Here is a 118,401-nt window from a genome sequence, read left to right as displayed (position 1 = left end):
GACTGTATCTGGAATGAACTACGATTCAGAAGCAGAGGGTACTCTTGTGATCCGGATCTTGAGGCAGGAAGACAACATGCCTTTGATCTGGATCTTGATGCTGGATGACACATGCCTTTAATCCAGACACTGAGGCAGGAAGGCACACCTTTAATCTGGGCCCCACCTTCTATTGGAAGCCTGTATAAGGACAATGGAAGAGGAAAGGGTGTGTTCTTTGCCTGTTTGCCCTCACCTCAGTCAGCACGTTCATTTCATTCTTCGAGATCCCAGCAGACCAGCTGAGACACCCAGCCTTGTGGGGCTGAGCAGCTACTATATTCTTGGACTTTCCACTCAAACTAGCCATTGTTGGACTGCAGCCTGGAAGACATTCCAATAAGTTCGTGTGTGTGTGTGTGTGTGTGTGTGTGTGTGTGTGTGTGTGTGTGTGTAGAAAGAGAGATTCATTCCATAAGTTCTATGACTCTAAAGAACCCTGACTAATAGACTTCCTTAGCTACAGCTTTCTAGGTAGTTTGCAATCTGTATGGGCCTTTGTTGAATTATTTAACAAAAGATTGAGCACCTGGAAACAGGTGTCTGCCTGTATTCCAGAACTCTGAGATGGAGTTAGAAGGATCAGAAATCCAAGGCCTACCTCAGCTATATGCCAGCCTATGTATCATGAGACCCAAGTGCTCCCAGAGGTACAATGCCAGAGAGTTTTTGCAAAAGAAATTATCTTGAGGGTTTTGAAAAAAGAGAATATTCTGGGATATGTGGGTGGGCTCCATATAACTACAAGAGGACAGAGGAAGAATTGTTATCGTGTAATTGGTGGAAGGGAAGCTATCCCAAAGAAAGACCATTGTGCCCCTCTGTGGTTATCAGACTCCTGAGCTACTTGGAACCCAAAGAATTGGCATTTTCCCAGGAATGGCCTGCCAGCAGCCCAATGACAGCCAGAAGAAGGACATGGTACCCAGGAAGAGACTTCACACACTTCTGACAACTGAGCAGACCACCTTACAGGGGATGCTGCAACTCAGACAATGAAAGCCAATGGTGGGCTGGACAGTACCATGCCATCGCTACTCAGTTATGCATAGCTGCTGCCTTCTGCTAAAGCCAAACATCACATCAGTACCCCCAAAATGGACCTGGGGGTCACACGGAGCAACTCCTTTCTCCCCTTTGCACTATTACTTGTCTCTCTAGTGTGCTGAGGATGTGGGTGCTGAGCCCAGCTTGTTATGGCTACCAAGACCCAGGCCTTGACTATAGAAACTGAGATAGCAGCAGGCACAGAGAAGGGCATATGATGATGGAGATGGGGCCTGGAGGGGTGTGCCAGGAAGGTGGAGGAAGGGGGCCACAAGCCAAGGTGCGCAGATGGCTTCTAGAAAAAGGAAATGGCAAGGAGGACTAGCTCTGATGACACCTTGAATGGGAGACTGGTTTTTGGATTTCTGTACTATGGAACTGTAGTGAGGGGCTGGAGAGATGGCTCAGTGGTTAAGAACATTGGCTGTTCTTCTAGAGGACCAGGGTTCAATTCCCAGCACCCACATGGCAGCTCACAACTATCTGTAACTCCAATTTCAAAGGATCTGATACTCTCATACAGGCAAATTGACACATACATGCAGGAAAACACCGATGAATGCTCATAAAATAAAAGTAAATAAATTATATAAAAAAGAACCTTAGTGAATATTGTTTTAATTTGCTACAGTGGCAACATGTACTCAGAAACAAGGACCGGATGAAAAGGGATTACACCATGGACAGAAGCTAAGAGTGCTGGAGATAGATACCATGTTTAAAAGATAGGGAGAGCGAGGGGAACAATGGACTCCTTTTCTGCCATTTCTCATTAACCTCACTTACACTCAAAGAATAATGGGGGCTGAACTGGCTGCAATTGCTTTCAGCTGCAATCCTAGCACTCTGGAAGCTGAGGCAGGAAGGTTGCTAGAATAGAGGCCAGTCAAAGCTACATTGTGAGTACCAGCCCTGCTTGGGCTGCAGGATGAGGTCCTACATGAAACAAACCACAACAGAAGAAAAGCAAGAGTTCTTGCCCCCCCCCCCCCGCACCCTTGTTCCTCATGCACCTGCTTCCTGGAATGTTTGAGGAAGCCAGAGGCCAGCGATGAAAGTGTTCACTTAGTGAAAAGGCTTAGGTTTTGAGCATTTTGCATGTGGCTGTCTATCTAGATGAATTCTAACAACTTTTAAGGTGGAGGGGAAGTTCTTGAGTCTCGGGAAATGCTACTTAAATGTTTCTAGGGGATGGAGGGAACAGATGAGAAGGGGTGATTGCTTTATTTATCCCCCCTTGTCCTTAGCTCTTTCTCCAAATACCATGTGCTTAAATAGCTTCCAGGACTGAGGGTGCTGGAGTCTTTGAATTTGTAGAGTGTTCCTCTGGTGGAAGCAATAAATGTCAAATAATTACACAGATGAGGATCTGATTATAACCTGGCATATGGCTATCCTAAAATTGGTTTCTTTGAGTTTTTTGTTTTTTTCCCAAGACAGGGTTTCTCTGTGTAACAGCTCTGGCTGTCCTGGAACTCACTTTGTAGATCTCAAGTTCACAGAGATCCACCTGCCGCTGCCTCGGGAGTGCTGGGATTACAGGCCACTGCTGCCCAGCTCTTTGAGTCTCTTTAAGAGCTTAAGTACTGCTGGAGAAGACGAAGGTGGTTTTGAAAGCTTGAGGTGTTTTTGAAAGCTTGAAGCTCTGATGAGATTAGAAGACAGAACTGATGTAAACAAAACCTTTTGAACCTTTCAGGGAACAGAGAAAAAAGAACCTCAAGCATAGGCAGCCCTGTGAGTGCCCTATGCTTTGGAGTGTGTGTGTGTGTGGGGGGGGGGGAGCAAACACATTCATAAACCTAAATGAAGCACTATGACCAGAGTCAGACAGCTGGGCAAGCGCAGAGCATCCTTGTACCTTCAGGACCTTCCTCACATACAATCATGGAGTACAATCATGGATGGTGGGACCTGGAGAACTCGTCTCTCATCTTCACTATCAAGCACCTGCTTCCTGGAATGATTAACCGAAGTCAAAGATGACAATGAGGTTGGCCATCCCTGATTGGTTGCAAAGGTTTGGGTTGCACTTCTAGGAAGGGTTTACAGACTGCTTGACCACAGCTGTGATTTCAGAGAGATGGGCTGTTAAGCTGTTTCGGGCCCTTTTAACAGCCCTTTACTATCAACTCTGTACCTAAGCTAACGTTTTCCCACTAGATAAAACTCCTGGTCATTATAATCAAGCCTAACAGACCTCTAGTCTCCACCAGGCCCGAAGCCAAGAACACAAGGTAGCACACGATTATATCTGCATCCTGCACGGCTTTCCTGATACAGTTCTTAAATGCACTGATTTAGAACGTCTTTTTTTTCTGTGACTATAAAAGTTCCCGTGGCTGCTTCCACCATGGAGATGTCATTCAGGGCAACTCAGGAAACTGAGAAAGGAGGATTATGGAAGAAGACCAGCCTGAACTACATAGCAAGATGTGTGTGTGTGTGTGTGTGTGTGTGTGTGTGTGTGTGTGTGTGTGTGTGTGTGTGAGTGAGAGAGAGAGAGAGAGAGAGAGAGAGAGAGAGAGAGAGAGAGGATTGCATGGAATGAACAGTAGATTAGACCTAATAGAAAACCAAAAGACATACATGGTGGCCATTATCTGTATTCCTAGCCTGGGTAACAAAAGTTAACACAAAACATATCAAAATTAACTAGTATCAGGATAAATGAGGCCCACATAGGAAACAAAACAAAACATAATGGAGTTCTGAAAGGCAGGTAAGGATAGAGTGGGAGAAATATATACTTGAAGTAAAAATGACCCTAAATCTTTGCAAGCTTGATGAAAATTATGAACCATAGAAGCTCAGCCCAGGCACAATAGCCAAAGACTACTTACTATACCAACTAAGATGATATGGTGGTGTACACCTGTAATATCAGCACTTGGGAGGCTAAGGCAGGAGGACCATTACCTCGAGGCCAGCCAGGGCTACAGAATGTAAAATTTTACTTCAAAGAAAAGCAAAACCAAAACCAAAAAAAAAGAAAGAAAGGAAGGAAGGAAGAAAGAAAAAAGAAAGGAAGGAAGGAAGGAAGAAAGAAAGAAAGAAAGAAAGAAAGAAAGAAAGAAAGGAAAAGAAAAAGAAAAAAGTAAGCTCCACTAGGCATGATGTCTCTTGTCTGAAATTTCCCAACTTGGGAGGACCAGGACCTCAAAGTCATTCTTGCATACACTCCAGGCTCGAGGCCAGCCTGGAGTACAAGGGACCCTGACTCAGAAATGTTTTTTTTATTACCCTATATTAATTATACATAGGAATTGGTTTCATTTTTACGTTTTCATTCATGTATGCAACATACTTTGATATTGTTCGTCCTCGCTACCTTCCCCTGCCTCTTCTCCCACTCTCATCCTCCTTTCACATCTGCAGAGAGTGACCCCATGTGTTTAATTCGGGTTGTTTACATGAGTGTGATGGGCATGGGCAACTTACCAGAAGCGACACACTGAAGAAAATGTCTCCCTCTCACCAGCAGCCATTAGCTGCCAATAGCTCCTCATTGAAGGGCAGGGCCTTGTGAGCCCCTCCCCCATTGACTGTTAACTGCCTACAAGTCCTCAGAGCTGGTGGGGCCTTGTGAATCCTCCGCCCCCCACCCCCGTATTCATTTGCTGAGAATTCAAGTGGCCATGCCATGCCATGACAGGAAGACAGCATTCCACCTCACCCCTGTGTTTCCTTCCCCTTACACTCTTTCCAACACTCTTCTGTGATGTTCTCGCAACACTCGACGGGTAAGATAGACGTCTTCACTTAGGGTTGAGCATCCCTGATCATCTAGTCTCATCCTCCGACCAGTTATAAGTTCTGCAGTAACCGATGCCCATTGCAGACAATAGCACTAATCTGTGGGCATAAACATACTTATTTTGAAAACAATTTGATAGACACACTATCAAGTTTTTAAAAAAATAGAAGAAAGCAAAAATAAAAAAAGAATCTTAAATGTAGCTGGAGTTGGGGGATAGAAATGATGATACACACGGAGGGAAACTAAGAAAGAACACAGTAAAACATGGCAGAATGGAGAGGAAAAACCCACCAATCTAAAATTTTGTAGCCAATAAATACATCTTTTTAAAAAATACCACTGTTTTCAAACACAACAAAATGAAGGAATTCGTGTGGCAGCTTACACCTGTAGTCATCCTGGGTCTCAGGACTCTAGTGTAAAAGATTGCCACACTTGGAGGCCATCTAGGCTGAGGAAGCCTAGATCTTTGAGGACTGGTATTCCCAGAAGATTCCATGGAATGACTGGGCAGGCATTCCCTAGAGGATAGACTGAACTAGACACTAAAGAAGGGGGGACACTTCCAGAAGGTCTGAAGGTGGTTGTAGAAGTTGTAATATGCTTAGGATGTTTAAAAAGGTGACATTGCAGGAGCCTGGACAACTATGGCAGAGCTGTGGTTGAGGCAGAAAAGAAAGGGTGTTATGCTGGGAAAAGTAGGTTCTAGAAAAACCTTGCATGTAGAAGAGGGATTTTGGTTTTGACTTTTGTTTTGTTTGTTGGTTGAGGTCTCTGTAGACCACGCTGGCCTGGAGTTCTAATGCAACCCATGCTGGCCCTAGGGGTGATCCTCCTCCCTCTACCTCCGAAGTGGTAGCATTACAGGTATGAACTATGTGCAGAGATTGACAAGTTAGGAAGGAGGAAATAAGACAGACTAATGGGTGATTTCAGTAATTAAACCTTGATCATATTTCATTAGGAACTTGCTCCAGCTAACTAGGTGTTAGGGAGTGTGCATCGTGCAGGAGCAACAAGCAGGTCTTGTTGCCTGGGAAGCAAACAGGCATGTGAGGAATTAGATGTACATGGCTCAGTTATAAATGTAACTATCAGAAGCTGTCCCATCAACTAGTCTCCAGATTGGGTTGATGCATTTTCATTCTGTGATTTGTCAATCTTTCTTTTGCTCTTGTGTTTCCTTGCTTTGACCATCTGAACAAGGTCATAAGATACACCTCAAAAGCATTAGAGCATATGGTGTGAATTTATATGTTCATTTATATGTTTATTCATTTTATTGTTGAATTACAAAATTGTCAGAAAGCCATGCAAACATTGAGGAATCTGTATCTTTTGTTTGTTTGGTTGCTTGGTTTTGTTTTCTTTTTTCTTTTTTCTTTTCTTTTTTTCTTTTTTTTTTTTTTTTGAGACAGTATTGTCCTGGCTGGCTGTCCTAGAACTCGCTCTGTAGACCAGTCTGGCCTGAAACTTAAAGATCCTCTGCCTCTGCCTCTCAAGTGCTGGGATTAAAGGCATGCACCACCACCGCATGGCAGAATCTGTACCCTTAAGTAGCTTATTGTATATAGGTCTTGTGGGTCACAAGGAAATCAAATGAGCTGTTGAATACAAGAAAAGGTTGAGGGTGCTGGCTAGCCATGTGACTGTCATCTTGAAAGGGTGGGTTGTGGGGTTAAGCTGGTGACCTCTGGGTCTGCATTGATGGAAGCTGCACCGTTACAAAAACAGTGTCAAAGGGCTCTGATGAGCAAGATGCACTAGCCCATGACCATCATCTCAGCACCCAGGAGGCCAAGGCAAGAGGATTCCAGCAAGTCTAAGGCTAGCCTGGGATTCAGAATGACTTCAGGCTAACCTGAGCTCCATAGCAAGATCTTATCTCAAACAAAACCAGGTTTCTGGTGAGCTTGCTTTCTGGTGTTTTAGTAGAAATCAGATTGGCTAGCTGGACAGCAGGTGTGCGATGAATATGAAATTTACAGATGCATGTACATTATATTATTATTATTATTATTATTATTATTATTATTATTATTATTATTATTATTACTACTATACCAAGATCTCACTATGGAATCTCTGGTAGCCCTGATGTTAATCCTGCCTCAACCTCCAAAGTACTGGGATTACAAATGGGCACCACCATATCTAGCTGTGAAACAAACAAGCAAAATGCAAAAACCCTCTTGAGCAATGACAGAGAGATACCAGGTGCTGGAAGGTGGCACACCCAAATCCCAGAGAGAGTAGTGGAAGTCAGTATGGTCCCCATCCCCTGTCCCATGGCTCACTTTATGTACCTCTTATTTGGCTGTTCCTATATCCTACATAATCCATCAATAAGCTGTTTCAGAGCTTTGTAAGTTACACTAGCGAACTGTTGAATATGAGAAAAGATTGTGGGGTGCTGGCTAGCCATGTGACTGGCATCTTGAAAGGGTGGGTTGTGGGGTTGAGCTGGTGACCTCTGGGTCCGAATTAATGGAAGCCGCACTCTGAAATGTCAGCAGAGCTTTTGCAAACTTGGAGAAGTGGTTTCTAAAGTTGGAAGCTATGTCTGACACAGAGCCTTGAACCCCAAAGGAATACAGAAGCCTAAGAATCTCATCTGATGTACTGGAAGGGCATTCTAGTTAATCCCACATCCACTGAGATCTATAGAGTCTGAGTCTCCCATTCATGCCTCATTTACATTTTGGAGACCTTGGTCTGGGGTCCCTGCATCCCCAAGGGTCTGTGATGGTTGGTCTTCATTGTCAGCTTCTCTGGATTAGAAGCACCAAGGAAACAGAGCTCAGTGTAGATTTATAAAAGTTTTCAGAGAGGCTTCACTGAGGATGGAAGACTCGCCCTGCATATAGGGGACAGAATCTCATGTTCTGGGGTCTCTGTCAGAATAAAAGGGAGATGGTGGGGAGATGGAGAGATGGCTCATCAGGTAAGAATTGATACTGCCCCTGCAGAGTACAAGAGTTCAGTTCCCAGCATTCACATTGGGCCTTGCACAACCACCAGTAACTCTAGCTCCAGGGGATCCTATAGCCTTCTGGCTTCTGGAGGGGCGGGGGGAACTGCACTCACATGTACAAACTCAAGCAGACACAATGAGTACACATAATTAAAAATGTAAATATTTTTCAAAGGGTGAAGGTGAGCTGAGCATTTGTTTCTTTCTGCCTCTTAACCATGGACACTGTATGCCCAGCTACCTCAGAGTCCTTCTGCCATGCTTTCCCTGCTAATGTGGACTACCAAAACTCTTGGTTTCTTCCTTGAGTTGCTTTTTGTCAGGCATTTGGACACGGCATCAAGGAAAGTAAGTAATGCAGGTCTGTGTACAGGCTTTGGGAGGTGTTGTGCTCATGAGGATTTTCCCTAGAAGATGCCTCAGACTCTCCAAGGGGCTTGTGACCAATGGCTTTAGAAAATTTCCCCATAACTGTCAGCATGGCTAAGTCAAGGGATCAAACTGTGAGCGTGCAAGCTGCTACAGACCATAGAATTATGCAGTGAGAGTTTAGCACACACTTCAGGGGTCAGCCCATGGGAGATGCATATCTCATGGAGATGTAGACCTCATATAGCAAGGCCATGAGGAAATTGTCACCAGAGATGCACGTTGATGGAGGTATCTTATTTGGCAAGGTGGTAAGGTATACTTACTGCCTTCTGAATGCTCGCTGTCCTCAATGCAGACTTTTGTGTGACGAGCTCTCTCCCTCACATTATAGCTTGGGGATTCTTCCCACAGCACTACAGTGTGTCAGTTGTTTACTGGGCACATAGTCTGTGGATGGTCTGGAAGATGACTTTTTCCCTTTTTTTGTTTTTTTGAGATAGGATTTCTCTGTAGTTTTTGGAGACTGTCCTGGAACTCTCTTTTAAGACCAGGCTGGCCTCGAACACACATAGATCTGCCTGCCTCTGCCTCTTGAGTGCTGGGATTAGAGGCGTGCGCCACCAATGCCCGGCAGGAAGATGACTTTTCATTTGGCTATATAATTTTGATATATAGAATATATGCTGGGATGTGCTTCATAATTGGATCTATTTGACCCACAAGGACTGTGAACACTTAACAGCCTGCCTTGTTCTTTTGCTCAGACAGCACACAATTAGCTCACTTTCACCTCAGAGCAAGTTCAAACTAGACTAAAGGCCTTTTATAAAAAGAATACTTTACAACTTGCACAGGGACAGTCTCAGATGTCTACCAAGGTTACTAAGAAAAGCATGCCAATTCTTTGCTTGCCAGTCTGTTAGCTATAGACCTACATCTCAAAGTCTATCTCACTGTACCCCCCACCCGCCCTCTGGTCACAGTCTCACTTCTGTAACCTTGGACCCTTATGTTGCCATAGCAATGGCTCTGCCTTTATCACTTAGCTTAGGAATGTGCTTCTGACCAATGCAAACTAACTCTGTAATTCTTTTTATTTTATTTTTTTTTGAGACAGGGTTTCTCTGTAGCTTTCCAGCCTGTCCTGAACTCACTCTGTAGACCACACTGACCTCAAACTCAGAGATCCGTCTGCCTCTGCCTCCCTAGTGCTGGGATTAAAGGCATGCGCCACCAACGCCTGGCAAGCTAACTCTGTAATTCTTATCTTTTGCTTCAAGCCTTGATAGTGTGTGCGTGTTTGTGTGTATATTAGGGTTGAATGTAGACCCGGGTGCACTGTATACAATATCTGTGTTTTGTTTGCACATCTGTAATATACCTCAGTCTGTATGTCTACATCAAACCTATCTTTTTTTCTTCTTCTACAAGACAGCATTTCTCTTTGTAGCTCTGGCTGTCACAGAACTCACTCTGTAGACCAGGCTGACTTCAAACTCACAGAGATTCACTTGCCTTTGTTGGGATTAAAGGCATTCACCACCACTGCCCTGCTCAAACCCCCTTTTTTAATTTTTTATTTTTTTAAGGCAGGGTTTCTTTGTGTAACAGCCCTGGCTGTCATGGAACTCCCTCTGTAGACCATGCTGGCCTCGAACTCACAGAGATCTGCCTACCTCTGCCTCCTGAGTGCTGAGATTAAAGGCATGCACCACCAATGCCTGGCTTAATTTTTTAAATGTATGAGTGTTCTGTATGTATACATGTATGTCAGAAGAGGGCATCCTGTTATAGATGGCTGTGAGCCACCATGTGGGTGCTGGGAATTGAACTCAGGACCTCTGGAAGAACAGTCAGTGCTCTTAACTCCTGAGCTATCTCTCCAGCCTTCAAATCTTTTTTTTTTTTTTTTTAAAGCCCAACTAGCTAAGGAATTCCTTAGTTTCAACACACATTGCTTGATTGAACAGCAAATGAGAACTGCACATTTAAAAAACACGCCTCACTGTTGTGTAACTCTCAGACTTCGGAGGCTTGATGTGGCTCAGGTGTACTGAACAGCGGGTTGATCTGCAGTTGGGAAGCACAGAGTGCAAGCAATGGCTCTTTCGGGGGAGGAGGAACTGTAGACCTCTAGAAATCATTTACTTGCAGAGAAGAAACATCTTGGTCTTTCTCTGAGTACCAGTTGATTGTTCTGGAACTTCAGAGAAAGAACACTCCTGCCCTCTGGTCCTCGTTGACCCACAGTTATCAATTGAACTTATTTAAAAATTAGCCATGCATGCATGTAGGCAGAGCTCAGAGCCACAGTGTATGGCCAAGAGTAGAGACAGCACAGATCTTCAGTGAAGGCTCATTAACTTTTGGCCAGGAACACAGGGTTGTTTTGTTTTTGTTTAGTTCATGGGTTTCAAAAGTCATTGGAGCCAACATTGTAAAATTAAAGAATGTGTAATAATTAAGATCTCTCTCTCTCTCTCTCTCTCTCTCTCTCTCTCTCTCTGTGTGTGTGTGTGTGTGTGTGTGTGTGTACAGGCATACGGTACATTTGTACAAACATGCATATAGAAGCCAGTACTGTTATTGCATGAATATGCCAACATTCCCAGGTTTTGTTTTTGATATGGATTCTAGATCAAATTTATGTTCTAAAGTACTTTACCAGCTGAGCCATCTTACGAATCTTCTTTTTATTTATTATTTTGAGATGGGTATCACATATTCTAGTTTGGCTTTGGACCTGTTATATAGCCAAGGATGGCCTTGAACTTCTGAACTTTCAGCCTCCACCTCCTAAGAGCTGTGAGTACAGGCAGGTGCCACCACATCCAGTTTTTAAGATGCCAGGGACTGAACCTAGACCAGTGGTGGAGAGCAAACCCAGGGCTTCCAGTGTGCTAGACAAAACTCTTATCAATCAAGCCATAGCCTTGGTGCCACTCCTCTGACCCCACTTTTCATCTTCTACTAGATTTATTTACAGAGCACATCTGGAGATCAGAGGACAATCTACATGGGTTGGCTCTTTCCCTCCATCCACCATGTGGGTCCTGCGGATCAAACTTGAGTCCTTAGGCTTGGCAGCAAGTGCCTCTACCGACTGAGTCATCTCGTCAACCCTTATTTTTCTCATTCTCTTCCTTTCCTTTTCTCTTCTCTTTTCTGGTTCATTCTCTCTCTGTCTCTGTCTCTCTCTCTCTCTCCTTCTCTTTTTTTGACCAGTCTCACTATATGGCCCTGGCTGGACTAGAATTCACTATATAGACCAGCTGGCCCGAGACTCACACAGACCCACCGCAACCAGATTATTTCCATCGGTTGAGGCAGAGCCTCACTCTGTAGCCCAGGGTGACCTTGACCTTTTAGTAACACTCTGCCTCTGTCACCCAAATGCTAGGATTACAAGCATGCAGTATTCTACCCAGCTAAGAGTTCTATTTCTAAATCTCTGACTAGGCACTGGGCTTCCCAGTGGAGGCTCTCCAATAGAAGGCAAACTGCTTACTGCTGTTCTGGGCTCTGAGAACTTGGAATTGGGGGCTTGTGCTAAACTGACATGGAAGAGCTAAGTCACCGTGAGTCGTTCCATTCCAGGAGAGGGCCCATGTCTATCCTTTATGGGACATTGGCTAGGTTAAGGGAAAAGTCTGTCAGGCTCCCTACATGACCTCTGGGAACTAATGTGAGGTTTCATGTGCTTTTTTGTTTTGTTTTGTTTTGTTTTCCAAGACAAGGTTTCGATGTCTAACAGTCCCAACTGTCCTGGAACTCACTATGCAGACCAGGCTGGCCTCAAACTCACTGAGAGCCGCCTGCCTCTGCCTCTCCAGTGCTGGGGTTACAGGCGTGTGCCACTACAACCCTTGCCTATGGTGCTTTTAAAGCCTGGAACTGATTTCCTGCTTAGTTCCAAGCATTGCACTGGCCTCTACAGTTGGGAAAGCCTCGAAGTCTGGTTTCCAGCTTCTCACCTAACCTACCCACCCGCTCCTCTACCCCTTCCCTTAGCAGCTCACGCTAGGCTTCCATATTTCCATCAGTCTTCACTCTTTCAGTGGTTGCCTGTCAGGTGCTAGCTGTGCAAAGTGCTGGGGAACTGAAAGGAAACCGAGTCCTCAGTTTGTCATCTGATTGGGAATTAGAAATCTGTCCACCAGATGGCGCAAAAGAGAAGGCAGTGTAACAGTTTTTTTTTGTTTTTTTTTTTTTTTTTTTTTTTTTTTTTTTTTTTAATGGTTTGTTTTATTTTATTTGTTATGTGTAAGAAGAGGGCGTCAGATCCCGGTGACCTGGGGTCCTCTGAAAGAGCAGTCAGTGCTTTTTTTTTTTTTGCTGTCCCCCGCCCCTCTCCCCCAGACAGGTATCTCTGTGTGGCTTTGGAGCCTATCCTGGCACTCACTCTGTAGACCAAGCTGGCCTCCAACTCATAGAGATCCGCCTGTCTCTGCCTCCCAAGTGATAAAGGGATAAAGGGATAAAGGGCAGTCAGTGCTCTTAACCACTGAGACACATATTTTAAAAAGCAGATTTAGCTATGTGGAAGGACAAACAGCACAGTGACTTCTTCTTTTAGTTGTTTTTAACTGTTCACTTTCCAGACCCCAGACCTCAGTGAACTGTCCAGGACAAAAACACAAACTCCCACCTCTTCTTGCTGCCTATAAAACATACTCAATTGCTAGTAATCTGCAGCTGATTTTATAGCAGGGAACCAGCAAATTTCTGGAGGAAATTCTTGTTTGGAGGGATGACTGGTTCTAGCTCATTACCACTATGGCATCCTTCAGAGACACACTCCTCTTTCCCTGTCTGCTCAGTCACTGTGTAATTTGATCATTGTGTATTGATTTCCCCCTAAGTCATAACGGAGAGGCCATGTATCCTGGAGATGATGGCAAGGTGGGATGCCAGCTAAGGAGACCTGCAGACAAGCCACCGAGCCTGGCTGGACTTTGCCATATGGACTGCAGAGGCCTCCTTGGAGGGCATATGATGGCACCATGTGACCTGGACACTGGACACAGAACTTCAGAATCTGGCGCTAACCCTTTTGGGTTGCTGTTTTTGATTCAGTCTTTCTGTGCTAGCGTCCTACTCCTCCCTTTGGGCTGTGATTTTTAAAAATGTATTACTACTATGATGAGTGTAATTATGATCATGATCGTGATGTATGAGGATGCCTGCTCACGTGGTGCACATGTGGCTGCAGGACAGATTTCATGATGTATTCTGTCCTTCCACCTCCACCGTGGGATCCAGGGATCCCACCCAGACCATCGGATTTGTGTGGCAAATGCTTTTGTCCATTGGTGTCTCATAGCCCAGGTGGTCTCCTGTCTCCTGTTCCCTTCTCTAATTCGTCATCTGGATTTTTATGTGCCCTAGGCATGAAACAGCTTTGGTTACCAAGCTAGGCACCAGACTAGAATGAACAAAGGACTTCCATATGCCATCTGCCCTGCTCCCGACTGATAGAAGACCACCGCCACCACCAACGGTGTCTTTGCCCATTGCCAGGGTGTGGATGTGATTTTATTTTTAATTTGAGAGTTCTTCCCACTGTTTAGGGATTTCCTTTTGCGTTGATTTGAGTTTGTGGTGTGTTCATATGTGAATGTGTGCATTCACATGTGTGAATGTGGACGGCAGAGGTTGATGTCAGGTATGTCCCTTGATCACTCTCCACCTTGTATGTTGTGGCAGGAATTGCACTTGGATCTAGAGCTCACCAATTGGGCTAGTCTAGCTAGGGAACTTGCTGGGGGATGGGGCCCCCATCACTCCCTTCTGAGCACTGGGATTATAGGCAGTCTGCTACACTCACTGGAAATTTTTACTTGGGTTCTGGAAATACGAGTGCTGGTTCTCATGCTTTCATGGCAAGTGTTTTGCCCACAGAGGCAGCTGCACAGTTCTGCTTTGAAAAATATCATTCTGAGAAGGCTGGGCCCGTGACTCAGCAGTGGAGCACTGGCCAAGAAAAACATGAGTTTGATCCTCTGGCACCACAAAACCAAGCAAAACTCCTCGTGTTATCTGGCTATGTTGGCGCATATCTGTAATTCCAGAACTGAGAATGCTGAAGCAGAGGATCACAATTTGACGGGCAGCCTGAGACCCTGTGTTGTGTAGCTTTTTCTTGGGAACTGAAATGTCTTTTGTGGAGGGAAGAGAGAGACTCATGGGGCCATTTCTGTTTTATAAGCAATAAGCACTATATTAGTCAGGGTTCTCTAGAGTCACAGAACTTACAGACTAAATATCTCTCCATATATATATACATACATATATATGTATATATATATGTGTGCGTATATATACATATATACGCACACACACACATATGTGAGAATTTATTGGTATGTCTTACAGGCTGCCGTCCAACAATGGCTGGTTATGAATGGAAAGTCCAAGAATCTAGGCGCTTCCCAGTGCCACGGGGCTGGGTGTCTCAGCTGGTCTGCTGGGATCTCGAAGAATGAAATGAACGTGCTGACTGAGGCGAGGACAAACAGGCAAAGAACACACCCTTCCTTCTTCCATCATCCTTATATAGACTTCTAATAGAAGGTGTGGCCCGGATTAAAGGTGTGCCTTCCCACCTCAAGGTCTGGATTAAAGGCATGTGTCATCCAACATCAAAGTCCAGATCAAAGACCTGTCTTTGTCTTTTTGCCTAAAGATCCGGATCACAGGTGTGCCCTCCATTTCTGGATTATAGTTCATTCCAGACACAGCCACCTTAAGAACCGGGAATAGCCATACTAGCACTTACTGCAGAAGAGGAGAAAGAAGTTTTCAGTGACTGGCGACCGCCTGAATGTTGGGCATGGAGCTCCAGGGACTTTTTCACGGGGCAGCTGACTTTGAGTCACCATTTATTTAATCTGTCCACACTATCTGGGAGAATAGATGTTTGTTAATAGCCCCCCAAAACACTGCAATACCCACCACTCCTGGCTGCATGACCTTAACAAGTCTACAGAAATCAGAATTGTTTTGGTTCATTTAGACAGGGAACTGCATGGCTTCCCCACCCCGAAACATGAGGTCTAGAAAGCCAGGACCTCTGCCTCTTCCTCTCCTGTATCCAATTGACCTGCCAAATCAGAGGCTCACATGGAGGATGCCACTCATTTGCGATAGTCTACTGTAACCCTTTCCTTATATGGACAAGTTCTTTCTGGGTAAGTAGCTTAAGCTTCAGCTGTCTTATCAGTCACAACAGGGGCAGGACAACTGCTACCTCAGCAAGGAGGCATGCCATTCCTTACCATGTGGTGAAGTCAGGCATGTTCCCTAGTCCATGGATGCCCCACCCTCACACCGATGTGCTTACCCTTGGCAGGGACAATGTAATTTCTCCCAAAGGCATGTGTGTGTTTAGGAGCCAAGTGTAGAATTACTTTTCTGCCGGGAGACGTAAGGGCACCAAAGACAGACCAAAGAATCAGTTGCCTCCAAGAGCAGCTTCATGAGACAGTACATTTTCTTTGGAACCTGTCCTGGAACTCACTCTGCAGACCAGGCTGGCCTCAAACTCACAGAGATTTGCCTGCCTCTGCCTCCCGAGTGCTGGGATTAAAGGTGTGGGCCACCACCGCCTGTCGAGACACAACATTTATGGGACTTACTTAGACAACATGTTTCCCAGGTTGGACTTGACTCACTCAGTAGAGGAGGATGGCCTTGAACTACAGGCCCTCCTGCTTCTGCTTCCCAAGTGCTGTGCACCACCATGCCTGGCTTAGGAAATGTTCTCATAAGAAATGTTTTCTGTTTAAAATTTCTTTAAACCTATTTTATTTATCGTTCTATTGTTTGTGTATGATGTGTGTGTATGGTGTGTGTGTGTGGAGGTCAGAGGACAACTTTGGGGAATGGGTCAGTTCTCTCCTCCCACCTTCTCTTGGATCAAAGGGATTGAACTCAGAAAGGCAGGTTTTGGGACAAGTACTTTCCTCCCTGAGCTATCTGCATCTGCCGTAGGGTTAGCTTTCTTCCCTCCCTCCCTCCCTCTTCTCTCCCTACCTTCCTTCTTCCCTCCCTCCCTCTTTCTCTAGTTCTTGCTATGTAGCCCAGGCTGTCCTGACACTCACCACGTAGCCAAGTTAGGCCTGAAACTCATAGCAATTCTCCTGCCTCAGTCTCCCAAATGCTGGAATTGCAGACACCTGCCCACTATGCTCAATGGAAATGGGTTATCGACAGGTCAGATCTCTTAAGACACATTCAACTTCCTCAGAAAGAGAGAAGCCATTTTTGCCAGTTAACCTTCTGTGCCTGTGACAAAACCCTCAATCGTCTGGAAGGGAGAAAGACTGACTTTAGCTTCTCCTTTCTGCCCACAGTCTCTTGGCTCCTGTGTTTCTGTAGAGAAGCAGGAGACTGTGGTGGGGAACGCACTTGCTTTATTGGGATGGGGAACATGGCAAGATCCCATTATTCTCCTCAGGGGCACCCCCCCCATGATTTGCTTTCTGTAGTTAGCTTCCATCTCCTGAAGTTTTTACCATTTCCCAATATTGCAACCAGCTGTGGACAAAGCTTTCAACACATGGTCTCTTTGTGGATATTTAAGCTCCAAGTTGTAATAGCATTTGGATTTTCATCTTGAGGACTCCAGTTGGTGACATTTAAAAAATATTAATAGTTAGGATCCAAAAAAAAATCTGCTCTATTTGAGAATAAAACTTAATTACCATTTGGAGGCTGCTGAGGCAGCTCAGCAGGTTAAGGGTGTGTTGCCCACTCCTGAATCAGTTCAACCCCAGGCCCCACACGGTGAGAGGAAAGAACTGACTCCTGAAAGGTGTTCTCTGACCTCCACACACGTGCTGGGGCGCATGCAAACCCACATGCGCAGCAGAAATGCACCGAAGTTTTACAATAATCTGCTAGGAAGTCCAAATTGAAAACAACATAAATGACTGCCTGAAGTAGAGTGGATGAGTAAATTCTGCATGGTTCTACTTGTGATCCCACTCAGTACTGAAAGCATAAGCCATAGCCTGGCGTTATAATAACATGGATGACTTTCATACACATAATGTTAAGTCAAAGAAGTAAATCCTAGAATTTCGCATGCTGCCCTTGATCTAAAGGTCAAGAACAGACAACACCAACCTGTGGAGAATCTGTATGAAGACAGTGGAGAGCCTTGTTGGGGGGGTGCCCCCCATAATGTTGAAGTCCTATTTCTGAATTTGGATTGGGGCTTTCCAGACATTTTCTTGGAAAACTCACTGAGCCATACCTCGTGATCAGGCTGCTTTTCTATGAATATTTGATAGGAAGTTTTTGTTTTTGTTTTTATACTAGCTTAGCATAATTGCGATCTTTAAGTCTCAAGTTTTGCCAGACAGTTTTGCATAATGATAGCTCAAGGTTATGTTTATTATAATAATCCCCACTTGCAGCCTTTCTAGCCATACTGCTAGCTAGTAGGCTTTTGTTAATTTCCATAGTGCTTACTTAAGTATTTCTGGAAATTTCCAGAAATTGGTGGAGACACCAGTTCTTCTGGGCCATATCTTCATAGATAACCAGAGATGCCTTTACCTCTCCTCTTCTCTGCCCCCCCCCCCCCATTGCCACAGACCACTCAGGGAGAGAACCACATTTCGGGAGAATCAGGGTCTTGGTACTCAGGTTGGGATGGATTCAGTGTGACAGTCAGACACAAACACAAGAGAGGTTTGATGCTGCTGCAAAGATCTTTACTTCATCACTGTAACTTATACAAGCAATACGGGAACTTCAACTTTGGCTTGAGTACAGAAAATGTGTATCATAGATATTATTAGCTCTAAGTAAGTGTTAAACCGAAAGTACATGACAGAAAACAGTTTTAGTCAGAAATATCTTGGCCCCAGACAGTGGCTAAGTTGCTGAGCTGGCTGTGACTCTGAAAATATGATCTGGGCTGAACTTTAAGATTCTTTAGGCCAATCTACAAATCTCATAAGACAATCAACAAAATCCTTTTTATCCCCTGTATGTCTCCATACAAAGTCTTCTGATTGATAATGTAAATACCTATACATTTGCCATAAAATCTCTCTTTTGTCAGCTAAAGACATGACACATCAAGGTGGTCTTGCTCTTTTTAGTCTCTCCCACCAGCTCAATGATATATACAATCTCTTTTCACCCACAATGACAACCCCAGCGATTAAAGTCTTTATCATAAGCTCTTATGTATGGCAAAGGGGCAGCTGTTGTCTTATAAAAATATGCACCTTTGTCCCTTAGGGGCTGCCACCACTTCCCATTAATCTTGTAATAAGTTCTGCTTAATTCAACCTTTATAGGAATTCCAAGCTCCCCCAGCTTTTCTGAATCATCTCCTTCTTGAGCTACTCCTTTACTTCTCCTAGATACCTGGTAAGACAATTCTACTTGCTGGAATGGATTCATAATTGATCTGAAACTTTTATTTTCAATCTAAAACATTTCAAATAGAGTTCTAAGTAACGGGGGGTTTCTAGTAGAAATATTCATATCCTGAGCCACCTTAGCAAGGAACTGTTCTGCTCGGACCACAGGCACAAACAAAACTTCAATGATAGCATTTTGTGCAGAAATTGCTGGTGAGGTTCTTTTGGTTCCTGGAACCAAAATATCTAGGGGTATTCAATTTTTCTTCAACCAACACCTGATCATCCATTTGCTGATGCTGACAAAGCCAGACCAGTCATAAGATAAAAGACAAAAGCAGAAAACAAACCACCACAGACGGCAAGACACAAGAGACCATCTTGTCTTTTTGGGATCCTGCCAGTGACCTCCAGGAAACCTAGCTACGAAAGCTCACGCCTCAGGCCTGGACATGTTTTTAGCAATTTTTGCCTCATGTCACACAGACTCCACTGGATTGGGTGTGGCACCCCATCCCTGACACATTTATGCTCTTTAGTTCCTGGCTTGCTTCTGCTGTCCTTCTCTGAACTCTTGCTCTATCTTCTATGAGTCTTGGCCACAGCATCCTCATGCCCAGATATGTCTCCCAGAGAGGGTGCTGGTAGATGTGCCATGTGAGCCTTTAGATACAATTCAGACCTTCCCATGACCCTTCTCAGGCTCATGAATGCCCTGAGAACCATACAAAGAGGAAGAAGGCGTAAGTGCTGGACATTGTACTGGAATCCCCACTCCTCTGAGAGTGCCGAATCCTAACCACTAGACCCAGGGGAGAGGTTGCTGACCCTTTGAGCTCTAGACCTGATTGCTCAGTCAATACTAACAGAGGGTAAGTTCTTTATTCCTGGTCATCTCTGAAGAGACAAGTTAGGAGTCCCTGTCATCCTGCCTCTGTCGGGCTTCCCCATGAGATGATTCTATGTGCTTCTGAACCCCTGATTACAGACAAGGTTTTGTCCTTCCCAACAAATACAGCTGCCAACTCCCCTCAGTTTCCTAACCATACCAACTTTGGTATTGAGATTTCACCCCTCCAAATCCCCTCGTCTTGGGCAAATCAGGAAGATTTGTGAGTCTACCAACCCAGCCCTTTGGGCTCAGGATAGACCCCATTCCAGATGGCTGAGCTTTTGTTTAGTCCCCCAAATCTTCCATGGCAGTGAGACTAGTACTCCCAAAAGCCTTCAGAGGATAACATTGGTTATGTTCACGTGAAAGCCGACTGGCTGGACCTTGACAGGAACACTGAGAAACTGAGAGCTCAAAATAAACAAACATTGCCAGACACGGTAGTAATTTCTAGCATTCAGGAGGCTGAGACAGGAGGATTGCTGCAAGTTCAGGACCAGCATGAGCTTCACACCCAGTACTAGCCCAGAAGGGGCTGCATAGCAAGCCCCTGTCTCAAAACAAACAAGCAAACATAGGCCCACACTTTTCAATGGATTAAATCTGGCAGACGCAGTCCTTCTTGGCCAGCAATGCGCCTAACACATCGCCCTGATTCTTACCCACTGGCTTTCCAGATCAGCTCATGTACCATAAGAACCAGGCTCCGGGGCAAGTCGGCTATGTGATAAAGGTCACTCTTTATCAAATGGTTATCAAAGGGGTAAGTGGACACTGATAGCTGCAGCCTGAGGGTCATGGGTATTTATCAAGATGGGTCCCAGGTCAGATGGAAGACTCAGTGATTTTAGAATAAGGTCACACAAGGAGAGAAAGTTCTTATTCTAATGTCCCAGAGGATGAAAGACATAAGAGCTTGATCTGATGAAACACAGTTGTCTGGGAGACTTGTCACCTAAGCAAAGCTAAAGAGTAATGAAATGGACTGGTCATTCCATTGGTCTCAGAGGGGATACATACTGACTACTGTGCCCATGTCGGGAATCGGTCCTTCGATGGATTCAGACAAAGAAACAGTCTGGAGAGAAAGTGTTTTCACCAAGAATAAGGCAAATGAAAAGCTATGTGTGGTGGTGCAGGCCTATGTCCCAGGAGTTAGGAAGCTGATGCTGGAGGGTCACAAGTTCAAGATCGACCTGAATTACATAGTGAGACCCTGTCCCAACAAGCAAAGCATAGGAAAGGAGGGGGGGGGATAGCAAGAAAGACTTGACAAAAATATTACTGCGTTAAAAGTCCTTAAACAAGCTTCAGTGCTGAAACCTGTGTTTATTTTTGAGGCAGTCTTTCTGTGTAGTCCAGGATGGCTTCTAATTCGAGATATTTCCATAGCCACCCTAACCATATGCAGCTGACTCTAGATTTCTCTATACAATATCACAATGGTAGCTAGGCTAGAACTGAGAATTCCCTTCTGTCTTCGGTAGGGGGCGCCCTGCCACCACAATTCCTTTACACGGGACTGTACCAGATCCCGCAGGGAGAACTCAGGAGCTTTTCTTTCTTCTTTCTTCCTTCCTTCCTTCTTTCTTCCTTCCTTCCTTCTTTCTTCCTTTCTCTTTCTTTCTTCCTTCTTTCCTTTCCTTTCCTTCCTCCCTCCCTCCCTCCCTTCCTTCTTTCTTTCTCTTTCCTTCCTTTTTTCCTTCCTTTCTTCTTTCTCTTTCGTCCTTCCCTCCTTCTTTCCTTCTCTCTCTCCCTTTCTTTTTTTTCTGAGCCTTAAAGGGAAAGAGACTGGATGGCTGGTATTGTTTCCTGTCTCTCAACCCATTTGTGACTGTAACAATCAATGTTTCTTTTCCTTATATTACTAGTAAATAGCACCCCTTAAGAACTGCCAAACTTTCTGAATTACATCTTGAAGGTATAATGCTATGGCCAGCACAACAGAAAAACACGTTATGAAGCGCATATACATCAGTATCAATTATAACAGGGCTGAAATGGGGCGTGTATCCTTCAGAGGGCAAAGGGAGTCCGTAAAAGTTGGAATTCAGCACTGTAAATCTGGTCAAAAGCCCGAGGCTGCAGACATCATAGGCCTTGATGGTGAAGCTACTGCTGAATAGACACGGTGTGCCCATCAAATTGCCTTCTAAATAGCTATGTTTATCCCCATAGATTAGCACTGCTCTCCGCTTTGGCCAGAGAAGAAATCCCATTTGCAGCGGGCAGTGGTTACTGCAGAGACTTTTAACTGGTCACAGCGCTGAGAATGAGAGACTCTTGAATATTCAGGCCTAAAAGGGACACCCTTGTCACCCCTTCCGAGGCTTGGGGAGCAGCAAGAAGGGACACAAAGAGTGTCAAAGTGAGTGGAAGAGGAGGGATGTTGAGCAATGGCGTCTTCCAGGCTGTCATACTCTTAAACTCAGAGTAGCTTTGAGTAGCTGTGCAGGCAGGAAGTGTACAAGACTGGGCCCACCAACACCTGTCATGGGACAGGGAGGGGCTCACTAGGACCAGGCTCTCCCTGAGGGTGTATGGATGGTTAATGGTTAATGCTGGGAGATGGAGAGACATTTTCTTCAGTGGTATAGCTGCTGGTAAGCTGGCCAGGTTCCAGCAAATCTCTCACTCATGCTCCTGTAAGTAATCCTAATCAACTCATCAAACTCATCCCACTGATGACATTAGTAGGAGTGAGGAGGACAAGAAAAGATATGGAAGTGAATGTGATAAAAATATATGCACATATGAAAATAGAATACCGATTTTTATGTGTCATTCTGTATGTTAATAAAATTGCTTAGCTTCCTTTCTCTCTCTCTTTTCTTTCTTTCTTTCTTTCTTTCTTTCTTTCTTTCTTTCTTTCTTTCTTTCTATTTTTTTTTGAGACAGGGTTTCACTATGTAGCCTTGCCTTGCCTGGAACTTACTAGATAGACCAGGCTGGCCTCGATGTCACAGAGGTTCATCTGTCTCTGCCTCGGGTGCTGGAATTAAAGATTTGCATCTCTAGGCCCAGGTTCAATTCTGTTTTGTAGCAACTGTTTTGTTGACATTATCTCACTTAAGTTTTTATAACAGAGGTTGGCAAACTGTGACTCAAAGACAAAATTCAGCTAGGTAATCCTGTTCAGCAAATAAAGTTTTATTAGGATACAGCCGTCCTCACTTGTTTACATACTACTGATGTGCTTTCACCACATACTGCCAGCAAACTGTGGCCTGCAGACAAGAAAATACCTACCATCTGGCCCATCAAAACAAAGCTGGCACACTCGGGGTCCAGAACCACGTGTGATGGGAACTACTCACATTTCACTCATGGATAAACTGAAACAGAAATTAAACAAATAGCCCACAGACACACTGCTGGTAATTGGCCTAGCTGGGATTTGGTTTGAAGTCCCCTTCCTTCCAAAGCTCTTGGTCTTTCTGCTTGGGTTGTGCAATAACCTCCAGAGGTATCAAGGCCCTGCACAGGCCTGGGAGTGGGCACTGTGGTTCTTATTTATTGTAATGAAATCAAAGGTCATGCTTAAGATCTGTACCATCTGATCTTGGCTTGCCCTTTCCAACTCACCTCTCCAGCCTCGTTACGGTCAATCCAGTGCTTTATCTCCAAACACCCATATCATGGTCCCAGTACTCCCAGATAAATACCTCCTCCAGTCCAGAGCCTGAGTTTTCCACAATGACCCTGGGGCTCCCAGCATTTTTCAAGCATAGTCAATTGCATGTTGCTTTGGTTCATCTTTTAATATGCATGACTTGTTTTCTACAGTTAGCTGTGAATCCCCTGCCAGTGAGGATTGTACACACTCGTGCTGTACACTAGTAGAGCTTAGCATCTGCACTTGGCTATGTCACAGCAAGTGGATGAAACTGATGGCTATCCCTCCCTGATTGCTCAGGATCGAAAAGCAGTGCTCACATCCGGATTCGGGTTGAAAAGCATGACACAAGGGAGTCAGCATTATGCTTCTACTGTGGCTGCTTAACCTGCAGGCTTTAACAATGTCAGAGTTTCCTTTCTTTTCCACCCTGTGAGCTGATGGTATCTTTCCCAGGACAGAGTAGAATGATGTCGAGTCAGACCTCTCTGCAGTTATGATCAGCTCAGGGTACTAGACCTCTCTGGCCTCCAGTGTCCCCATAGAAGAGAAAGCAGGACCTGCTGGATCCAGTGGTGGTGAGGGTAAGTTAGGAAGCAAATTAGCGGAAGAATAAGAGAATTTTAATGGGGGTAAATGTGATAAAAAATAAATGCACAAATGAAAATGACATAATGAAATCTGTTTTGTATATAATTACATAGGCTAATGAGATCATTAAAAATGTTGTAACAGCTACTTAAATTTTTTTTTTCAGTTAGGGTTTCACTATGCAGTCCTACCAGGCCTGGAGCTCCCTATATAGACCAGGCTGACCTTGAAGTCACAGATATTCTTCTGCCTCTGCCTCCGGGGTGCTGGATCAATCTATTTAACTTTTAGCGGAGACTCTGGGAGATATGAAGCCCTTCACAGTTACTAGACATCCCTTTCCTGAGACCCTGTCCCTAGGCAGACACCAAGACAAGACATTAAGGGAAGGTGGATTTGGACCCTGCTCAGATACGCTTGTATATTAGCCCTTTCGCCTGACTGTGTCATCAGACAATGTGACTACAAAGTGGCCCATCGGGAGTTCAGGGCTTACCAGGAAAGTCGATGATGAATGCCCTGCCCACAGCACCTGCACTTTAATGGAGACATGGGAAGCACAAAGCCAGGCATTTCACCTCCTCCCACTCTTTCCAAATACTACTTATGGCAGACATGGGATTCCAAGATGGAGACAGAGTTAAGAAATATCACACAGCCTGGTCTGCTAACCAAGTGCCCCAGGGAGTCTTGGGTAAGCTTAGTTGACAGCACATTCCTCCACCTGCCACCTTGTAGCCACTCCAGTTCTGCTGGTTTCTTGGAGGCTTCACATAATCAAAAAAATATGAATTTATCACACATTTTAAAGCATGAACTGTTTTAAAAGTGAGAGTTAAAGTGTAACACTTAGACACAGCTCAGCAAAGCACTGAAATCCAAGTACTCTCAACAGTTTAATCCAGGGCCTAGTAAACTGTGGTGTTAGGGTCCTGGCCCTGACCAACTACTTTTGTAAATAAAGTTTCATTGGAACAATCATGTTGATTCATTTTCTTAATGTCTCTCTACTCTACCCTACAGCTTCAGAGTGAAGAAGCTGGCAAAGATCACATGACTACAAAGTCTGAAATATTTAACATCTGGCCTTTAACAGAAAAGGTTGTTGCCTCCAGTTCCTCGGTCCATCACTGTGATTCACTAGATGTTGGTGATCAGGAATCATTCCCATCATCACAACTCCTGTAGCCAGGGATGCATCCACTTGAGTTCTGGGCTCGAAAACTAAGTGCAGTTCAGGATGAGGAATGAGGGCTGATGCAGCATCGCGCAGCTAGAGAAACTGTGGGAATTGACCACAGGGGTTGAACCAACCTAATTAGAAGAATCCCAGCTTTCATCTCTTTCCATCATGCTGGTCGGCCAACCTTCAAGAAGCCGATTTGAAACTTCATTTGTTGTTATTATTAATTAAATTTATTCATATATTTTATAACCTGACTGCAGTTTCTCCTCCCTCTTCTTCTCCCATTATTCCTACCACCTCCCTTCTGCACCCTCCCCAAATCCAGTCCTCCTCTGTTGCTCTTCAGAAAGGGCCAGGCTTCCCATGGGTATCAACAAAGCATGGCATATCAAGATGAGGTAGGACGAAGCTCCTCCCCTTGTATTAAGGCTGGGCAAGGCAATCCAGTATGAGGAATAGGTTCCCCAAAGCCAGCCAAAACGTTAGGGGCAGCCCCTGCTCCCACTGCTAGGAGTCCCACAAGTAGACCAAGCTACATATGTAGAAGGCCTAGGTCAGTCCCTCACTGGCTCCCTGGCTGGCAGTCCAGACCTATGAGCTCCTATGAGCCAAGATTAGTCATTTCTGTAGGTTCCCTTGTGATGTCCTTGATCACCCCCCTCCCCGGCTTGTATATTCCTTCCTCCTTCTCTTCAGCAGAAATCCTGAGCTCCACCTAATGCTTGGCCGTGGTTCTCTGCATCTGTTTCCATCAGTTGCTGGATGAAGCCTCTCTGATAACAATTGGGGTTGTCACCAATGTATGAGTATATCAGAATATTGTTGGGCATTATTAAGTTGACTTTTTTTTTTCTCCAGTCTTGTTTGGGTCTATCATTGGTCTCTGGGCCATCCAGTCTCTGGGTTCTGGCACTCCCGGCAGTGTCAGGGGTGGGCTCACTCTCCTGGTATGAGTCTGAGGCTGCACCAGTTACTGGTTGGCCACTCCCTCAATTTCTGCACCACCCTCACACCTCCCCATAGGCAGGACAGACTGTAGCTCAGAGACTGTGTGGCTGGGCCAGTGTCCCAGTCACTCCACTGGAAGTCCTGCCTGGCCACAGGAGATAGCCAATTCAGGTCTATGCATCCACCATTGCCAGGAGTCTTAGCTGGGGTCATCCTTGTAGATTCCTGGGAGTTTCCCTTGCATCAAGTTTCTAACTGACCCTGAAATGTCCCCACTTTGCAGACATCTCTTTCAGTGCTCTCCTCATCCACCCACCTCCCAATCTGATCCCTCAAGTTCCCATCTCCATCCATCTCCAGTCCACCAACTAATCTCTTCTATTCCCCTTCCCAAATCCACTTGTGAGCGAGCACATACTGTGTTTGTCTTTCTGGCTGTGGGTTACCTCACTCAGGATGATTTTTGCCTAGTTCCAATCCATTTGCCTGCAAATTTCAGGATGTCATTGTGTTTACCAGCTGAGTAGTACTCCATCGTGTAAATGTACCACATTTTCTTTATTCATTCTTCAGTTGAGGGGCATCTAGGTTGCTTCCAGTTTCTGGCTATTATGAACAAAGCTGCTATGAACATAGTCAACAAGAATCCTTATGGTGTGATTGAGCATCCTTTGAGTATATGCTCAAGAGGGGTCTTGCTGGGTTTTGAGGTAAATTGATCCCCAATTTTCTGAGAAACTGCCATATTATTTCCAAAGAGACTGTACAGAAACTTCATTCTTTATAGCGACCTCATCCTGTAATTACGAAGATCCCAGCTTGGCATCAATGATTTTCTAGTTTCTAGTCTCTTCACATGGAAGAGACCCTAAATCTATAGATGTGGCCAATGGCAGAATCTTAACCACCTGCCTCTTGATTCACCCTATAGCCCTTTCTCATTAAAAAAAGTCCTCCATAGATACAATAACTTCTATTTATATTTAAAAGGTATACAGGTGGGCTGGTTCCTTTTTTCATTTGACCTTTTGGAGTTGTTAAACTGGTTTATTTAACAATGAACATGAGTAAAATCTCACACCAAAAATTAAATGTCCACAGAAAACATCCTGGTGTAATCCAAGAACTGACACAACTCCTGGGTCTGGAGTGCCCACTGTAGGGGGCTGGCCGGCCTCAGTGACCATATAACAGAAACGTTAACAATTGTTAGAGTGCTTTGGCAATGGTTAATGTGCCTGGAAGCCATCTACAGAAATGAATTCATAGTGTGGTCTGATCCCTGGACTAGGGAAGGCAAGCATAGTATATTAAGTAAGAAAGCTGATGTTGTTAGAGCCGTGGATAAGAAAGGGTTTCTGGTTGAGAACAGCCAGGAACTCAGGGCAGCTGGGATACTGACAAGAGGACAGGAGGTCGGGGCCAGGAAGAGGTTTGCTGAAGTTGAGGGGAGGGATGTTCCCAGAGGCCAAAGTGCCAAAGACGTCTGAGTTTCACAGACAAGGGGAGGGACACAGTCCTTGTTCTAATTCTTTTTTCTTTGTTTTTGTATTTTATTTATATTTATATATTTATTTGTATTTATATTTTATTGGTGTGTGTGTGTGTGTGTGTGTGTGTGTGTGGTGTGTGTGTGTGTGTACCTACACTTGTGGACGTCAGAGAACAACTTAAAAGTTTGTTTTCTCTTTCTACCATGTGGGGCCCAGAAGCTGAGTTATACTTATCAGGCTTGGCAGCAAGTGCCTTTATCCACTGGGCCATCTCACCAGTCCAGGAACACACTCTTCTCGGGTCTTGCAAACTACTCTATTACCAAGCAGTGTGGAAAAGGCAGGCAGAGGACAAGCCCGAGGCAAAAATCTCTTACCACACATTCCCACTCACGTGGAAGCTGAAACACTTGAGTTCACACAAGAGTGGATAGTTGTCCCTAGAGCTGTGGTTCCCAACCTTCCTAATGCTGTGACCTTTTAAGACAGTGGTGATGTCCCAACCATTCAATTTATTTTTGTTGCTACTTCTTTCTTTTTGTTTTGTTTTGTTTTTTTGTTTTTGTTTTTGGAGACAGGATTTCTCTGTGGCTTTGGAGGCTGTCTTGGAGCTCGCTCTTGTAGACCAGGCTGGCCTTGAACTCACAGAGATCCATCTGCCTCTGCCTCCCGAGTACTGGGATTAAAGGCGTGCGCCATCACCTCCTGGCTTTGTTGATACTTCTTAACTGCAATTTTGCCACTGTTATTAATCATAATGTGTACATCTGATATGCAGGATGTCTGATATGTGACCCCCGTGAAAGGGTCATGCAATCCCCAAAGAGGTTGCGACTGAAAGCAGATAGAGAAAGGTGGGATATGGGTGCCAAAGTAACTCCTGTAGCAAGAGTGAGTCCTATAGCATAGCAAGGTAATGATAGTCTCTGTCACCTATTTGTTTGTTTGTTTACTCATGCAGTGAGATGGTAGTGAGCAGGCTGGCCTCATGTATCACAGGCTGGCCTCAAACTTGCTATTTATAGCTGAGGATGACCATGAACCCCTGACTTCTTGCCTCTGTCTCCCAAGTTCTGAGGTTACATACCTGACTTCACAACAGTTTTAGTATGTATTCTATACGGAACTGAAAGAGGGGGAGTTTGAAGGCTTCAGACACATATCTGACTTTTCAACAATTTATTATATATTACCATATAAGAATTACAAGAGTCAGTTTTGAAGTCTTCAAGTACAAAGGAAGAGTAGATGTTGGAGATGAAAATGATAATTACCTTGATTTGTCCATCAGGTAATTATCTTATACGTGTGTTGAGTTGTCACACTATGGCCTGTAAACATGCATAATTATGATATGTCAATAAGAAGTAAAATAAAAAAAATGATCCCTGTATAAGAGAGCTTTGAGTCCAGTTGGGGAGATAAAAGCAACAAATTGCACAAAACATCTCATAAACCAATGAAAAGAGGATAAAATAAAAATACATAGACTATGCAGGGTTTTGAACTATATTTGTAAATCAGTATGGAAGAAGAACGGGGGAGAAAACATGAAGCCTTCACATAGTAAAACCACGGAGGCTCAGCCACTGACAGATGCCTCAAGAGCTAGACAGAGCCAGACCCTGGCTGAGTGAATGACTCTTCAAATCAGTATTTTTAAGCACAAAGGGGTGGGACTACCTGCAATTGTTTCCATCAACAAAAACAAAGTGCCCTTTATACATGCAAACTGGTTTTACATATACCTAAGTAGAGCTTAGTATCTTACTTCTTTGGTATTGTCTTTTGTTGCATAGTTTCTCCATCACTTGTAGCTGGAAGGCATAAGTCACTCACATTCACCTACCTGTATAAACTTACATAGGCTTGTTCAAGATACGTCTTCTTTTAAAAAGGCCTTTTGTAAGACATCAGAAGGAAAGTCAGACTAGTGCTATGAAGACTAGTGTGGTAGTTAGGATGAGGATGATCCACAATCATTTATTTATATGTTTGAAGGCATCAGTTAAATGCTTTCTTTTATAAGTTGTCTTGGTCATGATGCTTTGTCACAGCCATAGAAAAACAACTAAGACAAGTGGCTTCTAGTGTTTATTCTACATACTTTTTAAAAAAAGAATTCTTCATTAGCAAGGATGTGTTACACATACCATTTGTGTAATTATCCATCCATCCATCCACCCATCCATTCATTCATCTATATATTATCTATCTGTCTATCTATCTATCTATCTATCTATCTATCTATCTATCGATCTATCTCTGTATCTATCTATCCTTCCATTCATCATTAGTATTTTGAGGTAGAATATTGCTTTGTAGTAAAGTTAGCCTCAAATTCACAATCCTTCTGCTTACTTTGCTAAGTGCTGTGATTATAGGCAGGCACTACCAGACCCAAAAAACTCTAGCCAAATACTTGGGACGTGGAAATAGGAAGATTGGGAGTTCAAGGCCAGTCTTGGCTACCACTGAGCTCCAGGCTAGCCTGGGGTATATAAGATGCTATCTCAAACAAAACAAAACACAACAAAACAAAAATGGCCATTTACATTTTAAGATGTTTGCACTTGAAAAGTAGAAGAAATCAAACTAAGCAATGAATGAAGCTAAATTCCTGAAAATCCTGAATTCAAACATTAGCTATCTTTCCATTTATGGTAACATTTTTCCTTAAAACTGAGTCTGGAGAGGTAGCTGAGTGGTTAAGAGCATTTACTGCTCTTTCGGAAGATGTGGGTTCAGTTTATAACACCTACATCAGGCTACTTGCAACAGTCTGTGACTCCAGTTCCAGGGGATCTAATACTGTCTGCTGGCCTCTGTGGGTACCAGAATGTACATGGTACAACAGGCATGCATGCAGGCCAAACACTCATTTATACACATGAAAATAGAAATAAATACACGACTTAGTAGTCACTTGTTAAATTAACATATGAGTTAATTTAGATAGGTCTTAGAAAAGCTGTTTGTTTTTTAAGATGGATTCTTGCTATTTATCCTAGACCAGCCTCAAGTGATCATTAATTCCTTTGGAAAATGGTGACTTTTTGTTTCATAGCAATACTATATCTCAAAAAGACAACAAAACACCCAACAGCAATAAAAGACAGAAAGACAAAAACCCCATTCACTTTTACTTTTGCGCTACTCTTTCCTAACCCACCCCTGTATCTTGGACTCCATTTTGCTATCCGTGATGCCTTGTAGTCGTCATGTAAGCCAGTGTGCTTCTGGACTCAGGATTATTGCTTGTTAGGTTCCTTTGGCCCAGAATCACCTCATTCCCTTTCTCTGTGTCTAGCTAACAGCCTTGCAGGCTCAGTTTAAAACTTTCTCAGAATATACTTCCTGGCCCCTACAACTCAGGTGCCAGAGCACCTTGGATCTTGCTCTATGGAAAGTGTCTGTGTCAGGTCATTCGTCATTCGACTCTTATTAAAGCCATATTGCGGTTACAGTACTAGGTGTTCAAGCCATCTGCAAAGTGACCCTCGGGGAGGAAGATAACAATAGGAACTACCACATGGGGTGGCTGGGGACAGTTAATAACTGAAGAGTTCATATGTGCTAGCACTTGCACTTACCATCAAATATTATGACTTTGGTTGGTATTAACCACTGTGGTCAGCTTGAGCCCACAGGCTCTTTGAGAACAGGTCTCATTGCATCACTACTGTGCCAATTATTTATATTTCTTTCCTTAACATAAAACAACAGACTGAGTTTGCACTTTCCTGGTCTCAAGCTCTGCCATTATGTATGGACAACCACCCTGCATTACACTATCTCAGGGTTTGCCATTATTTGAAATGTCCAGAAAGCCTAGTTTCACCCTGTAGCTCATTGTCACCACAGGAGAAAGCAACTCAAAGCTCCTAACATTTTCTGTGCTCCATTGCCTGCCCTGCCCACTCACAGACAGCATTGCATGCTCATGGGGTTATTGTTCTTGGGTGACACTTGCTCTCAGGCCCCTGTCTTCCATAATGGGACTCCTGGAATACAATGCTTTACAGAAAAGAGAGCAGACACATGCTAATACAGCAAGTGTCAGCTTGTCCAAATGGATGGATGACATGGTGTGTGGGGCTTCCTGGACCTCCCCTTCACACTCCCATTCTGAGTGTTCCTATATCAGTGGTTCTCAATCTCCTAATGCTGTGACTCTTTAATACAGTTACTTATGTTGTGGTGACCCCTAACCATAAAATTATATTTGGTGCTACTGCACAACTATAATTTTGCAGTTGTTATGAACTGTAATATAAACATCTGATATGCAGGATATCTGATATGTGACCCCGTGAAAGGGTCATTCAATTCCCAAAGGGTTTGCTGTCCATGGGCTAAGAACCACTGTCTTATACAGTTAAAATTCTTGTCTTGTGCTTTAGGTCAGTCCCCAGTTCCTACTGATGAGCAACTTTGGGTAAACACAGCTTCTCAGAGCTCATGTCTCTGTATTCTGAAAAAACAACAAAACTCAAGATTGCTTTTATAGATTAAGTGAGTGAGAGGACATTTGCTTATGGTAAATTCCATGCAGATGATCACGGCTTCTGCAAACAACATCGGAGCTCTTCACTTCTAATATTAGTATCTTAGTGTCTTCTCTTGTCGGAGTGTCATCAGTTCCCAACACCAAGCTGAAAAGCAGTGGCACGGGGCATTCGTATCCCTAGTCACCTCTTGGCAGCCGTGTTCCTCATGTTCCTCCATCAAGTCGGACACAGGCTTGTTTATAAAACTCAAGAATTGAAATACATTTAGTCTTTGGAGTGTTGAGGTGAGTGTAAAGCTCTGAGTCTGGCTTTTCCTGTGACTCACGGTTTCCTCCTCTTCCCAGCCTTGCAGATCCAACATCCCAGCCTAGATGAAGGCCACCCAGGCTTGCGCATTTGCTATGGAAAACAACGCAGGCAGGAGGCTATTTTAGGGATAGCCCTTAACCAGCCAGGCACATCCCAGTGATAGCATTCCTCACCCACATCCCCACCCAATTCCTTTGACCATGTGGGGAATATTTTCACTTTCCATTTCCACAAAGTCTCTGGGGAACAAGATATACTTAAAAAATGTGAATATGTTAATGAAATACCCACCTTCATACCATGCACTTCAATAAGAAGCTTACTTAGGAAAAGCATGTGCAAGACAAGTTGCCCACAGATGAACACAAATTGCCCAGAGATGAACTTCGATGTTCCTCGAAGTTGCTGATGAAGTCTTCATTAGGTAGAGTCAATCAGTGTTCTCGCTTTTATACTTCAAAAGCTGCTTATTCTCTGTAGTATGTATCTGTTGCTTAATGTTGCTTTTGCTGGTAGCAGGTTTTAATTTGTGTATGTTTACCTTTCCTTTTCCTGGAATATACTTGACATTTGTTATCATTGTATATAGTTTTTGCATCAGAAGGTTTTGCTTAAAACCTTTAGACTGAAAGGGGAATTGTTCTTGCCTGTGAACCTGTAACGGTGGCCACACCCCTTTGGGCGTGGCTTTAGGCAGATAGCTGAAAGAGGGAAAGTGTGAGGCATGGTCTCTCTCTGGGCTCTTTCTCTTGGGTCAGCGGATAGGAAGGGCAGAGGATCATTGCTGTGGTTCTTTATTATTATCTGTCTAAGTGTTCCCCAGTAAACACCCATTTATCATGTGTTTTGGGTATAGTAAAATCATTATGCCTTCGCCTTCCATTCTCTTGAGCTCTTGGACAGAACCATGAATAGGACATAGTCACTAATCTCATTTCATCAGAATAGCTGATCAAGTTTGAGTTGTTTCAAATATGAAGAAAACAGAGGGGTAACAAAGAGCGAGACGATCTCAGAGATGACACTGAGCTTAGTCACTCCCTCCCCCGACCACTGAGCTACACTCTCCATCTGGACATTTGGGTAGGATGAGAAGGAGCTGCCCACAGAAAGGCTGGTCTGCAGTTGGATGCTGACACCAAGCAGAAGGAAGGGGTGTGGTGTGGGGGTGTCCCAGTGTGTCCCAGAATGCTTTCTACTCTTGGGACTTAAAAGAGAAATACCAAGTGCCTCCAGAAGACAATCAAAGCCTAAGGTACATATTACCCATCAATAAGCCAGCCAAGGTAACCGGAATTTTAAGGCTTACACATCATTTTTCAGGGGCTGGAGATGTAGCTCAGTTGGTAGAATGTTTAGCATACTCGAGGCTCTGTGTTCAAAAAAAGACTTCCTTTAAGCAAATGAGCCAATAGAATAGAGAAAACACAGCTGAGCTCACTAGCAGTGAGGTCCTGATGGTGTACCACATCATTTCAGTTCTTCATAATGGCCAGTGATTGGCTTACCGCACATACCTGGAACCATCCCAGGCTGATTATGTAGAACAGTGTGTCTTCCAAGGCAAAGTTCCTGGTTGGTGGCTGCTATTTAGGTAAACCCACCCTTCTGTGTTGCCTTGTTCTTCTCTCCTTCTTTTCTGAGGAGTATTGCCACATGCACACACAAAAAATTCAATCTTTCTGAGGTCACTTGGAACAGTTCTGTTGATATTAGATAAAAACAAAACAGCATATGACAAAGCCCTATGCCTGGGCTATATTCATTGTCTCTGGCCACCAGAAGGCCCATATTTCAGAGAAACGGGGTTTACCGAATATAATGAAGATAAATTTGATAATATGGAGGATGACAAATGGCTCATTTCCGATGGCTACAGGATTAAATATTTTCCCAGTTGTCATCCCTTGAGCAAGTGTTAGGTCCTGCATCTGAGAAGGCATCTAACAGCAACACTATCTTTTATAACCCTCACCACCAGTCAATCCTACTTCTGGTTCACCTAAAATAACTAAAACAATAATGTCAGTAATAAAAAATACAAGGGCTATTTGTGTTGCTGGGCAATCTTTCTAAGCTCAACTCCCTTCTTTGAAAGGCAAGAATGAGAATAGCTATTTATTGTACTTCAAGACAGTGAAGTAACAAAATGAGCAGGGTCTGGCAGCACAGGCTGCTTATCCCAGATTCTCCGGAGGTTGAGGCAGGAGGAGTATAAATGTTCAAGGCCATCCTGGGCAACTTAGTGTGAGACAGTCTTGAAATAAAAAGGAAAGAGAGTGTGCTGGGATGTAACTCAGCTACAGAATCCTTGCCTAGTACTCAGGAGGCTCTTTGCAATGTCCACATGGAAAGAAAAATAAAAGGCAGGGGTAGGGTAAAATACTTATTTAAAGATAAGTAAAATAAAACCCTGGAAGCATCGGCTATTCTGAAGTTGCTGTGCACTTTTTAAATCTATCTCTAAGTCAGAGAAAGATTGTCCTTGAGCACCAGGGAGGCCTGAATCTCTCCTTCCCCCCATTCATCATCTTCCCCTGGGGATGTGAAGGGCAGGGAATGGAGTATGACCAGGGAGAAAGGAATGCCATTTCTGTCTCAGACTCTGTGTGTCTCTGTTGGAATGTGCACTTTGTTCATTTCAATGTCAACATCACCAATCGTGCTACGTTGCAGGAATTTATTAGTTCATCAAGTTTTTGTTGGATGCCAATCCCCCATCCTTCCTCTCTCCCTTTGTCTTTACCATCTGACATTTTTTTTTTTAGCCAAAATCTGAATATCCCCAAGGATCTGTGCATCTTGAAAGCCAAACAAAGAAAACTCCATGAACAACACCCAGTTTTGAGCCCATTCCCATTGATGTCAGAGTCCTTCAGAAACAAAGTTCACACCTTGTCTGTTTCCTCCTTCTCATTTTCATTCGCACCCCTGTGGATCAAAAGGTTCTTTCACAGGGGTTGTCTGAGACTGTCAGAAAACACAGTTATTTACATTACAATTCATAACAGTAGCAAAATTATAGTTAGGAAGTAAGAACGAAAATAATTTTCTGGTTGGGGTCACCACAACATGAGGAACTGTATTAAAGCGTGGCAGCATTAGGAAGACTGAGAACCACTGCCTTAGAGGGACAGAAGGGCTTATGGGAAGACCACAGTCTTCTGATAACACAAATTCCTACATAGAACTTTGAGTACTACTGGCCTTGGATGCCGTGTAGTAGTTGTGTGAGCTATATCTTGTCAACTGGGGTGTGGGCTCTTGAAGCAAACCTCAGCGGATACCCTGCAGAAGACGCCACAGACCCTTGTTAGCCTGGAAGCAAAGCTCCATTCTTATGGCTAGTGTCCTCCTGTCCATCCCCCACAGCACACACTCCACATACAGTGACCACTGCAGGTTTCATAGAGCTTAGTCACAACAGTGAGGTCACTGTTGAAAATTATAAAGACATGAGTATATTAAAAAAATAAAACTTACCCAAAGTGATGAACTAACTACATTGGAAACAAAAAGAGAAGGGACAGGTTTGATGTGGTGTGGTGAAGATAATGAGTCAAATTTAAGTATCATCAACAAAAGTAAGAAATGTAGGAGAGAGTGGTGTGAGAGGAAAGGGCGAGAATAACTTGGGTGAGGTCAGAGTAGATGGCGTTCAGTGCCACCGGCAAGCCTACTGCCTTCTCAGACTGAGCACCCCCAGGCTCCGTGATGTGACAAAGGACTGTGAGTTCTTCCCTAAGGGAAGAGTGGGAAGTTTTTTTCACTGGAATGGTCCAAGACTACAAGGGGCAGCATTTTGTGCAACTGATTTAGAAGGATAGTCAACAGATAACAAGGACTTCTGGAAAGTAAACAATCCTATTGGCTTGCTTGATATCAGTTCTCCACTTAGCCCTGCAACTAAAGGCCTCTAGAAGAATGGTTACAGCATTCTTAGAAGATAATCTGTTCTTTACACAGACTAAAGCCCTCACTGAATAAATGTCCCTATTTATTCAGATTCAAGATGTGTGATGACAAATGGAAATGACAGGTAATTGTGACCTCTGGATGATTATGTATGCATGTATTACCTACAGACAGGGTCTTGCTAGGTAGCCCACATTGGCTTCGAACTCCACACCCTCCTGCCCTAGCCTCCTGGGTGGTACCACTACATGGGGCCATTGTCAGATTGTTTTTCAAGTTGTCTGAGGACAACTCTTAGGACTTGTCCTTTCCTGAACTGGTTTATGGTACCCTTCACTCTATCCTTTGAAAGGCGCAGCTCTTAGTCATTTAGCTTTTATGTTGCCCTACCTTGACTTTCTCACAGGTGTCCTGAGCCCCACAAACTGATGGGAGACTCATTAGTCCTTGTTAGGCTGGAAGTGGAGTCCCTTTCTGGCAGCCAGAGTCCTTTCCCACGCAAAAACACATTCCATGGGATATGTCACTGGGCTGAGAAAGCCGAATCCTAAAGGTGAATGAAGATAAGATAGAAAGTCCAGAACGTCCCTAATTCAAGGCCATACCGACTTTCACATATCTAGTTCATAAAGTTTATTTTCTATCTCTCAATTCAATTAATTTTCTTGAAAAGAAGCCTGGATGGAGGCCAACAGTGGAGGAAAGGGATGACACTGGGCCAAGATCTGGGAATGATCAGCTCCTTATGGTTTTAGGGACAAAGTGCCAAGACCTTAAGGATTTGATTCCAGGAGGGCAGTCAAGTTGTTTTCTTTAACGCGGAGTAGCTGAATCCTGACTGGGTAGTACAGTGGTTCCCAACCCTCTTAAGGTTTGGAAACCTTAATACAGTTTTATGTTGTGGTGCCCCTCCCCCCCCCCAGTCATGAAATTATTTTCGTTGCTTCTTCATAACTGTAATTTTGCTACTGTTATGAATGGTAACGTAAATATCCCTGTATTTCGATGATCTTAGGTGGGCCCTGTGAAAGGGTCCTTTGACCCCCAGAGGGCTTGCAACCCATAGGTTGAGAATCTCTGGGTTAGAGAAACTCGGAGGTGAAAAAGTTGGTAGAACGACAGAACGAACACTTGCCCAGCAAGCAGGGGGCTTTAAGACAGAGCCTTGACACACAAGAGAAACAAACAAAACAACAAACTCGCTTTGGCACACGCCTGAAGCTGAGGAAGGAGAGTCGCGGTGAGTTGTCCAGGTGAGTTCCAGGTCAAGCTGGGTGTCAGAGTGTGTCTTCATCTCAATCTCCGCTCATGGAAGACTATCTATTAGAGGGGGTAAAGCCTACTTAAAGAGAACCCATCACAAACTTCAATTTTAAAGAAAAGGCCGCTCGCACCGCGCGCACAGGGCAGCGAGCGGGTGCGTGCAGCACTCATCTGCAGGACCGCGGCTCTGCCAGTGGTGCCGGATGGGTCAGCCATCAGCCACGCGCCACTCCAGCCTAGCAGTGTCCAGGGACTCAGGGAGCGCCCCTCCTCCAGTCCTGGGGTCCCAGTAGGGGCTCCTGCTGCTGCTGCGGTGGCAGGAAGTCCCCGCGAACTACAAATCGAGGCATGCTGGGAACATTCCCCGCTCCTCCCAGGAAATGTCCTTTGTCCAGCCCCACAGGAAACCCCAGCGAGGAGACAGCGGGCAGCTAGCCCGAGTGCCAGCCCGCGGCCGCACCGCCGCCGCACCCGGCAGACGCGCGGGCGCCAGGCTCCGGCATTGCGCTCGGAGCTGCCCGGCGCATCGCAGGTAGGAGCGCAGCTGCGTCTGGGCGCGCCCGCTTAGGGGATGGGGATGCGGAGCTGGGCGCTGGAACTGACCTCCTCGGGGTTGGGGTGTGTGTGGTTGTTGAGCTGCTGCGCGAAGCTGTGTCCGGCACACTGGACCGTGGTCTGCTCAGGAACCGTGGACTCATGGGGAGCCCTCACGTCCCTAAAGCCGAGAGGAGCTCCCTTTGGGCTCAGTGATGAGGGGCGGGGAGGAAGAGGCAGAGACTGCGCTGCTAGAGCGAGTCGGACCGTCCCACCGACCACCGAAGGGGGCATCAGAGACCCTGGGAGACCAAGCCCAGGGAGGAGCTTGCAAGGCGAGCCGAAGGTGAAGGGCTTTGTGTGAAGCGGTACACCGGCTTAGATAGCGCTCCCATTGCTTGCTCAGTCAGCGCCTCCAGTCCCACTGTGAGGAAAGGGGGGTGAGGGTGGGGACTTTACGAGGGGCAGCAGGTTAATTTGGGTCCCTGTGAAATGTGTGTCTGTTCCCCTCTCCTCCCATCTGTCTGCCCTACTCGGATTACCGTTTAGGGGCTGCCGTCAGACTGGGCAAAAGGCACAATAAGAACCTGTGGATGGAAGGCTGGGGCTAGGGGTCGTTGTCTGGCGTTGCTAGGATTACAGGTCACAAATGTCCACGTTGGCTGGTCCTAGGCAGGTGGTGGACAGAGCTGGAGCCTGCAGCCAGCGGGCTTATTGAGGCTCAGGTGACCTGGGGTGAGGCATATGTTGGGATGAAGGAGGGTGAAGAGGAGCAGTGAGTGACACAGGGGCTCTGGGTGTATCTTACATGCACACTACACAATAGCAGGCCTCTAGAATGGGACGTTACGACTTCCTCTGGGACTTTCCGTGATCTCTCATTTTCTTGTCCCCCTCCCCCGCTCCCGTCCCCCAGTGAATCAGCTGCCCCTCCACACTATTGCGAGGCATACTTTAATTTGGTGGTGCTGTAATCCTGCCTGTTGAGTCAGGCACAGTTGGCTGTCAGCATTCCCATACACTGGGTCTCTTCCCAAGAGACTGCTGTGTTTAAAGACGGCGAGGCAAGGGCTAGCAAGCTCACGTCTTTGAGAGCTGTGGTGGACAAGTGGGCAAGTTTGAACATAGTGGGACCCCATAAGGGAATTCACCTGCCTCCGTTGCCTTTCTCTTCCACACATATCCAAGTGTATAGGCCTCCTTTAAGGAAATGAGTAGTTATTGCTTAATGTACAATACAATTTAAAGCCAAATGAATGTCTCTTTGAGTAGGAAGGAGGGATTACCTAATGGTTCCAGGAGGAAGGATGTTTTAGACCCTGGCTTGAAGGGGGAGGGAGGAAGGTTTTCCACAGCATTGCTAGTTAAATGAAACATGTAAACTAAGCTGGAGTGAACTAACTGGAGTGTCCAGGCAGCGAGTGCTGGGATGAAATGAAGAAAGAAACTCAGCACTAAAAAAGTCTCCAGTTGCTCACACTAGCTGTGTGTTGGAGGTAGAATCCTTGGAGGAAGGTTGATGGCCCAAGAGAGAATGAGATAAGCTGAGATTGAACCAAGGGGAAATCAGGCTGCCTTCTAAGTAGTTCGGGAGACAGACACACACAGTGGCATTCAAAAACTACTGGAATGAAGGAGCGATGACAAGAAATCAGAAAACTCGGAGGATGCAGCTCGATTGAAGGGACCAGGATGACCTCACTGGAGGCTGCATGTCTGAGGCTGATGGATTTGCATAACATTTCCTTTTCCTCCTGCCAAAAACTCTTTGGATTTCTCCAGAATCTGCTTGTCTGCCTAATTTTTTAGTGTCCTGGGAAAGGAAGGAGAAAGTGTAAAAGCTGGTTACTAAAAAGGGTAAAGTAAGACAAGAAAGAGCTTGTCCACTTCCAAATCGAGAACACAGAAAGCCTCAGTAGCATGAAGAAGTCCAGATTACAGCCCCGTATGGGTGCCTCAAGTGCTGTTTGAGACGTGCTCGTTAAGGAATTGCTTTTCCTTCCTTCTTCCCCTCTTGGCAGGTTTCTGAGTATACCTCATGGTATTTAGTGTTAATGTAATTAACAAAAGTAAATAGCTAAAATTGACATTCAGAGTTCTTGACATATCCAGTGTCGACCCATTTCCCTCCCTATTGCAACAAACAGCTTTCATCCCAAGATGCAACACACATTCTTGAGCATTGGTTCCTCAGGTCAAACCACACACCTCTAGCACATTCCTGCTCTGCCTCTCATTATTTTTGTACCAATCCATAACTCCCTCACAGGAGCCTTTCGTGAATTCCTAGTTGGTATTAATCTTATTCTCATGGTACTTTGTATTTTGGTGACATCTCTCCCAGTCTGTTATGAGAGCTGCTCATCTTGTTCTCCCTTTAAATTGTAAACCTCTCGAGGACAATGATTTTCTCTGCCTGATGCTTTACAAAAGATGCACAAGGATGCTTGCTTTGAAATTCATAAATAAATGAAAGCAATGAAAGAATACACACATCTTGTGTTTATTTATAGATCAAGTCTTATGTCGTAGCCCAGACTGGCTTCTAACTCCCTGTGTAGCCAAGGATGACAGAACAGCTCCACAGCTCCCATCCTTCTTGCCTCCATCTCCTGAATGCTGAGATTAGAGGTGTGTTTCAGGACACCTATTTTATGCTGTACTAGGGATCCAACCCAGGACTTGGCAAGCACTTTACCAACTGAGCTACATCCCCAGCCTACGTACAGCTTATTTTATCTCTTACTTGGTTTCTATAGTAAAGCCACAGAATCTTTCTCATAGACTTGGGAGGACTCATTGTGATGGAAAATAAAACCTAGTGCGTGGCACACCGAAACCTTTCCTTTCTCCTGGTTTAAAAGACTCTAAAAGCATTTGTCGTGGTGTCTAGTAAAAGATGTTCATGATAACCATGGTATTGAACTTCTTTGCCAAGGTGGATTTCAATCTCTAGCAGCATATGGGACGGACTAATGCAAGTGCATAGTCACTTTTATAGGTTCACACTGAGGACGGTGATTTTCTTCTCAGTATTAAAGTGTTTATGAGAAGGCGAGACTCCAAGGACTGTTCTGCACTTTGCAACTGAGTCAGACATCAACATGCCACCTTCTCCTTACAGACTAAGCTGTATCAGGGCCAAAATGTAGGACGTATAAGAACAGGGCAGATTATCTCCCCAAACTTTGTTTCCTTCCAATATAGTTTTTTCCCCCCACTAGTAAATACTTGAGTATTTTTCTTGCTTTCTTTTCATGTGATTTATAGCCATCACCATTTACTGAATACACTATTGAATACATCAATGATTACACTAAGACATCGGGGCTGGGGACATGCATGCATTAGTTGGTACAGTGCTTGCTTTGCAGGTACAAGGACATGAATTTGATCCCCAGAACCCATGTTTAAAAAAAAAAAAAAAGCCAGGCATGGTGACATGTGCTTGCAATGTAACCTTGGCACTGGGGAGACGGAGACAGGAGGATTCCTGAAGCCAGCCAGCCTACCTACTTGGTGAGTTCCAGCTTAGTGGGACATCTGGCTCATAAAAAGATGGGCAGCACTTGAACAATGACACCAAGGCTGTCCTGTGGCCCTCCATATTCATGTGTAGGCATGTGTACCTGTGCACCTCCACACATACACAGAATAAACTAGACAGCTTACATGTGTTGCCTTATTTCCTCTGATAACTGACCTTATCTCCATTCTAAAAAATGAGGAAACCAGCGATCAGAGAGACATCAAGAATCTTGCCTGGAGCCCAAGATTCTGAACTGGCACTGCATTGGAATGTCTGTCGGCTGATCACAACTTTCAGAGCTGCTTTCTGTGGGAGGACTCGATCTCGGTCCTTCCTTCCTCTAAAGCCTCCACATTTGCAGGTTTCCTGCCAGGAACATTGTTGGCCTCTAAAGTCAAACTTCTGAGAATTGAAGTTCTTTCTTTACAAACAAAACAGCAGCAGTAATAAATCGCATTTCTTCTCCTTCTCCTTCTCCTTCTCCTTCTCCTTCTCCTTCTCCTTCTCCTTCTTCTTCTTCTTCTTCTTCTTCTTCTTTTGTTTCTTTTTTTTTTTGAGACAGGTAAACTTCATTTTTTTCATGCCTTTAATTTCTTATGGCCATCAGTTGCAAAGAACAAATTTAGAATCCTTACAGCCTCTGGGCACAGAACTTTGCCCAGAATTATTGTTATTCTTTTTGTTTTCTTCTAGCCTATCTGAATTCTTTTCTGTTCTCTCCAGGCTAAGTCTCTTCACTTCTGGGTAGGTTGGCTTGGACATGCCAGGCCATCCTTAGCCTCTCTTTCAGTCTCTGGCATTGCCTGAAATGCTTGGGTTTTGTTGACTTCCTCATAAGAACTCAACTGAGCACATGACAGGGACACAGAACACAACATGGTGTGTGTTGTACTTTCAGAACTCTTCGCGATGAAGAGTCATGGGTAAATGCAGAAATGGAGCCACAAACCTTTTTAATGTTAACAGTTGGCTTCTGCTGTAGAAGGAAGACAAGGAAGAAACTGATTTTCTTTGTTATCGTTCATGTTTTTCAATGGGACTGACTGCTAAGCTCCAGGTGGAAGGATTCAGGGCAGGGCTGTGCTGTGCTGTGTTTTCCTGTGTTTGTGCTGATGTCATTCTGAATGGTGGTGGAGGTTAATGATTTCACCAGTGGGGCCACTGCTTCAGTCATGTCCTTGGCGGCATGTCTACCCTCACCGGAACTAGGAAAAGCCTTTTTACTGCACATCTAAGAAAATCGTAGGGGTTCCCTGAGGGCCAGCAGGGAAGGAATAAAAAAGAGGAAGCCTGGGGTGAGGAAGCACCTCTAATAACACCTCTGAACACACCTTGGAGGGCAAGGAGGGATTTGGACTTTTCTTTAGCAAGTATGGTGGAGCAGCCTCTCCTCCTCGAGGGAACAGTGCTGTCAGTCAGCTGTCATGAGATTGAACCTGTCTTCCCACAGGCAGTTCATGGGCTAGCCGTGTCTCTCTACACAGCAGGTCATGTTTTCTGCATTTGCAGGCTGTGTATGACCTTTTTTCAAGGAGGTGTATTATTACATCCATGAGGCCTCCTGAGACCTTTGTTAGGATCGGGCTGCAAATTACATGGCAGCAACCATTCTTTTTGGCTTTATTTCTACAAAGTGTCCCACTGAGGATTCACTGCCATGCATTGTCATGTGGTTAGCACATTTTACTTGATGCGGGATGAAGGTCATTACCGAAAAGTCTTCTCTTTCCACTTGTTGACTGTTTTGCTTTTCTATTGTACTTGGGAACCTTGATTAAAGAGTCACATTTTCTCCCTGGGCCTTTTGGGTAACCCCTCAGCAGATATTAATAAAGATTTCTGGCACTGGTAGGTGGTTTTGAAGGCTGGACTTAAATATAAATCCACTAGACATAATCTAGCAACACAGAACCTAGAAGAATGGTAGCTAATGGCACTATATATATATATATATATATATATATATATATATATTTAGTGGTTGTATATTAAACACAAATTATATTTTTAAATATTTCATTTTCTTCTTGCCTAGTATGATGATACCACCAACTTTTTACAAGGAAATATGGGAAAAAAACAAATGCTTATAAACTGAGCTGGAAAAAAAACGTATATGCAACCATACATAATTAAAAATGGACATTTTTAGAGCATTTTTTTAGGTTCATGGGAGAGTTGAAGGTACGTAGTTTCCATGTGCCTCCTGCCTCCACCCTTGCACAGCCTTCTCCACTCTCAACATCCTGTACCAGCATGGTGCATTTGTTACACTTGGGAAGCCGCTGCTACTGCTCATTACCTAAAGTCTCTTGTTTACTTCTGACTTCCTCTTGGTAGTGTGCACTCTGTGAACTGACATGTATAATGAATGACCTGTGTACCATTATAATAGTGTACAGAACAGTGTGACGCCCCCAACGTCACCAGCCTTCTGCTCATTTGTCCATCAGTCCCCGGAAATCCTTGGCAACCATTGGTTTTTGTTTTCTAAAAGTTTGCTTGATTTTTTTCCCTCCAGTTCTCTCCATAGCTTTTCCTTTTCCAGAGTCATAGAGATGGAAGTGAAGTGTGTAGTCATTTTCACATTGGCTTCTTTCAGTAGTATGCATTTTTAAAAATAGATTAGTAGACGTGTTTGTGTGAGTGTGTGAGTGTGTGGGCGGGTGAGTGTGTATGTGTGCTTGTGTGCTCGCATGTGTGTGTAACATTTCATTGGAATGCCACAGTTTGCCCATTCAATTCTTGAAAGACATTTTAGTCGTTTCCAAGTTTAAGTTTAAGATCAAAAGTTGCTGTAAGGGATTTATGTGCAGGCTTTTTTGTTTGTTTGTTTGTTTGTTTGTGTTTTTTGACAGGCTTTCATCTTGCTTAGATAAATACCAAGGCATGTAAATGCTGGGTCTTATGGTAAGAATATGCTTGCTTTTGTGAAGAGTGTGCTGTGTTTTCCCACCAGAGAACGCAGAACCGCACCTCTGTTTACGTCAACATGAGGGGGTGGGAGTTTTAGGTTTGAACATTCCAGAAGGTGGGAGCAGTGAGTGCCTCACAGCCAGGTTGCCATTCCCAAAGCCCATGATGTGGAACAGCTTTTCATATGTGCATCCGCCATCTGCATGGTTTCTTTGGTAGATGTCTGTTCAGATCTTTTGTCTGTTTCTAGTGTGTGTGTGTGTGTGTGTGTGTGTGTGTGTGTGTGTATGTGTGTACACCCACTTGTGCCAAGGCCAGAGGGTGATGCTGGGAATATTCCTTAATTGTTCTCCATATGATTTACTTTTTAAAAAATAAATGTCAATAATGGCTTAAAATTATTTATTTATTCTATGTGTATGGATGTTTTGTCTGTATATCTGTATACCATGTGTGTTCCTGGTTCACTCTGAGGCCCTAGCCCTAGCCCTAACCCTAACCCTAACCCTAACCCTAACCCTAATCCTAACCCTAACCCTAACCTTAACCCTAAACCTAACTGGACTTACAGATGATTGTTAGCCACTGTGTGGGGGCTGAGAATAGAACCTTGGTTCACTGGAAGAGCAACCAGTGTTCTTAACCACTGAACCATCTCTCTAGTCTCTTCCACCTTAAGTTTTGAGACAGGGTCTCTCACTGAGCCTGGAGCTCACTGATCTGGTTAGTGTCTGACCAGAGTCCCAGAAATCCTTCTGACTGTTAGATTATTTAAAAGATTAGATTGAAAGATTATTGTGATGTAGAGAGACAGAGTCAGAAAGAGAGGCTTGATCTGACCTTAGGCAGGACCATGTTTACTTATGGCAAGTGGGCATCTTCATCATCCATGTGTGAGGATGGCCAAATGGCCACATAGGAAGATGGCATGTGACCCCTTGTAGGGGCAGAAAGACTTCAGTAGTCCACAAGGGCAGCTGGGAAGTGTAGTCCTTCCGCAGGAAACTGCCCCCATTCCCCGCTCTGAGAGTATGTAAACAAAATACAGGGTAATTACAGCTGTGTTCTCTGAGGAGGGCCTTTGTTGGAGGGGGCAGTTCTGGGTCCATTGAGAAGGGCGTCCTCTGGTCACATAGCAGGGGAGAGTCTTAACTTGATCTGCTGCAATGGATCATGCTGTTGTCCCGCAGGCCTGTAGAGACTTGTAGAATTATCATTAGAGGGCTGTACACAGATGATTTGGTTACAGAGTAAAATAGAGATTTTTCTGGGAAGATTAAGGCATAGGGAGGAGTAGAGGTGGGGAAGACCAAGTGGGCCAGTGAGGGGAACTGGGTGTAGAGTTGATTCAGGGTGACAATGACTGGTCCTATTGTCACCAATGAGCTAACAGAAGTAGCAGGAAGCTACAGAGCAGGAAAAGAAGGGGACAGGAGGAAATAGAAGAATAATGTAGCGAATTGTATCTGACCTTTGGTGCAAGGGATGAAGGTCCCTTTTAGCCGGAGCTTCTCCACAGCATCTAAAAGGTCTTTTTGCAGATGTGTCAGGAACAAATGGAGCTGTTGCAGGGTAAGAGCTATTGGGAGAGCTGGAGTGGGACACTTTGGTTGGGTAGAAGGTGAAGTTTCATATTTAAAACATTTAAAATACAGTGTAAAAACGTAAGTGTGGGGGTAACAAGAGGGGCAGAAGTATCCAGGGGAGAAGCCAGAGTGGGAGGGAACCCAAAGGCTGTGGTTGAATTTTTCCTGTGCCTGTTATAGGCTCCATCTCAAACCAGTTAGGATTTGTCAGTGTGGAAGCAAAGTCTTTTGTGGAGATGGCACCAATCTTGTTCCAGTGGTTAGGTCTAGTCCTTTTTAATCTTGGGAGTACTGTAGCAGGCACGGAGTCAGCTGGTCCTGAAGGGCGTTAAGCTGATCTGAGGCTACTTGACAAAAAATGGAGCCTTCGATTCGGCTACTTTAGTTCCGAGTCCCCAAAATGACATCCAGAGTGGCAAAAAGAGGAATATGCTGGGTGGCTCATGGCCCATTAGTCCCTTTTGAGAGGTCACTCAAACTGCTTTTAGGGATTTGGAGGTGTCAGTCTCTTGGTAACCACTTCAAGGGTGACAGAAGGGCAGTGGGGGGAGCCCCAGCTAGAGTGTCTCAGAAGACAGTCCATCCGAGAGGCTGTGATAGAACTTAACAATTGGCAAAGATCCAGAACGCAAGGCAGGAGGGAATAACTGTACAACTCTGTGGGAGCATTAAGAGACAAAGATGCACGAGAAAAACTTTTGCATCAAGATTAACAGGAGTTAAAAGGCAGTTGTACAACTGGCTGAGCCATGTACCAGAGTTCTGTAGAAGGACAAGGTGGCTGTAATCAGATGTTTGTTACATCAGACTTCTGCCTAAACAAGAAGCACCTGGAGGCTGTTTAAAAGAAGTCAGTTAAAGTCGGCATGCAAGGAATGAATCCGAACAGAACGTCTGAGAGACATTCCTTGCTTTTGCATATGATGAACTTTGTATATTTGTTTTCAGTATTAACACTATCAGCTTTTAGTTAGTGCATAGAAATAGTATCTTAAGTAAAACAAAAGTTTTGGTTAGAAATAACTTGATAAGGTAAAAATTTTTAAGAATTGGGACTATTACCTTAAATGAGCATAACTAGTATTTGAAACCATGATAATACATATTTTTGTCAACATCAAATTATTATACCTATATTCCAAGAGACAGTTTAATTGTAATTTGTATTTCCCAAGAAGGAATGATTTATAATTTCCAATTTAAACATACTTCCATAGACAGTGACTCCCTTGCTTTATCTTTATCCTCAACAGGCACTTCTTTAGAACATTCGAGAACAGCAGTTCTCAACCTTCCGAATGCTGTGACCCTTGTACAGTTCTTCATATTGTAATGACCCGCGACCATAAAATTATTTTGTTGCTACTTCATAACTGTGTATTTGTTACTGTTCTGAATCATAATGTAAATATCTGATATGCAAAATATCTGATATGTAACTCCCAAAGGGGCTGGGATCCACAGGTTGAGAACCACTGTTCTAGAACATCCTAAGTCACCACCCAAGTCAGTGACTGCCATGTCAGTTAATAATTCACTTTACAAAGTTTTCTAAAACTAACCCTATTAACTGTTAAAAACTCTATTTTCTCATTCCATACACCATGAGCGATGAAAGCAGTCAGCTGTGTCAAGTCTGTAAGAAATAATTTACATCATGGACTGAATTAACAACAAAGGGTAGAGCCAACTCTTTGCTCTTTCTACTGATGGACAGATCTTCAGATAGCCAGCCACACACCGAACAGCAGCAAGCATGTTTCTTAACATGATTCTATTTAAAAAACAGATCAGTTGTCTACAGGCATAATTTATGAAGCAAGATAACAAAATTAAATGAGTTTTAGAAGATAATGGCTTTGAGAATTTCTTAGAAAAATCCACAAGTTTCACTGTCAAAGCCTGTGTACTCTTTTTGGCTTCAAATTGCAGGCACTGGCCCTGGAGCTTGTCTGTCTTCAAAGAGACTAGATTATGGTCTCTCCTGGTTGGAGAGAATCTCCTCATCTAAGTCATCTCCTTCTGAAGAATCTAAAGGCTTGGGCTATCATTTAATAGAACCACTTCTTGACTCTACAGATAGAAAACCAACTGTCAAAGACACCACTAGGATATTCTGAATAATTTTCCCAAGTTGTGAGTTTGATAACAGAGTATCTGGCAGCCTCCTTTAATGAAGGAACATTCGTGGTTAGGGTGTAGATGTTGGCATGAGCTTTTGGTAAGAGGAAGAATTAAATGCTAGTGTACAGGGCATGACCAGTTGAACTAGTATCCAGATCCTATACTTGTCAGAGGGTAGGCTTAGTTGTAAAGTTCTCCCGTTCATGGTATCCTCGTATGTCATTTCGGGAGACATTGAGGACAGAGTGATCATTCTTTGCCTCTCTGTTGTTTGAGACATTTTGGATGTGGGTGCAGACTCTGAGATCCTGACCCTTTTACAATGTACTGTACCATATTAAGAGGCAGCTGTATGGAGATGGAAGGGGAAAGAAAGAGACTTGGTTTAACTTCAGGCTGGACCATGTATATTCACAGCAAGAGGTCATCTTTGTCATCCACGTGTGCAGATGTACTTAGAGAAAGAAGGGATGAGGCCCCTTATGGTGTGGAAACAGCTTCTGTAGTCCACAGGGAAGCTGGGAAATGTAGTTTTTCAGCAGGAAACCATCCAGGCCTCCACAATGTAGTTTTTAGAGCATTCCAAGTCCTGGTTTTCTCATATTGTGCTGGGTACTAAACACAGGTACTGGAGTTTGTGGAGCAAGGATATTACTGACTGAGCTATTTCCTCAGATCTACTGTTGAGTACTGAGATTACTCTGTATATTTTGGGTGGTGTTCCCTTACCAGATATATCTTTGCAAATATTCTCTCCAAGTATTCAACTTACCTTCTTTTTTTGTTTTGATCCATTGTACCTGCATCTATATTTATATCTGAACATTTCTCATCTTTTCTTCTCTAGGGGTGTGGGTGTGTCAGATACAAAACCTACTTTATTCTAAAAACAGGAGACAAAACTATGAGCTATATAAATGCTCAGGCACGTAAATAAGATAAAGAAGAACAATGCCAATGGATTGTAATCAGCCAGTGTTTACCATAGGAACCTTTTGTTTCCATGTCCCTACTTCGAAAGAGGCACTTGAGTTTATTGATTGAGTCCATGGTTTGTTGGCTATTTCTGGTCACCACTTCCTATGTGGCATGCAATCTTTTCACACTTCCTTGAGAGCTTGTGGTTGCTGTGCTGATCACTGCTGACATCAGCATCAGTGAGATTCAGAACATCTGCATTACCCACAGGCATCTGTGGCGTCAGAGCTTAAGTCTGGACCCTTGGGAAAAGGATTTTCTTGGTTGACAGTTGGACATAGGAATGTGAGAAATTAGGACATCTATACGTTTCTAATTGTAGTAGGACAAGCAAAACAGAACTGTCATAAATCGCTTCCCTCCGCACAGACACTCTTAACATCAAACACAGGTGCCTCTTGGTGTTTGCATGGTACCCTGTCCTCTTCCTTGTCCAGAGACTTCTTTACTCTCATTATTATTCTGGAATGGTTGTATGCCACTCTTTTCTCATTCATCATTTGGTTTCTGCTGTTGCTTGTCCTATCTGTTGGTGAGAGAGAAGCAGCTGAATTGTCAGGGCTGGGAGTATTGGGCGCTTTCTATGATGAACACAAACACACTGGACCCCTTCCATTTCCTTCCTTCCTTCCTTCCTTTCTTCCTTCCTTCTTCCATTTTTCTCTCTGTTTCTGCATAGTTAGAATGGAGGAAGTACCTATGCTGGGCCATTTGATATAAGCAAGAGGTGATGATACTGGACCAAGTGATGCAGAATTCCCTTTACAGACAATTCTGTTGGGTTTTGAAGTTAACATCTGTCTCTGTGGTGACTTCCTCTGTGGTAGGATAATTTGGCATGTTTGGCTCCTGGTGCTAATGGGTTATTGAATCTGGTTAAGAGTGCCAAGTTAGCTGGACGTAGTGGCCCACACCTCTAATCTCAACACTTGGGAGGCAGAGGCAGGTGGATCTGTGTGAGTTTGAAGCCAGCCTGGTCTATATAATGAGTTTCAGCACAGTTAGAGCTGCATAGTGAGACTCTGCCTGTTGGTGTGTATATCTAGTGTGAGTGTATCTAGGGCAGTGGTACCAAAACGAAGAGACACATTAAAGGAAATGGCAACTGATTTTACTGAAAGGCGTTAGGGATAGTGAGAGTTGGCTCCAGGTTTTGAGGCCGCCCAGTGAAATCAAAGGCAACTTTAACAGAACCCACCTTGTCAGGAGAGCTGGCTAACAAAGCTTTGGGAAGTGAATTATACTTGCTTTCTGATATGACTCAGCCCAGATAGATGAATTGTAACATGGAAATTAATTTAGTCTTTTCAACCACTTTCCAAGGTGACTGTTTTACATTAAAAATTATATATTTTTACCATATTCTTTCCCCTCCCCAAAATCTTCCCAGCTGCTCCCCACTGCCCTATTCTCTTAACTTGGTTTTTACTGCTCTCTCAAAAGAAAAACAAAAGCCATTAAACCAAGGGAACAAACAAAAACCCCACCAAAACCATAGCAACCACACACATGTACACACATGCACAAAAGGAAAAAAGAAGCACACAGTTGCATACACCAAAGGAAAAAAAAAAGCACACAGGAAAACACAGTCTATTTTGTGTGTCTTCTGGGCAGCGGGTCTGCCTTAGAGAATGGTTGATATATCCAGTGTCACTCCGTTGGAGAAAACTGATCTTCCCTTTCCCAGTAGGTATCAATTGCAAATGACTTCTTGGTTAGGGATGGGAATTTGTACCACTTTCCCTTCTCAGTGCTGGGATTTTGTCTGGTTTCCACCTATGCAGGCCTTGCGCATGCCACCACAGTCTCTGTGATGTCATATTTACTGACACTGTTGTATCTGAAGACACTGTGTTGTTGGAGTAATCTACCACCCCTGGCTCATACACTCAAACTCTGCTTCCCAGTGAATCCCTGGGCCATGAGGGGAGGCATTTGATAAATACATCTCATTTAGAGCTGAGTGCTCACCCTTTGCACATTGTTCAGTTGTGGGTTTCTGCATTAATGCCCATCTACTGGAAGAAGAAACTTCTCCAAGAAGCACTAAGTGATGCACTGATCCATGTGTATAGCATTATGTGTGTCATTTTGAGTCGTTTTATTGCTGTGTTCCCATAGCAGAATAATAGTAGTCTGTTTTCCCCTAGGGCCCATGACCTGCCTAGTCTCAGGTTCTTGGCCTCCACAGGCCAAGAGTCAGAGTGGATTAACAGAGTCAGGTTTGTATTCCATCTCATAGAGTGGGCCTTACATTCAATGTTTAAAAAATTGGCTGGTGGCCCCCTGATCATGGATGCCAATGGGGAGGCCCCTGCACTCCTGGGAGCCTCTGGAGGTGGACTGGCGTTTTGCCCTGGTGGGTGGGAGGGACTTTGAGAGCCCATCCCACTTGAAGGGATTCGCTCTGTCTCTGAACACATGGGGAGGGGCCTAGGCCCAGCACAGGAAGATTTGGTGGACTTGGTGGAGCCCTGGTTGGGGGCCCTACCCTGCCTGGGGAGTGGCGGGTGGATGGGGTGGGGGGTAGGTTGGAGGTGGGGGAGAAGGAATGGGGGTGGGGGAGGGAGAGGGAGAGGGAAAGTACATGTGAAAATATTAATAATTTAATAAAAAATGCAAAAAAAATATTGGCAAAGAAAAATAAAGATGACATTGAAACCACCAAAAAAAAAAAAAAAAATTGGCTGGTGACTCCCATATCATTTGTGTCACTATTACACCAGTATATCTTGCAGACAGGTCCCTATTGTAAATCATAAGAATTGTAGAGCTGGGTGAATTTGATGATTACTTTTCTCGTTTGGTAACATGTATAGTACCTTCTAGCACTATGAATGCTAGTCAGTAGAGGTGACACTTCTAATTTGGCACCAGCTCAATTTCTTCATGTTTGATGACTTAACTAAGTGGTGCCTGCAGTATTAGAGTCCTACTGTCCAGGTAACCAGTGGCATTGGTAATAACTTTATTTGGTTTGTTTGGTAGGTTTATGAGTGAGGCTCCTTTGCCAACAACTCAACAAGATGTAACCAATTCCTGAAGCTGGGGTTTTTATTGTCTCCCCCATTATATGGTAGCTCCACTTAAATTCTTTTTGCATATTGTGTAGAAGAGGTGACTGAGTCTTAAAGGCATGAAATAGCAGCTGTCCCATTGTCCTAGGGCTTGCAGTGTGAACCTGTTGATTCCTCAGCCATGCTTTCTCCAACACATGGGCGTGTTGAGCAGCGCTTCTGGACTGGGAGGAGCTTCAGGTCCCTCAGGTATAACACAGGACATGGTTGTGTAGGGCAGGACAGAGTTTGGAGTGAAAGGCCCATATCTGTCCCATCTCTGGTTTAAAACTGGGGGAAGAAATGAAATGACTGGGCTGAGTGACTGCAGAAAATATAGGAAAGCCCATCAAAAGTTGCTATGGCATTTTAGGAATTAAGAAGAGCAGGCGGGGTGGAGAGTGAGCTATGAGAATAAACAAGGGCAGTGCAGTTTCACGGATGCCACAAAGGAAGAATTTCCAGATGGAATTCAGCAGGAACTCAGAGGCTGACTATTGAGTCCTGATTATATGGCAAGTACCTAGTGTTGCTGCTGAGATGGAAGGGGGGAAAACACTCTATTTGGAAGACAGAAGAACGTAGCTGCTATTGATGTCTGCCTGCCCACTCAATGCTAGCAATTGCTGCCGTATGCCAAGCCAGCTCACACCTGAACACCCAGGCTCCTTCTGGGGAACTAGGATGTGTGGTAAGTATGCTAGCTGTCATCAGGTGTCTTGGTAATGCTTCTTCATCTCCCAGTGAGTAGTCTGCAAGCTTTGTTTTTGGAAAGAAAACAAATGATGCTTTAGGAAGGTGTGTGGTAAAGTTTGATGGCTGGCTTTAGGCAAATGATACTGCAAGGTTAGGAAGCTCCCAGCTCCTTCTAATGAGAAAAGTTCATAGTTTGAGTGGAAGAGTGGCTTAAAAATTCTTTCAGATGGGGCTGTGTGTGTAGTTCAGTGTGGGGGCACTTGATTAGCATGGACGAAGCCCTGGATTCAGTCACCAGCATTGGTGGTTTAAGATGGCATAGTCAGCACTGTCTTCATATCTGTTCTCTCTGTGGTTATATTCCAACCCCAACTTTTCTTTTGCACATTACACAAAGGACTTAAGAGTTTACCATAAAGCTTCTATAAGTCAATGTCAATTCACACAACTTAAAAGTCAACAAGACCTGTTTCTTGAGTGTTAACTACAGATAATCCAAAACCTGGTTTGTCATAGACCACTTTAGAGGGTTGGATGACACATTTAAGAGTATTTTCTATTTTAACAAATAGAAAGTTAATCATAATTATGATAGGAACATAAAAAATAGAAGTTGGCAGAAGTCTGGAAGAAAACATGAAAATAGAAAGAAGGAAAGTGTTGCTCACAAAATGGGGTTATTGCAGCTAGAGTACTAAAGCATGAAGATGATAGAGGGGGTCAGGAGGATGACAGAGGGGGTCAGGAGAGAATCTGACGCAGAAGAGATTGTTTTTAAAAGAACCAGGTGACTCTGGGTAGCTGTCTCAGTCCCCACCAACTCACTCACTACCTTTGTGTGTTCAAAGAACTTATATTTGTTGGGCTTTCTTTCCTGAGGGATATTTTTTTTCTCTTTTAAGTATATAAAATGCGGCAGACTTTCTAATTATCAATGAGTATAGTCTCTCCAGCAAAATTTAGTTTGTGGTCACCTGCCCTTGCCAACTGGCTTACTTCTCTGGACCCTCCTAGATAGAGAGAAGAATGCTATTAAAACAAAAGCAAAAGGATGCCATGAATCTTCATTGCAGATTGGACAAAATGGATTTTTGATCTAGGTACATTTTCTAGTTTATGGTCTCACTATCTTGAAGGGCTTTGTGTGGTTCTTAGCACTCCCCTCTAGGGCTGGAGAGATTTTTTAGTGGTTAAGAGCTCTTACAGTTTTTGCAGAAAACCTTAGTTGGGTTCCCAGCATCCTTATTGGGTGGCTCACAACTGCCTGTAACTCCAGCTTTAAGGGATCCACCCCCTTCATCTAGATTCCATGGACACCTGTACATACCCCCCCCCCACAAAGACACATGTATGTATGTAATTAAAGACTAATAAAAATAAGTATTAAAAATAATCTCCCTCTTGACCCGGTATCTCCGGATGTCGTATGCAGGTAAAATGATTTGTGAGGAATGAGTTGGTGATGTTGGCAAGACTTTAATTCTTCTTCCTATCACAAGGACAGAGATTATCTAGCAAAGCATCTATCTGCTGGGTAGACTATGAGTTGGCTAATGTTATTTGACTCACTGTAGCTGACAGAAGCTACAAATTCCAGGGCCATACTTGTGAATTCGGTATATCCCAGAGAGGTAGTGATTAGAGACTTGGGAGCAGCTTTCTTTGAGGGCACCTGTTACACAATGGAAGTGATTAGGAGGTGAAAAGCAGGCATGTTGGTGGTGCTGGAAGGCCCACTTCACCAGTGCAGTTAGCCAAGGAACACTGGTTATGTTGGGTATCAAGGGTGTTTGGAGCAAAAGTTTATGTGGCAGGGATTTTGGCTTCTGCCTGCCAGTTGGTGTTGGTTGTGTGTTCATGGACAATTCATTTAGGCTCTTGGTCCCCATTGTCTGACTGAGACACCACAGGCTGCTAGCTGAGGAGTTGCTGGGAGTGCTCAGGCAGTTCACACTTCCTTGACTCTGCTGGTGTTTTTGTCTGTTTCTGCCTGGATTTGGACTAGCTACTATTATTTTCTATTCTCCACTAGCCCAACCAAACATCTTGTTGAACATAATGGTAAAATTGTTCCCCTTCTTCTCCAAACCACTCTTGCCCATTTCTGAAATATTTTAAAGCTAAAAAATGTATCAGGAGGCTTTTGTAGTAGTGGTGGTGGCTTTTAATAGGTTTTTTGTTTTGTTTTGTTTTGTCCCATGCATCTTTTCAGGAAAAGCCATGGACCTTTTCATTAGATGAAAGTACCTACAGGGGACTTGTGGACTCCATGTTAGACTCAGAGTTTCTAAGCAATGCTTCAGAAAAAAAGCCATTACTGCACTTACGGGCTTGTGTAGTACTGTTGCTCCCTTCTGGAATACGAAGAGCCAGGGGTAGTAGGAACGTGAGGAACCCAAACAGACAGAGCCTGCTGAATGAATTAGTAACTGGTGTTCAAGTTGTGAATGAGCCCCCAACACTTCCAAGACAGATGCATCACTTCCTGGAGGCAAGCTGAGTCCTGTGAGCACATCTTTGTACCAGGAAGTATGAGCTTTTGCTGTCTAAAGTGGGGATGTATTTTCTAGCTGCTTTGTGATACAGGATGAATAAATCTGGTTCATGGCTCCTAAGTGTCTCCAGAGAGGACACAATCTACATTTAAAAGTTCCCTGGAGTCAAGCATGGTGGTGCACATTTAATCCCAGTTCCTGAGAGGTGGAGGCAGGGGAGTCAAAATTTTGAGGTCAGCCTGGGCTACATCGTGAGACTGGGTCTCAGAAACAAGAACAACAAAACTCCCAGGTTTAGCTAGTAAGTAACCCTGCCTCACTAGGGTTCCTCTCAAGGAGATTCTGTTTTCACAAACTGCTTCTGTAATCTTTCTTTTCTTCTATGTACACCTTTATCATCCACCTAGAAGAACATTCTGGAGTTCACCAATTATTGATGGGCTTCCTGTGTTAGACACATCAGATCTTCAGTTTGGCAGTCACAGGGTTAAAGCCATTTCTTGCAGTATTGTCACCTGTACTCACAAACCCAGTTTGCTCCCGTTGGTTTTGAGTGTAGAGTTGCAGAGCTCACGGTAGAAGTAGTAAGCTCTGAGCCGACATCATTCTTCTCTGGGTTCTTGAACAATGTAAATGTAGCTGGAAGTAGGGACTGGCTCCCAATTCTCTTTTGTACACAATAGCTAATAAGATTCTCTTAGTTTTTAAATTTTCATGTGTGTGTCTATGAGTATGTCTTTGTGGATGTATGCCATATGTCTGGACACCTGCAGAGGCCAGAAGTGGGTGCTGGTTCCACCGGTGCTGAAAAATAAAAGATCAGAAACTGTGAAATGTTTTTCCTCCTGGTTTCTTTACCTCACTGTCCTCATGCCTCAGTTCCCAGGAACTCTGTTCAGTATTAAACATAGTGATCACTACTGATTGGTCATAGTTCTTAGAAACACGCCATTCCTTTTATGGAAATCTCTGATGTTTTATTATGTTTGGCTCTTAATTTAAATGACCATAGCTCTATCTAAATGTCAGAAAAATGGTCTATTTCCTTTTATGACAGAGTATCTTTTCTTTATTAACAATTTCATACATGTAAAAAAACGCATCATATGGACTGCAGCTTCCCCTTCCACTCCACCCCACCAATTACCCCTCCCCCATTCTTGGCCTCTCTTTTTGGCTAATGGCCCACTGAGTCCATTTAGTGCTGCCCATTGGGGATGCTGACTGATCTTGTTAACTTGACCTTGTACAAGTAACCATTAGCTGCCGTGGGTTCATAAGGGCAAAGGCCGTATCATGACCTGGAACACATTTCACAGCACTCCCCCACATACTTTTAGTTTCTACCCTTCTTCAGTGTTCCCTGAGCCTTGATGGGCAGGGCTTGATATAGGTATTCCATTTAGGGCAGACACTCAGTAGACACACGCTCAGCACTATGATCAGTTATGAGTCTGCATTAACTGCTGCCCACTGCAGAGAGAAGCTTCCCTGGCCAGGGTCGACAGCAGCAGTAACCTACTCGTATAAGCAGGCTTTCTACCTAACAGATACAAAGGTGGGTAGAGTAGTTTAATGAACTTAGCATTTAGCAGTGGCTGATATATGACCTATCCTGTTTCGACTGCACCCCTGCCTAATCCTCTTTGCCTTGGAATTGTGTTGAAGTAAATTCCAGATGTATCATCTCATCTGTAAATATTTCATGAAGATAAAGAACTCCGTAAACATATCCAAATACTAGCATGGTAAAAAAAAGGACAGTTCTTGGATATCAAATACCTAATCAGCATTCACACTTGCACAATTGCTTAGTTGTCTCATAATTTGTTTTGGTTTTGGTTTTCGAGTGTGTGTCACTGTGGGGCTCATGCTGGCATTGAATTTTTATTTTTTCAAGACAGGATTTCTTGTAACTGCCCTGACTATCCTAGAACTCTCTCTGTAGACTGGGCTGGCCTGAAACTCACAGAGATCCTCTGTCTCCTGAGTGTTGGGATTAAAGGAATGCACCACTACCACCCGGCTGTGAAGATGATGGTTTCTGTTCTGCTAGGTCCCACCACCCTTCAGCTCTAAATAAGCACACAGAGACATATTAATTATTAAACTGTTGGCCGATGGCTAGGGCTTCTTTCTGGCTAGCTCTCTCTTAATTATTAACCCATAACTACTAATCTATGTATTTCTACATGGCCTTATCTTACCAGAGAAAGCCTGGTGCATCCCATCATCCCAGTCTCTACATGACATCTCTTCCTTGTGGTCTCTCTGCCTCTCCTCCTTCCTCTTGTTGCCTTGCCTATACTTCCTGCCTGGCCAATCAATGCTTTATTCATCAACCAATAAGAGAATATATATATACAGAAGGACATCCCTCATCACGACTACCCCTGAATTTTTAATACCCTGTTTGATAATTTGAGCTGGGTTTCTGTAAGGAATGTCTGTTGAGGTTGGTTTATATATTACTCAAGTTTTTTTTTTTTTTTTTTTTTTTTTTTACCTTTGGACCTCCCTCCTTCCAGCTTTTTATTATCTTGCTGTTTTCTTCATTGTTGTCTTGGTAAAGAAACAGGATCATTCATGTGTCTTGCTAAGTTTCTTACTATCTGGTTTTTGTGTACTCTGATAATTTTAAGGAAATAAGAGTCAGAGTGAGCGATGTTTTTAAACATCCTTTCCAGTGTTTGCAACTGTTTTTACTCTGAATTTAAAACAGTCTAGCTGTGGACTTTTAAGACTTGAGGAGGCAGGGGCATTTAGGCATCAGGTAGCTTTGTGTTTCCTCCCTGCCCTACATTGGTTAGACACGACCCTGGCTGGTTATATGCAGAGGTGTCACCGACCCAGCTGAAAGGCACCCAGACGGAACGCACCAGCCATTCCTCATCAGCGACACCACACAGTTATTTTGGGCAGTGGAGTGGAATGGCAGTTTTTCCTGTTGAATCTGCATGGGAAGCTGGGTGACAGAATGTCTACCCCGCCCCTTCTTTGCTATGAAGAACACTTCTCTCAGGAGTACTCCTTCCATGGGAAACAGAACCACGAAATCATCTGGATTGGGAAATCACCAGACTCCACCCAGAAACGTTAACATGGAACTCCAGCATCAGTGCTTCCAGAATGAGGCTGTTGATGAGCAAGTCTCAGCAGACACACCCCTCCTGCATTCCAAGCCTGTTCTTCCTTAAGCAAAGTTAAGTTATTAAACCGTGCGTCTTTCTGCTATGTACACCATGCATGTGGCTAGTAAGCTCTCCCCTACTTTGAGGATTTTTGTTAGTTTTTGCAAAAGAGTCTTGTTCTATGGTCCTGACTAGCCCAGCTCTTCCTATGTAGCTCAAACTGGCCGTGTTCTCTTACCTCAGCCTCTCTCATGTTGGGCTTCCAGGTCCATACTAACAGATTTGCCTGAGGATCTTTTTCTTTTGCTTCTTTATTGAATCTTTGAGGGTCTCACATCATGCACCCCAATTCTGTTCCATTTTCTGGCTCTCTCCTCATCCCTGTTGCACAACCCCATGAAAGAAAACAAAATCAAGCAAGCAAATAAAAGCAAGAACAAAAAAAAAATAAGAGAAAAGAAAAACCCAGTAAACCAAAACAGAACAAAAATTCCACACCTGAAACAGCAAAATTTCTGCTTCTCCTTCTTTCTTGCCTCTCCATCAACTCTTCATCCATCCTGATGGCTTTGGAGGCTTCAGTGTGTCATGTAGTATACCCCTTTGTCTCATTAGCTTGACTGGCAACTGTTCATTGCAATGAGTCACTGGTCTGGTTCAAGGCCTCTGGTATTAGGTACAACATCTTCACTGCCTCTTCTGGGGTATCCCATGTCTTGGATATCTTACTGGTATCGTTCCACAGGACCAGTCCCTTCACAAGCTCTAGCAGGACCTAGGTGGAGTAGATCAACCCTCAGGGTAGGCTCATCCTTGCCTGTGGAGAGGGGTGTGGGCCCTTTCTCCTGAGTTCAGGGGCCAACTGTCTTGCTGTTGTGGGCAGTGAGAGGTAAGGGCAGCCTTCCCAGGGCATCAAAGAGCGGAACTTGCTCAGTACAGCCCTCTGATTTCATCTTGCATGATTCCTAAGGCCTTCTGAGGTGCCACTGGCCACAGACATTAACACAGACCCCAGCTGTGACTGGACCATGGAAGCATACATTGCTGTTGGCAGCAGCTTAGGCCTGGATGACATCTTGGCTCTGGGTGGAGGGAATGGCCACTGGGGTGGGATTGGTTCTGGCAGCCATGTGGTCACCAGACACCACCAAGGCCTCAGGTTGTGCCTCCAGTCCTGGGCCTCTATGTGACCATTAGTGGCAGTGCAAGACCTAGACTTCAGGTCAGACCCCCAGATACAGTAGGACCATGGACCCCAACATGGTCCTTAACAGCAGCTGGGTCTGGATGTCACCACTGCCCCCAGCGGCAGTATGGCCCTGAGACACTAACTTGGCCCTTGATCTTGGGTGTCTGCACTGCCTTTGATGGTAGCAGGAGCATCCGACATCAGCACAGACCCTGGCTGCATTGGGGCCATGGACCCTGACATGGTCCTCAGCTGCAGCTCAGGCTCAGACGTCACCAAATCATTGAGTAGCAGTGCAGGTCACTCAGATGTGGATGCATCCTGGTCCTCTGTCACCTACCCGCACATAGGTTGCTGGTTTGACTCCTGCTTCTTCAAGGCATTCCATGACAACTGGGGCCACATATGTTAATCTGGACCCTGGCTGCTACAGGGCCGAGGACCTAGACATGGCCCTCAGTGGCAGCCTGGTCGGGGATGACACCCTGGTCCTGGGTGGTGACACAGGCTACCCATGTCTGTACAGCCCCTACTGTGCCGTGCCCCCCCCCCCGACTCCAAGCAAGTCGAAGGCTCCAGCCCAGATCCCAGGCCTCTGTGTGGGCCCTAGTGGTAATCTGTGCCACAGAGTTCAACGCAGACCCCAGCTGCAGCTGGGACCCAGACATGGCCTCAGGCAGCAGCTCAGCCTGGTTGACATCCTTATTCTGAGTGGTAGCTCAGAGCACTCAGATCAGGATGGCTCTGGTGGCAGCATGGCCCCGGCACACCAATAAGGCCACAGGATGCCCCCAGACCTCACTGCCTGAGGATTTTCAAAATTAATCTTGCATCTCCCACCCTGTCCTCTTCATCACATAACACATAAACTATATCCAAGTGTATATTGTGGTTTTCATGATGACAACAGTGCTTTCATAGGTAGATTAGAAGTGTGAAGGGATTATTTCAGATTGCTCTTTAGCTAGGGCATGTGGTGGTTAATCATATGTGTCAGTTTGTCTAGGCCACAGCGTGTCAAGATACATTATCAAACTTTTTTATGGATGTGTATGTGAGGGTGGTTTTTTAAGGTCTGTTGAGATGGCTCAATGGGTGCTTGCTGTCAAGCTGGATGACCTGAGTTCCTTTCTCATGGTGGAAGGGATAGAACCCACTCCCACAATCTCACAAGTTTTCTCACATGTGTGTCAGAGAATAAACAAAATACATGAAGTTTATAAGTTTTACTTTTTAGGTTAGTCTACAAAGTTTCATCATGACATCTTCATATATCTATGCCATTATACTTTGTTTGCCATCACTCCATGAGGGTGGTTTTAGATGTAGTTAACATTTAAGATGATAGACTTTGGGTAAAGTAGACTAGCATATACCGTGAGGCTGGACCTCCTCCTGTCAGCTGAAGGCCTGAGAGGATCAAACGTCTGATCTTCTTGAGCAAGGAGGGTATTTCCAGCCCATTGCTTTTGGTGTCTGTTCTCCAGGGCAGAATTTTTAGCTGTCAGCCTACAGAGCTGCATAAGCTAATTCTTTATTATAAATTTCTTTCTAAATATACATACACCCTACTCGTTCTGTTTTCCTCCGGAAAAAAACACTGACTAACATAGCGTGGGATTTAGGAGGGACAGAGCTTGTCATAGATTTTCAACTCTCCTTTTTTTTTTTTTTTTTTTTTTTTTTTTTTTGGGAGATGGGGGTGTCTTGCTATGTAGGCTGGCCTTAAAATCTCAGTCCTACTGCCTAGCCTCTCCATGATAAGACCATAGGAGTGTGCTACCGCACCTGGCCCCAGCCGTCTGTTTTTAAGTGGCGTTTTGTATTAAAGGGATGTAAAGATTGATGGAGGGGCCATTAGGAAACTGAGATTTGGGACACACCTCTCTTTCGGTCTCAGTTTGTTTTCATAAAAGTTAAAGAGATTTTCAAGGTCCACAAGCCTATGAAATATGTTGAATAGATAAATCAGCTGCTGGGCAGGCCTCAGAAGACCAGTCTGCTGAAGACTGCCCAGGGTTTCTGCTGCTAAATAAGAAATGAAAAAAAAACAAAAACAAAAACAAAACAAAACAAACAGCAGATGGTAAAACGCCAATCACCAGGGAGGAAAATTACAAACACTATGTATCCCTGTACAGCAGACTGACTATCCTAATCTACGGAACATATATAGGTGCCTGCACAAACATCTTGAACTTTTATGGCTGTTTAATCTTGAGTCAGGGTCTCCCTGTGTAGTACAGACTGGCTTCCTGCCTCAGTCTTCCCAATGCTGGAGTTAAGTTGTGCGTGTCCAGCTTGTGACATCTCATTTGAAGACAGAGAATCTAATTTTCACTTAGGCTCTGTCTTAATGTCACACTAATTCTTATTTTGTCTGCAAGGAGTTAGATAATGGTCACATGGTGGAGGGCTTGACAGGTGTGTCAAGTGGTACAAACTGAGGAGTTTGCCCTAGACAATAGACAAGGAATTCCTGGTCCTAAGGACATTGTTTTTGTCTCTGTCTGTTTTTTTCTCGGTGTGTGTGTGTGTGTGTGTGTGTGTGTGTGTGTGTGTGTGTGTGTTGTGTGTGTGTGTGTCTAGAGACTGAACTCAGGGCCTCCCACTAGCTGTGTTCTTTGGTTTTCCCTCTCCAGGTGAAAAGGCAGTAACCACAGAGCAGAAACCGTATCATTCTGGCTTCTGTCTGGAGAGTGGTCATCACTGAGTTGCAGTCATCCTTTGCTGTTCTCTGTCTGGAACTCAAGTTCACCTTGCACAGCAGTCTGCCACTGGGGAGGCTGGCACTGGGGATTGTGTGGTCTGTGTCTGTGCAAGCCAGCCAAGGGGAGGGTCAGGTGGCCTCTTTGGATGTGATACATAGGAAGAGGTTGATGCAGCTACTGCTCCTTGCTCACCAGAGACATCCCCAGTCCAGTGAGATGACTCTTTGCCCTGGGTCCTGACTATGAGCTGGCCAGTAAGGAGGCCGGGCTCTGAGGACCCCCCCGCAATTCTACTGTCTACTCTTTTACTTGGTCGCTGCTGAAGATGGACAAATGATTAACCCCTGGGGTCCCTAGTTGGATCTTGCTGATTGTCCTGAGTCAGCCTTTTGCACCTCTGGCTGGAGTTGCAACAACCAGCTTCTTTCAAATCAGGCATTTTTGCTTGGACCCTTGCATGGAAACTATCCCCGGGGGAGAAACTGGGGGGCCAGAGCAGTGGTTCTAGATGCAGCTGCTGGTTCCCTGGCTTACCCCTGAGGAGACAGGAAAGGCGCTTCAGTCTGGAGGCTGCTGAATGGAACCGCTCCTGGCTCACTGCCCAGCGGCCGCTTCCTCTCCCTGACAAGACCTCTCTGCTGGCCTGGCTGCCTGCCACCTGGCAGTGACTTCAGCACATGACTCCTGTCCACCCAAGGTCTGAGGGAGTGGGCAGGAGGTTCCAGGTTCAGCCTGCCTCTTCTGAGTCACAAGGCTTTCTTGCCAGCTGCCTCCATTTGCCATGAGACAGGTGAGTGAGTCCCAACTCTACCTAGGTGATGGACCACACACTCAGTGTTCCTGGCCCATAAAATGAGTCACCCACTTTCCTGATAGTTGCTAGAGTCAGTGGAGAGGGACTGGAGTACCGTATGGTGAGTTGCATAGGCCCATTCAAATGGGACACTGCCTCCCTGCCTGGGACTATCGTAGCTGGTCTCTGATCTCATTCAAGCCCATGCTGTCCACCAGTGGCAGGGAGTGTGGGGCTCTGGATGCCACTGGAGGGTGGGAGTTGCTAGTGCTTTGTTACTTGGTGCTATTTTTGGCCTTGATTTCTCTCTGTAAAATCCAGGAAGGTGGGAGGGTGGTTTGGGCTGGCAGCCCATCCATAGGAAGTTAGATCTGATCTAAAAAAAGGGGGCAGGCTGATCACAAGGAATAGTTTTCAGATAGTTCTGGAGGGGGCTAATGTGTCAGTAAACCCAGGTCAAAGTCTGATTTCTGTCCTGCTCCTGGCTTCCTCTCCCCTTTGCTCTAGCCCTCTTCTCGTCCTCTTTTAGGGATACTTTGTGGGCAGGGGATGAACCCCAGTTGCAAACTGCCATGTGGATGCTGGGAATTGAACCTGGGTCCTCTAGAAGAGCAGCCAGTGCTCTTAACCTATGAGCCATCTCCCCAACCCCGTCTCCCCCACCAAAAACATTCAAACTTTTATTGAGAAGAAGCCTGGGGGGGACACATAGCACAGTGGTGGTGCTGGCTGCTCCCAGGCTCTGTCCCATCAGCACTTACTCCTTTGTCTCCGTGAGCTGCTAGAACTAAATGTGGAATTAATTTTTCCTGCTGGACCACTCCCTTGACTCTGTTCTTTTCCCTTATTGAACTTCTATCTGTTCTTACTGGGGGCGTAGACTCTGTTAGATGAGGTGTTATCGGGGTTTGCTAAGCCACACACTTACTCCTCCCATTAGGTTTACACCCATGTTCTATGCTTACGATGGGTTTTTAGCAACTACTAGCTTTTCACTCTGTATCCAGCTCCCTTAAGCAACCACTCTCTCCTTGATCCTTGTCGTCACATGGTGAGTTGTTTATTAACAGCAGCAAGGCTGAGGGAAGCTCTGCCTGAAGCTGATAAGGGCTGTTCCCAGGGAATGTAGCTGTAGACAGTGGCCTTAGTTTACTATGCAGTTGTTTAAGATGTTGATCTGAAACTCCATAATAAAGTACTTATACATTCTATTCACTCTGCTCCTAATGTGTCATCAGTGTTAACAGATGTAATTTTACAGGCTCTCAGAATGGCTCTTGCATGTAGGTATAGTATCCTTGTTTTCATGGATGCAGAATTAGAGCGCCTACAAGGTCATGTGACTCACATAAAATCAAGTAGCTGGTTGAGAGCAGACAATTCAAGCATGGGTCAGTCTGGCTGCGAAGCCATCACTCTGCCACGCTGCCTACTCATTATCCAACCCTGGCTGAGTTTTAAAAAAATGTTGCTAGTTTTTGAGAATGAGTAGGAAAGGTGTTGGGACAAGATGTGCCTGAATAGACACGTTGGTTACACTACAGTGAGTAGATAACCCTTCTGAAAAATCAAGTCTTCGGGATGACGGAATCACGACTGTTCTGCTTGTTTTTCTGTTGCTTCTAGAATAATTACAGGTTTTTCTTTAACATGTTTGATCATTAACTGAAAATAAGGGCAGTTTTTTTTCCTTGTTAAAGGAAAGAACACATTTACTGTAAGAACTGCTGATGCATACAGAAGTGGCCAAGATGTCCCAAAGCTGTCTGAGAAGGTTCAGATCTGTGCTGCAGTTCACTGGGTTCGGGACCTTGGTCTGATCACTTCTGTTATTGTTTCTGGTCTGTGAAGTTGGAAATAGCCTACACCATTCGATTTTGGTAGGATAAGAGTTAATAGCCAGAAGCCTCCAGGAAGTGACCCAGAGATAGTTGGCATTTTAATCATGATCTCCTGGTCTTCCTTTCTGAGCCTGCGTGTGTTAAGGTATATGCTACTGTGTCTATGTTAATGAAAAAATGTTTTAAAACCAGCTGTGGGTTTTGTCAATTGACATATCTTGGCCACCTATCCTTACTTCTAAATAACTTCCACCATTGCCTGACAGCTGCCTACAATCTAGGATGGTTAGCGTAAGTGGGATTGAATCTGTGTTATGGCAGGTGTGTGTGTGTGGGTGGGGTGGGGGGGGGAAGCAGGCACAAACTTCTAGTCTCCAGCTAACATAGGCATTTTAAAACAAGTATGTGATAACTGGGCGTTGATGGCGCACACCTTTAATCCCAGCACTCAGGAGGCAGAGGCAGGCGGATCTCTGTGAGTTCGAGGCCAGCCTGGTCTACAGAGCAAATTCCAAGAAAGCCAGAACTGTTTCACAGAGAAACCCTGTCTCGAAAAACAAAAACAAAAAAATCCCAAGTATGTGAACATTGCCACTTTGGGTGATAGGGGCTCCCCTGCTTTCCGGAGCATTCCTAACCCTTGCTTCCAAGCTCCCTGTGCAGTAAGGATAGGGAAGGATTCCTTCGAAGCTCAGAGCCTGGCTTGATTCCCTGCAGCAGTCAATTTAGATGCCAGCCCTCAGTGGGGGAACTCTGATCCTGGCTCTCTTTAAAGTTGGAAAAATGGTGCTACTACTGCATTTGATCTGATCTTTGGGTGCACAGGAAGTCATCATTCAGAGCTCTCCAAGAAGCCACCATTTATAGGGTCCAGAGGTAGAGCTGTACCCTTGTTTCCCAGGCTGGACTGCCATGCCCCACCTCCATGGAGGCGAGCCACAGTCATTGGCCTTTAGTTTGGGGAGTTTCTGGTGATGCACTTACTGACACCTTTACTCTTGCTGCATTCAGACTGTTAGAAAACATTGATTGGTTCTCTTTTTAAGCCTCTCCCCCACTAGCAAACCAGTAAGCCACATTTGCAAACCTCTTGCAAACCTCCATTCCCCACTTCAGGTACATTGTAAATGCAGATTCTAGGGATTCACTCGTCCATTCAGTTTGACCTTCAGAGGGTGAAAGGATGCTCTACAGTGTGACCTGGGACTGAAGTCTTGCATGGAATACGCTTCTGAGAAGGTTCATGGCTGTAGTAATATCCCTTTCTTCCCATCATAAACCATCTGTTTGAGACTTGGCAGCTTAGTTGAGCTACCTTCCAAAGAAACCCACCTGTCCTGAGGACACTGTTGATTGAGATCAGATGCAGCACCTTCCCCAATATATTTAAGGGAAGGGCTCCATCTTTACCCTCTAATCATTATTGAGGAAGATCTAAGATGCTATTGGGGCAGTGTGTCTACCAAAATTCTAGAGCAGCCTCTGTGGCTTTGAGAGGTGTGCTGAGATGCAGAGAAATAACTCACATATTTCCCAGCAGGGAAGCTCAGAGCACAATGGCTCTCTCCAGTGTTGCCCACAGTGCTTTATAATTAGTTTCCTTCGGACACCCTCCCTGGGAGAAAGGTTAAGAAGCAATACCCTCTTTCCACTGTGAAACTATGAAACTCTGAGAGGTTAATTGGCTTGCCTTGGGTTGGCCAACTCAGTGGAGGGATTTCCTCAACACATCACTCCTACTTTTCATGCCAAAACCAGGGCTGCCTCAGGGAGGGCCTCAGTAGAAGAGGGAAGGATGGAATACCCTTGCTCACCATACTTTTTTTTCTCTTTATATTTCTTATTTATTTATTTATTTATTTATTTATTTATTTATTTACTGAGACAGGGTCTCTCCTGTAGCCCAGCTGCCCTCTGACTCACTGTATGAACTTCTGATCCTCCTAACTACGCCTCTTGAATACTGGCATCACAGTGACACATGGATGCATCTGGGTGTACAAGCCTAGGACTGAACTCAGGGTTTGTGTTGTGTATGGTAGGTAAGTACTCTATAAACTGCTCTGCATCTCCAGCCGCTACTTCCCATGCGCCTTCTTACTACAGCCATGAACCTTCTCAGATGCAAGGAATCCAGTCTATCAGCTTTGTTTTTGCAGTCCTGTTTGGGGTTGCTGAGACAGTGGTTGAAGTGGTGTCCTTCAAATCACAGACCTGGATCCATGACCTGGATGTGGCATTGCTTCCTTGAACTAGGCTGCAAGCATGATGGAGAGCAGAAAGAAATTATTATTGGCTCAACTGCCCAGTCTTGACAGGGACCCTTTGTGTTTGAGATGCAAACCTGACATCCACAGATGGCTTCAAAATCTGATGTTGTTTTCTCCCTGTAATTCATGTGTTGGGCTTTTTGGTAGAAGTGCTGCCAAGTTGTCCCTGGTACACATTCTTGTGAAAGTTGGTCTATAGTTATAGACACATTGCAATGTATGTAGTTAGACTTTGGAAATGGCCTCTAACACAGCAGGCCCTAGCATCTCTTCCTCTTGCTTCCAACAAAACTGCCACAGCCTGACTCATCTTGACTTAGTTCTTCGAGAGCTGCAGCAGCTCCTGGCCAAGCTGAGTGTGCCTTTGAAGACGCAGTCTTAGATAAGAAGTTGCCATGTTGATGTTTGTTATTCTTGTGGCCTGAGTGTACTTTCCCTCTGGGTCCATAAAGGCTCTCCAATAATTAGCTAAATACTTGTGAGAATATTACAGGGCAGGCTTCATAAAAGGGAAGAAAGCATGGGACTTTGAGACAGCAAAATTGGCTTCCTGTCTATACTAGAGTTTTGATAGACTAGAGAGAATTGTTATTAGGGCTTTTATTTTCTTTTTAGCTTTACATTTTTTCAGCTGTAAAAGTATTTTTTGTTGTTATTATTTTTGTTTTGTTTTGTTTTTGTACCCCCCACCCCTTCCTCTGGTGACTGTGTTTAGAAGTATCCAGTGCAGACGGACATTTCTGTCCTTCCGGGTCCTACAGTCCTTCAGTCCCAAACACACAGAGGCTTATATTAATCATAAACTGTTTGGCTTCTGGCTCATACTTTTTATTGGCTATCTCTATCTTAATTATTAACCCATTTCTATTAATCTGCATATTTCTACATTGTGTTGGCTTACCAGTGATGCCTGAGCCTATTGCTTCCTTGACAGCTACATGGCATCTCTTTGTGGACTCACTCTCTGAGTTCCTCTTCCCAGAATTCTCCTAGACTGATAGCCCCACTTATACTTCCTGCCTGGCTATATGCCACCTGTCCAATGGCCAAAACAGCTTTATTCATCAACCAGTAAGAGAAACATATATTCACAGCATACAGAAGGACATCCCCCCATCAATCCAGAGTGGTCTAGGGTTTAATATGCCATCATAGCCTTTTCTACCCCAAGCCCCTGGCAAGAGAATTGCTTACCTTTATACCAAGGAGGTTGCAAAAACATTCAGTGTGTGCTCAGATGGACAGGGCCTGCCTGTGGTGGTTCCATGTGAGCTGAATGTGTCAACGGTGGGTCAGGCTTGCTTTCCTCATGGGGAGATTGCCTCATGGGGAGATTGTGGTGAAGGCAGGAGCAGAGAGTCAGGAAGCGAAATAAACATGAGAGACTTTTAAACCATGGAAAGAGAAATGTCACAGTGTAGGGAGACACCGTAATCACTCCTCTTAGTCGTGCAATCGGTTGTGCCTTGACCCGACGCTACCAAAGTTCCAGCGAACAGTTTTTCAGATCCAAATCAAACCAACCGCAGCTGAATACCTGCGCCACCTGCTGGTCAAGGTGATGTCAAGGTGACATGGTAAAGGTTTAAAGGGATAGCCAAGGCACATGGTGGCTCTCTTTTGTCTGCTGCTTTGGCTGGCTCTGGTTTCCTTTCAGTTGGCATTTACTTTTTAAAGATATTCTGACCATTACTGGCTACATATTAGTTATTCATTGTAATAACTGGTGTCAGGAGTGTGGTAAAAGCCTACGGCTCGTTCAGCACTCACTGCAAGTCCCACTGGGACCTCTTCCTCCAGAGCGGAAAGGCCAGGAAAGGCCGCCCAGGCCAGAAGCTGAGTGACACAAGAGGGCTCTTGGACACTGCTGCGCTCCGCTCCGGATCCCCGAGCAACCAATCACACTACTTTGACCCGCCCGAGCACGGAGATCCCACTCCTGACATCAGTTATTACGATGAATAACTGTGTAAAGTTGTAAACTTATATCCAGACAATTTACTTCAAAGACACTTCATAGACTGATCTGATCTAGTTTTGGTCCCTTGAGTGCTGGCATTTGGTCTCAGGATGTGGCCACTGTTCCCCCTCTACCTGTCCTTCCGCACACAGCTGTTTACCCTAAGTGTATATATGGTGGGGAGTTAAGTAGGTTTATTATTGGTGCTTGCAGCACTAGCTGTTTTATTGGATGGGGAAATCAAGACCACGTGTAGTGAATGGTTGAATTCAGGTTGATGTAACCTTTCTTTCTCTGTGTTTTGTCTGAGCAGGAATCCTTGGTTATCTCCGTTACCCTTTTCTTGCTGGATGGAACAGAAAGATAATCAGGGTGCGTGTGAACATCAGACTTCCGCAGACAGAGGTATGGGTTCTGACTTTGAGAACTCTGAGGACAGAGAAGGGGATCCAGAAGAAAGAGGAATGGGCTCCAATCCACAAGACACGGAAGAGAGGAGCCACCTGGAGCACGATATGGACTCTAACCCACAGGATGACGATCTAAGAGGGGACTCACAAGAGAGAGAAATAGTGTCCACTGTCTGTCCAGGTGAGAAGACCAGAGTATCCATGGAAATTACCGCATTAACATTTACATTTGGTTCCTCTGGCATACAACCAGGACCAGCATCTTGGGAGTCTAGCGGGAGGGCTCTCTAGAGACCACTGAGCAGGATTCTCAACTGACTTGGCTCTCCTAGTGTTGGTCCTCTGAGCACTTTTTCTTTAATACCATTGAGGCCATGCTGGTAAGTATGAGTAAAGGGTCACTCATGGGTGCTGCCTTTTGCTATGGATGGCTACTTGTACCAACACTACAGTGGAATCACACGCAATACTGGGGCCTCACTAACAGATGCTGGGAGAGTGACATTATGTGTTGGATTTAAAGAGTGACTAGGAGCCTAGAGAGATGGCTCAGTGGTTAAGAGCACCTGAGTTTGGTTCTAGCACCCATATTAATCGGCTCACAACCACCTGGAATCAGTTCCAGGGGATCAGTGTCCTCTTCTGGTCTCTGCAGGCTCCTGCATGAATGTGGTACACACACACACACACACACACACACACACACACACACACACACACACTCACATACACACATTATAGATAAATATTTTTTAAAAATATTTCAAAAGCGACAGCACAGTGCTGGGAAAAGTATATTGATATTTCTAGCTAAGTCATCATTTCCCTCTCTAGATAAGCAAATTCAGTGGTTAAGTGATTCACCTGTGATCATGAGGCTGGTTACCCAAATGCCTAAGTTCCTGTTTACGATCCTTTCAGGTCAGCTATTTCTGACCTGAAAGCAAATCCTGGGTCTCTAGCTACTTCCTTGTTTCTGTGTTTGGACATTGGTTGCTTTGTCCTGTTCAGGGTATACAGCAGGGACTGAAAGAGCTGAAACTATGGCCAGGACCCTGGTTACATTCCTTTCCCTATGACAAAGTCCCAGATGCCCCCACTGCCCTCCTCCAGTTCATACACACACGTGGCCCTCACTTCCCAGTAACTTCCTTGAGAGCTCTTTGCTTGAGGGGGAAACAGCCAGAGACAGACAGGTATATATTCTCTACCAGTTTATAACCTGGTCTTACCAGTTCTGGGCTGTCTGTCATCCCTTACCCATCTTCCAGTGCTGAGTTCAGTTTGCTCATAGGTATGACCAACCTGCTGCTGAGGACAGCTGTGAGTGCTACCCAACACATAAATGTAATGCAAACTCGAGGTGTGTGTGTGTGTGTGTGTCGTGTGTGTGAGGTCAACCTCAGACATTGTTCCTTAGGAGCCATCTAACTTGAATTTTGTGATGGGAGTCTGTTTGGCCTAGAGCTCACCAAGATAGGCTAGGGTGACTGGCCAGCAAGCCCCAGGGAGATCTGCCTGTCTCTGCTTTCCCCCTAGAGTTGCAAGCACTACGAATCCCACTTGGCTTTTGGGTGGTGGGCTATCAAAATCAGGTCCTCATGCTTGCATAGCTGTTTAAAGATAAATGATCTTTCCTGAGTTTTTCCCCCTTAAGCTTGACTGTTTGCTTCTTTAGCACAGACTTTTGCAGACTGTAACACGGTGTTGCAATATCAAAGGTTGGGTATGCTCTCAAGCTGTTGCAGATTGACCCAATGGTTTTGTTTTTGTTTTAAAATCAGTTCCGGACCTGATGCCTCCAAGTAGTCTCTTTTACTTTTCATGATTAGCCTGATTTGTGTTTTGAGGCTCTAGTGTTAAAGAGTATGGTTGAGCAAATAACACTTTTTCCTTACTTTTCTGGAGACAGAACTCTGTCTCCTGAGTCCCTGTCTGGTACAAAACTGGCCATCTGGCAGACTTCCGGTGGTTCAGCTAAAAGCCTGGGTATATAGTAGATGGGGTCTGCCAAAAGCCTGGTTGGCAGTGGGGCAGAGTGCACTGTCCTTTAGGTCTTACCTGGAGGAAACCGGTGGGGAAGAGGCTGAAGTATAATAAAGAGGCTGGGTGGAGTGGAGTTTGGAAGTACCCGGGAGAGGCATTACTCCTTTGGCTCACAATCTCTGAAGGGCAGTTTTCCTTGTACACCAGGTCTAGTTGACACCCATTGTCAACTTGTCTGTTGCAGAAGGGCTGCTGAGTGAGGAAGAAGGGACTGTCCTCCGTGAGGAAGAGGACGACCAGCCTGGCGTGGCTGACATGGCACTGTTCCCAGGCCTGTCAGAATCTGACAGTATATCCCGGAGTCCCCAGGGAGAGGAAGAGGAGGAGGAAGAGGAGGAAAGCGCTGGGGAGAACCGGCTGATGGAGGAGGAAGAGCAGTTGCCTCCCCCGATGCTTCCCTGGAGGCGTCACCTCTCACTGGGGGGTCCACACCGAGGTGACAAACCTGCGCATCGCCGCTTCCACCGGTTGCATCACCCCATGGCCATGGACCTCGGGGAACTCGACAGCCTCATGGCCAGCATCATGGACGCGCCCACCATCTGCCCGGACTGCGGGGAGAGCTTCAGCCCGGGGGCTGCCTTCCTGCAGCACCAGCGCATCCACCGCCTGGCTGAGGCCGCCGCGGTGGCCAGCCTGGAGCCCTTCGGCTTGGCGGCCGACTGCGGTGGGGTGGTGGGGATGATGGGCATGGGCGTGGCCGGCGGCTTCGGGGCGGGGCCCGCGCTGGCCCGGCCCCCTCGCGAGAAACCCTTCCGCTGCGGGGAGTGCGGCAAAGGCTTCAGCCGCAACACCTATCTGACCAACCACCTGCGGCTGCACACGGGCGAGCGGCCCAACCTGTGCGCCGACTGCGGCAAGAGCTTCAGCTGGCGCGCCGACCTGCTCAAGCACCGGCGCTTGCACACGGGCGAGAAGCCCTACCCGTGCCCGGAGTGCGGCGAGGCCTTCAGCCTCAGCTCGCACTTGCTCAGCCATCGGCGAGCGCACGCCGCGGCCAGCGGGGCGGGCTCGGCCGCGCTGCGGCCCTTCGCGTGCGGAGAGTGCGGCAAGGGGTTCGTGCGCCGCTCGCACCTGGCCAACCACCAGCGGATCCACACGGGCGAGAAGCCGCACGGCTGCGGCGAGTGCGGCAAGCGCTTCAGCTGGCGCTCGGACCTGGTGAAGCACCAGCGCGTGCACACGGGCGAGAAGCCCTACATGTGCTCCGAGTGCGGCGAGACCTTCAGCGTGAGCTCGCACCTCTTCACGCACAAGCGCACGCACTCGGGCGAGCGGCCCTACGTGTGCCGCGAGTGCGGCAAGGGCTTCGGCCGCAACTCGCACCTCGTCAACCACCTGCGCGTGCACACGGGCGAGAAGCCCTTCCGCTGCGGCCAGTGCGAGAAGCGCTTCAGCGACTTCTCCACGCTCACGCAGCACCAGCGCACGCACACGGGCGAGAAGCCCTACACGTGTATCGAGTGCGGCAAGAGCTTCATCCAGAGCTCCCACCTCATCCGCCACCGCCGCATCCACACGGGCAACAAGCCTCACAAGTGCACGGGCTGCGGCAAGGGCTTCCGCTACAAGACGCACCTTGCACAGCACCAAAAGTTGCACCTGTGCTAGGGCGGGGGTTAGAATGAGGCATCGCTGGGAGTAGACGGCTTGGTTACTGATTCTGTAGATGTGGGGGAAAGGGCGGGAGGGATGGCCTGAGAGTGTATGGGGGGGGAGCTTTTTAATGCTTGCCCCTCCCAAGATGACGGTTAATAAGAGTTTGTTATTGCGAGGTGCCTACCTCCTCTATGGAAGTAACTCTTGGGAGATGTGCTTGAGTTGATGGTTTAAATACACACTGTAAGCAGTGACGAGTTTGGGTGAACAGACGCTTGGAGGATCCCCGAGGAAGAGGATTTGACACTGGGTAGAGAGGTTTGGGCTGCTATGCTTTTGGGAACCGGGAGAGGTGGTTTAGAGTTATGGGGGTACAATAAAACGCGGGTAGGAGTAAGTCTGTGACACCTCTCATACCAGCTTTAGTCAGACCCTTCTCATTCCTATAGAAAAGGGTGCTCGGTATCAACTTCCCTTCCTATGAGTCACAATTAGCTGCTATTTTGAGACATCCAGGGGAAATTGGCAGAAAACCTGCACAGTTACTTCAAGGGGGCACCTTGGGTTCAGAAATCCACTAACAACTGGCTCCCAGATTTTCTAGGAAATCCTGCCCTTGGTTCTTCATGTTGGGTCAGGGTTGCTTAGGTGGATGGGTGACCCCGACCCATGTGTAAGTGGGTACTTGCCTGGTCTTAGTCCGGCTTAGTATGTTATGTTTCAGGAGAACTGAAGACCACCGTGTTCCCTAAAGTCAACCAACTCAGCTTTGCTGGCTTCATGTGGAAAATGCAGGAAAGCTGAGTTCACAGGATGGCATGCCTTCATTTGCATGTGTGTGCCCTGACCCCATGAACCCCAACGTCCGCACAAATTAATGAGGAATCTAATCCAGACAGGGGTTTCTCCCCACTCCCCCCACATCTGAGAGGCACAGATTTACACACAGAGGGTACAGTCAGGGAGAGGTGGGAATGCAAAATTGCCAAATAGCACAAATAATGAATGTTTTCTAGTTACACAGATGCCAAAATAGCACTTTTGTATTTACAAAGTGTTTTATGCTTTCTAATAATTGCTAGTGTTTCTCACATGCTCACGAGGTAAATCAGTATTACAAACTATGTCTTGGGGAAAGGTCTCCTGTAGGAGTGTGGCAGGTCTCTTGAAGGAAGGCTGAGGACCAACTGTGGATGGTGGAGCCTGACCTTTCGAGTTCTCCAGCTCAGTTGCTAGAATGAGTTACGTTCTCATTTATATAATACAGTAAGAACACTAAGCATTCTTGTGCTTGATGGAAGACATAAAGCCTAGAAGGACCAAAGATGTCCTTATTGACAAAGCTGGCCTTTGTCACCTGATTCTAGTGTCCTCACTATGTTCTATTTCTAGTAGGGGGCTATAATCAAATGACTTGTATAGATTTTGGTTACACTGCAAATCCCTCCCCTAGATTAGTCTGTAGAAGTTAGCGACATGGCAGGCAGTGGTTTTCCTCACTGCAGCTTGTTACCCTAGACTTTCATGGGAGCCTCAAACTGTTGGACACAGTTGAAGGGGGAAAACCTATGCGATTGTTTTTATGGTTTTAGTGAAGTTTCTGTGAATGCTAGTTATTTATACTTGATCATTTGTATTTTAGTAATGATCTTTGAAGGCTGTAGGAAAGCATGTTTTTTGTCATTCTAGGAACACTTAAAAAAAAATCAGAAGAACATTCGGGCTTGCGTATTGCCTGCTGATCTTGTCCACTAAATCTGTTTATTGTTCACAGATGGAACAGACTCTCACACCAGGGACAGTTTTGTAAAACTCTAATTCTCTTCCAGGTTTTTTTTTTTTTTGTGAGTAGTAACATGTGCAAAGTCTCATTATTTATTCTGACTTTTGCAGTCTGAATGCCACATTTATGAGATCTACTTAAAACAATACAGCCAATTTGAAAGTAATCTTTAATTTTTTTCTTTTTTTTTTCTCTTTTGAGACAGGGTCTGCATAGCCCTGGCTGTTCTGGAACTCACTCTGTAGACTAGGCTAGTTGTGGATTCACAGAGATCCACCTGCCTCTGTCTCCCAAGTGCTGCGATTACAGACAGGTGCCATTATGACTGGCTTATTATTGTTATTTTTTTTTAAATACACATCTACCTCTTCTGGCTGTTTTAGGTTCTCTCAAGTGTGTGCCAGTGAAATCTCATCCCACTTTCTATTCTTTACATATATTTTTAGCCACTTAGGGGCTTTGTTTTCTTTTTTGACTTTGTCGTTATGATTGCACACAGTATAGCCGTTATCAAATGTGTTACATATCAGCAGCTTTAGTGAGTGGGCTCAGTGGGGAGTGGATACGAAAGCTGGTGTGGATAATGGCAGTAGACATCTTTGGACTTCTGTCCTTTCTATTGCCACAGATCAGAGAATCAGCTACCATGTTTGCTCAGCAAACTCCTCAGCGGGAGAAACTGTTCAGCCAGCAATGCACTGCTCTCGTGGTGTATTTAAAATGTGATTCCATTTCTCTCGAATCTTCAGGGAACATGTCTGCCCACATTAAGTGAGAGTCCGAACACCCAGGTGGTTATTTCTAGTCTTCTGTCTTAGAATAATAGCGTTTCTTCAGGATACCCTGGTGACTGTGGTTCATGCTTGAGATGTTAAAAGTTCCCTCTCTCCAACTCATTACTGATGTTGGAGGCCTTTGTACTATTTATTTCCTGGGGCATTCCGTCAAAAGCAGGCTTTCTTTGCTGTCCTTTACTAAGCCAAACTCGCCCAAGTTTATGGGCTTAAATGACTTAGTTCTGAAGTGGAGGAATATAAGCAGTTAGCCCTTTGAGCCACGTGGTCAGTCCAGAGGCTGTATATATGTGAAAAGTAAAACTTTAAAAAAATGTTCACAGACAATCTGAACTGTGTTTCTGAAGTTTGTGCACACTTTTCATTGTAGTGCTATTTTACATCTGTTTGTTAACGTAGTAAGTAATTTAATGATCCTAATAGTACCTGATTCTGTGAGTGTGCTTGTGGATGTGAGAATTGCCTTCTTTTCAGGTTGTTTTATTTAATGATGGTTCCTTGGTCAGCATCTTGGTGTTCAGCAATGAATATGGGATATTTGTCATTAAATTCCTGTCAGTCTTTTATCATTCTTCTTTATTATGTGTCTCACACATGACTCTTTGTAAATGAAATTTTATTGGAATGCAGTTATACCCACGTAGCCATGCTTACAAACTGTCTATGGAGACTTTCACAAAAAGCTGAGTAATTGTGACAGAAACCACATGGGCCACAATCCTAAAATATTTACTATTGTATCTTTAAAAATACAGTCTAGTGGGTGGAATGGGCATGGGACAAGAGGCTGCTACAGAGTGGGTACTAGTATTAGGTTGGCCTGGTCTGTGTAGTGAGATGCCGATTCAGAACTGATTTCTTTTAAAATGTACACACACACACACACACACACACACACACACACACACCCTACTTTGCTTTCTATGGCTGTGATAAAACACCATGACCAGAAACAACTTGGGGAGGAAAGGGTTTACTTGACTCCTTGCAATGAACCTAGGTCAGGAACCTAGAGGTGGGAACTGAAGCAGAGACCATGGAGGAACATTGCTTATTGGCTTGCTCTGCTTGTCCTGCATTGATTTATAACTCAGGACCACCTGCCTGAGGGTGGCCCCAACCACAGTGGGTTGTTCCCTCTCCCCATTGATCGTCAAGAAAGTGCCTCATGGACTTGCCCACTGGCCAATCTTGTGGAGGCATTTTTCTCAGTCAAGGTTCCATCTGTGGTGATATACTGTTTATGATTTATTAAAGCTTGCCTGAGGATCCAGAAAGCAAAGTCAGCCACAGCCCATAAAAGCCAGGCATACACCTTTAATCCCAGCAGTCAGAAGCTAGGAGGTGGTGGTACACACCTTTCATCCTAGGACTCAGAATTAAGAGGTAGATGGATCTCTGTGAGTCCAAGACCACCCAGATCTACACAAGAGTGAATCAGTCTAAAAGAGAGTTATAGCTCACACCTTTAATCCCAACATTAGGGAAGTATATAAGACAGAAGCAAGGTCTCAGAGAGGCATTTGTTCTGTAGCCACACTGAGGAGAGGCAGCAGTATGAGACTTGGTGGGTGAAGAGCTCTTGGAGACAGGATCAACCCTTTCAGCCTGAGGTAGAGGTAAGTTAGTGGCCAGCTGCTTTGCTTTCCTGATCTTCAACTTGAAGCTTGAACCCCAATATCAGTCTCTGGGTCTTTTATGTATTCGTGTTACATTGTTCTTTCCAGATGACTCTTACCTGTGTCAAAATGCAGCAACCTAACCAGCACAATTGATCCCTTATTCTTGACACAAATACACCACTATTAAACCAATGTTGTCCCTCTTGTTTGTCACCAAGACCTTGTAAATGTCATAATATATAACAGAATAATTTTAAAAGTCCCACCATCTTTAAAATATTCAAATACTTTGACATCTCCAGCTCTTTAAAATATCCAAAGACTCTCAACTGTGGGCTCCTGTTTAAAAAAAAAAAAAAAAAGGTACATGCTTTCTTATTCCAAAGGGAAGAATCAGGCACAGTTTGAGTTAGATCAAGGTAAACTGAAATCTGCCAGTATAAATGGATGTCTGGAACTCACTCATGATCTAGTCTCCTAAGGACTTGGGCTTATGCACACACACAATAGCTGAAATTGGTAGAGTCCTGTACTAGAACATTGGGTAGATCTCAGATCATCCCTGACACTGGTTAATGGCTGAAGCTGAAATAGTTTGCACACTCTTAGCAGTAATTCAGTCCAGCACAGTGAGGCCAGCGTGCCTTTGGCGGAATGGGCATGTTTCCATGTTGTTCATCACTGCTCCCCATCCCAGAGAACTGTCTTCACTCTTATCAACATCGGGATGGTGGTTTGATGGAAGGTTCAATTAATTAGTTATCGAGAAGGGAAGAGACAGTAATCTGTGTTTCTGAATCCCATGACAAAATTTCTTTTGTCTTGGTTCTCAGCAATTCGAATTAATGATTACTGATAATACGCAAGGGACTTCACCAGCTAGATTGAGCTTTTTCTAAAATGTCTTAGCTGAGTGGTTCTCAATCTGTGGGTCATGACCCCCTTGGGGGTTGAACGATCCTTTCACAGGGTCACCTACAAACATCGATTGGGAAACACAGATATTTATGATTCCTAACAGTAGCAAAATTACAGTTATTAAGTAGCAATGAAAATAATTTTCTGGTTGGGGATCACCACAGCATGGTGGATGTCTGCATCCACCATGGGCTGCAGCTTTAGGAAGGCTGAGGACTGCTGCCTTAGCTAGTGTGGGCCTAGCCACATGACAATACTGACTCAGCAGCTACTAGGGAAGAAAGCTTGAAGGCAGAAATAGAATTGTGAGAATTTATCACCTTATCTTCTTTTAAAGAATTTATTTATTTATTATGTATACAACATCCTGCTTCCATGTATATCTGCACACCAGAAAATTGCACCAGATCTCATAATGGATGGTTGTGAGCCACCATGTGGTTGCTGGGAATTGAACTCAGGACCTCTGGAAGAGCAGTCGGTGCTCTTAACCTCTGAGTCATCTCTCCCGCCCCACCTTATCGTTTAACGTTCACAGTGACCTTGTTTAGATGACCCAAAGTCCTTTCCCTACGCAACAAGACCGTGGGAAAGAAGGCAAAGAGGAGGCCAAGAGAGCTATGTTTCCCACCAAGCGTGAGATGGCTTGAAGCATTAACCAGGGCAGCTACTGGTTCTACAAGCATCTGAGGAAAATGAAATCAAACCCAGAGCTTTAGCATGAGTGCCCCTAGTAAAGGATGACCCTGTACTCCTGATCCTTCTGGCCTCTACCTCCCAAGTGCTGGGATTACAGCTGTATACTGTCACATCAGATTTTGTGCTGATGGTGATTGAAGCCAGGGGTTTCACGTAGGCTAAACAAGCACTCTACCAGCTCAACTACATCCCCAGCCCACAGCAGGGCCAGCGAGGTATGGTGGCTTAAAATTGTGATCCCATCGCTCAGGAGACTGGTCCTGGAGGCTCAGGAATTTGGGGCCAGCCCCAATAACAGTTTTAAAGACTGCAAAACAAAACCAGGAACTTGGTTTGTTGTTTCCTGGGTTCAGTTTAGAGCCGCCCAGTATTGGTGGGGCAGTCTCTGCATGGTCCAGAATTACTTTGTCTGCACACCTTGGAACTCGCAAGCTTGATGGCTAGACATGCTTAAGCTAAACTTGCAGAGGTTTTTTTTCGACTTCATTATCTAAATCTAGATATCAATTAATTGGGGTGAGCAAGGTAGATTTTTGCCATCAAGTAGCATGTGTCTTGAGCAATATCTGGCCTGTTTGATAACCAGACACTATCATCATTGGCTTTCCCCTCTGTCACAGTCTAGTGACAGTCCAGTGACTGTCAAAAGGGCTTCAATCACATCTGGCAAACACCAGAGCTCACATGACCTGCTGACCTGGGTAGTCAGTGCCACCATTTAGGAGGCAGCACGTCGGATGGTGAACTGGCTTTCCTGAGCTCCTCCTTGCCCCAGGCCCTTCACAGTCCCTGGAGGAGTATGACGGTCCTTTACCAATAGGTACATATGTCCGTGGGGTGGAGAAGTGGGAAACTTCTCACATCACTTTGCTTTCACACAACACATCGCCCTACGGATTCAGGGCAGCACTTCAGAGAAGTCCTGCATCGTTATGGAGAAGGCAGAACATGTAAACTATCTTTCAGTCACCCAGTGCCTTCAAGGCCTCCAGAAAGCAAGACCTCACCTACTCTCTTCTTCACTGAGGGCTGGCAAAGTCAGCAGTCTAGGTGGGGTCGGACTCTACTGTGAAGCGTCACACCCGACAGTCTCTGAGGCATTTCCCAATGCCATGTTCATCCTGTCCCTCAGTTAGTTATCTTTACTTCCCTCCAACCTTATTCTGGGATAGATCTGAGAAAGAGCTGAGTGTGGGTTGTCAGTGCAGGACTCCTGCGGTGCCTGCCCAGAGAATCCTCAGACTAGGAAACTGACAGACAAGTTAATGAGTAACCACACTGTCCTGTGACTTGTGCCTGGCAGAGGGAAGCTTCAGCCCTACTTGGAGCCTGAAGACTTCCTGGGGGAAAGGGAGCTCAAAGCACCGGGATAGGTGGATAGAAAAATGGGATGTGTTCAGCTGCAGCAGCCCTGGGGGAGGTATGGTGTGTCTGGAGTATGTTCCAATGTTGGTAAAAGGCAGATGATGTAAAGTAATCCCTCAACCCAGCTTCTGGCTGCATTCCATTCCCCAAATGTGTATTCCTAACCCTGTGCTTATAGATTGGTTTATAATCTCTCCTTACTACCTGCAGCAAATGAGTAGAGAAATTGGGGTTCAGCCCAACTCTGTTGTTGATGGCTAGGTGTCTTAGTTAAGGTTTTGTTATGTGAGGTTCTTTGTCCCGGCTCGTCCTGCTGCCCTTCTCAGCCCCAAAGAAGCACACAGATGCTATATTAATTACAAAATTGTTGGCTGGTAACTAGGGATTCTATTGGTTAGCTCTGTCTAATTATTAACCCATAACTAGTAATCTATCCACAGGGTCTTGGCTTACTGGAGAATGCCGGACCTGCAACTCCTTTGCCTGCTACATCGAGACTGTTCTGGAGGACTCTCTTGCCTACTTTTCCCAGACTTTTCCTCCTCTCCTAGTCCCATTTATCTTACTGGCTCATTGGTCATTGGCCCAACAGTGTTTTATTTATCAACCAATAAGAGAAACACATACAAAAGGACATCATCAGGGTTTTATTGCTCTGAAGAGACACCATGGCCACAGTAACTCTTATAAAGAAAACCATTTAATTGGGCTGGCTTACAGTTCAGAGGTTTAGTTCATTATGGTCATAGCGGGAAGCATGGTGGCATGTAGTCAGACATGGTGCTGGAGAGGTAGCAAAGAGTTCTAAGTCTGGATCAGCAGGAAGCAAGAAGAAAGAGTTACTGGGCCTACCTTGAGCACTTGAAACCTCAAAACCCATTCCCAGTGACATACTTCCTCCAAGTCCATACCTCCTAATAGTGCCACTCCCTGTGAGCTTATGGGGACCATTTTTGTTCAAACCACTGCACCCGAGTTTCTTCACCTCAAAAGCCACAGTTTCTTCACTGATAAATAGGGAATTGAAAGATCCTATTGTGTCAGGCTGGAAGTAAGATGATCACAGTCAGCATTGGTGGCTCATTTTGGCCACTACACGTAAAGTTAAGTTTGGGGACCCATATAGAATTTTAAGCCAAGCACAATGCCCTACACACTGATCCTATGTTTCAGAGCCCTCATAGTTATTCTCTTAATAATTACACAATGACTTCCAGACTCCAGCAAGTACAAAAGCACATGCCTTAGAGGCTTCTGCATATAAGGCTAGTGTCCATGGCTGGGATACCAACAGGCCAGAGCCCCTCAGGCTCTTGCAGGCCCAGCAACCATGCTGGCAGGTCTGGATTTGCTGGTGCAGGCCCTTGTATGACAGCTGAGGAGCCACTATGCTTGGCTTGTTACTGATAGGGAGCTCTTGACTGAGTCTACAGCAACCTAGGGTCCTCTGCCTTTGGGAAGGGTGGGAATTCCCTTTGCATTCACCTCCCTTTTCTGCCACCCTTCAGGCTTCAGAAAAATTGTCTCTATTGTAGGCTCATTATTTTTATGTGAGATTTTGGCTGTCAAAAAGAGAGAGAACTTTCAGGCAGTGGTGGCGCACACCTTTAATCCCAGCACTTGGGAGGCAGAGGCAGGTGGATCTCTGTGAGTTCGGGGTCAGCCTGGTCTCCAGAGTGAGTTTCATGGAAGCCAGGCAGCCAGGGCCATATTGAGAGACCTTGACTCGGGTGGGTTGGGGGGACTTTCTCCCAACATCAATGTTGTGCAAAGTACTTCCCTCCAGAGGGATTGACTCCTACTTCCCCGAATTGAAGAGGTTTTAAGATTTATCAACTTTTAAAGTCAGACTTAAAAAATAGTATAGCAAGGCCATGGACATCATTTTAGAGTTTTATCAAATTTCCATCTTGTTACAATCTTTATAGCTGGTATTTCCTTTGTGGAAGTCTTCTCTCCTTCTCAGGTCTGCTGCCTCCGTCTCTGTCTCCCTCCCTTCCTCATCAAGCCCCTTTTCTCCTTTATAGGTAATGCGAATGAGCACATCTCTCTCCTGTGCTCCCAGTGCAGTCGGAGTGCTCCCCAACTCCCATAATGATGACTTGTTAAGGTTCGCTGAATTGTTGAAATCACTTTTGTTGAGGTGACATTCTTCTTTGTCATTTAAAACATTCTGCTTCTCTCTCCCTCCCTTCATCTGTCCTCAGTTCCCTTCAGTTGCTTTTTGTTCTATGCCATGGTCTCTGTCCATTTCTGCTTTGATTCTCCTTCCTTCCTACCTTCCCCTTTCTCTCCCCTCCCCTCCTTTCCCTTGCCCCCCTTTCCCTTCCTTTCTTCCCCCTTTCCTTCCATTCTTTTCCTTCTTATGTGCCCTCTTGTGCCAAGCGTTAGTGGCACACATGATTTAAGACACAGAAACACACACACACACACACACACACACACACACACACACACACACACACACACACACACCTCTCACATATATGATACGTTTGCCCTCAGAACGTGGTATGCAGAGGGGGGAAGTGGAATATGAATAAAGGCAATGTAATTAGATATGCATGAGATAGGTAGGCAGTGAAAAGAGATGTTCTAGCTGGTGAGTGAGTTGAGAAGGATGGGCTGTCAGGCCAGCTGGGCATCTTCTAAACAGAAGGAATACTGTGTCCTGGCATGGCCACATGGAAAATCATGGTATCCATAGGAAGCTTCTGAATATTGATGAACCATCAAACCAAGTGATCTAGGGATCAGAAAAGATGTAATGAATGGCTATCCAGACAGAGGGCCTTAATGGCAGATGGGACAAGGACTACTGCTAACTGCAGCAAAGCTAGGCTGCCAGAGAGAAGAGAAAGGATGCAGGGTTTGGAGTTCCAAGTAGACGGGCTTGAATGCTTGCTTTCTGGCTTCATTTCTGTTGCTGTGACAAATTCCAGGGCCAGAAGTGGCTTAAGGAGGAAAGATTTTATTTGGCGTACTATCGCAGGTTATGATCCATCATTTTTGGGAAATCAAGGCAGGAACTTAAGAGGCTGGTCACATCACACACACAGTCAAGAGCAGAGAGGTGTAAATGTATCCATGCAGCCTGCTCCTGTCAAGACGATGGTTAAAACTAACCAGCAGAGGGGACTGTGTGATGTCAGATCACATGTGGGGCGAATGTGCCCATGGGCCTGCAGTGAGGATGCTTACTCCTCCCTGGGGTCTTGACCACTCGGCCCCAGGCTGGACACAGTAGACACCTGAATCCCATTTTGTTCCAGTTATGTGCATCCATTTTGCTGCTAGATTCTTGGGGTATCCCCTCATCTCTTCTAATCCATCTGCCCCAGGAGGCTTTCCAGAAAGCTAAAGCTAAATACTGCTTTCCATGGCATGCTGAGTGGGACCTGGGCCCCATCCCCTGACTGTCATTATTCCTTGCTAAAGACGGCAGTATCGACTTCCCTCATTCAGCATGAATGCCAACCTCCCTTAACACTCAACCTTTCCCAGGACACTGTGCACCTTCCTGTCTACAGTCCCTATTCGATGTCACATTTCTCTCCCTCTCTCTAGTAGACTGTAAGTCTGGTCAGAGATGGAAAACTGAGACCAGGGCCCCAGGTTCAACATCAAATACATTTTCTTAGTTTGCATGCTTCCTCCCAGCAGATTGCATGTCTTTGAAAGTCAAGGTCATATCAAGCATTCCAAATGTTCAGATTCGGATGAAGCGCCTACGTGGGACTCACACCAAGGGGGGACAGTTGTGTCACTGTGGCCTCTCACCATCTTGTTAAGAAACAGGATCCCACACTTGGCTGAGGAGCAGTAGCCACTCATCCTCTTCTTTGAGCTGTGTGCTCTCTCTCTCTGCTGCACAAGCTCACACTCCAGTATTTGGGGATCAAAGATCAAGCATTGACTGCCTTTGGTATTCTACCATGCTCCTGCAGGTGGCCTTAAGCAGACCATCCCCAGGCCACTCTGTTGGGTCCCCAGAGGCCACCCTTGTCTAGTACCCAGCTCTATCTGGCACCCAGGACACCCACTGTCCCTCAGCAAACCCTGCTTGAGTGGTGTCTGGCATCTTCACTCATCTTGGTCCCCTTCCACCTACACTCCTCCATCTCTCAGGCTGTCCTCCTGCATGGACCCACCCAACTCTCCTTTTCAAGTCCCACCTGTTCCCGGAAGCTTTCCTGGACACCTTCTGCTCAATTCCACTCTCTCCAATCGTTTGCATACCATACTTAAACCTGTGGGTGAGCCCTTCCCTGTGCTTCCCTTATTCTATGATCACAGACTGCAGAATCCATAGGAAAAGGGAAGGAGGTTCACAGGCTGGGGCAGCTGCCCTTTTCCTGTGCCTTTACTGCCTCCTTGTGGTGGTTTTCATGTAGTACATGGCTTCTGTGTTCAGGACCTCCAACTGCCGCCAGCAACTGTGTCCAGATTGAGTAGGTAAGGGGGGGGGGGGTCTTTGTTATCCAAAGCATTCTAAGGCCTTATGCTTGTCAGGCTAGACACACACATCTTTCTTTCCACTCACTCTCTTTAGACTTTGTGAGACTGCTTTCCCCCTAGAAAATGGCCCAGTGGATCCAATAAAGGATTTCAGTAGGCTGAAATCGAGAATGAAGACACTTTTTCGTAGCCTGTCAGTATCATTTCCTTCTGTGCTAATGGAACAGGCTTGTGGAAAGTGTTCAGTTTACCAGGGGCTGATGGACACTCATTCTGTGCAAGATGCCTGGGGTCTATGTGCTCCAGTCTCCAGCTGCCCACAACCTGGATGCCCAGCGAGAGTCACGACTTGTGTCATTGCAGGTGGTGCTGGAGCGTTGTCACCTCCTCTTATTGAGTGAATGCTGAAGCTATATCCTCAGTGACAACTCAAAGATTTATAGATGCAGGACTCAAAACAGAAGTGTATAACCAATTGTGGTTAGAAATCTCCCTTGGAACTGACACTTATTCCCAGAAACCATAGAACATTGTCCAGTGAGCCGAAATCAGGAGTCTCTTGACCTGGCAGGAGCCAAAAAAAAAAAAAAAAAAAAAAAAAAAAAAAAAAAAAAAGCAGAACTAGATGACAAAAGCAGAGTATCTACCTCCAGATTACCTTTTTGTAAATGTGAGACTAAGTGGACTCCCTTGGTTATGAATGGCTGGTTGGAGAAGGTGTTGTTTTCTCCCTCCTGATAAGGTAGTGGTCGGGGGAAAATGCTCTTAAGTTTGGTTTGCTGTATAGAACTTCAGCATAGTTTTGTGTCCTGATCCTAGTACAGGAGCTCAGTCCCAACCAATGGCTCCCTATAAACAGTAATTAATTGGGGTGAGAAAGAAGTTTTGATGCAGGGTGAGACTTTAGTGTTGTCTGTGATAACCAAAAGGTGGGTGACTTAATACCTGGTCATGACAAGAGACAGTTTTCTTTCCTCTATTTCGTGTCCCCACAGCTCCTTCAGTTTGACAATGTCTGATTGAGCAGACAGGGCCTCTTTCGTCTTTGGGTTCTGTAGCCAGAGACTTACTCTGTTATCCTGCGAAGTCTCAAACCTGCCTAACAGGCTTCCTATGCTCAGGGAAACTGAGGAATGAAAGGGAGGGAGAGGGGAAGGAAAGCTACTGAAGCAATAGAGGGCAGGGGCATGAGAGATGGGGAAATGGAAGAAAAGAGAGGGATGGTGGGTTCTCACATTATAGGCTCAGGAGGAGGTGTATTTGGGGGGATTCATTAGAAGGAGACTCTTGGATCATCTGATGCCCAGGGCCATTTGTGCAGTGCTCACACCCTCCTGGGTACTTCTCAAGGCTTGTCATGGTTCTAGAGAGCCTCATGCACACTTGATAAGGAGGAGGGAGACCAAGGGAAGTAAGACTCTGCCTTCGAGGAACAGATTATGTTCCAGGGCTGCGCTGTACCCACTGGCAACCAGTGTCAGCAACACCACTCAGTGGGAGGAGAAGGGCTTGAATTTCCTAAGACTATGAGCAAGATGAAGTCTGACCCGGTGCTGAGGCACTCTAGGTCAGTCATGGAGTGCTTGGGTCCACCTGTATAGGAGTGAGATTCTGTTTCTGTTCTCACTATGGCCTTAATTGGATATAGAAAGGAAAACTGGGAACTAGATTGACCAAATCACATCTTTCCCAGATTAGGCATTAAACGTTTTTATTGTTCTTTTCTTTGAGCTTTATGAAGCAATGGAAATTTTCTCAGACAAGAGGGGAAATGGAAGCTCTGATGGAATTCTAAGTTACAGGAGGCTCTGGAGAGTTCAGCTGAGGCACAGTCTGTGTGTTGTTGGGCAAGTGTTTAGGGCAGAAGGTTTGTAGCTGGGCCAGTGACTGGCAAGGCTTCTGGTGACCTGCAGACAAGTTGGCCAATATGTCCAAGAGTTGGGTTGTGTCTTAGACCCTTTCTGAAGGACCTGACAGCACCCAGGACCATGTCCCCTCCATCTTCACATCACTGAGTTTTTTTTATTCAGTGTCCTCCTGTGCTGTGCCACTAGTGACCCGATCCACTCTGAAGTTTTTTCCCTGGCTTCTTCCCAGCTGACAGGGGGTTCATAGCCCAGATCTTGCTGAGCTTTCTTGTAGGAGAAAGTGAACACGCTATTTAAGACTGTGACCAAATAGCGGTTAATGGGAGGCTGGTAGTTGTAGATTGGACGCAGCAGGAAGCTCACAGTTTCCAGCATGAAGGCAAGCCAGTACAGCAGGGGCAGAGGAGGGCTCCAACTGGAATCAGGGCGGAGGCCCCAGTCCTTGCCCAGGTTGTAAATTAAATCAACATAGCTTTGGTGAGGGGTGTCATCTGTGATGTAGTAGAACTGTCCTTGGATGTTTGGTGACTTCTTGGGGTCTCGTAGGCCCCTGGCAGCCAGAATGTGTGCCCAGGCTGCATTACTCACATACACTGGGTTGATGACAGAGAATCTGCCAAAATTGTTAATTAGACCATTCCTCTCGAGTGCTGTATCCACTGTAGCTAAAATGTATTTGCCTTCTTCTCCATAGATGAATGGGAGTCTTAAAGCACAGGTATGCAAAGTGCCACCATCTTTCAAGGGGTGCCCATTGGCTGCCAGCACTGCCTTCTCAGCCAACTTTTTGCTGTATGGGTATGAATCAGACCATGTGCTTTCATGATTTTCTTCCTCGCAGCCATTCTGGATGATCACCTTGTAGGAGTTTGGTCCAGCCACAGACACTGAGCTGCTGTAGATAAAGGTGGGCACACAGGCTTCCACACAAGCATCCAATAGGTGCTGAGTTCCTGTTCAAGGAAGCTCACCATTACTGTTAGGAAATAAGCTAAAGGGCCCACTGTGGCCATGGAATCAGGTTCATCTACTCCTCAGTCCCAATGGAAGGACTCTTACAGACCTAAATGCGTTCTTACCTGATTTTGACTCAAATTGCCATTCTATAGCCACAGAATAATCCCCAAATTAAAAGAGGTGACATATAGATTCTGAAAAACAGCCATTTCTAAGTTTCTGAGTTTATAGAGTTCCTCCTCCCTCCCTCCCTCCTTCTTTGTCTGCCTTCCTCCTTCCCTCCTTGTCTGCCTTCCTCCCTTCCCTCTCTCCCCTTCTGTGTTTGCATATAATTCATATAATTACTTTTCTTTTTAGTGCTAGGGATCAAACCTAGGTTCTTCCACATGTTAGACAAGGCCCCTTCCACTAAGCCACTGTCCTACTTTGGTTTCTGTTGCTGTGATAAACACCATGACCAAAGCAACTTGGGGAGGAGAGGATTTATATGGCTTATCATGGCTCATCATATGTTCCAATCACAGTTCATCACTGAGAAAGTCACCTCAGGAACAAGGGCAGAAACCATGGAGGAATGCTATTTACTACTTTGCTTCCCATGTGCTCTGCTTGCTTACCTGTATAAATCACAGGACTAAATGCCCAGGAGTGACAGTCCACAGAGGGCCAGGCCACCCATATCAATCATTAATCAAGAAAGTACCCACAGATACACCCACAGGCCAATCTGATCTAAGCAAATCCTCAGCTGAGGTTCCTTCTTTTCAGGTGACAACTATGTATCAAGCTGACAAAAACAAAAACAAAAACAAAAAATATTTCTGGAGGGTTCTCCCCTAGATTTTTATTCTGGAAAATTATGCCTTTATGTTTTTTAAAAACAGACATCAATACATTTCCATTTGGTTTGGAAATGTTGCTCAGTAGTTGAGCCTTTGCCTTGTGTGCAAGGTTTGATCTCCAGAAACAACAATAACAACATACCATCAAAAAGAGCCCTCTACCAAATAAAAGCAAACTCTTACTTATTTTCATGCATTTCATTTCATTAAGGGAGCGTCAGCTTTTAATCCAAAAATTTAGGATACCATATTCTCAGAACCAGCTCAAACATTACACCATGCCTACGTAGGCATAGTAGAGTTGCAATATGTGTTTTTATTTTATTTTTTCAGGTAGGGTCTTGTTACTATGTAGTCCAGACTGGGCTTGAAGGTATCGTCTTCCTGACTCAGCCTCCTGAGTGCTAGGATTACAGATGGGCACCACTATCTCTAAGGATGCACGCACAATTAGACTTTAAAGGGTCTTTCCCCCCTCATTCAGTAAAGAGGAATACAGAATTGAGAATCTGAGTATTCATAGCACCAACCTGAAGTGGATGAGGGAAACAACTATGTAGAACTAAAAGGGATCCTTTTGAGTTGGTAATGGCCATCCCCAAATTAGTTGATTTGGAAAAGGAGCCCATGCCACTAAATTTGGAGGTCACATGGGGGATACATGCCAGTCAGGACCTTGGAGTACACTGGTACTAAGAAGTGACTTGGGGTGGGGAGCAGAGTGACCATGTTATAGGGAAAGTCCTTTATTAAAGTATATTGGAAATCTACTTTCAGAGGCAGTAAGCATTCAGGGATAGGGATCTGAGGAGGAGAATGTGCCCTGACTAGGGCCAGTCTTCAAGAGTAGACTGATGATCTATCTGAAGGGATGATGTGGAAAATGGAAAGCCGTTGCTGAAAAAAACAAAACAACAACAACAACAAAAAAACAAAAAACAAAAAACAAAACAAAAACAAAAAAACCAACTCATTCTTCCTGGAAGAACTTTGTGGAGCAGCTCTGATGCCGCTTTACAGAGGAAAGGTTAGGGTCTGGTCCAGAGCAGCTGTGAGTGGGGTGGACAGCAAGCATTTGCAGATGGAATCCACTCACTTTGGCCTGGAGGAGCAGGAGAACTTTCCTGGCAGTTGGAGTGTCCTGGGTGTGACTTTATATCTTTTCTCTGTTTCTGATCACCTGTGAGGACGCTGTTCCCTCCTCTCAGTCGGGTTTCTTCTTCTAAACACTAGGGGCAACAGCCCTGAGTTCTGCTAGCTGGGCTGGCAAGCAGAGGCATTTGGTGACCCAGAGCATCATGACTGGCACTTCCCTTCTTGTCCTCATGCTATTTGGCCATTCTAATTTTTCCACTCACTCAGTATCTTCCTGAGTTACTGTACCTTTCTGGTTGATGTCTATCACAGTCTGTCTGGGAATGGCACCCAAGACGTCAATGGCGGCAGCAGTGTGGATGACAACAGAGATACCCTGGCAGGCTTTCCTCAGGTATTGGGCATCCAGAATGTCTCCTTCCAGCACTGTCACTTTGGTCTTTGTCTGCAGCTCTGAGGAACACAAAGCAGGTCATTGGGAAGCTTTCTGCACGGGATGGAAGTTTCCTGACACAGTATCAGTTCCCTAGGCCTTCAAGGGCAGTCAGAGTGAGGAGATCCCGGGGAGGAGGCCTTTCTACTGAAGGAACAATAAACGCACAGCAGTCAGAATGTAGCGTTAGTAGGGAAGGAGCAAGCATCCACTTCTATCCATCTCTTTGTAGAAAATGGACCTGAGCAGTAAGATGTTATTCGTGCTTTGCACATGAAAACAGACTTATGGAAATTCATAGACTCATTAAAGAGACCAGATAGGTGGTGGTAGTCAAATGTAAGAAAGGGGGAATTAGGATTTAATTGATGGAGAATGGGGAATCACTTGTGGATTTGGCCTGAAGGAGAAGCAGAGGCAGAGTCCTGCCATGGGAAGCTGTAACAGAGGTCTCAGGTTGCAAATGTACAGGAATGAAGACATATGAGTAACCCTAGACAAGCAACAGGATAATCAGATTGTGTCTTCCGGAGTTCCAGTGAGGAGAACCAAGAAGAGGGAGACACAAAGATGGAAAATTCAGCCCTGACCCTGATAGGTCTTGATACTTTCTGGGTCTGGGCTGAGTACAAATGAAGAGCTAGATCAGTTAATTACAAGAGAAAACTCCAGCAGCAGTGAGAGAACTCAGAATGGGCTCCAAGGATGGGTTTAGGTGAGCATTTCCTATAAGATAGATACATTGTAAGTGATGTGGCCTCCAAGCGACCATACTACAGCCACAGGCAATAATTATCTTCAGTTTCCTCTCAAATTTATAGGAAGATACTAGCAATCACAATGTCACCTAAGTTAGTTCACAAAATTTATAGTGTGACACATGCAGTCTGTGCCAATGTCCCACTCTGGCTTGAGCTTCATAATGTGCACACAACTTTCCCAGTTTGCTGTCCCCTTTCCCAGCTATCTCATGAAGTTGGGATTCTGGTGTCCTTGGAGTAGGTGGGGAAAAGTGCAGAAAGCTCCGGGAACATGTCTAAGGACACACATCTTTCCAGTGAATACTCTATTGTCCTGCTGACCCCATCCAACCCATGCTCACTTCTCTATGCACCCAAAGAGCAAGGAGAGTTTGGAATCAACTCTTTTGAGACAACCAGGTCAAAATTTGCAACGAATGCCAAAGAATACTTTGATAGAAGCAGAAGTAGAAATCCCGAGCTGGAGAAATTCTCTTGGCATAGGTTACAACCTCTGCTGAATGTGTCTACTCTAGGCCTCCCTTCCCTGTCAGGCAACCCCAAGAAGGCCTCGAAGTAGAGAAGGATGGGGTAGAGCCTTCTGGGAAGGAGGTACACGGATGTGAGTCTCTTTCTGTAGGGTTTGCTGATGACTTTAGACAGGCTGGGTCAAAGGAGTTACTGTGACAGGGCAGGAGGAGCCCAGATACAGGGTGAAGTAGACTCACACATCAGTTCTCTGGGGAGGGACGGGGTCCTGAGATACCAGGAAGGGACATCTTGAGTGCTTTGTGGTAGAGCCTTGTCCAAGACACCATGGACTTGGCAATTGTTCTTCACTGCCACATCATGGAGCTGACATCGTGCTGTGATCTGCAGCAGGAGATCCAGAGAGAAACTACCACACTCTAACCTTTAAAACACCACAGAGGCTGCCACTGACCTCCTGGACCCCTATCCTTCTTTGTCTTATTTTAGCTGTGGAAATCTGGGGAAGTCAGTTAACATTGTGTTGTATTCATGTCTGTAGAATCAGAAGACAAAGTTCCCTTTGTTTTGGGATCTCATCAGGGTTGGGATATAAACAGTTTCCACCTTAAAGATGCTTCTGACACAAGACACTGGAAGGATTCTCTACTCTTATTGAGAGGAGGGAGCCTCAAATTGAGAAAAATGCCCTCAGAAGATCAGCCTGCAGGTAAGCCCAGGGGGCATTTTCATCATTATGATCAATGTGGGAGGGTCCAGCCCATTGTGGGTGGTGTCATCCTTGTGTTCTGTAAGAAAGCAGGCTGAACAAGCCATGAGAGCAAATCAGGAAACTGTAACCCTTCACGTCCTCTGCATCAGCTCCCTCCTCCAGATTCCTGCCCTGTTTAAGTTCTTGGCCTGGTTTCTTTGGATGATAAAGATGATTTGGAAGCTTAAGCCAAATAAACCCTTTCCTCCCCAAGTTGTTTTTACTCACGGTGCTTCATCACAGCAATAGCAATCCTTACTAAGATGCTTTAAGTTATATTTCTTTTTCTTTGCTTGTTTCAAGGCAGGGTGCCTAAGTGATTTCTAAGGAAGTTAAAATACTAAAACATGAGGTGGAAATTTGAAGTTTGTATTTTTTTTTTTGGCATTTTGTTGTATGTAACACAGGGAAACAACCCAGTATGTATGGGAGGGAAGTGTGACATGTTTTATAAGGATTTATGAGGATAATTATAAAATTGAAAAATGTGTTGAGAAGAAGGCAGAAGGTAGTTTTTGTTTGTTTGTTTGTTTCCCTACAGATAATGATGGTCCCAAATTAGGAAAGAGTAAGACCCAGAATGGTGTAAACGGTTGGACTAGTTGTGAATGATTTGAGAAAGCTGTAAAAGCATTTCATAAAGGCACTGGACTTATAGGAGGCACAGAGATCCTTGTGCCCACAGATAAGCACTAGGGGAACCTGGGATGTCAGCACAGTGTTGTTCCTTCAAGGGAAGGAAAGCATCACCAGTAGTCTGCCCAGACGGCTGGGAATGGATGTGCATTCTAGTTTAGGGGCTTTTGCACAATCTGTATGGCTGGAGATCATACTGGACCCTCTCCGAGTCCCTTATCATAAGGCTGTTTTTTCTCAATCTGTAGAATCCATCTTTATGGAAGGTTATCACATGTACTTTACAAAGATTTTCGATGAAGTCGTGCCTGATATTTATTTAGCTTACTTTGCTTCTTAAGGTTTATGTGTGCTTTGTTGTGGACATGGGATTGAGTTAAGTATCACCAGGCAAGTTTTGCTGAATTGTGCTGTGCTTGAATACACCAAAATTAAACCATTCAGGGTCAGACTCCAGAACCTTGAACCAACACCAGCTACTTAGTCATACTGGACTGCCTTCTTGCCTCCTAGGAATTGTTACCCTATTAGCATTGGTGGCCAAAGAGACTGCTGCAACTTCTGGGACAGATGCACTTGAGATCAAACAGTATTGACTCCTGTAGACAGTGGACAGATACCAAGTCACATTGGCACTTAAATAACTTTTGATTCTCCATGTTAAAGTTGAAGACTTTTCCAGTAAGCAAAAAGGCATATGTTTCAATCCTCAATACTGGGAAGAGCAAAACAAATGGAAGACTCTTGCATCTGACCTTAATAGGGAACTGTGGCCCTACCGCCACCTCTTTGGTACAGGTGGGCCATTCAGAGTCTGACATCTCATTTGTTTTTAATTTTTTGTGTTGTTCTGTAATTTTTACTAACTACTTTAACCTTTTATTTGTTTTAAAAACTAAAAATGAAATGCTTTTCATTTACTACTGACTCTGGGATTTCAGAATGTTCTGGAAGTTCAAGGAACCTGTGTGTTAGACCTGTATTTTCAAATATGCATTTACATATGTTCCAAGGTTGTATAACATATCCAGAAATCTGATATGATTAAAAAAATAACAAATTAACTTTTTCCAAATTCCCTTAGGGAAAAAAATGGAATTGCCTTAAAAATGTAGTTTTAGCTCAAAACTATGCAAATGGACTTTGTTTTGTTTTTATTAGGTTTGTGTGTGTGTGTGTGTGTGTGTGTGTGTGTGTGTGTGTGTGTGTTTCCTTTTAAAACTGCTCTAGTTTATTTAAATAAAACAGCTAAGAGAATTGGGTATGGTTGAAAATCTGCATGAGTTTCCTATGTTCCATGTGTGTTGGTGATAGCTCAGCTGTTACTGTTGCAACCAGCTGCTTGGGCTCAGGATTCGCCTCTGGGCTTTCTGGCCACTGAAACTAAGTAAAAAACAGAGAGTCATGTGTCATTTTGGTATAAATAATATTAATGTTGTTTTATGCTAGTCTACTTTACTAAAAAAACAACTAAGGGAATTGGGTATGGTTAAAAATTTGTAACAAAAAGTTAACTTAAAACTTGTAACTCTAGGGGGCTGGAGAGATGGCTCAGGGGTTAATAGTACAGCTTGCTCTTCCAGAGGTTCTAAGTTCAATTCCTAGCAGCCACATGGTGGCTCACAGCCATCTATAATGAGATCTGGTGCCCTCTTCTGGAGTGCAGGCATACTTGCAGGCAGAAAACTGTATACATAATAATTAAATAAATCTTAAAAAACAAACAAACTTGCAACTCTAAATTGGAGCTGTTTTGGGAAACAACACATGGCTTACCACCATCTTAACTAAACTAAGTACAGCCACTAGGCTGGTAGCCATCTTTGCTAGGGTAGGAGTAGAGGAAGGTCATGTGACCACAGAGAATGGGCCTACCAAGGAGGCAACAACAGGTCTCCAAGATATTTTAGGTTAGGATGTATTTTATATGATAATTCCTGTCCTGTCATGAAAACAAGGTTTATGAAAGATGGGATTTAAAACAATGCTGGTTTAATGAGATATTAAAGCAAGGCATACATTCCTAAATTGCTTTTTGTTAGCCAGAATAGAACTTGAGGAGGGAGAAACCCTTTGCCAGACTGTTCATGTTGTTTTCTTAGTGGCATACCCTGGCAGGGTCCATTGAAAGGTACCCACTTTGCCCTTTTTTTTTTCCTTGTTTGTTTAGAGACTCTCTGAGTTGGTGGGGTTTGGAGAGAGAGAGAGAGAGAGAGAGAGAGAGAGAGAGAAGAGAGAGAGAGAGAGAGAGAGAGAGGAGAGAGAGAGAGGAGGAGAGAGAGAGAGAGAGAGAGAGAGAGAGAGAGAGAGAGAGAGAGAGAGAGAGAGAGGAATAGGGCTTCTCAGACCATGCAGGGACTAATTGGAGGTTCCAACCGAACAAAACCCTTGCAACTGTTGTGTGTCAAAACTCTGAAGACTATTACTTTTAACGCAACAATGCTGGCCCAGTGTCTTGAGATGCTAACTAAGACAGGCCTCAGTCACCTTCCTTCTTCATAGGACCATATCAGACCAGCTCCAGGGAGAGATTCATCTTGGGAAGAAAGGGCAATCAAATAGGTATAGAAGAAGGTGAAGAAAATACAAGAAGCCTATAAGATGTCTGATAAATTATTTTATCCAGACCTTCTCTGACAAAGCCAAGGGATGGGTGAGTGGGATCCAAGCAAAAGGGTATACGTGACCTCTGGAGAGTATGGAGGAAGAGATACATTCATCATGGCCTCACACTAGGAGCAGGGATGAGAAAATGGAGCTGCTGGGAAATTGCACTGTCAATCCAGTGCTTGCACTCGGCCTGGGGAAGGGGTAGAGATAACAGAAAAAAAAAGTTTCCAGCAAAATCTGTAGTCACTTTCTTTGAGGATGAAGGACAGAGAACAGGAATGATGGGCGGAATCCCCATGAGACATAAGAAGTCCACCTGGCCCTCAGTGTGTTTCTATCCTGTGCATATCTCCAATCACCTTCTGTCTCTTTCTTATTCCCCTCCCCACCCACTTTATAAATTTGCCTTTACATTATAACCATTTCCTGCTATGAACTTCACTCTCCCCTAGTCTTAAATAAAAAGAAACTACAAAGTCAGTCGGAAGGTTCAAAAGAAGCAGGGACCCACTGTTGAAGTCTCTAGTTTAATAATATTTTGCTAGTGTTGCACAATACTGCCATGTCCAGACCATTGAAGACACAAAAGCTTCCAGGAAGGAGAAAACTGATGTTCAATGTCTAAATAGGAGGGAGACCTGAAGGCCCAGGGCCTTACCCATGGCTGTGCTCTCTAGTTCTGGGTCAGGCAGAATTCGCTTTTTCCAACTATGCAGTCCTTTTTTTGCTGCGCCAACTGTGATTATCCCTGTTGAGACTCTTTACAGATCCACCTGGTTTTTATTTGGTGACAAGGAAACCCTCCTCATACCCAGTCCATGTTCACCAGCTTCTAGGTCACTTACTGGATAATTCCTCTCTGTGTTTCGGGGTAAAGGACCGGAACAAGGCTCTGATCTCCTGCAGCCCTTTCTCCTGAGCCAACATGCGGACGATCCTCTGGCCTAGAAACCCTCCTGCTCCGGTCACCAGGCAGCTCCACCCAGGCATGGTCAACACAGGAAGAGGATCACAGTGAGAGCAGGTTTGGTGTAACGTCACCCTGGGGAGGGCCAGAAAAAGAAGTACAATGGGTACAGAGTCATGGAGTTCCTAGTATGATGACATAGTAGAAAAAAATGTCCTCAAGGTGTTTCTTGAACATTTCTCTCATAACATCACTTCTGTGATCCCAAAATGTGTGGGTCTTCCAAAACAAACAAACAAAAACAAGCAAACCAAAAAAAAAAAAAAAAAAAAGCAAAACATCAGTTCTTTAGCAGACACCAGATATGTAACCTCTAACTCAGGTCAGCTCTGATCCGATACACTGTCAGATCTCACAGTGTCATGCTATGCCCCAAGGTTGTCCCTCTCCCATTAGATGCCACTTCCAAGCTCCATGATGTCTTACCTGTGTGTCTGAAAAACCTCACACACATTGGGGTCCTAAAACCCCTCACTGCATGCTGTTAGCTTACACGGCATACGATTAGCTTACGTATGCTTAGCTTCCTATGAAGGATGCTACAAAGGATATGGAGGAAGAGGGGCGCAAGCTGAAAAATGAGAAATGGCAACAAGGCTTCTACAATCTTGTTTGTTGTACCAAACTTCAAGAATGTCTAACTGTTCATCTACCCAGAAGCTTAGGAGGCTGGGCCCTCCTGCATCAATTAATAATCAAGACAATGGCCCACAGGTCAATCTGATGTACGCAATTCTTCGAGAGTTGAAGTTATCTCTTTTCTGATGACTCTCGGTTATGTTGTGTACAACTAACGCTGATCAAATATGGCTGAAGAGTATTCTCTCAATGTGTTACCTGTGATGATCTTGGTTATTGTTTTTATAAACTTCTCTTTGCCCCAACTTCTCTGAGCAGCTCAGTTAACTGTAGAGCATGCATACGCTCATCTGAAAGATTATCTATCTATTGGAATAAACAGCTTTTGATCATTTGTTGGTTTGTTTGTTTAGATTGACAACAGTAGGTGAGAAAATCGCCTTATGGTAGAAACTCTCCAAGGTTTGTCCAATCCACACCCCATAGACCCACGTGGGCAAGGATATCTATTAATGCAGCCCAACACAAAGTTGAGAATTTACTTAGAATATAATGAAAAGTTCATTCCATTTGTTTTGGACTTCATTATGAGGTTCTTGACTGTGAACTTTGTAGGTGACAAAGTCTAGTTGCAGTTTCAAAAGGTTGGAGACATCTGCATGGAAGGGGCTCACAGCTGTTTTTGTGGTTAAGGTCCACACAGAGCCCAGTGTATGTCCCACTTGGGGCTGTTTTGTAGAGCCTTTCTCTATTACATAGCAGCATTCACTGTCTGAACAGAGAGCACATGTGTTGCACTGGTTCACACTTTAAATGCTTACTTCTTATTACCCGAAAGTTGTGTAGACATGCCTAGGTACACACGTAGGTTATAGAATTGTATAAGTGAATATTTGCCATTTAGATATACGCCCATTTCTATAATACAGTTAAGTACTAGAGAGGCAACCATTATTCACGAAGCCCGTTGAAAGATGACTGTGAACTTTTTTTTGAGTATTTTCCATTCTTTCTTATTTTATTAATTTATTTTTATATTCCAATCCCAGTTCCCCCTCCCTCCTCTCTTCCCGCTCCCCCCACCTCCCATTTGCTCCTCGGGAAAGGTTAGGCCTCCCTAGGAAGTCTACTAAGTCTGTCCCATCATCTCATTGAGGCAGGACCAAGACACCCCTACACCCCTGTCTAGGCTGAGCAAGGTATCTCTCCATATAGAATGAGCTCCATTAAGTTAGTTTGTACATTAGAGTTAGATCTTGGACCCACTGCTAGTGGCCTCATATATTGTCCCAGCCACACCATTGTCACCTATATTAAGGTAGTCTTGTTTGGTCTTATGCAGGTTCCACATTTCTCAGACCCGAGTCAGTGATCTCTCACTAGCTTTGTTCAGCTGATTCTGTGGGTTTCCCCATCATGGTCTTGACTCCTTTGTTCATATTATTGCTCCTCCCTCACTTCTATTATACTCCAGGAGCTTGGCTCATTGGTTAGTGGTGGATTTCTGCATTTGTTTCTGTTTCTGGAAAAAGGTTATAGCTTTTCTGGGGTTATAGGTTGTAGGCTGGGATCCTTTGCTTTATGTTTGGTATCCACTTATGAGTGAGTACATACTATATTTGTCTTTCTGGTTCTGGGTTACCTCACTCAGGATGTTTTTTTTTTCAAGTTCTGTCCATTTGCCTGCAAATTCTAGGATGTCATTGTTTCTTACCACTGAGCAGTACTCCATTTGTGTAAATATACAACATTTTCTTTATCCATTCTTCAGTTGAGGGGCATCTAGGTTGTTTCTAAGATCTGGCTATTATGCATAATGTTGCTATGAACATAGTTGAGCAAATGTCCTTGTGTGTGCCCAAAAGTGGCATCACAGGGTCTTGAGGTAGATTGGTCCCTTATTTTCTGAAAAATTTCCATACTGATTCCCACAGTGGCTGTACAAGTTGGCACTCCCACCAGCAATGGAGAAGTGCTCCCCTGTCTCCACATCCTTTTCAGCATAAGCTGTCCCTGGTGTTTTTGATCTTAGCCATTCTGATCATTGTAAGATGGAATCTCAGAGTTGTTTTGATTTTTATTTCCCTGATGACCAAGAATGTTGAGCATTTCCTTAAGTGTCTTTCTGCCATTTGAGATTGTTCTGTTGAGAATTCTCTGTTTAAATTTGTACCCCATTTTTAAAATTGGATTATTTGGTAGTTTGATTTCTAGTTTCTTGAGTTCTTTGTATATTTTGGAAATCAGCCTTCTGTCAGATGTGGGGTTGGTGAAATTCTTTTCCTATTCTTTAGGGAGCCATTTTGTCTTGTTGACCATGTTCTTTGCTTTACAGAAGCTTCTCAGTTTCAGGAGGTACCATTTATTAATTGTCAATCTCAGTGTCTGTGCTACTGGTGTTCTATTCAGGAAGTGATCTCCTGTCCCTATGTGTTCAAGGATACTTCCCACTTTTTCTTCCGTGAGGTTCAGTGTAGATGGATTTATATTGAGGTCTTCATCCATTTCAACTTGATTTTTGTGCATGGGGATAGATATGGATCTATTTGCATTCTTCTACATGTTGACAGCCAGTTATACCAGCATCATTTGTTGAGTATACTTTCATTTTCCCCATTTTACATTTTTAACTTCTTTGTCAAAAATTAGGTGTTCATAGGTGTGTGGGTTAATATCAGGGTCTTTGATTTGATTCCATTGGTCCACCTGTCTGTTTTTATGCCAATACCAAACTGTTTTCATTACTATAGTTTTGTAGTAGAGCTTGAAGTCAGGGATGGTGATGCCCCCAGATGATCCTTTATTGTATAGGATTGATTTGGCTATCCTGGGTTTTTGTTTTTGCATATGAAATTGAGTATATTGTTCTTTCAAGGTCTGTGAAGAATTGTGCTGGGATTTTGATGGGGATTTCATTGAATCTGTAGATAACTTTTGGTAGGATTGCCATTTTTACTATGTTAATCCTACCTACCCAAGAGCATGGGAGATATTTCCATTTTCTGGTATCTTCTTCAATTACTCTCTTTAAAGACTTGAAGTTCTTGTCATACAGGTCTTGCACTTTTTTGTTAGAGCTATCGCAAGATATTTTATATTATCTGTGGCTATTGTAAAGGGTTATGTTTCTCTGATTTGTTTCTCAGCCCATTTATCATCTGTACATAGGAGGGCTACTGTTTTTTTTGAGTTAATCTTGTATCTTGCTACATCACGGAAGGTGTTTATCAACTGTAGGAGTTCCCTGATAGAATTCTTTGGGTCACTTATGTAAACTATCATATCATCAGCAAATAGTGAGAGTTTGATTTCTTTTACAATTTGTGTCTCCTTGATCTCCTTTTGTTGTCTTATTGCTCTAGCTAGAACTTCAAATACTATGTTGAACAGATACAGAGAAAGTGGACACCCTTGTCTTGTTCCTGATTTCAGTGGGATTGCTTTGAGTTTCTCTCCATTTAGTTTGATGTTGGTTGTTGGGTTACTGTATATTGCCTTTATTAAGATTAGGTATGTTCCTGCTATCCCTGATCTCTCCAAGACCTTTCTCATGAAGGGGTGTTGAATTTTGTTGAAGGCTTTTTCAGCATCTAATGAGATGATCATGTGGCTTTTTCTTTCAGTTTATGTGATGGATTACATTGATAGATTTTCGTGTGTTTACGTCTCTGGGATGAAGCCTACTTGGTCATGGTGGATGATTTTTCTGATGTGCTCTTGGTATTTTTGCATCTATGTTTATGAAGGAAATTGGCCTGTAATTCTCTTTCTTAGTTGTATCTTTGTGTGGTTTGAGTATCAGGGTTATTGTAGCCTTGTAAAAAGAATTTGGCAATGTTCCTTCTGTTTCTATTGCGTGGAATAATTTGAGGAGTATTGGTATTAGTTCTTTGAACATCTGGTAGAATTCTGTGCTAAACCATCTGGGTCTGGGCTTTTTTGTTGGTTGGGAGACTATTGATAACTGTTTCTATTTCTTTAGGGTTTCTTTAGGGTATGTAAGCTGATTAACTATTCTTGATTTAATTTTGGTATGTGGTACTTATCTAGAAAATTGTCCATCTTCTTAAAGTTTTCCAATTTTGTGGAGTACAAGTTATTGAAGTATGACCTGATGAGACTGTGAACTTCATCCCATTCATCCTTACTATTACAAGTAAGGTTCTCTTGAGACTCTATCAGTACCTTGATTTGACAGTATCTTGTAGGATAGTATGCTCCAAGCAGACATGTATCCCTTCTCATCAAATATGAAGGTACAGGAGACTCAGATTGCTTGTATGCAGTCTGTTTGAACATTCCAGTTTCCATAATCCCTTTTAACACTTTTGTTTCCTTTTATTGAAAATAGATATTTTTCTCACATAATATATCCTTATTATGGTTTCCCTTCCTTTTATTACTCCTGACTCCTCCCACCTCCCCTCCCATCTGGATCCACCCCCTTTCTGCCTCTCATTAGAAAGCAACCAGGTTAGGCTTCTATGAGATAATAATAATATAAATAAAATATAATAAGATAAAACAAAAACTAACATATCAGAATTGAATAAACAAACAGTCTAAGAGATGGCACAAGAAACAGAGACCCACTAGTTTGCACACTCAAAAAATCCCATTAAAACCAAATGGGAAGCTATAATATATATGCAAAGGATGTGATTTTTTTTATTCATATAAGTCTTTCACTTTGCTTGGTTAGAATTACCCCCAGATATTTCATATTATTTGAGTCTAGTGTAAAGGGTGAAAAGCTGAGTAAAAGATCAGGAGCTATGTATACAAGCATAACAACAGAATACAAGAGATGGAAGAGAGAATTTCAGGAGCTGGAGATACATGAGGAGAAATAGACTCATCTACCAAAGAAAATCTTAAGCCCAACAAATCCCTAGCACAAAATATCCAGGAAATATGGGACACTGTGAAAAGACCAAACCTAAGAATAATAGGTATAGAAGAAGGTGAAGAAACCCAACTCAAAGGTGCAGAAAACATATTCAACAAAATCATAGAAGAAAAATTTCCCAACCTAAAGAAAGACATGCCAATGAAAATACAAGAAACCTACAGAACACCAAATAGAGTGGACCACAAAAAAGGTCTCCTCACCACATAATAATCAAAACCCCAAACATACAGAATAAAAAAAGAATATTAAGAGCAGCAAAGGAAAAAGGTCAAGTAACATATAAAGGCAAACCTATCAGAATTACACCGGACTTTTCCATGGAAACTCTGAAAGCCAGAAGTCCTGGATAGATATTTTGCCTACACTAAGAGACCATGGATGCTAGCCCAGACTACTATACCCAGCAAAGCTTTCAATCACTATAGATGGAGAAAACAAGATATTCCATGGCAAAACCAGATTTAAAAAATACATATCCACCAATCTAGCCCTATAGAAAGTTCTGGAAGGAAAACTCCAACCCAAGGAAGTTAACTACAACCAGAAAACCGTAGGCAATAGATAATCCCACTTTACTAACAGCCAAAAGAAAAATGGGGTGGAAATCCACACATAATTCCACCACCACCGCCAAATCCAAAACAAACAAGAATGAACAATCAATGGTTATTAATGTCCCTCAATATTAATGTTCTTAACTCACATATAAAAAGACACAGGCTAGCAGAATGGATAAGAAGACAGAATCCATCCTTCTGCTGCATACAAGAAAAACACCTCAACTTCAAAGACAGATGGTACCTCAGAGTAAAGGGTTGGAAAAAAATTTCCAATCAAATGGACCCAAGAAACAATCAGGGGTAGCAATTCTAATATCTAACAGATTAGACTTTAAACTAAAATCAATCAAAAGAGATGAAGGAGGTCATTTCATATTTATTACAGGAGAAATCCATCAAGATGAAGTCTCAATTCTGAGCATCTATGCCCCAAATACAAAGGAATCCATATTCGTAAAAGAAACATTATGAAAACTCAAATCATACATAAAACCTCATACACTTATAGTGGGAGACGTCAACACCCCACTCTTACCACTAGACAGGAACACCAGACAGAAACTTAACAAAGAAATAAAAGAACTAATAGAAATAATGGCCTAATTGGGTTTAACAGACATCTATAGAACATTCCATCCAAACATAAAAGAATATACCTTCTTCTCAGCTCCACATGAAACCTTCTCTAAAATCAACCACATACTTGGCAACATAGAAAACCTTAACAGGTCCAAAGAGTTAAAATAACCCCCTGTATCTTATCAGACCACCATGCTTTGAAGTTAGAATTCAATAACAACACAAATTGCAGAAAACCTACAAACTCATGGAAATTGAATAATGCCCAGTTGCACCATCCCAAGAAATAAAAAAAGAAATTAAAGACTTTCTAGAATGTCCTGACCCACAGGGCATCACCCTCTCTAATTCCATGACCTCACTTGCAACTTCCCAGCATTCCCCAGGAATCGACAAGGAGAACGTTGAATTCTCCCCCACCATTGACCACTATAACTGTGGACGAACTCGCCATGGATCCATAAGCCAGGTGCAGAAGCAAAGAAGCACTGGTAGTTTCAAATGTAATAGCATTAAGAAGATGGTGTGAAGCTTCCTTTCTTTGACTTTTTAAACCAACTTAACATGGGCTTCTCACTAGTGACCCTTCTCTAACCTGGTCCTGCCCCACACTGTACTGTTACTTTGTGTCTTACGAATCCATCTGGTCTGCCATGTTGTCAGATGTCAACTCTTGGAGACAGTTGCCCACTCTAGCCCATTTCTTTTCATTAGTGGCTCCTTCCTGGGGGATCCAGGGACAAAGATTTTTAAAGTATGTCCTTATAACTGTCAGGATTTTCTTACTGTCTGTTGTTATGTCCCCTTTTCAGGTATAATTTTGTTAATTTGGATATTCTTTTTCTGCCTCTAGGTTAATTTGTATAAGGATTTGTCAATATTGCTACTTTTCTCAAAGAACAAACTCTTTGTTTCATTGATTATTGTATTTTTGTTTCTATTTTATTTGTTTCAGTCCTGAGTTTGATTATTTCTTGATATCTACCCATTTTAGGTATATTTCTTCTTTTTCCTCTAGAGTTTTCAGTGCTATTAAGTTACTAGTATGAGATCTGTTTTTTTTTTTTAATGTAGGCGATTAGTGCTATGAACTTGTTTCTTAGAATAGCTTCATTGTGTCCCATAAGTTTGGGTATGTTGTGATTTCATTTAATTCAATTTAAAAAAGTTTTTAATTTCTTTCCTATTTCTGTCTTGATCCATTTTTCATACAGTAGTGAGTTATTTAGTTTCCATGGGTTTGTAAGCTTCTGTTGTTGTTGATATCCAGTTTTACTATGTGGTGGTCTACCTAGGAGGCAGGATGTTAGTTCAAGAAATTTATTTTTGTATCTATTGAGACTTGCTTTTTGTTCAAGTATGTGATCAATTTTGCAGAAAGTTCCATGAGGTGCTGAGAAAAAGTTATATTATCTTGTGTTTGGATGAAATGTTCTGTAAATATCTGTTAGATCCATTTGGTTTATAACATCAGTTACTGAGAATTTCTCAGTTTCATTTTTGTCTGGATGATTTGTCTGTTGGTGAGAGTGAGTTATTAAAGTCTCCCCCATCAGTGTGTGAGAGTCAATATGTGATGTAAGCTGTAGTAGTGTTTATTTTCAACTTGGGTGCCCATGTGCTTAGATGTAAAGAATTGTAATATCCTTCTGGTGGATTTTTTCTTCAATGAGTATCAGTTTTGGTTTCAAGTCTATTTTGTCATCTTTTAAAATGGCTACACCAGCTTGCTTCTTAGGTCCATTTTTTTATATCTTTTTTCGTATGTTTATCCTGAAGTGATGTCTATCCTTGATGTTGAGGTGTATTGCTTGGATCAGTAGAACAATGGATCCTGTTTTCACATCCATTCTGTTAGTCTTTCTTTGTCTCTTTACTGAGAGATATCAATGAGCAGTGTTTGTGATTTCTATTATTTTGTTGTTGTTATTGTGGTGGTGGTGGTGGTGGGTGTGTGTGTGTGTGTGTGTGTGTGTGTGTGTGTGTGTGTGTGTGTATGTATCACCTCTTGATTTGCTGTTCTGAGATTATTTATTCTTTGTGTTTTCATGGGAATAGTTAAACTCCTTGGGTTTGAGTTTTCCTTCTAGCACTTTCTACAAGACTGGATTTATAGTAGATATTGCATAAATATTGTTTTATCATGGAATATCTTGTTTTCTCCATCTATGGTGATTGACAGTTTTGCTGGGTATGATAGAATGGGCTGGTATCTATGGTCTCTTAGAATCTGTAGGACATCTGTCTAGGCTCATCTGGCTTTAGAGTCTTCATCGAGAAGTCAGGTGTTATTCTAATAGGTATGTATTTATAAGCTACTTGCTCTTTTTCCCTTGTAACTTTTAATATTTCTCCTTTGTTCTATATGTTTAGTGTTTTTTAATTATTATATGCCAATGGGACTTTCTTTCTGGTCAAGTCTATTTGGTGTTCTGTATGCTTCTTGTTTCTTCATAGGCATATCCTTCTTTAGGTTATGGAAACTTTCTTCTATGATTTCATTGAAAATATTTTCCATGCCTTTGACCTGGATTCTTCTCCTTCATCTATCCCTATTATTCTTAGATTTGGTCTAAGTATCTACTAAGAAATACTAAGTATTTCATAGTATCCCAGATTTCCTGGATATTTTGTGTCAGGTGATTTTAAATTTAACATTTTTTTTGACAAAGATATCAAATTTTTCTATCTTGTCTTCAATTTTGAAATCCTCTCTTCCATCTCTTGTATTCTGTTAGAGACGCTTGCCTCTGAGGTTCCTGTTTGAGTTACTAAATTTTTCATTTCCATATTTCCCTTACTTTGAATTTTTCTTTTTCCTTCCTTCCTTTCATTCTTTCTTTTTCAAAGTTGACTCTACTTCCATTTTCAGGTCTTGAACTTTTTTGCTCACTTCCTTCCACTGTTTGTGTTTTCATAGATTTCATTAAGGGGTTTATTCATTTCCTCTTTAAAGACCCCTGTCCTATTCATAAAGGGTGTTTTAAGGTGTTTTTCTTATGTTTCAGGTATGTCCCAATACTCGGGGTTTCTGGGCTCTAGTGGGGACATTTTGTCCTGACTGCAATAGATTGTGTTTTTGCACTAGTGTCTGGGTATCTAGGTTTGGGACAATTGGAATTTTAGGTGTGCTGGTATCTGGTCTTATCTTTGTTGGATGTGTTTTGTTCCTTGGTTTCTGTTGCCCTCTCTGGTTCTTAGGAGAGAGTGATAGCTGTATATTGCCTGTTTTTGGGATTCTGGTAGTGTGGCCACTGGGGATTTCTTGTAAAATGTGTTCCTAGGTATTGAGAACAGACACTTAGGAATGGGGATGGGCTATGAGTTGGTTGAAGAGATGGTTCACAGGATGTAGGAAATCAGGGTCTTCTGTCAGGGTCGACTTAGTCACCTGAGAACAGGGGCAGAGCATGAGGAGAGGCTAACATAGGTAGCCTGCTGCAATGCAGGGGATGAAATTGGGGGACCGGATATGGAGGAGAGTTTGGAAAGTGAAGACCTGAATTTGGTTTACCTGCTTTGATGTCCTAATGCTTCTCCAGCAGGCTTGGCTGGCTGGTACCCAGAACATGGTGATGGAGCTGGGGGCTTGGATGAAGCAATGAGTTGGGGGAACACAGTTTGGAGGAGCAGATCTGTGTGATGGACTGGAGATGGGGACAGAGATGATGGGGAGGCTGCACAGGTGGACTGCTATGGAAATAGGAGTAAGACTGGGGCATTATATTTGGAGGAGAGGAGGAGTGGTGAAGGTCTCCAGTTAGCCTACCTGCATGCCTGGCTGGGGTGAAGTAACCTCAGGTTTCCAGGGAGCTCCTGTTGGAGTTGGGGGCTGATATAAAGCTGTGAGTGGGGAAGGGAGTTTCGAGGAAGATCTACAATTAGGCTACCTGTTTTCCTGACTTGAGTCCCGTTTTAACTCTTTTTATTTTTGTGTGTACCAATGCCAAGAATCTCTCTCCTCCTTTAGAGACTTGTGTATAAAAGGTCCTGTTCCTGCTGGCATTTAAGTTAAATGACTTTGGACTTTCATCAGGGGTGTGTGTGTGTGTGTGTTTGCAAGCACACATGTGCACAAATGTGTTTAAACACATATATTGATTGTTATCCAGGCTTGCCTCATTTTTATATAAGGATTACAAGCAAGGGCCACTGTGCTGCATTCAATCTGTATTTTGATTCTTCAGTTTGACTGTTGGCCTTAACAATCTGGTATATCAGATCTTTCATTAAAATCATGGCATTTTTTGACTCTTTAGATTTTCTCTCAACTAGAACAAACGTAGTTTGTTTGCTTGGAGACTTCCCATGTTGAAAAGCTAGTTGAGAGAGAGAGAGAGAGAGAGAGAGAGAGAGAGAGAGAGAGAGAGAGAGAGGGAGGGAGAGAAGAATCCTTTATCTACCCATTAATAACGATGCATTAGTCCTAGTGCATTCATTCCATTTCTAAGTGATTACCTGAGATTCACCCTGATGGGAAGAGGCCTGTGATTCTCCTTCTCATACTTATGTCCATCCACAGCAATGTTCTTAACAAGAGACTAAAATGATAGGATTTTATACATTTAGAAATGGGCCAGAAGATGGAAGAGAATGAGATAAACAGAGCTTAGAGTTGAAGGCCAAACACTTTGGAAAACCCACTGTCTACCTGAGCATTTGTTGAAATTTCCAATTGGAAGCCCAGGAGGAAATTTCATAATATCGTATACTTCTTCCAATGCAGACCCTCCCCAGAGTAACAAGTACTAAGCCCAGATTATCCCTTTCCAACTAAAGCTTCCTTGAAACTTTATCAGAAGGTTTTGCTTTCACAGTCTCTCAAAGGGTAGTATATCACCAAATTTTGCCTGTTTTGCACTCTCCTTTCACTATAACCTGTAACCAGTACAGCTTAGAGCATGGTTCCTCACCTGTAGTTTACATAAATGTTCTTAACTCTGGTCAGACTTTTTAAAATCGGTATTTCTGTCTGCCACTGGTAGTTGGGGGTATTTCCAAAGACCCAGTATTGTTCCTCTCAGGCTACGATGGTAGGAATGGCTCAGTTCATAAGAGCAAATCATTTGCTGCTCTATAAGAGGACCCAAGGTCAATTCCAAGCATCCACTTCAGGGGGTTCACAACCCCTTGTAACTCCAGATCCAAGGGACCCAATATCTACTTCTGATCTCTGCCTATACCCACACTCACGTGTTCACATATCCACACACAGACACATACTATACATACATACTAGATATTTTTTTTAAAAGGATGGCTTGAGAAACACTTTTACTTCTTACTTTTCTCTCTTCCCTTGTCTCGGCATGTTCTTTACCTACTTTACTTTTATCCTTATATTTTTCCTAACTTCCTGGAAAGAGCCCTGTGACTTTCCCCTCTGTTTCTTGTAACAAGAGTCTGGTAAAAGTTTTCAAAAACAGGTCAGATGCCACTGCTCTTCCAGCTGCCTTCATCCAGGTGTTCTGTCCAGAGGTGAAGAGCAAGTCACCTGCTCTGCTGTGACCATCCAAGACAGCATGAGAGCAAGAGAGTCAGAGACCCTTCTCCCTCACATTACAAGTTGTCAAACAGCAGACAAGAGCATGCAGTAGGGCTTGCTGCCCCAAAAGTTATTGACTAAACAGATCGAAATCCCACAACAGTTTCTCCTTATTCTCTTCTTAGTTAATTTCATATTATTATCAGCACATTAGGACCCATACAGGAATAGGAGACAGTCAATTCTGAATCCTTCATTTGGTTTTTGCATCATTGAAGATGTATAGAGTGTTCTACCCTCTGGCCTCCCCATAGCCTTATGGCCATATCATAATGAAAAATGCATTTAGTACAACTTCAAAAGTCCCCATAGTCTGTCATAGTCTAAGCATTCTTTTAAAGCCCCAAAGTCTCTTCTGAGATTGAAGGCAATCTCTTACCTGCAAACCCCTATAGAAGAAAATTACATGCTTCCCATAAACAATATTAAAGAATACACATTACCATTACAAAAGGGACTAAGCAATAGGGGCATAGTGAGGAAAAGCTGGACTAAATCAGACCTAAACCCAGCAGTACAAACTCCAAGTCCTATATGTAGCTCTATGTCTGATGTTAAAGGGCTTAGATGGCTCCAAACCCTCCAACTTCTCTATTAATTATTTTTCCTATGGCTGTGATAAAACACAATGACCAAGGCAACTCATAGGAGGAAGGGATTATTTGGGTTATGGTTCCTAAGGAATAAGAGTGGGGACGTGTGGCAGCAGTTAGACAGCAGCTGAGAGCTCATGTCCTTAACTGCAATTAGGAAGCAGAGAGAGTAAATGGGAAGTGGTGTGAACTTTTGAACTCTCAAAGCCCATTTCTAGTGACAGGCTTTCTTTAGCAAGGCTACACTCCAAATACTGTCACCAGCCAAGTACTCAATTGCTCAAGAATGTGGGGGTCCTCTCCAACCACCGTACCCCACTCCCCAAGTATAGTTCTCCTTTGGAGACTTTTGTCTTGAAGCATCATCAAGACCAGGTATGGGGTCAGCAGTCATTTTCGGAGAACACTAAATCAAACCTGGGTATTCACAAATAAGCCTCAATTGAAAAGAGACAGCAGGTGTTTCCTAAGGGAGGAGAGCCCATTTGGAGCACAGATGGCCTCATCACCAGTCTAGTGTTAGATATAGGACTGCAGGATTCCCATGCTGCCTTGCTTGGACTCGGTGTTGCTTAGCTCTAGTCATGCTCCATTCCTCTTTCCCAAAGAGAATGCTACTTTTGTATTGACCTATGATCTCTCTCTCTCTCTCTCTCTCTCTCTCTCTCTCTCTCTCTCTCTCTCTCTCTCTCTCTCTCTCTCTCCCTCTCTCTCTCTCTTTCAGATGTTTGCAGTTAAGAGATTGCGTTAGTTCTGGACTTTGAAACATCATTGCTAGTGTTGACACTGTGGACTTTGGACATAGGAACACACATTTTGAACCACAGGATGTGAATCAGTCCGTGGTGGGCAGGAGGGAGGGTGCTGTTGTTTGAACAGGAAATGTACCCTGTAGGTACCTGTGTTTGAAACATTGGTCCACAGCTGCTTGTGCTGTTTGTGAAAGCTGTGGGAAACCTAGGAAGCCTTGATAGAGGAGTGTTAGAGCCAAGGACCACTCCCTGTTCACACTCTCCTTCCCGACTACAGAGGTAATGTGACTATCTGGCCTCCTTCTCTTGTGGCTATACCTTGCCTACCAGGATGGGATGTATCTTCTGGAACTATACACCTGACTACACCCTCTGTTAAGTTGCTTCTTGTCAGATGTTTTGTTATAGCAACAAGACACATATGTAATGCAGCAGGGAATCTGCACTATGTAGAATTGCCCACACTAACTGTGCTGGTAAAATAGGCTTCTGCCACAGGTGTGAAAGGAAATATATGAATTGAATTTGGAATTCTTGGGTTTAATTAGTTGAGCGTAGGCACATTTGTAACTTTGGAGAAGTCTTTGTGGATGTGTTTTTAATTCCCTTTTGACTTGATGCAGTGAAACACAGTACCTATTTTTTTTTAAATTGCAAATGTATCTCTATGTGTGCTAGTATTGGAGCTCCTGCAGTGTGTGTGCATGCATACATGTATATAATGAAGTATGTGTGGAGATCAGAGGAAAACTTCTGAGAGTCTCTTTCCACCTTGTATGTCTCAGGGACAGAATTCAGGTTACCAGGCCTGGCAACAGGCACCTTTACCCACTGAGCCATCGCTCTGGACCAAATATGCACAATCTTATAAAAGTAGCCTAGGCAGTTGTTTTGGCAAACAGAGATGGGGGATTCCTTAGGATCAGTTAGTTAATCTCTTGGCCATGACACATAAACCATAAGCTCCATATATTCCTAGGGAAATATAAAAAGTGAACATACATTATAGGGTTTCCCATACATTGCCTATGGGCTCCTCTAGACTTTCTTTCACATATGTTCTCCCTTGGGGAGGTCAAAAGTAAAGTCTGTGCAGTTGCTTTGTTTGATTTTCACTAAAGCAGGCAAGAAAAGGCCTGGGAGGCGTGCCTGCCCTTCTGTTTGTCCTCTTATAGTTTGTTTTTCTCCCTCCCTCTCTGACCTTTATTCCCCACTCATCTCACTAACTAGAATCAATTCTCCATGTCACTACTCCTCAGCTTCCCTTGGCATTCTAGATGCTTCCATTACCTTTGCCCTGGTGGCAGAAGGTCCACAGGCTGCCAATCTCAGGATGGGCAGTCTAGTACCAGGCACTGTTCTCCGCAGAGCCCCCAGGTACTTAGAGGGTTTAGTTCACTGCAGCCAGCCTGCACTTACTTTCAAGGACACTACTTTTGACACAGAGCCGACTCCCACATGTTTCTGTTGCAGCAGCCCTTGAGGAATATAGGCAGAGTTTACTCACTATGCCCACACCTGGTGCCCTGCTTGTAACAAGTAACAAGAAATGACTTGTCTTGGACACTGTTGAGAGGGGTGACAATGTATTCCTTGTGTATACAAAGATGACAATGTTGCCAACATACAGCCATACTCAGGGTAATAGTCTGCTCAGGGTGTGGACTGCTCTAGAGCTTTAAACCCCCCACACCTGGAAGACCCCAGACATTCCAGGGATTTTCTAGGTGAAAGGATACATAATGCCTAGGACTGGAGACCACAAGATCATTGCAGGTTGTTTGATGCTGTGATTTTATTCACAACACACTCCACACTACAGGACAAGTTATTTGAACAACATGGGGGATTACAGATCTGCACAAGATTCCATGATGTCCCGAACAAATGACTAGCTGTGATAGAGCTTTCCCATAGTCCAGATCTTTGCCTCATTCATAGCCCCAGAGGGGAGTTTGCTCCATAAATATATAGTATAGCCAGGTGCAAGGCACAGCGATCCAATACTGTATAAGGGTGAAGGTCAAGGCTGATCTGTTCCCTGCTAATCATCAGTCCAAACTCTTTACACTGAGTGATTTTACAAGCCATGAATCTGGTTTTTGATATTTGACCCGAGGGAGGATAGCATGAAATGGGGCCAGAAACAAGTCCTTGGCCCGTTCCAAGGTTTTCTTTGTATGTTACCCATTGGTTGCCTTTTTAAGCCAGTGAAGGCTCAGGGTTTTAAGCATGCCATTATCAACCCCTAAGAACCAAAGAGGGTTGGGGCAGTTTCTGGGAAGTGAGAAGGGCAGAGATTTGTATCAACAGACTGTGGTCTTTATCAAGGCTTTGACTTTTCTATGGTCTGTGTCCCCATTGTGATCTTCAGTGGCTACTAATGAGTTTCAAACCCACCATCACCTGGGAAACACCTAGAATTCAATGCAGGAATGCCAGGCAGTCCCGTTGATGTCAATATTCAGCCCTCTAGTGAAGGCCACTGATACCAGAGAAAGAGCTGGCCCCAAGCTCGTATCCTCCCAATACTTAGAGACGTTGCACGGCCACCATAGACAGGTGTTGAGAGGACTAGGAAGCCATGTCATTCTACTGCTGCAGTGCCTTCACACCAGCAAATATTGGAATGAGGGACTGTTTGTTACAGGAAGGTGCACAAATTTGGGGGAGGTAGAACACGCACACCAGGTTACAGCGGTCAAATAGCTCTCCCACCACCCTTGGAGCCTAAAGTTTCACTTTTCAGGTGAGGAAATTTTCTGAAGTCTGAGGGAACAATTGAAGTGGCAGCCTGGGAGTTTGGATCCAACTTAAGGAATGAATTTGCTTCTCAAATAAGAGAAGTCTGTCTTCTGTGTTTGTCCCCTCTACCTTTTGCAGACCCTCTCACTGATGGCTCCTTTTACAGCTATGTCAAGAAAACCTACCTTTGTCCAGCCTGATCATCCCTAACAGCGCCTGTTTCCACAGGCTGGGGTCAGGGGGAGACCTGGGGCTAAGGCTGCTGCTGGTGAGTTGTTGAGACTTGTCCTCTAGCTGTCTCCTCATTCTCTCAACCTGGGAACTTGTGTCTTGTTTTGTTTTGTGTTTTCTTCCATTCATTTATTTAGCTCATAAATAAAGTCATGCACAATTATGATACAGAATATAGTATGTTCACAATGGCATGGCTAAATTAAACCAATTAACATGTAATATCACACATATTCATCATTTTTGTTTTGAGAACACTTAAAGTATACTATCTCACAACTTTTAAAATATAGCATATTGTTATCAACCATATTATCATGCTTTCAGTAGACCTCAAGACGTCACAGAGTCCATGCCTCTTGTCCAACTGCAGTTTTATATCCTTAAACCAATCGTTTCCCCATTGTTAAAAGACCCACATTGAAGCCTAATAGCCACAATTCTGTTCTCTGTTTCCATAAGTTCATCATTTCTAGGTTACACATAAAATGGAAGACATTTGTCTTCCAGTGTGTCACTTTTTTTTTTTTGGCAAGCATATAACTTTACTACTTACTAAAGATGAAATCAAATTTGCATGCACAGTTGAGCACTCACTGAAACACCTTGGATTCATCAATATTTGAGTTTCAATTAGCTTATATATATATTTATATTTATATAAAAAGAGCAATAATGACAATATGTTATGCATCAATAGCAGCAACAGCTTTTCCAGGTTCTACGGTCATTTGAACAAAATTGTAGAGACATCCAGCACACTCCATTTAAAAAAACAAAAAACAAACAAAAACAAACAAACAAACAAACAAGCAACAACAAAAAAGTAAAAAACAAAATCCCAGAAAACAGCACAGTTCTGTTACTCTTGTGGTACTTGGCACCATTTTTTTTTAATTAGCTTCTCAGTCATCATCTGGGAGGAAACCATTCTGAGCAACATCATTAAAAACAGCTCTGATAAAGCATGGTCACTACTATGTATCATAAAGCAGGTCCACATATGAGTGAGTACATATCATGTTTGTCTTTTTGTGATTGGGTTACCTCGCTCAGAATGGTTTCTTCGAGTTCCATCCATTTTCCTGCAAATTTCAAGATTCCATTGTTTTTTCTGCTGAGTAGTATTCCATTGTGTAAATGTACCACAATTTCTCTATCCATTCTTCGGTTGAGGGGCATCTAGGTTGCTTCCAGTTTCTGGTTATTACAAATAATGCTGCTATGAACATGGTTGAACATATGAATGTGCTTCTTTTGGGTATATGCCTAAGAGTGGAATTGCTGGATCTTATGGTAGACTCATTCCCATTTTCTTGAGGAGTCGCCATACTGATTTCCACAGTGGCTGTACAAGTTGGCACTCCCACCAGCAGTGGAGGAGTGTTCCTCTTTCTCTACATCCTCTCCAGCATAAACTGTCATTGGTATTTTTGATTTTAGCCATTCTGACAGGAGTAAGACGGTATCTCAGAGTTGTTTTGATTTGCATTTCCCTGATGACTAAGGATGTTGAAACTTTCTCATATGTCTTTCAGCCATTTTAGACTCCTCTATTGAAAATTGTCTATTTAGTTCTGCACCCCACTTTTTAATTGGGTTGTTTGGTGTTTGAGGGATTAGGTTCTTGAGTTCTTTGTATATTTTGGAGATCAGGTATTCTACTGGAGTCTAGCGAGACCAGTGGGCACAACCACAGTCAATAGTGAGAAGTGCCCTGAACCAGTATGCAACTCTCTCTGGTAGACTGGAGATTCCCTTGGCAGGGTAACTTGAGGCAAGAGGAAGTGGTTGAGAAAGAACTTTACAGGGAGTGGGATGGGCTGCCAGGTGGACTAGTCCTGGAGGAACCTTGATATAGATACTGTGTTTAGTTGATGGTGAAGGATGTCTCTCTCCCTTACTGCTCCCTCCTTTTTAAATAGAACCTTGTTTATTTTACATCCCAGCCACAGTTTTCCCCTTCCTCCTCTCTTCCCAGCCCCCCCACCCCTTCTGTTACCACCCTCCCCAATCCACTCCTCCTTTGCTTCTGTTTAGGGAAAGACAGGGCTCCCATAAACATCAGCAAAACATGGCATGAGTTGCAGTAAGACTAAGCACCTCCCTGTGTATTAAGGCTGGGCAAGGTGACCCAGTATGAGGGGTAGGGTTCCAGAAGTCAGTAAAAGAGTCCGTTTCCATCTTTCTTTCCCATATGCTCCTCTCTCTGCATTTTTTCCATATATAGTATAGGGGTTTTTGACTGCAGAACCCCAGTGGCCTTCTGTTTCTTGAATCTCATCATAATTATGCAACTTGCTCATGTTAAGCAATACTTTAAATTCACATTTATATTTATGCTCAAAGCTTCCAGCTTCTCTTCCCATCTTCCTTTGTGCCAGCTATTTGATAAAGTCTGTGTATGCTGTACCTTATTTTTTTGTTTATTCAATCAGAGTTGCCTTCTTGTTCAGATACTGTTGACATAGAGGTGAAATATGACATATCCCCTCATCATAGAAATGAGGTAACTGACACTCAACATATTTATAAGGGCAGTGCAATTAGCTATGGATAACAAATGGGGGTGGTGGAGTGAGAAGCTTTGTATAGTGAGTAAGGAGTTGAGAAGAATGCGTTTCCAGAAGCAGCAAATAGACCAAATAGATACAAAACTGTTTACACATACCGTGAGCCAAATCTGAGAACACTAGTCCTCCAATTTCAGACTCAAACTTTTATCTCAAACATCCTTCAAGAGCCTTTCCTCAGACAGACTCCCCCTTCTCCCACCCCTGTGATGAGGAGAAAGGAGAACAGAAAGCAGTTAAAGGTATTCAAGATGTTGAGCCCTCCAGAACAGTCATTGCCAGCAGAGGTTATTGCTTGTCTCATGGTGTAAAGATACCTACTGTGGGAATAACAAACAGATGGGAAGCTCGGCCCTGTAACTGGAAACCTTCCTGCAAAGCACTGGATTAGTTACTTTGTATTGCTGTTGCAAGACATCACCACTACTACAACCTATAAAAGAAAGCATTTTATTGTACTTACGTTTTGTTTCCAGGGGTTGGAGATCTGGATGGCAGCAGGCACAGAGAGAGCTCCCTTCTTGAACTGGAAGCTGGAAGCAGAGAGTGCTCTAGTGGTAGGAGTTATCTTTGGAGGCTTCAAAGTCCATGCTGTGAAACACACTTCCTCCAATAAGGCCATTAATCCCAATCCTGTCCTCAAAATTCTATCAATGGGGATCAAGGGTTCAAGCACGTGAATCTAAGGGGGCATTCTCATCCAAAGGGCACTGATACTGTGGAGTTTCAGCATGACTGCTCAGCAGGGCCTTCCTAGTCATTTCTATCAGTGTCTTGAGAGTCTCATTTGAGATTGCATTTGCTCTCTCTCTCCCACTACTCTAGTCATTTCTTCTGGGTAGTGTAAGCGCCTGATTTGATGATGTTTCTTGATCTATTTGCCACTTCTCTCTATCTGCTACTTTTTATTTGTAGTTTTACTTTTGTTAGCCATATAGCCAATAGAAGCTACATAGTCAACACTGAAAGAATAATAGACCATTTCTCTATATGGGACATAATTGATGTAGTTGTCCAAATCAACAGCATGATGTTTCTGTTTTTGAAGGTGTTGTGGTAATAAAAAGAGAAAGGGGAAAATACGATTTAAAGAAGGAGTATACCTGTGGTTTCCCCCAGCATGGTCCTGACCCCTTTGCTCATCACTCCTCTCTCTCCACAACTGGATTCCAGGAGTTCAGCTTAGTGCTTGGCTGTGGATCTCTGCTTCTGCTTCTGCTTCCATCAGCTACTGGATGAAGGCTCTATGATGGCATTTAAGGTAGTCATCGGTCTCATTATAGGGGGAGAGCATTTAAGGTAGCCTCTCCACTATTGCTTAGATTTCTAGTTGGAGTCATCCTTGTGGATCTCTGGACATTTCCCTAGTGCCAGATTTCTCTTGGAACCTAAAATAGATCCCTCTATTAAGGTATCCCTTTTCTTGCTCTCCTCCTCTATTCTTCCCCCATCTCAATCTTCCTGATCCCTCATGTTCTCCTTCCCCCTCCTCTTCTCCCCTCTTTTTTCTTCTGCCTCCCCCTCCCCCATGCTCCAATTTGTTCAGGAGCTCTTGTCCCTTTCTCTTTCTTCAGGGGATCATGAATGTCTCTCTTAGGGTCCTCCTTGTTTACTAGCTTCTCTGGAAGTGTGGTTTGGATTGTAGGCTGGTAATCCTTTGCTCTAAGTCTAATATCCATATATGAATGAGTACATACTGTCTTTGTCCTTCTGTGACTGGGTTACCTCACTCAGGATGGTTTCTTCTAGTTCCATCCATTTGGCTGCAAATTTCAACATTTCATTGTTGGGGAAACCCACAGAAGCAGCTGATCTGAACAAGCAGGAGCTCAGAGAACAGCTGGGGAACCAGCAGGGGACCAAACTAGGTCCCCTGAATGTGGGTGTCAGTTGGGAGGCCTTGGCAGTCTATGGGGCTTCTGGCAATGGAACCAGTATTTATCCCTAGTGCACAAATGGACTTTGAAAGCCCATTCCCCCATGGAGGGGTATTCTTTCAGCCTAGATACACAGGGGGAGGGCCTAGGCCCTGTTCCAAATGATGTGACAGACTTTGATGATCCCCCATGGAAGGCCCCACCCTCCCTGGGGAGTGGATGGGGTATGGGATAGGGGGTAGGATAGGGGGTGCCGTTCATGGGAGGATGGGAGAGAGAGGGAGTTGAGATTGGTGTGTAAAATAAGATTATTTTTAATTTAAATAAAATTTATAAAAACGAAAAAAGTATATCTGGCCATTGCTACTTTGTGGCTAAGTTGGGAACTTGATAAGCAAGCTGGGCATGTAATGGGATGATTAAAGCCCCATTTCCAGTGGGTAGAAAAACAGTGGGAGCAAATGCCTTTTGTATTCAAAACTTCAATAAAAGGTTAACAAGCGAAGCCTTTTGGTTCCCTGTGTTTTTACTTCTGCTTTTTCCTGATTGCAAAAAGAGTTCACTGTTCATGTTTATTTGGGAGTTCCTTTCTCTTAGCTGGCTCAAACTCAATGTGACATCTTGCAATTCTCAGACTTTTGTTAAGAGAAATCAATGTATGAAAAAACATTTGATGGAATCCAAACAGCAATGAAGTTTGCCTAACTAATTTCAATAGGCAAAACTCTAACAGTTTAACAATTTTATGGGCAGATAATCTTAATTTGATATGGTATGTCATACACGCAATTTGAATTCAATTCTTTTAAAAAATATTTTATTGATTCTTTGAAATTTCATACAATATATTTTGATCATATTCACCTGCAACTCCATCCCCTTAATTTCTCCCAGATCCATCCTCACTCAACTTTAAAAAAATGTTTGCAGGTAGATGGATGGAACTAGAAAAAAAAAATCATTCCGAGTGAGGTAACCCAGCCCCCCCCCAACAAATCTGGTATGTATTTGTTTATACTTTTTATGTTAGCTATTAGGTTTGACAAGTAGGCTATGATCCATATAACCACAGAGGTTGGGTTCAGATAAGAAACTAGGGTTGAGGGAAGGAATTCCCTGGGAAGGGGAAATAGAAGAGATAGTTATGGATGAATGGGGAAGGGTAGGAAAGGGAGGCTCAAATGGGGAGGGGAGTGGGTAGAGATGGAATACTGGACAGGATAGCTAAAACTACGTGCCATTTGAGGGGTTGTATGGAAACCT

General features: G+C 44.1%; 2 protein-coding genes across 5 annotated transcripts; one reads left to right on the top strand and one right to left on the bottom strand.

Annotated features, from left to right (window-relative positions):
- The first annotated feature begins 37,663 nt into the window (after window positions 1-37,663).
- On the top strand, window positions 37,664-76,314 carry Znf697 (zinc finger protein 697). 4 transcript variants are annotated; one of them, XM_027393769.2, is made up of 5 exons: window positions 37,717-37,830; window positions 62,178-63,036; window positions 66,769-66,922; window positions 69,424-69,701; window positions 71,751-73,177. In XM_027393769.2, exons 4-5 carry the CDS (start codon window positions 69,461-69,463, stop codon window positions 73,175-73,177), a joined length of 1,668 nt encoding a protein of 555 aa, XP_027249570.1. In that variant the 5' UTR covers window positions 37,717-37,830; window positions 62,178-63,036; window positions 66,769-66,922; window positions 69,424-69,460. The 4 variants fall into 4 exon arrangements, with proteins under 4 accessions (XP_027249568.2, XP_027249570.1, XP_027249569.1 ...); XM_027393768.2 differs by lacking the exon at window positions 66,769-66,922; XM_035450906.1 differs by lacking the exon at window positions 62,178-63,036 and having other exon boundaries at window positions 37,733-37,830.
- A 10,493-nt stretch (window positions 76,315-86,807) lies between these two features.
- On the bottom strand, window positions 86,808-96,215 carry LOC100770922 (NADPH-dependent 3-keto-steroid reductase HSD3B3). Its single transcript, XM_035451314.1, has 3 exons — window positions 96,071-96,215; window positions 89,855-90,019; window positions 86,808-87,625 (listed from the first exon to the last, which is right to left on the bottom strand). Exons 1-3 carry the CDS (start codon window positions 96,213-96,215, stop codon window positions 86,808-86,810), a joined length of 1,128 nt encoding a protein of 375 aa, XP_035307205.1.
- Between the last annotated feature and the right edge of the window lie 22,186 nt (window positions 96,216-118,401).

Source organism: Cricetulus griseus (assembly GCF_003668045.3).
Source record: "Cricetulus griseus strain 17A/GY chromosome 1 unlocalized genomic scaffold, alternate assembly CriGri-PICRH-1.0 chr1_0, whole genome shotgun sequence".
NCBI lineage: Eukaryota > Metazoa > Chordata > Mammalia > Rodentia > Cricetidae > Cricetulus > Cricetulus griseus.
This window is presented reverse-complemented; position numbering and strand designations above follow the sequence as displayed.

What these genes read in the sequence shown, in the direction of transcription:
- Znf697 (XM_027393767.2), top strand. Translation starts at nt 37,679, where the DNA reads ATGTCCTTTGTCCAGCCCCACAGGAAACCCCAGCGAGGAGACAGCGGG. An exon ending in AGCTGCCCGGCGCATCGCAG is followed by an intron (nt 37,831 to 69,423) that starts GTAGGAGCGCAG and finishes TTGTCTGAGCAG; the next exon opens with GAATCCTTGGTTATCTCCGT. An exon ending in AGTGTCCACTGTCTGTCCAG is followed by an intron (nt 69,702 to 71,750) that starts GTGAGAAGACCA and finishes TGTCTGTTGCAG; the next exon opens with AAGGGCTGCTGAGTGAGGAA.
- LOC100770922 (XM_035451314.1), bottom strand. Translation starts at nt 96,215, where the DNA reads ATGCCTGGGTGGAGCTGCCTGGTGACCGGAGCAGGAGGGTTTCTAGGC. An exon ending in ACACAGAGAGGAATTATCCA is followed by an intron (nt 90,020 to 96,070) that starts GTAAGTGACCTA and finishes TGTGTTCCTCAG; the next exon opens with AGCTGCAGACAAAGACCAAA. An exon ending in GATAGACATCAACCAGAAAG is followed by an intron (nt 87,626 to 89,854) that starts GTACAGTAACTC and finishes TTCCTTGAACAG; the next exon opens with GAACTCAGCACCTATTGGAT.